At 49.4% G+C, this 112,656-nt stretch overlaps 5 protein-coding genes across 8 annotated transcripts; 3 read left to right on the top strand and 2 right to left on the bottom strand.

The window, feature by feature from the left end:
• Window positions 1-25,612: 25,612 nt before the first annotated feature.
• On the bottom strand, window positions 25,613-34,211 carry Tsacc (TSSK6 activating cochaperone). Of its 2 annotated transcripts, none has more exons than XM_045138731.1 (4): window positions 34,146-34,211; window positions 31,381-31,440; window positions 27,311-27,433; window positions 25,613-25,845 (listed from the first exon to the last, which is right to left on the bottom strand). In XM_045138731.1, the coding sequence occupies exons 2-4, from the start codon at window positions 31,415-31,417 to the stop codon at window positions 25,628-25,630; spliced, it is 378 nt and encodes a 125-aa protein (XP_044994666.1). In that variant the 5' UTR covers window positions 31,418-31,440; window positions 34,146-34,211; the 3' UTR covers window positions 25,613-25,627. The 2 variants fall into 2 exon arrangements, with proteins under 2 accessions (XP_044994666.1, XP_044994667.1); XM_045138732.1 differs by lacking the exon at window positions 34,146-34,211 and adding an exon at window positions 34,107-34,126.
• A 206-nt stretch (window positions 34,212-34,417) lies between these two features.
• Window positions 34,418-54,929, top strand: Cct3 (chaperonin containing TCP1 subunit 3). The gene is made up of 14 exons (XM_004667281.3): window positions 34,418-34,572; window positions 37,204-37,265; window positions 38,267-38,317; window positions 38,404-38,466; window positions 39,331-39,427; window positions 40,125-40,242; window positions 45,551-45,737; window positions 46,757-46,906; window positions 48,211-48,343; window positions 48,504-48,585; window positions 49,650-49,830; window positions 52,080-52,325; window positions 54,207-54,338; window positions 54,640-54,929. The coding sequence occupies exons 1-14, from the start codon at window positions 34,542-34,544 to the stop codon at window positions 54,742-54,744; spliced, it is 1,638 nt and encodes a 545-aa protein (XP_004667338.1). The 5' UTR covers window positions 34,418-34,541; the 3' UTR covers window positions 54,745-54,929.
• A 4,865-nt stretch (window positions 54,930-59,794) lies between these two features.
• Window positions 59,795-63,275, top strand: LOC101613191 (glycosylated lysosomal membrane protein). The gene is made up of 6 exons (XM_004667105.2): window positions 59,795-59,953; window positions 61,007-61,264; window positions 61,447-61,647; window positions 61,768-61,986; window positions 62,423-62,679; window positions 62,788-63,275. Exons 1-6 carry the CDS (start codon window positions 59,834-59,836, stop codon window positions 62,951-62,953), a joined length of 1,221 nt encoding a protein of 406 aa, XP_004667162.1. The 5' UTR covers window positions 59,795-59,833; the 3' UTR covers window positions 62,954-63,275.
• Window positions 63,276-63,863: 588 nt separating this feature from the next.
• On the bottom strand, window positions 63,864-72,158 carry Tmem79 (transmembrane protein 79). Of its 3 annotated transcripts, none has more exons than XM_004667280.2 (4): window positions 72,032-72,158; window positions 70,572-71,452; window positions 69,972-70,185; window positions 63,864-64,751 (listed from the first exon to the last, which is right to left on the bottom strand). In XM_004667280.2, exons 2-4 carry the CDS (start codon window positions 71,326-71,328, stop codon window positions 64,538-64,540), a joined length of 1,185 nt encoding a protein of 394 aa, XP_004667337.1. In that variant the 5' UTR covers window positions 71,329-71,452; window positions 72,032-72,158; the 3' UTR covers window positions 63,864-64,537. The 3 variants fall into 3 exon arrangements, with proteins under 3 accessions (XP_004667337.1, XP_044994554.1, XP_044994555.1); XM_045138619.1 differs by having other exon boundaries at window positions 70,572-71,513; window positions 72,032-72,143; XM_045138620.1 differs by lacking the exon at window positions 72,032-72,158 and adding an exon at window positions 71,854-71,972.
• Window positions 72,159-74,678: 2,520 nt separating this feature from the next.
• Window positions 74,679-110,932, top strand: Smg5 (SMG5 nonsense mediated mRNA decay factor). The gene is made up of 22 exons (XM_004667279.2): window positions 74,679-74,848; window positions 81,592-81,690; window positions 82,356-82,479; window positions 82,811-82,967; window positions 84,356-84,445; window positions 85,871-85,960; window positions 87,006-87,084; window positions 91,254-91,379; window positions 91,484-91,552; window positions 94,269-94,477; window positions 94,928-95,065; window positions 95,198-95,806; window positions 97,885-98,060; window positions 98,950-99,025; window positions 99,656-99,831; window positions 101,656-101,814; window positions 107,354-107,413; window positions 107,702-107,861; window positions 108,243-108,333; window positions 108,986-109,060; window positions 109,408-109,546; window positions 109,725-110,932. Exons 1-22 carry the CDS (start codon window positions 74,775-74,777, stop codon window positions 109,806-109,808), a joined length of 3,060 nt encoding a protein of 1,019 aa, XP_004667336.1. The 5' UTR covers window positions 74,679-74,774; the 3' UTR covers window positions 109,809-110,932.
• Window positions 110,933-112,656: the final 1,724 nt, after the last annotated feature.

Genomic DNA, 112,656 nt, shown 5'->3' with positions numbered 1-112,656 from the left:
ATCAACCTAGAGCCACTGCCAAGAGGTGTCCCTCCAGTCAGGGCTGTGGCCTCAATCCCACTGTGATAGGATTTGGTGACTCCTGGAGGAGATGCCAGGGAGGCAGCGGGCCAGGGCCAGTGGGGGAGTTGACAGGAAAGTAGAAGTCCGTGTGAAAGGGCCAGAGGAGACGGTTCCAGGAAACTTAGAGAAACCAGGGCGAGAGGAGACCGAGGGGAAGAAAGCAGATCTTTGGCATCCCAGTGACTGTCCCCAAACGCAGAGGTGCGCAGCTCCACCTGAGGAGCCACTCCCAGATCCGGAGACAGGGCACAGTGTCTGGTTGCTGGAAGGCAGCGAAGCCAGTCGCTGGAAAAGCATTTTTGTGAGGGAGGAAAGAGACCCTTAATTGGGAAAAGACAGGCAGGGAAGGGGCCATACAGGGTAAAAGCCCAGAACCAGCTCACCGTGGAGGGAGATTAAGGGATTAGAATGGGAAATTCGTGCCGTAGGAGGGGCTGGGGCAGGTGGGTTGGGGCTGTGCTAAGGATCTAATTGCTTTCTGCCTTTTGCTGTGGCTCTGTAATGAGTGGGGGTGTTTTTCAAGGGAGGTAGGTGAGAAGAGGCAGAGGTGACCGGCAGGCAGGGGCACCCTTTTCTTCTCTTGAAGACCTCAGCTCACACATGCGTGTGCCCTGCCCTTATCCCATCTGAGAAACCAAGGTGGCAGCTGTAGCTTCATGCAGTGAGGGGAAAGGGGCTGGGAAGGTTTTGGTGGGCCAAGACATGCAAGGTGTGTGCTTGGGTCTCCATAGAGGTGGCAGGGAGACACAGGAGAGACAGCAGCCAGCATGAATTGGACCCTTGCAGCCATGGGTAAAGATAGAGCAGGAGACACTTGTCTTAAAAACCAAGCCCAGTGCCAGCACTCGGGAGGCAGAGGTAGGAGGATCGCCATGAGTTCGAGGCCACCCTGAGACTTCAGAGTGAATTTCAGGTCAGCCTGGGCTGGAAAGAGACCCTACCTTGAAAAACAAAAAGAAAAATCAATCAAACAACAACAAAAAAAAACCTAGCCCAGCCTTCCAGCCAAGCGGACACCAGGATCAGGGTTCTGAGCTGGTGTGAGCACTTTTAGACCTTCCCTTCTTTGTAGGAAGGGACAGTTGTCAAACCCTCTCTAGACACAGAGAGAACTCAGAGTCAAAAGCATGCAGCCAGGCTGAAGAGATGGCTTAGCAGTTAAAACATTTGCCTGCCAAGCCAAAGGACCCAGGTTTGAGTCCCAAGGACCCACATAGGCCAGATGCACAAGGGGGTGCATGCATCTGGAGTTCTTTAGGCTCTGGTATACCCTTTCTCTCTATTTGCCTCTCTCTCTCTCTTTCACTCAAATAAAATAAATAAATAAACATTAAAAAAAAAAAGCAGTCTGGAGAGATGGCTTAGCGGTTAAGTGCTTGCCTGTGAAGCCTAAGGACCCCGGTTCGAGGCTCGGTTCCCCAGGTCCCACGTTAGCCAGATGCACAAGGGGGTACACGCGTCTGGAGTTCGTTTGCAGAGGCTGGAAGCCCTGGCGCGCCCATTCTCTCTCTCTCCCTCTATCTGTCTTTCTCTCTGTGACTGTCGCTCTCAAATAAATAAAGCATTCTCTCCTGATTAAAAAAAAGCATGCAGCCCTTAAGCTGGGCTTGCTGGCACACACCTTTAGTACCAGCTGAGGTAGGAGGATCATCATGAGTTCAAGACCAGCCTGGGGCTAGAGAGTGAGTTCCAGGTCAGCCTAGACAGCAGTGAGACCCTGCATGGGACGGGGATGGGGAGAAACATGCAGCCCAAGACGGTGTCTAGTCAGAACGACCTCTTCTGCACCACATGCCACAAATGCACTTTAGGGCTGGAAAGATGGCTTAGCAGCTAAGGTGCTGGCCTGCAAAGCCAAAGGATCCCGGTTCGATTTTCCAGGACCCACGTAAGCCAGATTCACAAGGGGGCACATAGGTCTGGAGTTCATTTGCAGTGGCTGGAGGCCCTGGCGCACCCATTCTCTCTCTCTCTCTCTACCTCTTTCTCTCTCAAATAAGATAAAATAAAATGCACTTTAGCCAGGAGTGGTGGCGCACACCTCTAATCCCAGCACTCGGGAGGCAGAGGTAGGAGGATCACTGTGAGTTCAAGGCCAGCCTGGCTGGAGTGAAACCCTACTTCAAAGAACAAAAAAGCATTTTAGACCTGCATACACACTGGCATCGCTCTCCTAGCATTTGCACGCCCTGGGACCTTCACCTGGGAAAGCCATCTCTGCTCACTGGCTGCCCTGTGACACCCGCTCATATGACCCTCTAACGTCCTCTCTTCATCTCCTGGGCTCCCCCTGGGTCAGCTGCTGCTCCCCACATGTTCAGAAAGCAACAGGACTGATTGATCAGGGCTGTCTATTTACTTTTATAAATAAGAAGTCTTAGACAGAGGGGTTCTGGAAGAACCCATGAGAAACCAGGCCATGTGGCCATGTCTCTGGGATGGAAATTAGGTTGCACATGCCTGGCCTCCAAAGTTCTCCCAGGACCCCATTGTCCCACTAAGGGGGAGGAGCTCCTCTGTGCATTGCTCCCGGCTGACTGGAGAGAGGACTCAGGGGTTAAAGACGCTTTTGTGAAAAGCCTGGCAGGCTGAGTTTGATTCCCCAGAACCCTCTTAAGACAGACGCACAAAGTGGCCTTTGCATCTGGAGTTCCGTTCAGTGATGGGAGGCCCCAGCATTTTCATACTCTGTCTGATCCTCTCTCTTTCTCTCTCTCTCACATACGTAAGTTAATTATTTTTCAAAAAGGGTTTGTTCCATGTGAAAAGACTGCTTTCTCAGAAATAACTTTCCTGAGATAGAACCCAGGGCCTTGCACATGGACAAGTACCCTACCACTGTGCGATCACCCTAGTCCCAAGTTTTAATTTTAAATACTATTTTTAAGTTTTTGGACTGGGCGTGGTGGCACACACCTTTAATTCCATCACTTGGGAGGCAGGGGTAGGAAGATCACTGTGAATTCAAGACCAGCCTGGGACTACAGAGTGAGTATCAGGTCAGCCTGGGCTAGAGTGAGACCCTGCATTTAAAAAAAAAGAAGGAGGAGGAAGAGAAGAAAAAAAGAAAGTTTTGGGAGGTTGGGGATTTAGCTCAGTGGTCGAACACTTGCCTAGCAAGAGCGAGGCCCTGGGTTCAGTCCCCAACACCAGAAAAAGAAGAAAAAGAAAAGAGCTGCCATCTCTTCTAGGATGGTTAACAGTGCTTGTTTAGGCTTTTTCTAATATGTTTTTAATTTAAAAAAGAAAATGATGCCAGGCGTGGTGGCGCACACCTTTAATTCCCAGCACATGGGAGGCAGAGGTAGGAGGATCGCCGTGCGTTCGAGGCCACCCTGAGACTCCATAGTTAATTCCAGGTCAGCCTGGACCAGAGTGAGACCCTACCTCGAAAAACCAAAAAAATAAAAAAACTAAAATAAAAGGGGGGGAGCCTGAAGGTGGGCTGGTCTAGCGAAAGACTCCTCATGACTGCTCTGAGGGGAATAATGAGGCCTTGGGGGAACAGCCCTCACGCTCCAGGCTCCTCCGAAGGAAAGGGGGAAATGAGTGGTGCACAACGGGACACTTAGGGGCTGAGCACCTGGAGCCACAGCTGGAAGGCCCTTGCCCATGCCCTGCCCGTGCCCTGGCCGGGGCTCAGCACCATCTAGTGGGCACGTGCAATCTTGCACTTGCCTCACCTTTGTGCGTCTAGCTAACGTGGGATCTGGAGAGTAGAACATGGGTCCTTAGGCTTCACAGGCAAGGGCCTAACCACCAAGCAATCTTTTCAGCCCCCCTCCCCAACTTAAATGTGAAGTTTTATAGGAATCTGACCATATACTCCATTTACAGGCAAAGGACATGGCCTAACCCCCTTGTACAACTTAGTAAATAGCTTCTGGTTTTACCCTATCAGGTTATAATGCCATCCAAGGCATCTCCAGAGCCACTCGATCATCTCACTTATCAAAAGAAAGAGAAGCTGGGCATGCTGGTACACAACTTTAATCCCAGCAGAGGGAGGAGGATTGCTGAGAATTTGGGCCACCCTGAGACTAGAGTGAATTCCAAGTTAGCCTGGGCTCAAGTGAGACCCTACCTCAAAAAAAAAAAAAAATAAAAAATAAGAAAAGAGAGGTTTCTTAGCAATTTTTTGAGATGTAACTTAAGAGCCACCTGTTGTCTGGCAAAATTCCTCCACATTGAAAGTAGTGAACAACTATTGCAAGTTTTATCAAAAGTAGCTGCAGCCGGGCATGGTGGCACACACCTTTAACCCCAGGAGGCAGAGGTAGGAGCATCACTGTGAGTTCAAGGCCACCCTGAGACTACAGAGTGAACTCCAGGTCAGCCTGGGCAAGAGTGAGACTCTACCTCGAAAAACCAAAAGAAGCAGCTGGAGGCTGAAGAGCTGGCTCAGCAGCTAAGGTGCTTGCCTGCAAGAGTCTAATGACTTGGGTTAAAATAATAATAGTTATTATTATTATAAATAATTTATTTGCTGGGTGTGGTGGCTCATGCCTTTAATCCCAGCACTCAGGAAGAGAGGTAGGAGGATTGCCATGAGTTCGAGGCCACCCTGAGACTACAAAGTGATTTCCAGGTCAGCCTGAGCTAGAGTGAGACCCTACCTCAAAAAAGCAAAAAAAAAAAAATAAAAATAATAATAATAATAATAATATTATTATAATTATTATTATTATTATTGATTGAAAGAGGCAGATATTGAGAGAGCAGGTGCTCCAGGGCCTCTAGTCACTACAAAGGAACTCCAGACACATGCGCTACCTTGTGCATCTGGCTAACATGGGTCCTGGGGAATTGAATCAGGGTCCTTTAGCTTTGCAGGCAAGTGTCTTTAAATGCTCACTCCAGCCCATTTATGGATTCCCTCCCCCCCCCCACCCCCTGCTCCTGGTTGGGTCTCACTCTAGCCTAGGCTGACCTGGAATTCATTACGTAGTCTCAGGCTGGCCTCAAACTCACAGCGATCCTCCTACCTCTGCCTCCCAAGTGCTGGGATGAAAGGTGTGCGCCACCATATCTCCTGTATGAAGGATGTAGTTTGAGCAAAGCAGAGGGAGGGACAAGGGCACAAGCTTGTTGTCTGGTGTTTGGAGGACAGGGCCACCTGACCTCCACCGTGCTGGAGCCGGACATGTCAGGAATCTGTGTGTGTGTGTGTGTGTGTGTGTGTGTGTGTGCGTGTGTGTGTGTGTGTGTGTAATAGGGAGAGCAGGGTAAGAACTCCCAGGCAGGGCTGGCCTCAGGGAACTCGGGAGAGGTAAAGCAACATAACCAAGATGGTGCGGGGTGGTCTGGGGGGGAGGGTCTTGAAGAGGGTCTTGAAGAAGGCCACAGTGAAGAGAATGGGCCCAAACCCAGAGCCTGGCCATGTCTCCCCTCCCCATTGGGCGGACCACTGAGTTCCTAGCCTAGAGGAGAGGAGACCGGAGAAGGGTAGGGGGCTGAAGGGCCAACTGTTCTCAGAGGAGGTCCTCCCCTCCCAACACACTTTAAAGACCCTCCACTCCCTCCCAGGGTGATTATCACCCTGGGAAGAGGGACACAAAGAGACCCTCAACTCCCATCCTCTGGCAGGAGAATGGGCCACTTTCACTGAGGAGACCCCAGCTCCACACCTGGCCCTCTCGAACAGACCCTGGCGGCCGCCCCATTGTCGCAGGCCTGCTTGCATGCACGGTGGCAGCTCTGGGAAGCCCGACTCCCCAGCTGGCACTCCTGGCCCTTCCCCCACCTCTCCAGCCACCAGGACTTGGGTGATTTGGTGTGGGGCGGGGGAGGTGGGCTGTCATTCATCCCTCACAACTCACTTGGAATTTTTGCTCCTCTGGAAAGTCTGCCTAGAAAAGTCCTCGCAGAGCTATGGGAAAAATGGGAGGGAATAATTAGGAAAGCCATTAGCGTCTCAAGGCCCATCTGAGAGGGATTAAGGGATTAAAAGCCTTCCAACAAGTCTCTCCTCCTTGAAGGTTATTGCAGGGGTTTTGTTTTTCTTTTGGGGGGGGTGTTCTTTTTCCCTGAGTGGGGGGAAAGACTAAAACCTTCGTAGACTCTCCCTTCAAGAGCTGCAGGAAAAGTCACTGTGGTTGGATTCTTTGGCAGATGGGCGGCTGTGCCCCCTCCCCACGCTCTCCGGGACTGTCCCCAGCACTTCGCCGCAGGGGAGGGCGGGCAGCACGAGGATTCAGAGGCCAGGGGAGCCTGAAGGAAGCGGAGGCTTCCAGGCTGCCTTCCAGCTCTTTCAAAGGACCCCAAGGGCCCAACCCTGCCTATTTGGCCTGCCTAACTCTACCTAGCTGAGGGCAGGTAACCGGGCCTGACCACTCCACCCGGCTCCAGGGAGCTCAAGGCTGGAGGTCCAGGAAAGGAGTGGGAGGGACAGCCAGAAGTCAGGCCCGAAAGACCCGCTGTTTGCAGTGACACGGGCCTGGCCGCGGCCACTGCGGAGCCCAGAGCCGCAGGGTCAGCAGCAGGGCAGGGGACCATTCAGAGGAGGTAGACCTCATCCACTTTAGAGAGAGCAGGGACGGTCCCCTGGAAGAGATGAGCACAGTGCAATTCATTTATTTATTTTTAGTTTGTATTGTTTTTAAAACATTTATCTTATATGATAGAGAATGGAATTTCAAAGGGGAAAGTGAGGGGAGGGAGGGTATTACCATGGGATATTTTTTACAATCATGGAAAATGTTAATAAAAATTGAGAAAACAAAAACATTTATCTTATTTTATTTATTTGAGAGAGAATGGGCGCAGCAGGGCCTCCACCCTCTGCAAATGAACTCCAGACACATACACCATCTTGTGCATCTGGCTTATGTTGGTCCTGGGGAATCAAACCTGGGTCCTTTGGCTTTGCAGGCAAATGCCTTAGCCGTTAAGCCAACTCTCCAGCCCTACTTTTATTTCTTTTTATGTGATGGGGTCTCAGTCAAGCTCAGGCTGACATGAAACTCATTACAATCCTCCTACCTCTGCCTCCTAAGGGCTGAGACCAAAAGGACACATCACTGGGGCTGGAGAGATGGCTTAGCAGGTAAGGCACTTGCCCTGGGCCCATCCTCTCCCTCTCTCTCTCTCTTTCTCTCTCTCTCTCTCTCCTCTATCGATCTGCCTGTTCCTCTTTCTCTCCCAGCTCTCTCTGGCTCTCAAATAAATAAAGAAATTTTTAAACAAGGATGCATCGCCATGCTAGGCTCACAGTGCGTTTCCGTCTCCCACAGGAAACGTTGTGGAGCTCAATGTGACTGTCACAGTCAAGTGTGTAGCTAAGCCCTCGCTGTCCGCACTGAGGTGGTCTCACAGCGCACGGTTCAAGTGTCACGCGCCCTAGCAAGGGCAGCAGCAAGTCACTGAGCAGCATGGTGACCAGAGCAGGGGCCACCTCAGGCTCCCCTGCCACCTCCTCATGCTGCAGTCTGGCTCCACGCTAGGAAAGAGCCTCGTGTACCCTCACACTGACTTCCCCTGGTCCCAGTTTGGGGCTCCCTAGAGTTCAGGTACCCCTCTATTTCTCTAGCAAGCTCAGCTAAGACCCCCAAGCTTCCATACCCACCGACTCCCAGCTGGCAGGACCCGAGGCCGGGGGCAGGCAAGGGCAGAGAGACCCTTCCTTCTCAAAGTGCAGTTGGGCAGCAAACCCTGCTCAGCACCTCGCTGGCAGAACTGGTGCTGGCTACTGGGCATGCTGGCTACTGGGCATGCCTGGGCAGGCGCTGCTGAGGACGGATGGTTGGCGGTCTTGGTTTGAGGAGAACCCCTAAGCCCAGTGATCTCACTGGCGGGGGGCTCGGGGTGAGTCCAGGAAGGGTGGGCGAGGGCAGGGAGGGTCCCAACATCACCACACTACTGGGTCCCGGAACAGCAGAGGCCAGCCCGAGGGACTGGAACGATGGAGGGAGGAGAGACTGTCACCCCCGGTGACCCCCACCCCAGGGCTCTTTGACCTTGGGCAGCTCAGCCTTCCCCGTGGTGTTGGGGCAAAGCGAAGCATGAGTAATGGTGGGGGGCGGGGGGCTCTGTCTGCGTCTTTAGAACCCGAACCAGACGACAGCCATGGGACTGAGGCCGGTTTGTAAGACCCCGGGTGAAATGAGCTAGAAGGGGATTGGGAACAAGCCCGGCAGTGTCCGCGAGCCGCATTCCTTGCCGGGGGAGTCGGAGATGGACGACGCTGCGCCGGGAAGGAGGGGCCCCTGGGCGGGGCAGGGGGCTTCTCCCACTGAGGGCTCTCTTACTCAGAGCAGGGTGGGAAAATAAAGCCTCAGCATCCCGAGTATGCCCCCACAACAAAGCCCTCTTCCCAGGGCTGGGGCGATGGCTCAAAGACGCTTGCTTGCAAAGCCTCCCTCTGAGCCTCAGTGCTAAGAGGGACCTACGCGCCGTTCCTGTGCCTGGAAACAAATCACAACCCCAGGAGGTCCAGACAGTCTGGGCGTGTAGGGGGAGGGGGCGCAGTGGAACAAGAAGTTCTGGTCATCCTAGGATCACTGAGGCCCAAGCAGGGCTGGACGCTGGGAAGGGCCTGGGGCAGGGTGTGCTCTGGGGAGCAGGGAGAGTTGATTGTGAGACCCCTGGAGGAGCCTCCATGAGGAGAGCCTTGGCCAGGCTCTGGGGTGGATCAAACACCTAGGCATGGACTGGGGAGAGGTTTGCGATGCCCGCTGGCCCCGGGTTCAATTCCCTGGCGCCTGTGAGAAGCCAGAAGCGTAATGTGGCCCACGCGCGGGAGCCCGTCCTTACTCTCTCAAATTAATTCAATACTTTTTAAACTTTATTTTTATTTATTTATTTATTTGAGAGAGACAGAGAGAATGGGCTCGCCAGGTCCTCCAGCCACTGCAAAGGAACTCCAGACGCGTGTGCCTCCTTGTGCATCTGGCTTACGTGGGTCGTGGGGAATGGAACTGAGGTCCTTTGGCTTCACAGGCAAATGCCTTAACCGCTAAGCCATCTCTCCAGGCCCAGTAATTTTTTTTCAAAAACACCTGGGCAGGGCTGGAGAGATGGCTTAGTGGTTAAGGTGCCTGCCTGTGAAGCCTAAGGACCCAGGTTCAGAGCCCGCCCGCAGAATCCAATTACAAGCCAGACACACACAGTAACACATGCACAATACAAGGTGGTGCTCACGTCTGGACATCTGGAGTTCCACTGCAGTGGTTAGAGGCCCTGGCGTGCCAACTCTCTCTCTGGCTCACTCATTCTCATAAAAAATAAAAATAAAAATAAATTTTAAAACTTTTAAAAGCAAGGCATGGTGGCAAACATCTTTAATCCCAGCACTTGGGAGGCAGAGGTAGGAGGATCACTATGAGTTTGAGGCCACACTGAGACTGCGTAGTGAATTCCAGGTCAGCCTGGACTAGGACTACCTTCAAAAACAAAAACAAAACAAAATAAAATAACATAAAAGATTAAAGACAGGTGTGGTGGCACACACTTTTAATCCCAGCACTAGGGAGGCAGAGGTAGGAGGGTCCCCATGAGTTCAAGGCCACCCGGAGACTACAGAGTGAATTCCAGGTCAGCCTGAGCGAGAGTGAAACCTTACTTCAAAAACCAAAATTTAAAACAAACAAACAAACAAACAAACAAAAAAACACCTGGACAAGTGGCATTCTGGACTCTTGAAGGGGCCAGCTTCCATGGGGACAGAAGTCTGTCTGCTTCCCCTTGACACAAGGAAATGCATCGGGTCTGGTCCCCTGGCCGCAATGTCTCTCCCATTTCATACTGTCCCAGTGCTATTCCAGAAGTAGAGCAGAAAAGAACAGCTTCTGAAGGCAGAGCTTGAGGCTCCGAGCGTTCCCAGAGACTGTCTGAGGAGCAGAGCAGCGACCGCCCCCCACCCCCAGCTGCTGCTGCTCGCTGCCCTTGAGGCCCTGGACTTCCTGAGTGCTTCTCATCTTGATTATGTTTTCTCTATTCATCTATTTTTATTTTTTATTTATTTTATTTTTGTTTTCATTTTGAGGTAGGGTCTCACTCTAGCCCAGGCTGACCTGGAATTCACTATGTAGTCTCAGGGTGGCCTCGAACTCACCGCGATCCTCCTACCTCTGCCTCCTGAATGCTGGGATTAAAGGCATGCACCACCACACCCATCTGTTTTATTTATTTATTTACTTTTAATGTTTTATTTTTATTTATTCATTTGGCAGAGAAAGAGAGAATGGGCGCGCCAGGGCCTTCAGCCACTGCAAACCAACTCCAGATGTGTGTGTCCCCTTGTACATTTGGCTAACATGATTCCTGGGGAATCAAACCTGGGTCCTTTGGCCTTGCAGACAAATGCCTTAACCACTAAGCCATTCCTCCAGCCCTTGTTTATTTTATTTTATTTTATTATTATTATTATTTTTTTTGTTTTGTTTTTCGAGGTAAGGTGTCACTCTAGCCCAGGCTGACCTGGAATTCACTATAGAGTCTCAGGGTGGCCTTGAACGCGTGGCGATCCTCCTACCTCTGCCTCCCAAGTGCTGGGATTAAAGGCGTGCACCACCATGCCCGGCTTTATTTTTTTATTTTTATTTATTTATTTGGGAGAGAGGCAGATAGAGAGGCAGAGAGAGAGAATGGGTGTGCCAGGGCCTCCAGCCTCTACAGACAAACTCTAGACACATGTACCACCTTGTACAGTTGGCTTACATGGGTCCTGGGGACTCAAACCTGGGTCCTTAGGCCTTGCAGGCAAACACCTTAAGTGCTAAGCCATCTTTCACAGTCTTTGTTTTGTTTCTGAAACACAGTCTCATGGCCCAGGCTGACCTGAAACTTACTTTGTATCCCATGCTGGTCTTGGACGCCTCCTGAGTGCTGACATGATAGCACACTTCTCTCCTTGTGATGACTCTCATTGACTTCCTGAAAGTCACTGCAGATCCTGGAAGTGGGCTGGAGAGACGGCTCAATGGAGAAACTGTCTGAGTGCTTGACTTTGGGTCCCCAGACCCCACATATGAGCCAGACACTGATGGGCTTCTGTCCTATAGCAGGAAGAGTGGCAGAAACAGAATTGGAACCCAAGGTGGAATAAGGCTCTCTGAACTCTTCACATATGCCCATGTCTGCAAGCTCACACCAAATAAAATTGCTTTAGCTGGGTATAGTGACACACAGCTTTAATTCCAGCTGGGGTAGGAGGATGGCTGTGAGTTCGAGGCAAGCTTTGGCTACCTAGTGAGTTCTAGGTCAGCCTAGGTTAGAGTGAGACCCTGCCTTGAAAAAAAACAACAAAAAAAATTTTTGTTGCTGTTGTTGTTTTAAATCCTGGATACATCACTGCTTCAAGGATATTCAAATGCCCCTTCCTGGGTGGCACATGCCCTTGCTCGTGAGGTTTGGTGGGAGCTCAGGGAAGGAAAACGCCTGCGTTGAGTGCCCAGACTGTTTCTTAAAGCTAGGCTCCTACGGGAGGAAGGACAGCGCAAATTCCCAGATCTGCGCAGGCGCTCTCCTCCCAGGTGGAACCACCGCTCTTGGGTTCCCGCAGTGGGAGGGAGGGTGGCAGAAAGAAGGGAAGGCCTGGGGCTCACCGGGTCTCAGAACTCAGGGCGTCTCACCTCACCTGGTAACTGTGCTTTGAGGGCTCCCTGAGCCCTTAGCTCAGGGCCCTGGAGACACCTGTCAGGAGTGCCTTAAGGGCTGCAGAGATGGCTTAGTGGTTGGGGCACTTGCTCACAAAGCCAAAAGACTCAGGTTCGATTCCCCAGGACCCATGTAAGCCAGAGATGTACAAGGTGGTGCATGTGTCTGGAGTTGCTTTGCAGAGGCTGGAGACTGGCGCACTCATTCTCAATGTCTGTCTCTGTCTTAAATAAACAAAATCATATAAATAAAAATTAAAAGGTGGGTATGGTGGTGCGCGCCTTTAATCCCAGCACTCTGGGAGGCAGAGGTAAGAGGAGTTCGATGCCACCCTGAGACTACAAAGTGAATTACAGGTCAGCCTGGACTAGAGTGATACCCTACCTTGAAAACACACACACACAAAAAAAATAACATTTAAAAAAAAAAAAAACAAGCGTGTCTTGAGAAAAGGCTGGGGTGGGGACCACCATGACGGGCTCCCGCGGGGGCTCGGAGCGGCGGGCGCGCTCGCTTGCAGTCTGGCCCGGGAGCCCGGGCTCCGGCGCGGGTTCCCCCCGGGCCTGGGCCGCCGGCGACCCCACGGGCCAGGCGCCCGCGCAGACAATGGCCCGGCCCGGCCCGGCCGGGGCTTTCAGGCCTGGAAGCGGGGCGGCCGCGGCATTTGCATAGGCGGCGCGGGGACAGGGCCGCTTTGTTGCCGGCGGCGCGGGGCCGGCGGGCGGCCAGACAAAGCGGCGGGCGGGAGCCGCGGGGCCCGCACCGCGCCGGGCCGCCGTGTCTAATTCCTCCCGGGGCGGCCCGCGCCGTGCCGCGAATCCCAATGCCGCCCCCGCCCCGCCCCGAGCCTGCCCGGCGGCGGGTTCGAGCGCCCAGGCCCGGCCCTGATGTCCCTGGGCGTGGAGCCCGCGGTCACCCACACGCAGGGTGCCGAGGCCCCACCGTGTCTCTGGCTCTGCCGCCTCCCCCGCCGCTCCCCCCGCACCCCAGCCACCGGCTTCCTGCATCAGACATTGAGGACGGGCAGGGTTCAAGGTCAACGGTGTCCGCCTGTCCTTGACCCTGGTCCCCAGCATCCCCCCCCCCTCCACTCATGGTCCACCCTGTGGGTCCAGGCCACTGTGTGAGGGACCAGTGGTGTAAGGCGGGTGCTCCGGACAGCTGGGGAGGGGCTTGTCTCGTCTCGAGATATCTATCGGAAATGGACCTGCTATGCGCTTGGCATTTAAGGCCAAGTGCAGAGAGGAACGGAGGGGATACACACGGGAGGGGGGGGGGGACAGGAGTGTGGTTTAGGAGAGTTGGGCCCTGGCCAGAGTCCCCTGAACAGTGGGGCCAGGGCGCAGGGTGTGGGGGTATGGTCAGTGTCATTGCACCCACAAGGGGGGATGGCTCATGGCCATAGTGATGCCTGCAGCTCACGGGTTACTTTACACTGTACACGCAGGGCCACAGGGCCCGCACCGGTCACCCTGTCTTTCCTGTCTCACAGACCTCTTTTTAAAAAATTTTTTAGAGTTTCGCTATAGCCCAGGCTGACCTGGAATTCACTATGTAGTCACAGGGTGGCCTTGAACTCACAGCGATCTCTGATCTCTGCCTCCAGAGTGTTGGGATTAAAGGTGCGTGCCACCGTGCCCGCCATCCTCAGGGACCTCTTAGCAGGCCAGCTTGGGACCTGAAGCCTTTTGTTCCCAGACATTTACCCTGTCTCAAAGGGGGCTCCCTTCTTTCTTCGCCAGCCAGCACCCCTGGGCTGAAATGGCTGCTCCCCCCAAGCAAGGAAAGCTGGAGGAGCCCATTTGCTCAAGCCTGAAGGCAGGACTGTCCTCCTCAGCCACTGCCCAATGCTATGGAGGCCCTTCCTGTCTCCTGCACCCATCGCAGCCTCAGGGACATGAGGTAGCACCCAGGTGATGGCTGCTTTGGGATGTTGAGTCTCGGTGCTTGACAGCCCCTCACGATGCCCCTCTTGGGCCCTGTGGGTGCCTCTTCCTACTCTACCCAGGGGCAACCCCAGTCGAGGGTCAAGGCAGTGGCAGCTTGGGGACCAGGAAGGGCTCTGAGGCCACACAGGCTGTGCCAGAATGGACAGCGGTGTTTTTGGATGAGGTCATGCAGGCGCCTATCCAGTAGGATGTGGCTTTCTGGCTAGAGTCTGTGTGTAGACCAAAGAGGCAAGAATCGTGTCACCGCCAAGTTCTTTGCCACCCCGAGGTTGTAGACTTTGGAGTTACAGGCAGAAACACACATGGCACCAGATCCTTGGTGATGGTGGTATTTATCGCCCTGGTTCCCACCCAAAGTAGGCCCATGGGTGCAGGCTGGTTGAGCCCTGCCTAGGGACCAGAGGCTCCTTTTGGCTCAGGACTTCTTTGCCAGCAGGAGGGCCAGGAGTAAGAAGGATTTCCCGGCAGAGGCCACCAGCTTCTCAGAGGGGTGTTGCGGCTGGCAGCAGTTAGGCCTCAGTCTCTGGCTCCTGCACTCCCACAGGCCCCTGGGCCTCAGCCTCCTGCTCCTCAGGCACCTAGAGAGGGGCGAAGTGGAGTTCCAGGGGGCTCAAGGAGAACCGGTGAGCAGGGAAGAAGGCAGCGAAGGGAAGGGCACCAGGGTTCCCACCTCCCAGTAAATCTGGTCCTCAAAGCACCGGGAATCCAGAGAGGAGTCCAGGAAGGGCAGCCACAGCAGTGACCCTGGCCGTCACAGGGGAGGACGGGGAAGCCTCCTCTGTCCCTAGGCCAGATGGTGGGGCAGGGCAGAGGGGCCAGGCCTGGGCCAAAAATGACTGAGCACACACCTCTGAGGAATCACAGCCCTGCAAGGTGATTGATGATCACCTGTGAATTGCCCACGGGAAGCCAAGACTCATAGAAGTGGAGGAATTTGCTCAGGCTTTCAGTAACTGGCAGACAGTAACTGGCCAAAATGGTGATGTTACCTTGAAACACAGCTACCATGCTTCAGTAGCCGCCCTCGTGGGAGGGGCCCTGACCATATTTGCTGTGTAAACATGTGATGGAGGGAACTGGACATTAGACAATGAAAATCTAGGTGGGACTGGGAGGGTAAGGATGGTCTGATTCCCTAGTCCCTGACCAGAAGGCAGGTAGCAGGTAGCTTCAGTGAAAGGGTTTGTGCTCTGGCCTGGCAGGCATTAAGACAGCCGGCTTCTGTGTTTCTGTCGCCCAGAGGCCACTGCTGAGCTGGCCCTGTCCTGGCCTCAAGATGGGGTTGGACTGTCCTCTAGTGGGCTGATGGAGAAGCGCACGGAGCCACAGCCTCAGCCTACAAACAACTGCACGGGCTTCCAGGGCCACTGCTCACCTGCGCCTCCCCGCCTGAAGGAAGTCACCCTGTCCCATCACTGAGCACAAAGGAGGGGATGGGCCCACATCAGAGGCACAAGCGCCCCAGGCTTTCCTCCTGGGCACCCCTCCTTGGAGCTCCTGTCTGCCCCTACGCGAAGCCAAGGCTGCTCACCTCCCAGGCCGCGCCCACCGTGGCAGACACCAGTGTGATGAAAAGCCCCGAGGGCTGGTACACGGCCTGCGATGTGGCCCTGCGCTGGCCCTCGGCTATGAGTGGAAACACACTCTGCAGGCTACACGGAGTCCAGAAGGGGAACAGCAGGGGGCGGAGTGTGCAGCTGGCACTGGGCACTGCGCTGGCACGCCCATGGGCGTCAAGCAAGCAAGGGTGTCCAGGGAGCCTGCCCCCACTGCCTCACCTCCAGACCTTTGCTCAAACCAGGCCTCAAGTGGAGCAGTCCTCCCTCACCGCCCCACAAGCCCACGCACCTTTCAGGACCCAGTTTGAGGGTCCCCTTTGCCCACCTTCTCCTGAGTCCTACTATGCATAAAAATAGATCCCGGATTGGAGAGCTGGCTTAGCAGTTAAGGCGCTTGCCGGCAAAGTCTAAGGACCCAGGTTCGACTCCCCAGAAGTCACTTAAGCCAGATGCACAAGGTGGTGCGTGCATCCCGAGCTCAGTTGGAGCGGCCAGAGGCCCGGGTGCACCCATTCTGTCTCTCTCTCTCTCTCTCTCTCTCTCATAAAATAAATAATTAAAAAAAAAACAAACAACGAACTCCTTTATTTATTGAATATTCACTGTACTGAGCAGGAAGGCAAGCCCAGATGGCTTGGGCTCACCCACCCGTTCCCTCAGCTTCCGCAGTATGGCGGAAGAATGCACTAATGGATGTGAGCCTAAGGGGACAAGCGAGGAAAGTGAAGGCAACGGCGGCCTCTCAGGTCACCACGTCCACGCTCGTGTCACAACCCCAGCCATCCCAGTGGCACCGACCACTCTGACCCCCTCCAAGTCCCAGCCTTGCACCCCTGGACATACATCCACAGGCATCCGTCTAACCGCCCCCCCTCCATACCATATCCAGCTTCCCATGACCACCACCAAGGGCTGAGAACGCTAAGGTGCTGAGGGTGCCGGCGGTGAGCAGCGAGTATGTGTCCAGGGCTGTCGGATGCTGCATGTCGCCCCGGCAGTGGCCGCAGGGTTGCAGGTGGGCAAGAAGGTCCCCTGGAGGCAGCGCAGAGAGAGGTAGCGAGAGCACCCGCCACGAGGGGGCGCCGCGGCGCCGCAGACCAGGCCCCACTGGGTTTCCCCTCCCTTACAGCGGCTACTGATAAAAGGCCATCTCATACCCGGCGGGGTGGCGCAGGGGTAGGAGGGTCGCTGTGAGTTCGAGGCCACCCTGAGACTACATGGTGAAGTCCAGGTCAGCCTGGACTACATACAGCAGGCTGCAACGGACAGTGGCCAACAGAGGTCGTTCATAGAGGAAAGAGGGGTCTTCCTGGTTAGACCCTACTGCTCCCTGGGGTAAACTCGGGACCTGTCCTTCCCTGCCTGAGTGCAGGGCTTCTGGGATGTCTCAGGATGATAAAAACAATGCCAAGGCAGACCAACCCTTGAAAAAATGGACATTTAGGTATTTTAAGTTCTGGCCCACGCTGTTGGTTCTGCAAAAGGGACTGGACTACCTACACAAGATCCTCATAATAGGAGGAAAATATCTGACATCAAAATAAAAGAGAGACTGATTGAGAGGGGGAGGGATATGATGGAGAGGGTGGAGTTGCAAAGGGGACAGTAGGGAGGAGGAGGGAATTACCATGGGATATTGTTTGTAATCATGGGCGTTGTCAATAAAAAAGGGATCGGACTGGGATAGAGCTAACGTGGCCCCCAGGGTACACCTCCAGAGATGTGGGCTGACTGTGCTGGGACTCCCCGCCCCCAGGTAGGGTCCACTCTAGCCCAGGCTGACCTGGAATTCACTATGTAGTTTCAGGGTGGCCTTGAGCTCGTGGCAATCCTCCTACCTCTGCCTCCCCACTGCTGGCATGGCACCACCATGCCCGCCTTCATAGCTATTTATTGAGCCAAATGTGCAACAGGCAGAGTGGAGAATCAACGCAGTCTTTGCTCTCTGGAAGCAAATTCCAGTGTTCGAGACACGTGACAAACACAGGAGCAGAAACCCGGCAGGAGCCAGAGCTGGGCTAGAGGACGCAGTGACCGCGGCGCTGTTGGACCGGGTTAAAGAGAGGACGTGCTCAGGAGTCAGCAAGAGATGGCTCCCAGGCAGCACATGCACAACTCAGGTGGGGTGTGCAGCCTTCGTCCAGCAGGTGGGACAGCCGCCAGTCCCGGAGTGCGCACATCTGCACTCAGGAGGCTCTCACCCGCGCCTCCCGCGAGGCTCCTGCTCTGCTTTCTCAGCCAGATCCAGCCACCCTCAGTCAGCCTGCCACCTGGTGGCAGAGCCCAGTCAACGCACCCCTGTCTCCCAACAGCTACACCCTAAGCCTGTAGCTTCTGTTGCAGCCCAACCTAAGGCAGGTGAGCTAGGGCGCCTGTGGGGGGGAAAAAAAGTGACTCCTCGCCAACCTCTCCCAGAGGGGGGAGGGATATACCTTACCCCCTTGGTAGGGCTGCGCTGTCTGGCTGGCTTGGTTTCATCTTTACCTACTTTATTTATTTATTTTTTGGTTTTTGGTTTTTGTTTTTTTTTTTGAGGTAGGGTCTCACTCTAGCCCAGGCTGACCTGGAATTCACTATGGAGTCTCAGGGTGGCCTTGAACTCACGGCAGTCCTCCTACCTCCGTCTCTCGAGTGCTGGGATTAAAAGAGCGCACCACCACGCCTGGCTATTTATTTTTATTAACCACTTCCATGATTGTAAACAATATCCCATGGTAATTCCCTCTCTCCCCCGACTTTCCCCTTTGGATCTCCACTCTCCATCATATATCCCCTTCCCCTCTCAATCAGTCTCTCTTTTATTTTGACGTCATGATCTTTTCCTCCTATTATGATGGTCTTGTGTAGGTAGTATCAGGCACTATGAGGTCATGAATAGCCAGGCCATTTTGTGTCTGGAGGAGCACGTTGCAAGGAGGCCTACCCTTCCTTTGGCTCTTACATTCTTTTTGCCACCTCTTCCGCAATGGACTGTAAGCCTTGGAAGGAGTGATAGAGATATTGCACTGCTGAGCACTCCTGTCACTTCTTCCCAGCACCATGATGCCTTCTGAGTCATCCCAAGGTCACTGCCATCTGAAAAGAGAAGGTTCTCTACCAAAAGTGAGAGCAGCATTAATATATGGGTATAGACATTAACAGAAGTGCTTACTGGGCAGTTTGATGAGCATAGTATATACATTTAGCCAGTTTACCTACTTTTTAAAAATATACATTTTATTTATTTATTTGAGAGAGGGAAAGAGACAGTGAAAGAGAGAGGGGGAGGGAGAGAATGGGCACGCCAGGACCTCCAGCCACTGCAAACGAACTCCAAATGCATGCACCCCCTTGTGCATCTGGTTTACATGGGTCCAGGTGAATCGAAATGGGATCCTTTGGCTTGGCAGGCAAATGCCTTAACCTCCAAGGCATCTCTCCAGCCCTACTTTTGGTTTTTGTTGTTTGGTTTGAGGCAGGGTCTCACTCTTTAGCCCAGGCTGATTTGGAATTCACAGTGATCCTCCAGCCTCTGCCTATTGAATGCTGGGGTCAAAGGCATGCACCATCATGCCCAGCCTGAACTGTTTTTTGTTTGTTTGTTTGTTCATTTGTTTTTGGTCTTTCTAAGATAGAGTTTCACTCTAGCTCAAGCTGACCTGGAATTCATTTTGTTTTTTCAGGGTGGCCTCGAATTCATGGCAATTCTCCTGCCTCGGCCTCCCAAGTGCTGGGATTAAAGGCAAGAGCCACCACGCCAGGCCTCTGAACTGTTTTTAAATGTGTTACCACTTGAAACTGGTGATCTTTGTGCCAACCTCACATGGAGTGGTTTTCAAATGTGAGCCAACAGGAAATCCCTAAAGACCCTGAGTTCAGAAGGAACAAAATCACCCCAGGGGTCAGGGGTCAGGAAAGATGGCTTGGGAAGGACGCCTGCCAGAGCCTGTTGGAGAGCCTCTAGGGTTCTGAACCTCCCCTTCTTAGTTCTGTTTCTTCTGAGCTGGATTCTGTTGGCAACACCACAGCCGCGATGGCAGTGAGTAGGGATGCAGAATGCGATGTGGTCCACGGGCTGGAGAGGACGGGAACCGGGCTGCCTGCTCTGGAGAAAGGAGGCCTTGGCTGGAGAAAAGGCAGCATTTCTGTTCTTTTATTTTATTTGTCTGAGAGGGAGAAAGGGGCAGAAAGAGAGAGAGAGAGAGAGAGAGAGAGAGGGAGAGAGGGAGGGAGGGAGGGGATGGGTGTACCAGGGCCTCCAGCCTCTGCAAACGAACTCCAGACGTGTGCGCCCCCTTGTGCATCTTGCTTAAGTGGGTCCTGGGGACTCAAACCTGGGTCCTCAGGCTTCTCAGGCAACTAAGCCATCTCTCCAGCCCAAGAAGCAGCATTTCTTGTGTCTTCACCTTGAAACCTATTTGCTAGAAGTCTGGAGGAAGGCGTGAAGTCAAGCCTGGGCCCTGCCTCCTGAGGCAGACCCATTTCCCTGAAGGGCTGGCCCTCCTGAGCAAGACTGGAGCTGGTGACTGTGGTGGAGAGCCATGACCCCCTTGGCAGCACCTCGGGGCATTGGTGCAAAGGCAGCACAGACGGTGGGCAATGCACAGCAGCACAAAATCTCGAGTGAACCACCCTGGCAGGGTCTCTGGCTGGCATCCCTGGCCCTGACGGCATAGCAGAGTCAACTGCACTGGGGGAAGAACTTGGAAAAAATATCAGCCCACGGTCCTACGCATGGGTTTTCATGGAGTAAATTTTGGAGGAGTCCCACACTAGTATGTTTTCAACCTTTCCACACAATTGCAGAGTGTGGCCCCCGTTGGGCGTTGATTTAGTGGTGGTAGAGACCCAAGGCCCACCTGCGAGCTTGCGACAGGAGGTCTCGGGCCCTGCTCAGTTCTACATAACCAAAAGCTCAGGGCTGGAGAGGTGGCTTAGCGGTTAAGCGCCTGCCTGTGAAGCCTAAGGACCCCGGTTCGAGGCTCGGTTCCCCAGGTCCCACGTTAGCCAGATGCACAAGGGGGCGCACACGTCTGGAGTTCGTTTGCAGAGGCTGGAAGCCCTGGCGCGCCCATTCTCTCTCTCTCTCCCTCTATCTGTCTTTCTCTCTGTATCTGTCACTCTCAAATAAATAAATAAATAAATAAATAAATAAATAAAAATTAAAAAAAAAAAAAAAGCTCAGGGAGTGGAGCCCAGCATCTGCTTGCTTTTCTTTCTTTCTTTCTTTTTTTTTTTTTTTTTTGAGGTAGGGTCTCACTCTAGCTCAGGCTGACCTGGAATTCACTATGCAGCCTAAGGGTGGCCTTGAACTACCTCTTTCTCAGCTTTTTCTTTCTTTCTTTCTTTTTTTAATAGTATTTAGCCGGGCGTGATGGTGCACGCCTTTAACCCTAGCACTTGGAAGGCTGAGGTAGGAGGATTGCTGAGTTTGAGGCCGCCGTGAGACTACATAGTGAATAGGTCAGCTTGGGCTAAAGTGAGATCCTACCTTGAACCCGCCCAAAATTTTATATATATATATAATTTACCCCAGCACTCGGGAGGTAGAGGTATGAGGATCATCATGAGTTCGAGGTCACCCTGAGACTACATAGTAAATGAGTGAAATCCTACCTTGAAAAACCAAAAAGAAAAAAGAAAAAAATTATATATGTGTGTATGTGTGTAATTTGCACATGTGTGTGTGTGCAGCAGCTTGCGTGTGGAAGTCAGAGGACGACTCGTGGTCTCCCTTGCACTGAGGCCGGGTTTCTCGCTCTGGGTTCTCTTTTTTATTTTGAGGTAGGGTCTCACTGTGGTCCAGGCTGACCTGGTATTCACAATGTGGTCTCAGGGTGGCCTCAAACTCATGGTGATCCTTCTATCTCTGCTTCCTAAATGCTGGGATGAAAGGCGTGTGCCACCACGCCTGGCCCAGCATGTGCTTTTCAACAACCCCTGTGGCGGCTGAGGAGCAGCAGTGTGGGAGAATCACGTGTCTACAGAGCCTGGCCAGGCGCTTTCTTGCTCTTGGGACTGTGGAACCTGTAGGAAGCAAAGGCCTAAATGCCGCAGGCTTGAGAGCGGCAGAACCTGTCTCCACTCTTGGGAGGGGTCATCTTGGGGGTTAGAATACTAGACACTACAGTCACTAAAGCCCCCAAACCAGTGGCTCTCATGTTCTTGGTCTTCTGGTCACATACAACAGTGAGGGAGGCCAGCCATGAAAAGAAGGCTGTTGCAGTCAAGCTTGCAAGGCTGGTAGAGGTCCCCTGACCAAGAGAGCAGTGTGTGGGAAAAAAAGAGGTTTATTTTGGCTTACAGGCTTGAGGGGACGCTCCACGATGTCAGGGGAAATGATGGTATGAGCAGAGGGTGGACATCACCCCCTGGCCAACATAAGGTGGACCAAAGCAACAGGAGAGTGTGCCAAACACTGACGTGGGGAAACTGGCTATAACGCACATAAGCCCACCCCCCAAAATACACCTCCTCCAGGAGGCTTTAATTTCCAATTGCCATCAGCTGGAGAACCTAGCATCCAGCACACCTAAGTTTATGGGGGACACCTGAACCAAACTACCACAAAGGGAAACAAGATTTATTGGAAGAGAGATAAAACAAAGCTCCCCATAGTGGGAGCAGAGGGGACTCAGCAGCTTTTCTAGGTTAGAATTAGTCCAGGTGGTGATTTGCACGGGGATCAGGCAGGTACAGATCATGATGGGCCTATGGTAGACACGTCTGGCGGCCTCTGGTTGGTGAAGAGGTGAGATGGCAAAGGCTCCAGGGACGCTCTCCAAAATTCTAAGGAAGTTGTGAAAATAGCGAGAATGATGGGCAAAGGCAGGTGACCAACGGGTGTCCTAATGAGTCATCAGTCATCGCTGCTCTGAACATTTCAGCCCCTGCACTGGAGCTGCCTTGTTCCTGGATATTTCTCTCCTCCAGGGCCTGTGACCTGACTAAACCGCCTACAAGGCAGCTCCCTGGCTCCTCATCTTTATCACACTCACCTATTCTCAAGCTCAAGCTGCCTCCAGGACTAAACTCCAGCCTGAAAGCATGAGACTTCTCCTCACTGGTGCTCCTCATCATTCACTGTAAACAAGCAAAGCAGCTGGGCGCGGTGGCGCACGCCTTCAATCCCAGCGTTCGGGAGGCAGACGTAGGAGGATCACCGTGAGTTTGAGGCCAGCCTGAGACTACAGAGTGAATTCCAGGTCAGCTTGGGCCAGAGTGAGACTCTACCTCGAAAAACAAACAAACAAAAACCAAACAGTGAGTTGGAATTCCTTGGCAGTGTTGATGCTCCCTATCATGACATGGAAGAAACAGAGCTAAATCAAGGCCAGTGTTGAAAATGATTTATGCCAGAACTTGACAGTGAAAGCTGGTTTACAGATTTAGCATTGTTAGTGGATTTTGTTGTTGGTGGGTTTTTTTTTTTGTTGTTGTTGTTACTGTTGTTGTTTGTTTGTTTTTGAGGTAGGATCTCACTCTAGTCCAGGCTGACATGGAACTCTGTAGTCCCAGTTTGACCTCAAATGCATAGCAATCTTTCTACCTCTGCCTCCCAAGTGCTGGGATTAGAGTCGTGTGCCACCATGCTGTTCCTGTTAATGGACTCAAGCCATTCATATAAATGAGTTAAGCATGTCTTCACGTTAAAAATCAACTTATCGGGCTGGAGAGATGGCCTAGCAGTTAAGTGCTTGCCTGTGAAGCCTAAGGACCCCGGTTCGAGGCTCAGTTCCCCAGGTCCCACGTTAGCCAGATACACAAGGGGGCGCACGTGTCTGGAGTTCGTTTGCAGAGGCTGGAGGCCCTGGCGCGCCCATTCTCTCTCTCTCCCTCTATCTGTCTTTCTCTGTGTGTCTGTCGCTCTCAAATAAATAAATAAATAAATAAATAAATAAACTTATCAAGACAATGTTTCAAAACAAAATAACTTTCCAAATGAAATTGAAAATATAGCAAGCTCAAATCAAGATCAACAGTTTTATGCATTTTCACATGTTGGCTAAACACAGTCCTGTGAAGAGCAAAATAAAAATAAAAAAATAAGGGCTGGGCATGGTGGCACACACCTTTAATCCCAGCATTTGGGAGGCACAGGTAGGACGATCACTATGAGTTCAAGGCCACCCTGAGACTACTGAGTGAATCCCAGGTCAGCCTGGGCTACAGTGAGACCCTACCTTGAAAAACCACACACATACACACACACACACATACATAATAAATAAATAAAGGGCACAGAATAAAATTAGAACCAAAACATCTGATGAACACCTCAGGAAATCAGAGACTTGCAATCACTTCCACTAAACCAAATATGGATACATTCATTTCTCAGACATAATATCAAATACCCACTAGCTTAATGTTGCCTGTACTCTTCTTTTACTATTTTACTTTTTTTTTTTTTTTTTTGAGGTAGGGTCTCACTCTGGCCCAGGCTGACCTGGAATTCACTATGTAGCTCGACCTCATGGTGGTCCTCCTACCTCTGCCTCCGAGTGCTGGGATTAAAGGCGTGTGCCACCACATCTGGCAACCATGATCTTTTTCTTTCTTTTAAAGACTTTTATTTATTTGCAAGCAGAGACAGAGAATGAGAGAGAGCAAACGAGACAGGCAGAGTGGGCAACTGAAAATGAACTCCAGACACATGCACCACTTTGTGCATCTGGCTTTATGTGGGTACTGGTGACATGAACTCAGGCTGTCAGGCATTGCAGACAAACACCTTAATTGCTGAGCCATCTCCCCAGCCCCAAGAGAGCCATCTTAAAATAACATCAGTAAGCCCATAAGGAAAGGCAATGATCTAGTGGGGCCTAAATGAGTAAGCCAACCTCAGTGATTTTCTTTTTCTTTATTTATAAGAGAGGGTGGGGGAAGGGAGAGAGAGAGGATGGGCATGCCAGACCTTCCAGCAGCTGCAAACGAACTCCAGGCACATGCACCACCTTGTGCATCTGGCTTACATGGGTCTTGGGTAATCAAACCAGGATCCTTAGGCTTTGCAGGCAAGCGCCTTAACCACTAAGCCATGTCTCCAGCCCTCAGCTCTCTTCTTAAATACTGAAAATATATGGCTGAATTTAAATTCTTTTTTTCGAGGTAGTGTCTTACTCTAGCTCAGACTGACCTGGAATTCACTATGTAGTCTCAGGGCGGCCTAAGACAAATGGCAATCCACCTATTGCTGCCTCCCAAGTGCTGGGATTAAAGGCATGTACCACCACACCCGGCTTCGAATTTAAACTCTTATTGAAGATAATCAGATGCTTTTGGGATGTTATCTCTTGGTATGTTAAGCTTAAGATTAACCCTTTGGAAAATTGTTCAGGGGCTGCAGAGATGGCTTACAGGGTAAGGCATTTGCCTACAAAGCCTAAGCACACAGGTTCAATTCCCCAGGACCCACATAATGCAGATACACAAGATGGTGCATGTGTCTGGAGTTCGTTTCCAGCGGGGCTGGAGGCCCTGACATGCCCATTCTTTCTCTCTCTCTCTTTCTCTCTCAAATAAATAAATAAAAATAAAAATGGTAGCACACGCCTTTAATCCTAGCACTCAGAAGGCAGAGGTAGAAGGATTGCCTTGAGTTCAAGGCCACCCTGAGACTACAGAGTGAACTCCAGGTCAGCCTAGGCTAGAGTGAGACCCTACCTCAAAAAAATAAATAAATAAATAAAAATGTTTATAATGAATGAATAAGAGTCGTTCAGATTTACCACAGCCCATCTCCCATTCTCAGCCCTCTGCGCAGACCAGGGCTGTCTCCCAGCCGGTCACTAGCCACGCTCACCTTCCACAGGTCTCTCTTCTCCCGCTCTCCTGTGCAAGGCTTTGCCCAGTGGCTCCCCATCTTATGTGCGCAGCACTGCTGTCTGCCAACGACATCTCTCCCCAGCTTCTACTGGTGTCACCAGGATAATCCCTCAGGAACAGCTGCCTTGTCTGTCCTGCGTGCTGCTCACAACCACTGCTCCAGATTCATTCTCCCACCTCTGGGTTTCGTTCAAGGTTCCCATTGGCAAGGAGTTAGCCGCCCTCCAGTCTCCCCTTGTCTCCATGTGGCATCATAATGCTCCTCTCTAGTGAGCTCAAGGTCGGTGCAGTTGTACTCAGGAAGTAGCCAATATGTCCCTTACCCACCGTCCTTCTCTCAGAACGTCACTTGCTTTTGCAGTGAATTGTGTGTCTTTTCGTCCTTACTACGCATCACACAGCCCTGAGTTGTCTCTCCCACGGTAATGTGTATCTCCAAGTGCCCTGCACACAATGAGCACACATTAGGACCTCGTGATCAGGCTAATCACACGGGGAGCGCCAGGCCCAGGGTGCGGGTACAGAATCCCGTGACGCAGCACGTGTTCAGCGAGCGCAAGGTGCACGTACGCACACGGGATGCCATGCCCAGGTGCTGCTGAGGGCTTGTGGGAAGAGAGAAGAAAAACACACACAGTATATTTGTTCCACAATTCATCTGTAGAATTGGGACAGGTAGTTTAATAATAGGTTCAGATATGAGGCTGGGAGAGAAGAGATCTTGCTTTCCCTCCCAGGACCTAATTGCGACATGGAGGCTTGTAAGTTTTCCAAAATCGCTATCTGTCGCTGGACAAGCTGAGTCTGAAGCTGCAGGTTGGCATACATGTTGTCTAGGAGTCCTAGGCACCCACTGGGCTTGTGACCAGTTCCTGAAGAAAGAATGAGGGAGGGACAAGGGAGACGTTTTGTGATTCTACTGAGTTTGGACATGAAGGGTCAATAGCCTTCCCTGAAAACTAGAGGGAACTAAAGAGTTCATAACTATCCCTAGAGCTCACAGGCAATAAAGAAGCCACAGAGGTTTCGGGCCTCATTAAGTCCTGTCTCCCCTTAGCTCAAACGGCCTTGAAGGACCAGGGACCATCTGAGTGTCCTCCCTTAGACATTCCTGGCTGAGGAAGCCTGTTCTGAACAAGGACACACACAGCTGCAAATTTCTTGTCCACTGCACCTGGTTTGAATGAAATGAAATGTCCCCCAGAGACTCATGTGCTTTGAATACTTGGTGGCAGTCTGGAAAGGTTGTGGGGCCTTTGGGAGATGGAACCTTGCTGAGGGGGTGTGTCTCTGGGAACGGTTTGGGGTGATGCAGCCCATTTTTGAGCCCAGTACTCAAACTACGTCCTGCTGCTGTAGAGATGTGACGTCTGGCTGGCTCTCTGTGCGTAGTATGCTTTTCCCACCATGATGAAACTTCCCCTGGACACTGTAAGCCAAGATCCACCCTTTCCTTCCATATACTGCTCTGTCAGGTGTTTAGTCCCAGCAATAACTGCTACAACTCTCCTCTAATTTTATGTTACTTATTTGGTTTTGTGAGGTAGGGTCTCACTCTAGCTCAGACTAATCTGGAATTCACTGTGTAGTCTCAAGGTGACCTTGAACTCACAGTGATCCTCCTACCTCTGCCCCCTGAGTGCTGGGACTAAAGGTGTGCACCACCATGCCTGACTTTTTGTTTTATTTTAGAGACAGCAAGAGCAAGCACATGAGAGACACAGAGAGAGAATTGGCATGCCAAGGCCTCAGCCACTGAAATCGAACTCCAGACACTTGCGCCACCTAGTGGGCATGTGCGACCTTGCACGTTCCTCACCTTTGTGCATCTGGCTTACATGGGATTTGGAGAGTCAAACATGGGTCCTCAGGCTTCCCAGGCAAGCACCTTAACCCCTAAGCCATCTTTCCAACCCTCTCCTCTAATTTTTCTGAGACAGGACCTCTTCCCTTGCACCCAGAGCTTGCTGATTGGGCTAGTCTAGTTGGCTAGTTTGTCTGGGGGACTCCCCGTCTCTGCCACTCCACCTGCATTTGTGTGGGTTCTCATGCTTCCTAACAGGAGCTTTACCAACTGAGCCACCACCCAATCCCTTCACCTCACTCTTGATTGGTGTAGCTAATAAGCAAGGAGACAATACAAATTGGCAGAGTTGGGGAAGAAAATGAAATCAGTAGAACTGAATAATGAGCAAGCACCGGTAAAGTGAAACCAAGCAAAAGTGACAAAGCTAGAGGTTCTCGGGATCAGCAAGAGGACCCCTAGGCCACTCCCCTCCGCAGCTGCTCCCTGTGGGGTGTGTTTGGGTGTTTGGGAAGCCTTCCCTCCAGCCTTACCTGAGGGCAGGGGGCTTCTCTGGATGTTCCGGGCAGTAGGTGGTAGAGAACTTGCTTGAAGATTAACACAACCGGGGGAGGGTCTTGCCCGACACAGACACAGAGCACGGCTTTCCTCTTTGGCTAGAACAAGATCAGAGGTAACTAAATCAAAGCTCATGCCAGCAAGGGGTAGGCTGTCTCTCCCCTTGCCCCCAACCCGCCCCCTACCAGCTTCTGTCTCTCTCTTTTGTATTAGCACGGTTGAGTGTGTGTGGAGGGGAGGAGGATGTGCCAGAGTCTCTTAGATGCTTGTGCCACTTTCTGCATCTGGTTTTTACATAGGGACTAGGGAGTCAAACCTGGATGGACGGCTTTGCAAGCAAATGCCTTTAACTGCTGTGCCATCTCCCCATCCCCCTTCTTTTTCTTTCCTTTATTATTATTGTTACTTTGTTTTATTTTGTTTCTCTCTCTCTCTCTCTTTTTTTTTTTTTTTTTTTTTTGGTTTTTCGAGGTAGGGTCTCACTATAGTTGAGGCTGACCTGGAATTCACTCTGTAGTCTCAGGGTGGCCTCGAACTCATAGTGATCCTCCTACCTCTGCCTCCCGAGTGCTGGGATTAAAGGTGTGTGGCTTTCCTTCCAGTGAGGTTGGTCCATGCACCTGGTCTGTGAAAGCAAGTGCCAGGCTCTGCTATTAACACTTTATATGTAAGGAAGGTAACAGAGAGATGGAAAAAGAGAAACCACAGGGAATTACAGGAGCCCAGGCAGGTGGGAGTGAAGTCTAAATTCCTGACATGGACTCCATCTTACTACTGCAGTAGGGCAAACACAACACAAGTACAGCCTGATTCCTCCCTTTTTGATTTTGTTTGTTTTCTGAGGTGGGGTCTCACTCTGGCCCAGGCTGACCTGGAATTCACTATGGAGTCTCAGGGAGGCCTTGAACTCTTGGTGATTCCCCTACCTCTGTCTCCCAAGCACCTTTCTTTCCTCTAATTTGCTGCATTGTAAAGATGTAAAGTTGGGCTTGGTAGAAGCTTGAGTTTGACCAACATACTATGAGAAGTGGGTAAGAACATGATGAGACAAGACAGAAGGACAGATAGATAATAGATAGATGGATTGACAAAGAGGTACCAGCAGGCACCAAATCCGCAGTTTGCATCCCAGCCACCCTGGTTTCTGTAGTTCCTCTTCCCACTCTGTGAGCTACCTAGTGCCCCTCCCAGCTGCACAAGCCCCTCAGTTACCTTCTGTACTGACGCACTTTGAGTTGGGGCTCTGTCATATTATCATAATCACATATTGGACATATTGAATTCTGAGGTGAAAGTAGGAAATCCAAACAGAAATGCCTAGAAAAACAAGAGATGGCACTGAGCTTGGGAGAACGATCAAGTTGGTAGGCCAGCCACAAAAAGGTGGATGAAAGCAACCTTGCACTTGCATCACCTTGTGCGGCTGGCTTATGTGGTACCTGGAGAGTTGAACATGGGTCCTTTGGCTTCACAGGCAAGCGCCTTAACTGCTAAGCCATCTCTCCAGCCCAAGTAATTTTTTTTTGTTTGTTTGTTTTGTTTTCTGAAGTAGGGTCTCGCTCTAGCTCAGGCTGACCTGGAATTCACTTTGTAGTCTCGGGGTGGCCTCAAACTCATGGCAATCCTCCTACCTATGCCTCCCAAGTGCTGGGATTAAAGGCATGCGCCACCACACCCAGCCCCAAGTAATATATTTTTTAATGTTTTACTTTTATTTAATTATTTGAGAGAGAGAGAAAGAAAGGGGGGGGGGAGAGTGTGCCAGGGCCTCCAGCTGCTGCAAATGAACTCCAGATGAATGTGCCACCTACTGCATCTGGCTTGCATAAGACCTAGGGAATCAAACCTGGGTCCTCTAACTTTGCAGGAAGAGTGTCTTAACTGCCAAACCTCTCCAGTCATCCCCCACTTTTTTTTTTTTTTTTTTTGGCTGACCTAGAATTCACTATGTGGTGAACTAGAACTCATAGTGATCTTCCTACCTCAGTCTCCAAATGCTAAGATTAAAGGCATGTGCCACCATGTCCAGCTGAGAAATCTTATTTTTTAAAAATTATTATTATTTCTACTTACTTATTTGCAAGCATATATAGAGAGAACAGAAACAGATAGAATGGGCATGGCAGAGCCTCTAGCCACTGCAAACAAGCTCCAGATGCATGTGCCACTTTGTACATGTGGCTTTACATGGTTCCTGGGGAATTGAACCTGGGTCATTAGTCTGTTCAGGCAAGTGCCTTAATACCTCAGCCTCTCCCCAGCTTTTTTTTAAAAATTTGTTTATTTATTTAAGATAGAGGCAGAAAAGAGAGGGGGGGGGAGGAAGGGAGGGAGGGAGGGGGAGAACAAATGGATGTTAGGTCCTCTAGCTACTGCAAAGAAACTCCAGATGCATGTGCCACAATGTGCATCTGGCTAACGTGGGACCTGGAGAATCAAACCTGGGTCTTTAGGCTTCACAGACAATCACGTTACCCAGTAAACCATCATTTCTTTTTTTATTATTTTTCTCTCTTTCTGTTTATTTTAGATAGAGTTTCACTCTCTAGTCCACCCTGGCCTCATAATGTAGACCAGTCTGGCATCAAACTTTCTGTGATCCTCCTGCCTTAGCCTCCCAAATTCTGTTTGTTTTCTTAATTAAAAAAAATTTTAACTCATGGTAATGCTGCTACCTCTGCCTCCCAAGTGCTCGGATTACAGGTGTGTGCCACCATGCCTGGCAAAAAAAAAAAAAAAAAAAAAAAAAAAAAATTTTGAGGTAGGGTCTCACTCTCACCCAGGCTGACCTGGAATTAACTCTGTCATCTCAGGGTGGCCTCGAACTCATGGCGATCTTCCTACCTCTGCCTCCCAAGTGCTGGGATTAAAGGTGTGCGCCACCACACCCGGCAGCCTCCCAAATTCTGGAACTGCAGACATGAGCCATTACATCAGGCTAATTTTATTTTATTTAATTTTATTTATTTATTATTTTTTTGGTTTTTCAGGGTAGGGTTTCACTCTTGCCAAGGCTGACCTGGAATTCACTATGTAGTCTCAGGGCAGCCTTGAACTCACAGCATCCATCTACTTCTGCCTCTCAAGTGCTGGGATTATAGGCGTATGCCACCACGTCCAGCCAGATTTTTTAAAAATTTTATTTATTTGACAGACAGAGAAAGAATGGCCACGCCAGGGCCTCTATGTGCTGCAAACTCCAGACACATGCGTCACCTTTGCATTTGGCTTATGTAGGTCCTAGAGAATCAAACCTGGGTCCTTTGGCTTTGCAGGCAAGTGCCTTAATCACTAAACCATCTCTCCAGCTCAGGAACCCCATTTCTAAGTAAAGAATGCATAAGGATAAGGTCATGGAGCAGAACCGAGAGAATAGTAAGATGCATAACTCTCACAGCTCTATCACAGAATGTAAAGTGTATGGTGTGGTTGGTGTTATTTTGACACAAGGTCTCTAAACGTAGCCCTGGCTAACCTGGATCTTACTGTATATCCCAGGCTGGCCTCCTTGTGGCAATCCTCTTGCCTCTGTTTCTGGAGTGCTGGAATCACACACATACAACATACCCAGCATATTCTTTAATATATTTCCTAGCTTATAGGGTGCAGGGAATTGAACCCAGAACTTTGGGAACGCCAGCTAAGCACTCTGACACCCGAGTGACATTCCACCTACCATACAAAGTCTTGACACAAAGGCAGAGTAAGCGTGTTCAGTTAGGGGTTAGCCAGCATTTTACAGACCAGCTCGAGGACCTGGGACTCAGGCAACGTTTCCAACAGTGGGGATACAGAGAACACAAACACCGAGGGCATCACACCTGCACTGCCAAGCACCTGGGAGACGGAGGCACAACTGACTTGGCTTTCAGGCTCATCTGTGCTATAATGTGAGACTCTGTCAACCTCCCACCAATGCCCTCCCACAGATACTTTCCCATTAACCAAATAATGGGGGGGAAAACCCACGTGCAGCTAGTATGGTATCTGCAAACGCTAAGTGACCAAGGAGGTCTGGCTTTGAGGGAGGGCCTGGACCACACACCTTTTCTGTTGTTCAGGTGACCACTGTGGTTTTCCATCTCAACACCAACACATGTGCTGCCTGGGGAAGAATCAGAGCACGTCGTCAAACAACCCATGCCATTGGTCATATTTTCAAACTATTTTTATTTATATGCAAGGAGAGGGAGAGGGAGAGGGAGAGAATGGATGTGCCAGGGCCTCCAGCCACTGTGAATGTCCTCCAAATGCATGTGGCACTTTATGCATCTGCCTTTGTGGGTACTGGGGAATCTTGGGTCATCAGGTTTTTCAGGCAAGCGCCTTGACCACTAAGCCACCTCTACAGTCCCCGTACCATTATTTTGGGTTTTTATTGTGTTTATTTATTTATTTGACAGAGAAAGGGCAGAGAGAGAGATATAGAGAATATATGTGCGCCAAAGCCTCCAGCCATTGCAAACGAACCCACCGTGTGCACCCCCTTGTGTATATGGCTAACATGGGTCCTTGGGAATCGAACCTGGATCCTTTGGCTCTGCAGGTAAATGCCTTAACTGATAAGTCACCTCTCCAGCCCTATTTTGTTTTTTTGAGGTAGGGTCTTACTCTAGCCCAGGCTGACCTGGGATTTACTATGTAGTCTCAGAGTGGCCTTGGACTCACAGCATTCCTTCTACCTCTGCCTCCTAAGTGCTGGGATTAAAGGCGTGTGCCACCACACTATGATTTTTACTATTAACAATTCCATAAATTTTCTCAGTACATCCAACTGACTAACAACTGCTCCAATTTGGGGAAAGTACATCCAAACTGACTAACTACTGTTCCAATTTGGGGAAGTGTAAGTGTGAGTGTATCCTACTGTAATGTTTCATGGTTACATTAAATGCCTTTCTTTCTTTTTTCTTTCTTTTTTCTTTCGTTTTTTTTTTTTTTTTTTTTTTGAGGTAGTGTCTCACTCTACTCACTGAAGCTCGGGCTGACCTGGAAGTTACTATGTAGTCTCAGGGTGGCCTCAAACTCATGGCAGTCCTACCTCTGCCTCCCAAGTGCTGGGATTAAAGGTGTGTGCCACCATGCCCAGGATGTGCCTTTATGTGTTTGAGACAGAGATTTGCTTGCACCCCAGCCAGACTGGAGTTCACTATGGAGCCTAGAACTCAATATCCTCCAGTGTGGCATTGCAGGCATGAGCCATCCTGCCTGGCAAGGGATTTAATTATTTATTCTCTTCAGCTCTGAGAAATAACTTAAACAGTTATTTCTTTTAAAATATTTTATTTATTAATATTTTATTTTTATTTATTTGAGAGATTTTTATTTATTATTATATTTATTATTTATTGTTATTTACTTTTTATTTATTTGAGACAGAAGGAGAGAATGCATGCCAGGGCCTCCAGCCACTGCAAAACATATTCCAGATGTGTGCACCCCTTGTGCAACTGGCTTATGTGGGTCCTGGGGAAGTGAACCTGGGTCCTTTGGCTTTGCAGGCAAGTGCCTTAACTGCTAAGCCACCTCTCCAGCCCAACAGTTATCCCTATCATTACTGATTTCTTTTTCTCTGGACAACTACTCTTTGTGTCCTCTAGTTAAAAAAAAAAAAAAAAGAGAAGAAGTTATTTGCAAGTAGAGAGAGAGAGAAAGAGATGGAAGACAGAGAGAGAGAGAATGGGCACACCACGGCCTCTAGTCGCTGCAAATGAATTCCAGATGCATGTGCCCCTTCTGCATATGGCTTATGTGGGTCCTGGGGAATCGAACATGGGTTCTTTGGCTTTGCAGACAAACGCCTTAACCACTAAGCCATTTCTCCAGCCCATAGAGTTAACTTTTTTATTTTTATTGATTTGAGAGAGAGAGCGAGACAGAGAGAATGGGTGTGCCAGGGCCTCCACCTGCTACAAACTCCAGACACATGCACCACCTTTTGCATCTGGTTTACATGGGTCCTGGAGAATTGAACCTGGGTACTTTGGCTTTACAGGAAAGTGCCTTAACCACTAAGACATACCTCCAGCCCCCTTTTTTTTACAAAAGAGAAAGTATAGGTGCACCAGGGCCTCGTTGGGGGCTGTTTTTGGCTCCTGGTATTTTTCCATGGGTTTTACAGTACCACTGCAAACATACTTCAGAGACATGTACCACTTTGTGTGTCTGGTTTTACATGGGTACTGTGGAATTTAAGCTAGGTCATGAGGCAGAAGACGAAGGATCGCCATGAGTTCGAGGCCACCCTGAGAGTACATAGTGAATTACAGGTCAGCCTGGGCCAGAAACCCTACCTTGGGGGAAAAAAACGGGGGGGGGGTATTGGGGATATAGCTCAGCCTTGAAAGGCTTACTTGCAAAACCTACCGGCCAGGCTTCAATTCCCCAGGAAAGGCAGATGCACAAAGTGGCACATGTGAGGCCGTTGGCACATCGGTTCTCTCCCCCAGATAAGAAAGTTAAAAAATCGCCGGACACGGTGGCACCACGTTAGCCAGATGCACAAGGGGTACATGTGTCTGCAGTTCGTTGCAGTGGCTGGAGGCCCGGGCGCGACCATTCATTCATTTTCTCGGTCTCTCTGTCTCTCTCAGGAATCGAGGCTACTCCCGCCCCTACCCCCGTGCCAAACCCCGCCCCCTCCCTTCAACTTCCGCCGACGTCCGGTCCCGTCCCGCTAGCTAGCAACTGCTCCGTGGGAATTGTCACGCCTTTATCGACCTTCGCTGTCCGTCAGGCGCCCACGGACAACACACAACTTCATGACCTCACCTGCCAACGTTCACCCAAACCCTCAAGCCCAGCACCTACCCTGTGGTTAACACGCATGCGCAACAGCGCACCGGCGACTCGCGGCGCCTTCAGCGCATGCGCTGGCCCTCGGGCCTCACGCGGCCGGGAGCGGCCGCCCTAGTGCGCAGGCGCCCGAGCCTCGTCAAGCCCAGCACTGCGCGCTCTCTCCATCTAGCTTTCCCCGCCGTGCTCGCGCGGGGGGCGGGGCCCATGCCAATTGGGCCTTCCTCGTGCCAGTCAACCAAATGGGCTCGCTGATTGGCGGGAACCGGAAGGGTAGCGAGTTTAGGTTGTGAGCCCTGCGAAGGCAACGGCGTTTTCTGGGCTTGTTCCCCGCTTCTCCAGAAGGTTCCGCCGGTCGGTTCGCCCCCGCCCCAGCCCGTCTCTGGGTCCTCGGCTGCGCAGCGTGCCGCCATGATGGGCCACCGTCCAGTGCTCGTGCTCAGTGAGTTGTGGGGAGACGGCCGGGGAGGGAGCCCGTCCTCGTGCCCCACGGGCCACGTTACCTTCCAGTCCTGTCTCCCCCCCGGACTTCCCTCTCCTTGGCCCCGTGCCCCGTCCACCCTGCCGTCCGTGCCCCCGCGGCCCTCCTCCACGCCCCTGGCCTGTCCAGCAGGGCTTCCTGCGTGGAGCTGGAGGCCCGCCTTTACAAACCATCCCCTAGGCCCGCACTCGGGCACATTGCCTCATTTCATTTCTTTGTATTTTTACGTTTGCTTTTCCGAGGTAGGGTCTCCCTCTAGCCCAGGCTGACCTGGAATTCACTCTGTATTCTTAGGCTGGCCTCGAACTTACGGCGATCCTCCTACCTCTGCCTCCCGAGTGCTGGGATTAAAGGCAAGGCGTGCGCCACCACGCCCGGCCATACTTAGACTATTTATTTATTTGTGAGTTGTTAGTTGTTTGTTTTCGAGGTAGGGACTCGCTGTAATTCATGCTGACTACTGGAATTCACTGTGGAGTCTCAGGGTGGCCTCGAACTCACAGCCATCCTCCTACCTCTGCCTTCCGAGTGCTGGGATTAAAGGCATGGGTCACCATGCCTGGCTTCTCATTTAATTTTTTAAATCTGTGTTGGGAGATTGTGGTGTTCTTTTTCACGGAACTGTGAAAGGAGTAGATAAAGTAATTTTTAAAAAGGGTCTGGCAGATGACAGAGTGCCATGCTTTCAAGAATAGCGTTTCAGCCGGGCGTGGTGGCCGATGCCTTTAATCCCAGCACTGGGGAGGCAGAGATAGGAGGATCGCTGTGAGTTCAAGGCCAGCCAGAGAATACAGAGTGAACTCCAGGTCAGCCTGGGCTAGAGTGAGAACCTACCTTGTAAAAAAAGAAGATAATATTGGCTCAGTGACCCCTGGTCCTGAAATAAAACTGCTTGCCTTGGGTGTAGTCTTTGCCACGATCTGGTTGAGTTCTCAAATTCCTCCATTGGCCTTATTTTTCCTTTAGGAAAGACACTCATCTCCTTCCGAGGAAAGGGCCCTTTCTCCATTGTCTTACCCTGTTTCTGTTCTAACTTGTCAACCCCGTCTGTAGCCTGTCAAGCCATTTCCCCTTCTGTAATGTGTTGGTATACACAGTGCAGATTTGAGCTTTTTTTTTTTCTTTGGATTTTCTAGGTAAGGTCTCCCTCTAGCACAGATTGACCTGGAATTTATTGTGTAGTCTTAGGCTGGCCTGGAACTCACAGGGATCCTCCTACCTTTGCCTCCCTTGGGATTTTTTTTTTTAAAGCATGTGCCACCACACCTGGTTGATTTGAGCTTTTTTATTCAGTTTATGGAAAATAAGTTTTCAGGAAAATGGTACAACATTGGTAATGGGGGTGGGATCTGTTCTTTTTAATGGGTTTTGGGTCCATGCAGATTTCTAATCACCACTGTCTGGACAGAAATGTAATTTAAGTACCCTGAGGGCTGTGAGGTGCTTACATTTAATGGTTGGATGACATTGTGAAAGATTTACTTATAATTTGGAGAGGGGAGAGAAATAAGAGTTGTGTGTGTTGGGTTATAACTACTGGATTTTTTTTTTTTTTTGGCCTTTTGGTTGGAATCAAGTGGAGAATTAACCACTGCCTTGCCCATTGAGAGGCCCTTAGGGTCAGTGTATTTGTAAAACTTTTTAGTTGTCTTAATCTCATTAGCCTCTGTACACAGCCCATTAGGCTCTCTATTTACACTATATAACCAGTTCTTTGAGATGGTCAATTGGTTTCAAGGTATTTTCCATACATCGTAGTATGTATGTAATTTATCTTTTCCAGTGAGACACATTGGGAAGAGGGTTGTAGTCCACAGCACACATGCAGGGCTCTATCAGTAATTATGCTCGGATTGTCATAACCCTCCATCTATGAAGGAAAATTTAAGTTTCTACACCCTTCCCCATGTTTCCATAAAGCAGTGATTGATAACACTTTTTTTAAGCATCAGAACCTCAGGCATGCTAGGCAAATGCTCGCCTACTGAGCTACATCCTGAGCTTTTTCCTTTTTTTTTTAACTTTTGAGGCAGGGTCTTGCTTTGTAGCCCATGATGGTCTTAACCTCACTGTATCCCAGGCAGGCCTTACACTAGTGATTCCCCTGCCTCAGCCTTGGGAGTAAACTAAAGGCCTTTACCATGAGGCCTAGCTAGTTATTGGTACTTTCTTAGTCGTAATCCTTTGAAAGTCTAACTCCTTTTCTGGGGAGTGAGAGGGAAATGTACCATCCCATTTTCTCACATAAACGAGGAATTCACTGTTCTACTGAGGCCTATACAAGGATCTTGAGTTATGAATTTCTGTTGTAGATATGTGAACATTTATAGGGACAATGTTGACCAAGATTCTGAACTTGAAACAGGTTATTTCTCTAGGGGTTGAGATATAGATATAAACAGTTATGAGTACATACATTTAACAATTCTTTGAGGTTGCCATATGCATATTTAAAGTATATGACTTGACATTTAGTCTGTGTAAACACTGTGAAGCCTTATTTTTTTTTTTAATTTGCAAGAGTTAGGAACTAAATAGCTTGTGTACTGTGGGACAAGCCTGGGCTGCTGACCTGTTTTTAATCTGTTTTAGGTCAGAATACAAAGCGTGAATCTGGAAGGAAAGTTCAGTCTGGAAACATCAATGCTGCTAAGGTAGCATATATTTGTTTTAAGTGTTCATACTAGTTTGTTCTTAGCTGTCTGGCCTGTTTTCCATATTTCTGATTGTAGCAGCAAGTTCCTTATGTATCTAGATGTCAGTGTAAAATTAAGCCAAGGAAAAGTTGTCTTCTCTTCCAGCCATTTTCCTGATGGAGATATGGGAGGCAGCCCTGTACTTACAAATCTGGCCTAATAATCTCATTAACCTATGCATAGTTGTGCTACATGTGTTTTATGGTAATCTAGACTGGGTTATGCCTTACTTAGAGGAAGGGCCACCGTGATGAAGTGGTGCAAGATCTGACCTAGGGTGATGTGGCAGTCAGTCAGGAAGGACCACTAGACATAGGAGATCTGGGAGGCATTTCTCTTTTCTGCCTGCTGTAGAAGAGGGACTCCTGGCTTTTACCTGGAAGTGGTTCATGGGACAGTGACAGAAAAACACAAAGTGTGTACTGGGGGACCTCACGTGGTGAACTACCAGTAAAGAAATGCACAGCTGAAAGGGACACTCTCTATTAGGGAAGCACATCTTGTACTCTGAGGGGTCTAGGTAACTAGTTAAGGAACTTAAAGAGAGCACATCTGGGCATTGTTTCCACTGGAGAGTGAACTGTCTACAACAACCTAGAGAGAAGACTGAAAGAAATTTAAAAATTTTGCCAGCTGAAATGTCAGCTTCAAAATAAAACAACAGCACAGAAGGTGCATGGAGACAGCGTACACACAATATGAGTGAAGTGTGTCTAAAACAGAACAGCGCGGAAGGTACATGGAGACAGTGTACACACATGATGCGGGAAGTGTGTCTGCTGGTGGGTTGCTGTGCCAGTGACACAGGTGCAGAGTGAGGTAAAGCTCAACTTTGAATCCCAGCCACTAGCTTTATCTGAAACGGGCACCATCCCCACTTTGAGAAGTGTCTCTGTGAAAACACTGGCTGTGCAGACTGTTCTCTGACACATACCTCTCTCTTGTTTCCTTACCATTAGACAATTGCAGATGTCATCAGGACATGTTTGGGACCCAAGTCCATGATGAAGGTATGACTACCCTGCATTAGAGCTCTTAGACGCCAGCTACTTCTCTGTTTTATGGTCTAGAACGCTGATTTTCACTTTCGTCTTAGATGCTTTTGGACCCGATGGGAGGCATCGTGATGACCAATGATGGCAATGCCATTCTTCGAGAGGTTTGCTTTGTTTTTTGTTTTGTTTTTCATGTTCTTTTTAAAAAGAACAGGCTGACCTGTAACTTATTCGGGGGTCCCAAGCTGGCCTCAAACTCATATTGATCCTCTTACCTCTGCCTTCCCAGTGCTGGGATTTTAATGGTGTGCACCACCACACCTGCTAAGTTCTATGTTTTTTTCCCCCAAAATAAAGACTTGGAGAGGTGCTGTACTTAAGATATTGTGGGGAACTTGTTGTTGTTGTTTTTACAGTTTTTCAAGATAGGGTCTTGCTGTAGCCCAGGCTGACCTGAATTCACCCTGTAGTCTCAGGGTGGCCTCAAACTCACAGCAATCCTACCTCTGCCTCCCAACTGTTGGCATTAAAGGTATTCACCACCACACCCAACTTGGAACATTCTGTTTTTATTATTTGTATATGTGTATGATGTGTGTAAGTGCACATGGCAGTAACACATGTGTGGAGGTCAGAAAACAGGATCTCTGGCCACTGCTGGTTGTGAGCTTCAGGGCCTCCCATTGCTTGGGATCATAGATACATGCATTATTTTGTATCTGTTTTTATGCGGGTACTAAGAAAGATCAAACTTATATTGGCATGCTTGTAACCAAGCACCTTTAATCCTGAGTTGTCTTCCCCAGCTGTTCATTCAGGGACTGATTTTTGTTTTGTTTTATTTTGTTTTCTGTTTTTTGAGGTAGGGTCTCACTCTAGTCCAGGCTGACCTGGAATTAACTATGTAGTCTCAGGGTGGCCTCCCAAGTGCTGGGATTAAAGCTGAGGGCCACAATGCCTGGCCCGTCTTTGAGTACTCTTGATTCACCGATGATGATATATGTTAATTTTTGTTTTTTCCTTTTCAGATTCAAGTTCAGCATCCAGCAGCCAAGTCTATGATTGAAATTAGCCGGACCCAGGATGAAGAGGTTGGAGATGGGACCACATCAGTAATTATTCTTGGTAAGAGGAGAGAACAAGGTTGAAAAGGAAAATTTAAATAATGTCTGTGTCATAGAACCACTTGCTAATAGTCTGTGTATTTTCTCCAATTGAATATAGAAGTATTCATATGAATAGAATGAGGTTGTGTCTGTTTTGTTTCATTGCTGTTTTGAGGTAGGGTCACACTCTAGCCCAGGCTAACCTGGTACTCACTCTGAGGTCTCAGCTGGCCTCAAACTCACAGTGATCCTCCTACCTCTGCCTCTTGAGTGCTTGGATTAAAGGCATACCCCACCATACCCAGCCTGTTTTATTTATTATAAATTATTTTATTTATTTATTTGAGAGAGAGTGGGTACCCCAGGGCCTCCAGTCACTGCAAACAAACTCCAGATGCATGTGTCCCCTTGTGTATCTGGCTTATGTGGGTCCTGGAGAATCAAACTGGATCCTTTGGCTTTGTAGGCAAACGCCTTAACCACTAAGCCATCTCTCCAGCCCTATTAGAGAATGGGTACACCAGGGCCTCCAGCCACTGCAGATGAACTCCAGATGCATGTGTCACTCTGTGTACCTGGCTTACATGGGCATAGGGGAACCGAACCTGGGTCCTTAGGCTTTGCAGGTAATTGACTTAATCATTAAGCCATTGCTCCAGCCCATGAACTTGAAATTTTCAAATACATTACTGTGGAACTTTACATTCTTCTTTCAGCTGGAGAAATGTTATCTGTGGCTGAGCATTTCCTGGAGCAGCAGATGCATCCCACGGTGGTGATCGGTGCTTACCGCACAGCACTGGATGATATGATCAGCACGCTGAAGAAAATCAGGTACGCAGGGAGCAGGCCGAATGAGGAGTGGCCAGTAAGAGCCTACAAAACCAGCTGTTCTTTGAATGCCAGGCATGGTGACACACACCTCTAATCCCAGCACTCAGGAGGCAGAGGTAGGAGGGTTGCCATCAGTTGAAGCCCATCCTGAGACAGTGAATTCCAGGTCAGCCTGGGCTAGAGTGAGACCCTACCTTGAAAAACCAAAAGAAAAAATTCAGGGCTGGAATGATGGCTTAGTGGTTAAGGCACTTTCCTGTGAAGCCTAGGGACCCAGGTTCAATTTCCCTGTGCTCACATAAACCAGATGCATGCATGTGGAGTGTATTTGCAGTGGCTGAAGGCCCTGGCACACCCATACTTTCCTTCTCTGTCTGCCTCTCTCTCAAATGAATGCAATATAAAAAAAAGAAGGCCAGGTGTGGTGGCGCACACCTTTAATCTCAGTGCTTGGGAGGCAGTGGTAGGAGAATCACTATGCATTCAAGGCCACTCTGAGACTACATAGTGAATTCCAGGTCAGCATGAGCTAGAATGAAACCCTACCTCAAAAAAGAAGGCTGGAGAGCTGGCTTAGCAGTTAAGGCATTTGCCTGCAAAGCCAAGGCATCCTGGTTCGATTCTCCAGGACCCATGTAAGCCAGATGCATGAGGGCTGTGTGGATCTGAAGTTTCTTTGCAGTGGCTGGAGGCCCTGGCATGCCCATTCTCATTCATTCTCCCTCTCTCTCTCTCTCTCTCTCTTTCAATCCCTCTTTCAAGTAAATAAACAATATTATTTTTTAAGGGGCTGAAGAGATGGCATAACAGTTAAGGCACTTGCCTGCAAAGCCCATGGACCCAAATACAATGCTCCAGGTCCCACATAAGGCAGATGCACATGTTGGCATGAGTCTGGAGTTCGTTCAGGGGTTAGAAGCCCTAGCATGCCCATTCTCTCTTCTCCCCTCCTTCCCCACCTCTTTAATAACTATAAATAAAAACTTTTTTTTTTTTTTTTTTTGGTTTTTCAAGGTAGGGTCTCACTCTGGTCCAGGCTGACCTGGAATCAACTCTGTAGTCTCAGGGTGGCCTTGAACTCACGGCAATCCTCCTGCCTCTGCCTCCTGAGTGTTGGGATTAAAGGCGTGCGCCACCACGCCCGGCTAATAAAAACTTAAAAAAAAAAAAGCATTCAAAATAGCCTGGCATGGTGGTGCACACCTTTAATGCCAGTACTCACATGGGAGTCGGGAGTAGGATTGCTGTGAGTTCAAGGCCACCCTGAGACTACGTATTTCAGACAGTCTGGGCTAGAGTAAGATCCCTACCTTGAAAAAGAAAGAGTGAGGGACAGAAGGAAGGAAAATAATTCAAAATAGATAGGAAAACAAAAAGAAATGCAAAGATTAAAATATATTTTAGGTACTTTGGTGTCTGCAGGTTTCCATCTTAGATACTGCCTGAAAAATGGGTTATAAGTAATACAGGCCTGTCTTCCTAGATGCTAGATTCTACTACAGGACATAAACATAGGTGGTTGTAGTTATTCACAATTTAGTATTAAATATCTTCCCATGTATGAATATTGGTAATTCAGTACTCTAATAAGTGCTGTGAAGATGGCATCCAGCAGGTTTCATTAAAAATGAAAAAGATTGGGCTGGAGAGATGGCTTAACGGTTAAGCGCTTGTCTGTGAAGCCTAAGGATCCCGGTTCGAGGCTCGATTCCCCAGGACCCACGTTAGCCAGATGCACAAGGGGGCGCATTCGTCTGGAGTTCGTTTGCAGTGGCTGGAGGCCCTGGCGCACCCATTCTGTATCTCTGCCTCTTTCTTTGTCTGTCTCTAAAATAAATAAAATATCAACAAAAAAGTTTTTTTTTAAATAAAAAATATCAAGCCTGGCGTGGTGGCACACGTCTTTCTTTAGTCCTAGTACTCGGGAGGCAGAGGTAGGAGGATCACTGAGTTCAAGGCCATCCTGGGACTACATAGTGGGTTTCAAGTCAGCCTGAACTAGAGTGAGACCCTACCTTGAAACCCCCTCCCCCAGAAAGAAGAAAATTAAATAAGATAAAAGAGTCCATCTCAATAACTGTTTTATAAGTCTGTTTGCTTAATGCTCATACGACACTGACAGGACTGTAGGAATATGTGACTTCTGACTTCAGCACATTTTAATGGTGACATACATGAGCCACAAAAGAATATTGTAAGTGGAATTGTTTGGTTGTGTGGGTGTGTATTGTGTATTCTCATGTGTGCAGGTGCATGTACCCGTGCTCATATGTACAGAGGCTAGAGTATGTTAAGGGTCCACTTTGATCATTCTTCATGTTTCCCTGAGGGAGCGTCTCACCGGACTTGGAGAACCTGGGACTGTTTTTTTGTTGTTGTTATTGTTGTTTTGAGAGTGAATAGGCATGCCAGGACCTTTCAGACACTGTGAATGAACCTCAGACATTTGTGCACATGTGCAACATTGTGCACTTACGTGACTGTGCATCTGGCTATGGGGTATGTGGAGATTTGAACATGTATTCTTAGGCTTCGCAGGCAAGCACCTTAACCACTAAGCTGTCTCTCCAGCTGTTGCTTGGCTTTTTTTTTTTTAATTTTTATTTTTTTGGTTTTTCGAGGTAGGGTCTCACTCTAGCCCAGGCTGACCTGGAATTCACTATGGAGTCTCAGGGTGGCCTCTAACTCACGGCAATCCTCCTACCTCAAAAATTATTGGTTGGGCATGGTGGTGCACTCCTTTAAAATTTTTATTTATTTTTATTTTTTTGAGAGCAACAGAGAGAAGGAGGCAGAGAGAGAGAGAGACAGAGAGAGGGAGGGAGAGGGAGGGAGGGAGGGAGAATGGGTGCGCCAGAGCTTCCAGCCTCTGTAAACGAACTCCAGATGTGTGTGCCCCCTTGTGCATCTGGCTAACGTGGGTCCTGGGGAATTAAGCCTCGAACCAGGGTCCTTAGGCTTCTCAGGCAAGTGCTTAACCACTAAGCCATCTCTCCAGCCCTTGTTGCTTGGCTTTGATAAATGGAGTGCTTGCTTGCATGAGAGCCAGAGACTTCCCTGCACACTTCTCCTATTCTAAGCCCTTAGCACCTTTGTAAAATGCTGGTGTAGCCACACACGTTTGTAACCATGTCTCTGGGAATGGGGTTAGTCGATGGGGACCAGGGAATTGCTGAGGCTCACTGATTGAAAAGTGGCCACTCTGGGTTGAATGAAAGACTGTTTGAAGAAAACATGTGGATGAGTGACAGGTGACCCTATGTTTTTCTTAGACTACAGCATACGTACTCTATATATATGTGTGTGCATGCCAAAAGGTAGGTGTGGTGGCTCATACCTGTAATATCAGTACCATGCAGGAAGATTACTATGAGTTCAAGGTCAACCCATGCTACAGAGTGAGTTCCAGGTTAGCTTGGGCTACAGGGAGACTGCGTCTTCAAAAAAAAAAAAGAAAAGAAAAGGTGTCGGGCATGGTGGCGCACACCTTTAATTCCAGCACTGGGGAGGCAGATATAGGAGGATTGCTGAGAGTTTGAGGCCAGTTTGAGACTACATAGTGAATTCCAGGTCAGCCTGGGATAGAGTGAGCCCCTACTTAGGGAAAAAAAAAAAGTGAAATCTATTTGGGGATAATACCTACCTCTGCCTCCTGAGTGCTGGGATTAAAGGTGTGTGCCACCATATACCCAGTCTGTTTTGTATTTATTTATTTATTTGCATGTATTGGATAGCATTCAGATGTGCCAGGACCTCTTGCTGTTGCAAAGAAAAAATGTACCTTTTTTCTTTGTGGGTGGCTGGGGAGTCAAATGAGGCCAACAGGCTTTGCAAGCAAGTGCCTTTAGCCACTGAACCATCTCCCCAGCCCTCATTACTGGGTGTTGGGTTTGTTTGTTTGTTTGTTTGTTTGTTTTTGAGGGTCTAGTGCATGTAACCACAGGTGTGTGTACCTTGTGCACACGCCTTGTGGCCAGAAGAAGAAATCAAGTGTCCTCACCTATCACTCTTCTGCCTTACTTCTCTGAGGTAGTCTCATACCTGAGGCTACCATTTTTCACTTTGACTAACCAGGAGCCAGTGATCTTCCTGCCCCTCCCCCCTAGGGTCTGGGATTAGAACTATGCCTGGTTACCTAGGTGCTAAAGAAGTCAGATCTGCTTTCTCGCAAATAAATAAAAATAGATAAAACATTTAAAAATAGTTTAAAAATTATTTGTAGGGCTAAGGAAGACACAGTTAAGATGCTTGACTGCAAAGCCTAAGGACCCAGGTTCAATTCCCCAGAACCCACATAAGCCAGACACACAAGGTCACGCATGTGCACAAGGTGGTGCATGCATTCGGAGTTCAGTTGCAGTGGCTAGAGGCCCTAGTGGGCCAATTCCCCCCCCTTCCTCCCTCCCTCCCTCCATGTCTCTCGCTCTCTCTCGCTCTCTCTAAATGAGGGCTAAAGAGATGGCTTCGCAGTTAAGGCACTTGCCTGCAAAGCCTAAAGGCCCAGGTTTGACTTCCCAGAACCCACATACGCCAGACATACAAGGTCACACGTGAGCACAAGGTGGCACAAGAATCTGGAGTTCAATTGCAATGGCCTAAAGCCCTGGGCACTCATATATATTCCTTCCCTCCCTCCCCCCCACCTCATTAAATAAATAATAATAATAGCCAGTTGTGGTGGCTCACACCTTTAATCCTAGCATCGGGAGGCAGAAGTAGGAGGATCGCTGTGAGTTCACCCTTAGACCGCATAGTGCATTGCAGGTCAGCCTGGACTAGAGTGAGACCCTACCTCAGAAAAAATAAATAAATAATAATAAATAAAATTATTTGTAGCCAGGTGTGATGGCACACACCATTAATCACAGCTCTCAGGAGGCAGAGATAGGAGGATCACTGTGAGTTTGAGGCTAGCCTGGGACTACAGGGTCAGTTCCAGGTCAGCTTGGGCTAGAGTGAGTCCCTACCTTGGAAAGAAACAAGTTGAAGACTACTTAGTTGAGGCAGAGGTAAGGAACTACTTATTTTGCTGTTAGCTTTGAATGTGTGTGTGGGGGGAGAATTGCCAAACATGAGAGTAGATTGCTCAGAGATTTGTGGACCCTTTTAGGAAGAGATTACAAGCAAATTTCCTGAAAAGCAGTGGAGTGGGTAAGATTATCTCTTGATAGGTGTTTTAGTTTCAAAGGAACAGGCCCCTTCATTCCTCCTGGCCTGCTGTTGAGTCTATGATGTATGTATACAACAGACTGTCTATAAACATTTTATGTTATTTGTCCATCATGTTAGCTGGCTTTCTTTTTTACAGTATTCCTGTTGATGTCAATAACCGCGATATGATGCTGAACATCATCAAAAGTTCCATTTCCACCAAAGTCATCAGTAGGTGGTCCTCTTTGGCTTGCAACATTGCCTTGGATGCTGTCAAGACTGTACAGTTTGAAGAGAATGGCCGAAAGGAGATTGACATCAAGAAATATGCAAAGGTGGAAAAGGTAAACTAATGAAGTGTGTGTGCTTTGGGAATTATTTAAGGGTTAAGGAAAAACATTAGTAATTTCATGTTTATCTGTGTAAATAGTACTTACAAGCCATATGTGGATATTCTTATCAGCTGCTATGGGAATATAAAGTTAATGACTGCTAATAAGCCATGGAGGCTTTCTTCCCGCTCTGCTAAATGTAAGGTAAAAATGTTTGCTCATGCCTTTAATCCAAACACTTTGGAGGAGTGCTATGAGTTCAAGGCTAACCTTGGATACAGAGTGAGTTCCAGGTCAGCCTGGGCTAGAGTGAGATCCTATTTTTTAAAAAAATTAAAAGTAAGCCAGGCATTGGTGGCTTATGCCTTTCATTCCAGCACCTGGTAGGCAGAGATAAGAGGATCACCATGAGTTTGAGGCCACTCTGAGACTTCATAGTGAATTCCAGCTCAGCCTGGGCTAGAATGAGATCTTGAAGAAGAAAAAACATTATATAACCAGCAAATGGACCACAAACCTAAAATCTGTTGACGTGTCCTAGTAAAGTAAGAGCTATCTGCGTCTGTTCAAATCTGTCAAGACACTGAGTTTCTGTGGGTCTCAGACATCCTTCAAATTGAATATAATGGTCCAAGATCTGCATGCTTCCTAAAGGTGAAAATAAAATTTACAGCTGTATTTAAAAAATTGTTTTGGACGGTTTGGGTTTTTTTTTTGGTGGGGCGGGCACATGGTCTCACTCTGTATCCCAAACTGACTTAGAACTTAGCCATGTAGCCCTGGCTAGCCTGGAACTTGTGGCAATACTTCTGCATCTGCTTCCCAAATTAAATAGTGGTCATTTGAGAAAAAGGAACATTCTAGTACTGGAGTTGAGAAATTATTACTTATTTATGTTGATCTGTCTGTGGTGCTGGGGATTGCACCCAAGTCCTTGCACATATGAAGCAAAGGTTCTACTGCTGAGCCATATCCTCATCCCCAATTGTGTCCCCTTGGTTGTGGATTAAAGCAAGTCTTCCATTTCTCAGATACCTGGGGGCTTCATTGAAGACTCATGTGTGCTACGTGGAGTCATGATTAACAAGGATGTGACCCATCCTCGAATGCGGCGCTTGATCAAGAACCCTCGCATTGTGTTGCTGGATTCTTCTCTGGAGTATAAGAAAGGGGAAAGTCAGGTAAGGTTCCTAGACTTGTTCCTTAAAGTGAACTGTTGATTATTATTATTGTTGTTTTTGTTGGTTTTTCAAGGTAGGGTCTTGCTCTCTAGTCATGGTGGCCTTGAACTCACAGCAGTCCACCTACCTCTGCTTCCCAAATGCTGGGATTAAAGGCGTGTTATCATCATGCCTTTAATTATTTTTATTTATTGTTTTATTGGAGAGAGCGAATGGGCATGCTAGGGCCTCTTGCTGCTGCAAACAAACTCTAGATATGTGCCACTTTCTGCACTTTCCGTGGGTCTTGGGAATCAGGCTCAGGTCAGCAGTCTTTACAAGCAGGTGCTTTAACTTGTGAGTTGTCCCCTTTCTGGAAGTGAACTCTTGACTGCTGATGTGGACAAGGGAAATTAAAGGGGTGATTATGGGCTGACTGCCAGTTCATTTCCACAGGCTCTTAAAACAGTCCTAGAAAATAGTACTGCCTTGGTTTTACAGTGAGGAATCTAAAATGCAGGGGGGTTGACTCTCAAAACATTAGTCCTGTATTTGATAAAATTGGGTCATGGAGCCAGGCATGGTGACACACACCTTCAATCCCAGCACTGAGGAGGCAGAGGTAGGAGAATCATTGAGAGTTCAAGGCCAACCTGCAGGTCAGCCTGAGCTAGAGTGAGACCCTGCCTTAACAAAGGGCAGAGGCTCAAAGGTTCTAAAACAAAACTTGGGTCCTACTGAAATGAGGATTGGGGATAAAAAGTCAATTGTTGGACTGGATAAATAGTTCATTGGCTAAGGTGCTTGCTGGCAAAGCCAAAGGACACGTGAAAGCTGGGTGTCCAAGGTAGTGCATGTTTCTGGAGTTTATTTGCGGTGGAGGTTAGAAGCCCTGATGCATCCATTCTGTATCTGTAGCTGGACTACTACGCCTTTAATCCTAGCACTTGGGAGGCAGAGGCAAGAGGATTGCTGTGAGATTAAGACCAATTTGGGCTGTGAGTATGCTGTAGGTCAGTTTGGGCTACTAAGTAAAAGCCTATCTCAAGAAAAAAAACGTGAAAAAAAAAGAATCAAGATTTAGAACATCTGTAGGACAGAGGTTATGTTGAACTAGAAAGCTCAGAAAAGCTAAGGTGTAGTCAAGGCGGCAAACCTGGAAAATAGAGTAAAGTAAACTGGGCTTGCAGAAGTGTGATGTCACTGCTTTGTTAGCACTCAAACCCAGACTGAATGGGCTATGTGGAGGGGTGTGGTGATTGCAGTGACCCCGAAGAGTTTTAGCAGCCAGGGATTTTTAAATCGGTGCCTTTTCCATCCCACAGACTGACATTGAGATTACACGAGAGGAGGACTTCACCCGCATCCTCCAAATGGAGGAAGAGTACATCCAGCAGCTCTGTGAGGACATTATCCAGCTGAAGCCTGATGTGGTCATCACAGAAAAGGGCATTTCAGGTGAGGCTCCATCTGGTTTTCCAGCCTGCATTTGAGGTGGAAAGTGGTGAACGGTGCCCCCCATGTCAGCATGTGATGTCTAGAACGCTTGACGGGTGGAAGCACTTCAGAGCCCCAGAGCTCTGGAGTGCAGCTTGGCACCTCTGTTCTCCGATTTCAGATTTAGCTCAGCACTACCTCATGAGGGCCAACATCACAGCCATTCGCAGAGTCCGGAAGACAGACAATAACCGTATCGCGAGGTGAGTAGGCCAGGTACAAGTAAGTATTCTTCCTATTTCCTTTCTTGTGGCTCCATGGTGTCATTGTCTGAAAAAAGATGGAATGGAGACTGGGGATATCTCAGTGGTTAAAAGTGCCTGCTGGCCCAAGTTCAGTTCCCCAGTACCCACCTAAAGCCAGATGCACAAAGTGTCTCATGCATCCGGAGTTTGCAGTAGGAGGCCCTGGCACATCCTTACACATGCACACACTTTATTTTATTTTATTTTTGAGGAAGGGTCTCGCTGTGGCCCAGGCTGACCTGGAATTCACTGTGTAGTCTCAGCTGGCCTCAGACCCACAGTGGTGTGCCGCTGTACTCGGCTCTCAGGGCCCTGTTCTTGCACACGAAACACTCCACCCACCAAGTCATCTCGCCAGCCCACTATGCATAATGTTCATGTACTAACTGTACTTTTTGAAAGGCTGGTGTAGTATTGTTAACAATATCTGTAGCCTACAACAGCTAACATTTTTGTATCAAATTTTGGAAACTGGGACATAGGCATGGTTCTGGTAAATAGTACTTTACTGCCAGACATAGTGTTGCAGGCCTGTGATCCTAGTGCTTGGGAGGCTGAGTGACGCAGGAGGCTCAGGAGTTAAAGGTCATCCTCATCCATCTAGTAAGTTGGAGGGCCGCTAGAGCCACACGAGACCCTGGCCGATGGCACAAAGCCAGGTGTGGCTCATGCCTGATCAGGAGGCTTAACTGGAGCTCAAGGTCAACCTGGGCTACAGAATAAGAACACCTTACAGTTTATGAATCTAACCTGTTGGAGCAGTCAGTCATCTCAATCACTGTCACAAATAACTAGATCAGCTTGTAAAGAAAAAGATGTTTTGTGTTTTTTGGGTTTTTGTTTTTTTTTTTTTTGTCGTTCTCTATCCCAGGCTGACCTGGAATTCACTCTGTAGTCTCAGGGTGGCCTCGAACTCATGGCGATCCTCCTACCTCTGCCTCCCAAGTGCTGGGATTAAAGGCCTGGCTACCCCATTTTAGTCTTAATCTAAATCACCTGGTTCTCTCTCCTCCACCCTATAGAGCCTGTGGGGCCCGGATAGTCAGTCGACCAGAGGAGTTGAGAGAAGAAGATGTTGGCACAGGAGCAGGCCTGTTGGAAATCAAGAAGATTGGAGATGAGTACTTTACGTTCATCACTGAGTGCAAAGACCCCAAGGCCTGCACTGTTCTCCTCAGGGGAGCCAGCAAGGAGATTCTCATGGTGAGTCAGCCTAACAGCTCTTAACTCCCACCCTGTCTTCCCCCACTGCTTCTCTCTTAGCCCCTTCAGTCAGCACCCGGGAGGCTGAGGTAAGAGGACTGCTGCCAGTTCAAGGCCAGTTGGGGCTGCAGAGTGAGTGCCAGGTCAGCCTGGGCTAGAGCGAAGACCCTTCTTTGATAGAGACTTCAAGGTAGAGATTTTGCGTGTACACTGTGGTATCCTTTGGCCTGTGCACATCAATGCAGAAGTGTATGGAAGAGCAAAACCACCCACTTAAGTCATCACAGGGAAGCAAAAAAGAGGACTAAGAAGAAACGAAGTCCCAGAGTCTGCTCTCATTAAAAGTGTCCGCCATTTTCCAGTACTGCCAAGTTGGGGACCAATCTTCTTTTTTATATATATATTTTTTTAAATAATTTTTTTAAATTATTTATTTACTTATTTGAGAGCGACAGACACAGAGAGAAAGACAGATAGAGGAAGAGAGAGAGAATGGGCGTGCCAGGGCTTCCAGCCTCTGCAAACAAACTCCAGATGCATGCGCCCCCTTGTGCATCTGGCTAACGTGGGACCTGGGGAACCGAGCCTCGAACCGGGGTCCTTAGGCTTCACAGGCAAGCGCTTAACCACTAAGCCATCTCCCCAGCCCTACATATATATATTTATATACCTATAAATATTTCTATATATAAACTTATGAGTATATATAATATATATATATTATATAATACATTTCCATATATATTATATAATATATATATATATGTATGTATGTGTGTGTGTATAAATAAAACTTAATATTTAAGAGAGGCAGATAAAAAGAGAGAATGGGCAAGCTGGGGCCTCCAGCCACTGCAGACAAACTCCAGACGCATGTACCCCTTTGTGCATCTGGCTTACATGGGTCCTGGGGGATCAAACAAGGGTCCTTAGGCTTCTCAGGCAAAAGCTGCTTTTTGTTGTTGTTGTTCTGGCCCAAGCTGACCAGGAATTCACTATATAGTCTCAGAGTGGCCTCCAAGTCACGGTGATCATCCTACCTCTTCCTCCTGAGTGCTGGGATTAAAGGCATGTGCCATCATGCCTGGCCTTTTTTTGAGGTACAGTTTCACTCTAGCCCAGATTGACCTAGAATTCACTATGTAGTCTCAGGGTGGCCTCAAATTCATGGCAATTGCTCCTATCTCTACCTCCTGAGTGGTGGGATTAACGGCATGCACCACCACGCCCAGCTTGGGATTTTTTTTTCCTTGGGGTTGTGGATGTTTCTTAGTAGGAAGAGTGCTTCCCTAGCATCCATGATACCCTGGGTTCTGACCACAGCACATAAACCAGCCAGTATGGCACACACATGTAAACCCAGGATTTGGGAGGTTGAGACCAAAGGACCAGACTTTCAAGATCACCCTTGTTTACTTGTTGAATTTAAGGCCAGCCTGAAATACTTGAGACACTATCTCAAAGAAAGTAAAATATAGACACCTCAAAGTTGTCCTCTGACCTGTATGTGCACACACACACACACACAAAATACGGCCACGAGCTAGGGAGATGGCACAGCAGTTAAAGGTGTTTGCTCCCAAAGCCTATCAGCTCAGTTTCAACTCTCCATCTACCCATAAAGCTGGATGGGTGTTGGTTTGCAGCAGTTAGAGACCCTGTTGTGCATACTATGTGCGTGAGCATGTGTGTGTGCACATACACACAAACAATTTAAAAAATATGGCCAAAGCAAAATGTGTTGCACGCCTTTAATCACAGCATGCAGGTGGCAGAGGTAGGAGGTTTACCATGAGTTCAAGGCCAGCCTGAGACAACATAGTGAATTCCAGGTCAGATTGGGCTTGAGCAAGACCTTACCTTGAAAAAAAAAATACAAAAACCCCCAGCCTGCCTTAGTTTTTAAACTGAAATTAATGGCTATTTTTTTTTCTCCTGGTAACTTGTTCATAGGTGGAGTACCTAGTGTGCACAACTTAGGAAGAGGTGGGATGGGGCTTAGTTCTGTCTGGTATGAGACATAAGGTCCCAACTTCTTGTTTGAGGTGACATCCTCCAGTCTCTTGCAGTGTTCTCTTCTATTCATTCATTATACATTCTTCCCAAGAAAATATGCCACATCCTGCCAGTAGGGGTTCCCATGGAACTTTCCTAGCTACCCTCTTTGTGGTTAACATCAGGAAATCTTTGGTGTGTCTCTGATTTCTGAGTCACCAAGCTGGCTTCATAATGTCTCTTTGTTTCCCTAGGAAGTAGAACGCAATCTCCAGGATGCCATGCAGGTGTGCCGCAATGTTCTCCTGGACCCTCAGCTGGTACCAGGGGGCGGAGCCTCTGAAATGGCTGTGGCCCATGCCTTGACAGAAAAGTCTAAAGCCATGACTGGTGTGGAACAGTGGCCATACAGGGCTGCTGCCCAAGCTTTAGAAGTCATCCCTCGTACCCTGATCCAGAACTGTGGGGCCAGTACCATCCGTCTGCTAACCTCCCTTCGCGTAAGTTCTTGTCTTAACCTAGTTGGGGCAGGGAAAGCTGTGTTTGGCCTACAGGGATGGTTTTTATATATGTCTAATTTCTCCTTACAGTTTCCTTAAAATCTTAAAGCTGAATGTGATGGCTTTAGTGGGTAAATATGGAGTTCTGGGTTGTTTCCGGGAACCTCTAAGCCCTAAGTTCATGTTTGCAGATTAACCAAAAAATAGGCAAATCCAGACTAGATGGAATAATTTTTAAAACATCACATTTTATTCAGATGTCACAGGAATGTGTGGAAGGGAAGGGGTAGAGGAAGGGAAGGGGTAGAGGAAGGGAAGGTGCACCATGTGGTCCAAGAGCCCATGTAAATGAACATGGATCTTGGATTTAAAAAAATACGAAGTATCAGGTGTGGTGACTCACTCCTTTAATCCCAGCACTTGGGAGGTAGAGGTAGGAGGATCGCCGTGAGTTCGAGGCCACCCTGAGACTACATAGTGAATCCCAGATCAGCCTGGACTAGAGCCAGACGTGACCTAAAACATGTCCCTTCACACTAGTAACAGTTCTGGGGAGAATGAATCTCCCCATAGGTTAGAGAACCAAAGCTTTAGAATTCCAGCTCAACACACCTAGACACACCTGCACCAGCTGTCCCAGCCAAGCAGCCTGGCCTCAGAGGAGGAATCCACCCTCTTGGGCAGGATGCAGACAGCGGGCAAAGGCTGAATCCCTGGATTGAACCAGGTAGAGCCAACTGGGATAGACGCTGTGAAGGTGTGGCATAAGATCATCTAGGATCCCTCCCTTCATGGGCCATCCCTTTCTGCCTCGCCAGAAAATACTTGCCTACTATGGAACCCCAGAGCTCATACACTGGGGAGGCTGAGGAGTTTGAGGCCAGGCTGGGCTACAGATTTTGAGTTCCAGGTCAGCTGGGCTGTCTCAAAATCAAAAGAAAATGCCGGGCATGGTGGCACATGCCTTTAATCCCAGCACTCAGGAGGCAGAGGTAGGAAGATTGCCATGACTTTGAGGCTACCTTGAGACTACATAGTGAACTCCAGGTCAGCTAGAGCAAGACCATACCTCAAAAAAAAAAAAAAAAAAAAAAAGAAAGAAAGAAAGAAAAGAAAAGAAAAGAAAAGAAAAGAAAAGAAAAGAAAAGAAAACCTTTCCTTCCTTTTACTCTGACCTGTTAACTACATTGGTCATCATTTCCCATTTTGCCTCCTGTATCAACTCAGTGGGTCTTTTTTGTTTTATTTATTTATTTGAGAGCAACAGAGAGAGAAAGAGGCAGAGAGAGAGGAGAGTGGTTGCGCCAGGGTTTCCAGCCACTGCAAACAAACTCCAGACGCGTGCCCCTTTTGCATCTGGCCAACGTGGGTCCTGGGGAATCGAGCCTTAGGCTTCACAGGCAAGCGCTTAATCTGTGTGTGCCACAACATACACATGGAGGCCAGGTGACAGTTTGTAATGTCATCCTCATTTGGTTTGACACAGTCTTTGTTCACCACTGCACGGCCAGGCTGGGTGGCTTCTGGGGATTCAACAGTCTCTGCCTCCCATGTTGCCCGAAGTGCACAGTTCATCACGTTTGTACAGCAAGCACTTTTGTCTGCTGAGCTGTCTTCCCCAGTCCTACGCTAGGTGTTTATAATTTTGGTTGTGGTATTGTTTTGGGGTCGGGTCTCAGTGTATCCCAGGCTTTCCTTTAACTCTAGCTTCAGGCTGGTCTTGAACTCACAGCAATCTTCCTACCTCTTCCTCCCAAATTTGGGGATTAAAACTCTGTGCTACCAATCCCAGCTCTGTCAGTTTTTCACCTGATGTTCTCTGCCAGCTCGTTCATGCTCACCATGTTCTCCTGTAACTACTTGTTTCTGTCCCACCTGCAGGCCAAGCACACCCAGGAGAACTGTGAGACCTGGGGTGTAAATGGTGAGACTGGTACCTTGGTGGACATGAAAGAACTGGGCATATGGGAACCATTGGCTGTGAAGCTACAAACATACAAGACGGCGGTGGAGGTGAGCCACCCAAAGGCACACTGTTTTCATCTTCATACAACCAGCCTTTGTGCTTGGTCTGCCTTGAAAGGAGGAGTAAACCGAGTACTCCCCAAAGCTCTACCAAGGAATCCCATCTCCCTACTGATCTTTAGCTTGCGCAGAAACAAAGTGGCTTAGTCTACATCCTTTGTGCATTAAGACTCTAAAAGGTAGATTTCAGATAAAATGGTAATTTGGGGGAGGAGCTAGGTGACACATCTAAGAGAGAGAATGCCCTTACCTTCTCTGCTGACCTCTGTTGGGCTGTTTTCCCTGGCAGACTGCAGTTCTGCTGCTGCGGATTGATGACATCGTCTCAGGCCACAAGAAGAAGGGTGATGAGCAGAGCCGGCAAAGCAGCGCTCCTGATGCTGGCCAGGAGTGAGCGGTGGGCACGGTGACCAGCGCACTGAGCCAGAGTTCCAGGAACACTGTGGGTGTCTGTGTTTGGAAGGGATCAGGTTGGGCAGCCCCAGTCTGTCAAGCACAGTTTGCAAAAGGCACTGGCCTGTACTCTTCTTGTAAGCTTTCCATTCAGTTTGCTCCAGTGATTAAATCTAAGTCATTTGAGATTGTTGTTATGCATCTTTCCACCTTGAGTCAGCTCTCCCTCTTGGTAAAGTGGGGGGAGACAGAAACCTTACTGAGCAGCAAGAGACTGGAATAGGGTCATTACTTTATTTATTTATTTATTTATTTATTTGAGCCAGGTGGTGACGCACGCCTTTAACCCCAGCACTCGGGAGGCAGAGGTAGGATCGCCATGAATTCGAGGTCAGCCTGAGCTAGTGAGACCCTAACTTAAAAAAACAAAACAAAAAAAAATTTTTTAATTTATTTACAAGCAGAGAGAGAGGAGGGAGATAGGATAGGATAGTTGGAGGGAGGAGGAGTGGACATCCCAGAGCCTCCTGACACTGCAAATGAACGCCAGATTCATGCACCAGTTTGTGTATCTGGTTTTACATGGGACTGGGGATTTGAACCTTGGCTGCCAGGCTTTGGAAGCAAGTGCCTTTAACTGCTGAGCCATTTTTCCACCTACATTATTACTTTTGGGTTGATTGAGTTAGGGGCTCATTCTAGCCCAGGCTGAGCTTGATGCATAGAACTCCTAGTGCTAGGGTTAAAGGTGTCTGCCACCAGCCTGGCTGTTAGTTTTTCTCTCTAGCTCTGCCTGGCTTGGAACTTGATGCTCCTGCCTTTTCCTCCTCAGTGCTGGGATCACAGGCACACAGCACATCAGACTTCCTTCTGGAAAGGATTTATTTATTTATGTGGAAGGAAAGAGAGAATGGGCATGCCAGGGCCCCTAGCCACTGCAAAGGAACTCTTCAGCCTAGTGAATTTCCTCTCTCCAGGGGGGAATTGTTTCTATCAGACAAAAAACAGCAAACCAAGGGAAGGTAAGTGTCTATTAATCATGTGGTGTGCTGGTCATGGAAGCTCACTCCTCTCAGCACTGAGACTGAGGTGAGAGGATCACCTTGAACTTGAGGCCAGCCTTGGCTAGAGTGAATTCTGGGCCAGCCTGGATTAGACTGAGGTCATGCCTAAAAATAATCATGGACTGGAGAGATGGCTCAGTGGTTAAGGTGCATAAGTGGTACTGGCTTGAAGAAAGAGCAAGGAGGAACGAACCTGTTTGCTTGATGATTGGATGTCAGCCAGCCATACCCTCTTTCTGCCTAGGCAGCACCATTTTGTGTCAAGGAAAAGGAAAGTCACCATTTTTTCACACGACTTCCCTCCCTATCCCCCCCCTCCTGGGAAGAGTGCTCAAACCCAGGGCCTTACACATACAGAGCAAGCGCTCTAGCCCTGAGCTACAACTCCAGCCAACCATGCTAATGCCGGCCACTGCTCTCAACGTGCCTCCCTGCGTCTTTGTCCCATCCATACTCCCTTGAGTTCCCATCTTCCCACATTTGTCTGCCTCTGTTGTTGAGTCGACTGCAGAAGCTGTCATTTCAGCAAATGGCATACTGCAATGGATAAAACAGGCCTCTTTGATAATGACTTTGTACTTGCTCCCTGCACCCCCAGGTAGGGTCTCTAGCTCAGGCTGACCTGGAATTCACCGTGTAGTCTCAGGGTGCCCTTGAACTCATGGTGATCCTACTTCTGCCTCCCGAGTGCTGGGATTAAAGGCGTGCGTCACCACACCTGGCTTGTACTTGCTTTTGAGTAATTCACGAACAGGTGGAGAAAGGATCATTATAATGGACATACTCTAAGCTGAGAGTGGTATTAAGAGGATCTGTGAGTTCAAGACCACCCTGAGACTACAGAGTGAATTCCAGGTCAGTCTGGGCTAGAGTGAAACCGTACCTCCAAAAAAAGGGCATACTCTGACATGAGAAGATCTTAGGGTGAACAAAACTGCGCTGTTCAAGACAAAGGACTCCAGAACAGATGAGTTTAATCATACTTGGGTTAATCATTAATTCCTATATTGAAACAATATTAAATTCTGCTTTGCCAGCTGGGTCTCAGGCTTTTGTCCTAAGGGACATCTAATATTTCTTCTCATGAGAAAAAGCAGTAATGGCCCTAAACATTGCAAGCCTTTGATTTCTTCTAGTCTTCCTCTTGGCAGCCAGACCTCCTTTCTGCATTTCCCGTGGCCTGCGTAGTCCTGGCGTTGGCTCCATTATCTCCTTCCTGACCACCGAACTCAGCCAGACTGAGTGAAGACCTGGGAGAGCACTAATGCACACTGTAGCAGGCGTTCTGACTGCACGCACGTGTTGGCGCCCTCACAATAATCCTGTGCATTTGTCATCGGAGCTCAAATTGTAAAGTTGCTCCTGTAATCCCACCATGTGGTAGGTGGAGGCAGGAGAAAGTCAAGTTCAAGGCTAACCTGTTTGAATAGACATCATTTCTCAAAACCCAATGGTTGCCTGGGAGTGGTGGAGCACACCTTTAATCCCAGCACTCAAGAGGCAGAGGTGGTAGGATCGCCATGAGTTGGAGGCCACCCTGAGACACCATAGTGAATTCCAGGTCAGCCTGAGCTTGGGTGAGACTCTTGGGGGGGGGGGGAGGCTGCAACCATGGGCTGGAGAGATGGCTTAGCAGTTAAGGAGCTTGCGGGTGAAGCTAAGGACCCACATAGGCCAGATGCACATGGTGGTGCATGCATCTGGGCTTCGTTTGCAGTGGCTAGAAGCCCTGGCATGCCCATTCTCTCTCTGCCTCTTTCTCAATTAAAAAATAAGTAAAAGCATAACCACACCTGACAGGAAAAGTAAATTTTGAAAAATGTGGAGGCCCGATGTGGTGGTGCACGCCTTTAATACCAGCACTCAGAGGCACAGGTGGGAGGATTGCCATGAGTTTGAGGCTGCTCTGAGACTACATGGTGATTCCAAGTCAGCCTGGGCTAGAGACCCTACCTCAGAAAGCCAAAAATAATGTGGAGGAGTCTGCAAAGATGGCTCTGGGGTGTGGTGGCACATGCCTTTAGTCCCAACACTCAGGGAGGTAGAGGTAGGAGGATTGAGGCCGTTCTCTCTCTGCCTCTTTCTATGAAATAAAATAAGAATTTAAAGTGTGTCATTGTTACCAATAAAAATTACATTGTCTCAAAAAATTTCATAAAGGTCCATTTGACCTGGCAAGGTTCAAGATTCTGCTTTTTTAAAAGGGGCTGGGTGTTGACACACGCCTTGAATACCAGCACACCCAGTGAGCATGGTATCTTGCACCTGTAATCCCAGCACTTGGGAGCTGGGGCAGGAAGATTACCAAAAATTAAAGGCATAGTGGTGAATGTCTTTCATCCCAGCATTCAGGAGGCAGTGATAGGATCACCGTGAGTTCAAGGCCACCCTGAGACTACATTGTGAATTCCAGGCCAGGTGTGGTGGTGCATGTCTTTAATCCCTTGGGAGACAAAGGTAGGAGTTTGAGGACACCCTGAGAATACGTAGTGAATTCCAGGTCAGTCTGGGCTAGAGCAAGACCCTACTTCAAAAAAAGAAAGAAAATAGAAACCAAGTGTGATGACACAAGCCATTAATCCTGGGAGGCAGAGGTGGGAGAATCACCTTGAGTTCGAGACCTGAGAGTACATAGTGAGTTGAAGGTCAACCTGGACTAGAGGGAGACCCTACTTCAAGCAATCAGTGGGGGAGGGGCTGGAGAGAGGGCTTAGTGGTTAGGCACTTGCCTATGAAGCCTAAGGACCCCAGTTCAAGGCTCCATTCCCCAGGACCCATGTTAGCCAGATGCACAAGGGGGCCTATGGGTCTGGAGTTCATTGGCAGTGGCTGGAGGCCCTGGTGTGCCCATTCCCTCCCTCCCTCTCTCTCTATTTCTCTTTTCTCTCTCTGTCCCTCTTAAATAAAAATAATTTTTTAAATCAGTGGGGGAGGGGCTGGTGAGATGGCTTAATGGTTAAGGCGCTTTCCTGCAATGCCTGAGGATCCATGTTCCATGGATCTCTCTCCAGATCCAATGTCAGCCAGATGCACAAGGTGCACACGTCTGGGCACTATTCTCTTTATCTGTCCCTCCCTCAAATAAACTTTTTTTTTTATTTTAAGAAAGTTTATTTAAGAGAAATAGAGGCAGATTGAGGAGAGAGAATGGGCGCACTAGGGCCTTCAGCCACTGCAAATGACCTCTAGACACATGTGCCACTTGGTATATCTGGCTTATGTGGGTCCTGGGGAATTGAACCTGGGTTCTTTGGCTTTGCAAGCAAGCACCTTAACCGTTAAGCCATCTCTCCAGCCCAAACTATTGTTTTATATTTAATTTGATTTATTTATTTGAGGGAGAGAGAAAGAATGGGTGCACACCAGGACCTACAGCCCTGCAAACTTCAGACACATGAACCACATTGTACATCTTGCTTATGTGGTTGCAGGGTATTCGAACTTGGGTCCTTTGGCTTTGCAGGCAAGCGTCTTAACTGTTAAGGCATCTCTCCAGCCCAAATAAATAACGCAGGCATGGTGGCACACCTGAGGAACATTCTATATGTCCCTGATTGGGAAGGCTGCCTACGGAGGAATATTTTTGCACATGTGGTCTGGAACACCTTGCTGGCCAACCTCTTGATGCTATCCCAACTCACATAGAAACCGAGCTAGGTGGCACCACCTTTAAATCCCAGTACCTGGGATGCAGAGGTAGGGGGATCGCAGAAATCTGGGTTGGCGAAGCGGTCTTTTTTTCTTTTTTGGGGGGGGATCGAGGTAGAGTTTCACTCAGCCCAGGCTGACCTGGAATTCACTGTGTAGTCTCAGGGTGGCCTTGAACTCAATGGCGATCCTCCTACCTCTGCCCCCCCACCCACCCACAAACACACACACGCGCGCTGGCAAAAAAGGCGTGCGCCACCAGAGCATGAAAGGCGAAGCGGTCTCTTTAAGAGCCGGGAAGGCCCAGCCCCAAAAAAGATCAGCTGAGCCTGAGTCACATGACAAGTCTCTTCGGAGGGCTCCCTTGGCTGCCGGAACATGTGTGGCCGTGGGCAGCTCCGCTGGGGCTGGGGACATGGCGCCCCAACCCTCACGCTGCTTTTCAGTCTGCTGGTGTCTGCAGCTCCTTCTGGCGTGCTGGGGGAGGGCACGCGCCAGGTAAGGGAAGGGAGGCCTAAGTGATAGATGTTTCAGGAAGTGTCTCCGCCTGGGTGGCCAGAATCTGGGGCAACGAAGGTGTGGAGGGAGGCTGCTTGGAGAAATCTTCCTCAGCCAGAGAGTCCAGGGCGGAGACTCGAGTGATGGGACAGGAAAGCAGGTTGATGGCTTCCTTGTACGCGCAGCCCTGGTGGCTCAGAAAGTGGAAGGTGTTGGGAATTTTTTAAAATTCTCACTCCTCTTCGGTGTATTGGCGCACACCTCTAATCCCAGCACTGGGGAGGCACAGGTAGGAGCTCTGTGAGTTTGAGGTCAGCCTGAGACTACACAGTGAACTTAAGGTCAGCCTAGAGTGAGACCCCACCTCGAAAAACCCATACATAAATAAATAATATGGGCTGCAGGGATGGCTCAGCGGTTCAGGTGCTTGCTTGCAAGACCTGAAGGCCCCTATTCAATTAGACAGTACACATAAGGCCAGATGCACAAAGTGCATCTGGAGTTTTGTTTGCACAGGCTACATGCCCTGGTGCACCCATTCTCTCTCTGTCTCTCTCTCTGCTAACAAATAAATAAACAACAATTTAAAAATAAATAAGGGCTGGAGAGATGGCTTAGCGGTTAAGCACTTGCCTGTGAAGCCTAAGGACCCCGGTTCGAGGCTCGACTCCCCAGGACCCACGTTAGCCAGATACACAAGGGGGTGCAAGCATCTGGAGTTCGTTTGCAGTGGCTGGAAGCCCTGGCGTGCCCATTCTCTCTGTCTACCTGCCTATTTCTGTATCTCTCTCTCTCTCAAATAAATAAATAAATAAATTTTAAAAAAATAATAATAATAAAATTTTCAATCCTGTCCCTGACCTTCTCCTGGATCCACCCCTAGCCCTTCTCCACCCTGTGCCTGCCTCCTACTCCAGGGTTCTCACACCGTTTCCTAGGACCCCAAGGTCCTGCACTTTTCCCTGGCAATGCCAAAGAACAGCCCCTCACTCGGATTTACCCTCTGACTAGGCCCTTCCCTGATCTGTCCATCTTCACCACTCCGTGTTCCAGGTGTCTCTGCAGGTGATCCCTAGCTGCCCAGGCTGCCCCCAGAGCCTGCTTCACATCCGGGCAGTGGGTGCCAACTCCACGCTGCACTATGTGTGGGGCAGCCTGGGGCCTCCAGCAGTGGTGCTGGTGGCCACCGACACCCCCCTCAGTGTCCTGAGCGTCAACTGGAGCCGCCTTCTGTCTCCTGAGCCTGACGGGGGCCTGACGGTGCTCCCCAAGGACAGCATCCAGTTTTCTTCTGCCCTTGTCTTCACCAGGGTGAGGAGGCTGGAGGAGATCAAAGAGAAGAGTACAAAGAGAGAGTTCATTCCACGCAGAGGGAGCGGGAAGGGCTGAAGACAGGGTGGGTGGAATCGATACACAGCCTAGGGTAGGGTGGGTGTGATGGGTGGGAGGGAGGGAGGCGAGCCAGGGTGACTCCCCCCCCCCACCCCCTGCAGTTGCTGGAGTTCGACAGCACCAACATCTCTGAGGCAACAGCCGATCCCCCAGGAAAGCCGTACCCTCCATACTCCTTGGCCAATTTCTCCTGGAACAACATCAATGACTCACTGGATCCTGTCACCCTGAGCGCCATGTTTCAAGGCCACCCTGTAGATGACCCTACAGGGGCTTTTGCCAATGGCAGCCTGGCCTTCAAGGTGAGGGTGCGGTGCAGGGAAGGAAGTCCAAAAGCAGGTTCACGCAGGTGGGCATGGAGCTTGGGCAGTCCTGAGCACACGCCTCCACTTCTCTCCTTGTTGTGCCTGCCTTCTCCTTAGGTCCAGGCCTTCTCGAGACCTGGCAGGCCCACCCAAGCCCCCCGACTCTTGCACACGGCAGATACCTGCCAGCTAGAAGTGGCCCTGGTTGGGGCCTCAGCCCGAGGAAACCATTCCCTGTTTGGCCTGGAGGTAGCCATGCTGGGGCACGGTCCTGACTGCCCCTCAGTGCAAGAGCAGCGCTCCATTGACGACGAGTATGCACCTGCTGTCTTCCAGGTCAGGCAGGCCTCAAGTCGGTGGGAAGGCGACGTGGGGCCCTAATAGGATCCAGGAAAATCACTCAGCTCTGTCATTTAGCAAGATTTTATCTGGCTCCCTTAAGGGTTGAGCTGAGTTCATTTATCCCCAGTCTCTGCCCTCCAGGAGGCAGACCAAAGGCAATGGGGGATGACTCACGCTCAGGGCCTTAGGAGGAGGCGTGAGTGCAGCTCAGCAGGGCTAGAATTCTGCCCATCATGCTAGACTCACCCTTTTGATAGAGGAGTGACCGGGCCCCCCTGCAACCAGCTGCCAGTTCCAGAGCCACGCCTAGTACTTAGGACTCTTGCCTCCCTAAGTACTGCCTGTGCTGCTGGTGACATGGAGTCTGAGTGGGCTGGAGACAGGTGTGGGCTCAGGGTGGGCCCCTCACTCTGCCTTTCCTTCTCCCTAGTTGGACCATGTGCTGTGGGGCTCCGACCCATCTGGCTTTGTGCAGTGGCGGCCAGTGGCTTTCTCGCAGAAGCAGGGGGGCCGAGAATCAGCCTTGCCCTGCCAGGCGTCCCCTCCTCATCCCACGCAGGCATATTCTGTCCCTCCCTCACCCATTGTCCAAGCCTTCTTTGGATCCCAGAACAATTTCTGTGCCTTCAACCTGACATTTGGAGCTCCCACAGGCCCTGGCTACTGGGACCAACACTACCTCAGCTGGTGAGAACCAGAGCTTGGATGGAGGGTTTGGGGGTGGGGGCCAAAGTGGAGGGGCGCTGAGCCTTCCTCCCTGAGCCTGTTTACCTCTTGTTTTCCCTCTTGTTCTAGGTCGATGCTTCTGGGTGTGGGCCACCCTCCGGTGGATGCCTTATCGCCCCTAGTCCTGGGAATCATGGCAGTGGCCCTGGGGGCCCCGGGGCTCATGTTGCTTGGGGGAGGCCTGGTTCTACTGCTGAGCCACAGGCAACACTCAGAGTACCAGTCCATCAACTGAGCCCCACCCCCTAGAGGCCTGGACAGCACTGGGCCTACTTTGCTATGCCTCTGACTGCCGGAGGTTGGAGAGTCAGTGTTCTAGCTCACTGTTCTGCAGGCCTCAGAGACTGGCCTCAACTTACTGGAGACCCCCGGTTGGAGTGTCCTTCCGACCTTATGGAGGGACTGGGGTTGTTGATAAAGGGGGGGGATCCCTGTGTTATTTCCTCCTTGTGTCACTGACCTTTCCTCATTTCCTCTGGAGGAGAATTGAGGTCCTACGTGACAGCCATTGGCTGGCTACCCTAAGGGGCATAAAATAGATTTTTTTTTCTTACCAATTTCCAGTCTTTTTGTTGTTGTTTTGGTTTGTTTTTCGAGGTAAGGTCTCACTCTAGCCCAGGCTGACCTGGAATTTACTGTGTAGTCTCAGCGTGGCCTGGAACTCACAGCGATCCCCCTACCTCTGCCTCCCGAGTGCTGGGATTAAAGGCATGCGCCATCATGCCCGGCTGCTGCTGCTGCTGTTTTTTGAGGTAGGGTCTCACTCCAGTCCAGGCTGGCCTGGAATCCACTCTGTATTCTCAGTGCGGCCTCCAACTCACAGCCCACCTCCTACCTCTGCCTCTCAAGTGCTGTGATTAAAGGTGTGCACCACTGCATCCAAGCTTAACGTCCATTCTTTTAACATACCCGTGCTGTTAGATTGGTTCCAGGGCATTGGGAGGGCTAAGAGAGGGGCTTGAAAGGCAAGTTTCTGTTTGAATGCCAGTTTCCTCACCAGACCTGGTTCCCTCTCCAAGGCTGCTCCACATAATGCTGGGTGGTTTCTCCAGCAGTCCGAAGCTAGGAGGAGACAATTGTGAGAGGGGTGATTACTGGGGAAGGGCAGGGCAGGGCAGGGCAGGCAGGAAGAAAGAGCCAGCAGAGACCGGCAGTAATTTATTATTCTGTGTGCACATATAGATACACCGTGCCTTCCAGCTCCTCCCAGCCACCACATGTTGGTACACCCCGTGCACATGGGCTCACTTGCCCTCTTGGAAGTTCCATCTCCCTGTCTGTCTGCTCTTCACCTCTCCCATGGTACAGTGTGACTTTGGGGACGTGTGCAGGTGGAAAGAGCCTAGATAGGAACAAGGGCCTTGGTTGGCAGAGGGGAAGCAGACCCTATAATATTCCAGACTGAGGCTACAGGGCCTTTGAGCCAGTGGAAGATGGTCCTGAGCCCAGGGCTCCTAGGAAGTCTCTCAAACCAAGTGTGAACGTCGTGACTAATGAGACACCAGCCTGTGTCCTTGAGCATGGGCAGCTTTTCCAGTCTCCCCTGCTTAGACGAGAGGTCAGCGGCAGTCATCCTGCAATGTGATCTTGGGACAGTGATGGGAGGCTGCACAGGAAGAAGCCAGGTGGTGCTGGTCTTGGCCCCTGTCCTTGGCATCCCTAAGGGACATAGCTGTCTCTGTCCCTACAATAAGTCCTTCCCTTATGCCCATCCCAGGCTGCAAGGGTGTAGGACCACGGAGGTTAGAGGAGAGCAGACATCAAGTCCGGGCCCTACTGCATGAGACCTGCTGCAAGCCCACCGCAGGCCCGCGGCGGCTCAGCCCCAGGGGCGGGGCCTGTGGTCGGAGGCGGGTCGCACATGGTCGGGGTAGTCCAGGCGGCTCTCGGAGGCAGTGAGCATGCGCTCGGGCTCCACCACGAACATGTAGTAGAGGTTCCACAGCAGCATGGCCAGCAGCGGCAGGAAGGTCAGGCCGTAGCCAAAGCCTCGGAAAGAACGGCCAATGGCGAAGGTCAACCAGTATATCAGCCTGCGGGGGACACAGGGGTCAGCGCCTTCCGGAGCCAGCCACGAGCACGCTGACAGTGGGAGCCGGGGGGTGAATGAAAAAAGCGTAGCTGGCCGGTCCTGCCAGTGTGTTCCCAGTGTGCCGGGAGCACAGATGATTACTGCTGAAGCGCACGAGCTAATTTTTATTTTCCCACATCCCTCTGAAGTAAGAATATTACGCCTGTCCACTTTTCAAATTTTCATTGAAAAATTCAAATTTGAATTCTCTTCCTCCTCGGTCACCTTGTGCATCTGGCTTATGTGGGTCCTGGGGAGTGGATCCCGGGCCCTTTGGCAAGCATCTTAAAGGCTAGGCCGGCTTGTGCTGACCTGGAACTCACTCTGAAGCTCCAGGCTGACCTCGAACTCACACAGGTCCTCCTACCTCTGCCTCCCAAGTGCTGGGATCAAAGGTGTGTGCCACCACAACCAGCTGAGTCAGTTTTTAAATGAACATCTGAACAGAAAGGTGTGGTCCAAAGCTAGGCAGGTGTTCTACTAAGAGCTGTATCCCCAGCCCTTTTTTTTTCTCTTTCTTTTCTTTTTTTTTGAGACAGGATCTCATGTAGCATTGGTTAGCCACCAACCTGGTATGTAGCCAAAGATGAACTTGAAGTTCTTATCCTCCTGCCTCCGCCTCTGCCTACTGAGTGCTTGTATTAGGGGCTTGCCCACCATAACTGGCTTATGTGGTGCTAGCTGTAGAACCCAGGGCTTCATGCATGTTAGGCAAGCAGTCTACTATCTGAACTACATCCCCAGCTCGCTTTTTTGTTTGTTTGTTTTTCAAGGTAGGGTCTCACTCTAGCTCAGGCTCACGTGAAATTCACTATGTAGTCTGTCTCAGGGTGGCCTCGAACTCAGCAATCCTCCTACCTCTGCCTCCCAAATGCTGGGATTAAAGGCATGCGCCACCATGCCTGGCTTCTAGCTCTCTATTTTTTTTTTTTTTTTTTTTGAGGTAGGGTCTCACTCTGGTCCAGGATAACCTGGAATTAACCATGTATTCTCAGGGTGGCCTCAAACTCATGGTGATCCTCCTATCTCTGCCTCCCAAGTGCTGGGATTAAAGGTGTGTGCCACCATGCCCGGCTATTATTATTTTTTTATATTTTATTTTTATTTATTTATGTGAGAGACAGAGAGAAATAGAATAGGCACACCAGGGCCTCTAGCCGCTGCAAATGATCTCCAGAAGCATGCGCCACCTTGAATATCTGGCTTATGTTGGTGCTGGGGAGTGGGTCCCGGATCCTTTGGCTTTGCAGGCAAGCGTCTTAATTGCTAAGCCATCTCTCCAGCCCATTATTTCTTTCTAAAGCAAAGATTCATTTGATGAAAGAAGGTAAAGAAACTCCAAGGTATCTGCGAAAGCATGCTTATTAGGGTTTCAGCCAGCACTCAAAGAAGGAGAAAAAGGAAAGGAAAAGTTACCACTATTAGCATTAGAACTCAGAAAAGTGGCTCAGCAGTGAGAGTCCATGAGCTACTACTATTATTTCTTTTTCTTTCCTTTTTTTTTTTTTTTTTTTTTTTTCCAAGGTAGGGTCTCATTCTAGCCCAGGCTGACTTAGAATTCACTATGTAGTTTCAGGGTGGCCTCAAACTCATGATGATCCTCCTACCTCTGCCTCCCAAGTGCTGGGATTAAAGGTGTGCGCCACCACACCCAGCTTGCTTGCTTGCTTGCTTGCTTGCTTTCTTTTTTTAATTTTTTATATATTTATTTGAGAGTGACAGACACAGAGAGAAAGACAGATAGAGAGAGAGAATGGGCACGCCATGGCTTCCAGGCTCTGCAAACGAACTCCAGATGCGTGCGCCCCCTTGTGCATCTGGCTAACGTGGGACCTGGGGAATCGAGCCTCAAACCAGGGTCCTTAGGTTTCACAGGCAAGCGCTTAACCGCTAAGCCATCTCTCCAGCCCCTTTTTTGTTTTTTTGAGGTAGGGTCTTGCTATATCTCAAGCTGACCTGGAATTCACAGGTTGTCCTCAAACTCATAGTAATCCTCCTACCTCTGCCTCCCAAATGCTGGGATTAAAGGCATGCACCACCATGTCCAGCTTCTTTCTTTTCTAATTTTTATTTATTTAAGAGAGAAAGAGAGAGGAGGAGGGAGGGAGGGAGGGAGGGAGAGAGAGAGGATGGGCACCAGGGTCTCTAGCTACTGCAAATGAACTCCAGATGCATGTGCCACCTTGTGCATCTACCTTGTGCATATGTGGGTCCTAGGGAATTGAACTTGGGTTCTTTGGCTTTGCAGACAAGTGCCTTAACCACTAAACAATCTCTCCAGCCCCAACTGCTTTATCATTTTATTGTTGTTTGTTTTGGCTTTGTATTTAATATTTATTTATTATTAGAGAGAGAGAATGGGAATGTCAGGGCCTCTAGCCACTGTAAACAAACTCTAGACACATGTACCACTATGTGCATCTGAGTTACGCTGGATACTGGGGAATAGAACCTGGGTCCTTAGGCTTCACAGGCAAATGACTTAACCAGTAAGCCATCTCTCCAGTACTGTTTTGGCTTGTTTTGTTTTGTTTTTTGTTTTTTTGAGATAGGGTTTCACTCTAGCCCAGGCTGACCTAGAGTTCATTATGTGGTCTCAGAGTGGCCTTGAACTTACAGTGATCCTCCTGCCTCTGCCTCCTGAGTGCTGGGATTAAAGGTGTGTACCACACCTGGCTGTGTTTTTGTTTTGAGACAGGCTTTCACTAAGTTGCTTAGCTGTCTTGAACTCATGCTGTAGCCCAGACAGGCCTTGAGCTTCCAACCCTCTTGCCTTAACCTCTCCACCACATAGATAAATTCTTCCAGGCCTGCACTGGAATTGGCTGCTCCTACTGATATAGCTATCTTACAGATGAAGAAATCTAGATCCTACAGTGCTCCGGTGTCAGACACACCTGGAAAGTGGCAAAACCATGAATTAAACCCATATCTGGGGCTGGAGAGATGGTTTAGCGGTTAAGGCACTTGCTTGCAAAGCCAAAGGACCCCAGTTCGATTCCCCAGGATCCACATAAGCCAGAGGTACAAGGGGGTGCATGCAGCTGGAGTTTGCAGTGGCCTCGAACTCAGCAATCCTCTCTCTTCCCCCCTCCCCCACTCTTTCTGTCTCTCAAATAAATAAATATATATGGTTATCTATTTACATAATTTTAAACCCACATCTGATGATCTTCCTTCTTCCAACATTTTAGAGAGGGACAGGGAAAGGGGAATTAAAGAAGATAAATTCAAGAGGACTAAAGGGCTAGAGAGATGGCTCAGTGGATAAAGTGCTTGCTGTGAGTACCTGAGTTTGGATCCCCAAAACTCAAAGCCGATGAAGCATTAACATCTGTGACCTCAGCACATCTACAGTGAAAAGGAAGGCAGAGACCATAGAATCTGCTAGAAGCTTGTGGGTTGGGTACTTGGCAAAAAGTGAACAGTGAGAAACCCTTTCTCAAATGAAGTGGAAGGCAAGGACTGACGCCTGAGCATCGTGTGCTGACCTCCACATGTGAAACCTTTCCACACGTGAAACATGAATTGTGCTCTCCCCTCCCTACACACACACACACACACACACACAGAGGGATTGAAGGCCAGGCATGGTAATGAATACCTACAAAACCAGCACTAGAGAGCCTGAGGCAGGAGGGTCCACGTTGGAGATCACCCTGGGATATGCACTGGTACTCTATCTCAAATGAACAAGCCCCTCTTTTCAGCTGTGCATGGCAGTGCATGGCTAGAATCCCAGCTGCTTGGGAGGCTGAGGAGGTAGAACTGAGTTCAAGACTAGCATGAACATTTCAGCAAGGCTCCTTCCCAAAAAACAATCTCTCTTTTTAGACTGTCTTCTCAAAATTTACACATCTCAGCTGGGCATGGTAGTGCACGCCTTTAATCCCAGCAGAGGTAGGAGGATTGCTGTGGGTTCAAGACCACCCTGAGATTACATAATGAATTCCAGGTCAGCTTGTGCTAGGATAAGACCCCACCTTGAATAACCAAAAAAAAAAAAAAAAAATACCAAAGAAATTTTATTACTTAGCCATGTTCATTTTCTTTTTGGGGGGCTGTGGGGAGGTCAGTGTGGGTTCTTGTTCTCACCAGGCTGCATGGGCAGAGGAGGAAGGGGAGGGTGGAACAAAAGTATCTTGTGATCAGCTAGAGGACAAGGTTTGTTTTGTTTTGTTTTTGAATCAGGGTCTCATTCTAGCCCAGGCTGGCCTCCAGTTCATGGCGATTCTCATACCTCAGCCTCCCAAGATTAAAGGTGTGCATTGCATCACCACACCTAACAAGAGGTCAGGTGTATTTTTTAAGCTATCTGAGTGCAGTGCCACAGATATTACAGGAGCGGCTTCCTAATCATATGACACCCCGAGTCGGAGTACAGTTCAGTGGTGCGCTGAAAAATGTGAGGCCTTGCCATGCCATGCACAGCACCAGCAATAAACAAAAGGGGAAAAAAGAAAGAGAAAACAGAAAATAAATAAATAAATAAATAAATAAATAAATAAATAAATAAATAAAAGAGCCTGAAGAGATGGGACAGGATAGACCTCGCAGCCAGACTGGCTGGCTCTAAAGAATAATTTTCTTTCTTCCCCTTGAAGAGGAAAAAGCTTTTTTTTTTTCACTGGTACATTTAAAATTCCCCAGCTAGGGGAAAAACCAATTCTGGACAAGTGCCACTGAATACAGAATGCTTGGAGAATCTGAACTTTTCAACTCTAGAAGATGAAAACTTACTGGTGGCCACTGCTGGGTCTGATTGGTATTTCAAAGGAATACTGGATACTACAGATAGGAACTGAAGGAACTTATTAAACATTAAACCTGTTTACCTATGATTGGTGATGTTTCCCTGTCATTTCAAAAGACTACATAGAAGATGGGAGGTCTGATGTCAAAAACTTGTATGATGTTAAAATATCACAATTAAATGTGAGCTGGTTTCCCATTAAAAAAAAAAAAAAAAAAAAGAATAACATCGGAAAGTTGTGCAGTTGCACATTAGCATGTGGAGCTCTGAAATCAGCTTCCCACAGGAAGACCTGAGCTTGGCCACTTGCTAGCCCTCCAGGGAGGTGAAGTGTAAGAGACAGCGCATTCCTTCCTCCAGGGTCAGAAGGGGTCCCCTGAGCCTGCAGGCTCCCTCCAGACCCTCGCCTGCTCCCCAGCCCCGACTCACCGGGAGATGGCGAATAGACCGGTGAGCAGTGGGAGCAGCTTCAGCGTGTCCTGGGGCAGATAGGTGGACAGCACGGCCAGGTTGAAGAAGTAGAGGATGAACAGCTGCACGGACTGGGCCACGAACTGCCGGTGGATCTCCACCTCACGCCTCGGCTCTCCAAAGGGCCGAAGGGCAGAAAAGCACAGCAGGCTCAGACCGTACACCAGGAGCCCTGGGCATGGGAGGAATTGGATCACAAACGCAAAAATAAAAAGGGGTGCCGAGTGTGGTGGCACGCGCCTTTCATCCCAGCACTCGGGAGGCAGAGGTAAGAGACTACATAGTGAATTTCAGGCCAGCTTGAGCTAGAGTGAGACCCTACCTCCAAAAGCCAATAAAATAAAACAAAACAGGAGGGTTGGGACCAGCTCATAGCAGATGGCCCATGAGTGTGGGCTCTACAGAGCTGGCAGAAGTGGTCCTGGGCGAAGATGGGCAGAGAGTGACAGATTTGGAAGGCCCTGAGGAGCTCAGGCTGGGTGAAGGGAAAACTCTCTTTCCAGGCCCCTCAAGTCCACTACCCGGCTGCCCCTTTCTTCTCCCAGGGTCCAGACTCACCCAGCACAATGGGGAAGGTAGCAAAGACCCCACAGCGCAGTGTGTAGACCAGGCGGGAGCTCATGGTGGGCAGCCGCGGGGCATCGAAGGGCAGGAAGGCATATGCTCCATACAGCAGGCAGGGGAAGAGGAGGAGAGCAGCTGCCACCGAGGCCACAGCCCTCAGTGCCTCACGGCCTGCACAGCTCCCACAGTCCCCACAGGACCGTCCAGGTGGTCTCACAATTGCCTCAGCCCACTTACACTCGGGGGGCTCGGGGTGGCTGACCCTGGTGGGCAGGAAAGCACGGCGCCCGCCCTGGCTGGCCTCACAGCGTACGATGAGATCCTCCTGGGCCTGCCGGTCAATGCACCGTAAATCGATGGGCACGAAGGCCCTGGCTGCCTTCTCAGGGAGCAGGCTGGTGTCATCCTTAAGTGGTTCCTTTGACTCGGTGGGCAGTTCCGACTCAAGGGGCTCTGGTTCAATGTCCCGCCAGCCGGGGGGATCCGGGAATGGGGCAGTGGGTTGGGGGTCAGTTCCCCAGGGTAAAGTGGCAGCCTCGCTGACGGTGCTGTCTGGACCATCCTCAGGCCCCTCTCTGGCTGTGGGGGACCCAATGGAAGACTCCACTGTGACAGACTCAGCTCCAGGGGACTCAGTCCCGCCTTCTCCCTCTGGCTGCCGGCCATTGGGAACCAGGGCCTGCGGTGGGCTCTTGTTTTTGGCCTCCGGCTCCTTCATTTCCAGCAGGGCCATTAGCTCGGGTTCCGTCATTCTGGGGCTTCAGATCTGAAGTTGGCCACAGGGCTGTTTCATCCTGGGGTGAGTGAGCAGAAGAAAGCTCTCTCCCGTCCCGTCGTGGGGACAGACTCTGCAGAGCAGCTGGAGTTGGTGGGATCTGGACAGAGCGGAGGAAGGCGTTGAGAGACAGCGAGGCGGAGGACTGAAATGGAGGCACTCTTTCGACATGAATGCCATCCAACAGGACAAGAGTGAGTCAAGGGGCACAGGCCCTGGCAGCTATAGTCTCAGTCGGCCCCACCCACGCCTTCTACCCCCTCCACCAAAACCCCTACAGTCACGGCTACACTAGAGCAGGAATGCGAGAAAGTGTCTCGAAGGCCTCTTTCCCATGATCTTCCTTTAGACAGTGTAGCTGCTCCTCCACTTTCCCATCTCCCCTTCACCCTGTAAACGCGTGTAGAACTTTCCCGGTAACTCACACCACTGACTAGCTACCCAAGGACCTGGGACTTGCAGGACACTCCGCCCCTGGTCTCCAGTCCAGGAGCTAGTCACCTTCCAAACTACTCCATCCACTTCCACAGGGTGAGGGCTCCACTCTCCTGAGGCTGCTCCCAGGCCTTCCTCTGTCTTTCTTCCCTCCCAGCCACCTTCCAGCTCACTGCTCCTTCCCTCCTTCCCTTCAAGGATCCTCCTCTGACCCTTGCCCTTTGGACCCAAGGCGCCCTCTTACTTTACATCTGCAGAGGTGAGCTTCTCCAGCACCGGTAAAGGAGCTACTCAGCTCCCTGCTGGCTCTACAAGTATTTCTTGGTCTCCCTCCCTTTCTTTACCAGTGTCTCCAAACCTGTCTGACCAGAACAGGTGGAGCTCAGGTTAAAGGGGCGGTCCCTGCCCTGAAGAAACTGCCCACAAGAAAAGGGTAAAGGAGGGTGCCATCTTTTCTGAAAGTAAGGGTGCAAGCGTAAGTAAGGGTATGCTTGTGTTTTAAATTTTATTTTATTTATTTGAGAGAGAGAGAGAGAATGGGCATACCAGGGTCTTCAGCCATTATAAATGAACTCCAGATGTGTGCACCACCTTCTGCATCTGGTTTATGTGGGTCCTGGGGAGTCAAACCTGGGTCCTTTGGCTCTGAAGGCAAATGCCTTAACTGCTAAGTCATCCCTCTGGACTAAGCTTGTGTTTTAGGCACTCAGGAGGTATCAGAAGCAGTAACAGCTCCAGCTCAGGAAAGCAGGAGGGAAGAGTGGGCTTGTGTATTAAAGGTATCTGGCATAGAAGATATCTAGACGACACAATTTGTACAATGTTTATGGAACACCTGTAACTGGCAATGTGCTATTCTTGGTACAGATGTGGAACACAACAAAATGACAGCCAATGTCTCTATTGGGGCAACAGTTAGAGTTTTAAAACTAGCCAGGCGTGGTGACACACACCTTTAATCCCAGCACTCTGGAGGCAGAGGTAGGAGGATCTCTGTGAGTTCGAGGCCACCCTGAGACTACATAGTGAATTCCAGGTCAGCCTGGGCTAGAGTAAGACCCTACCTCAAAAACAAACAGTCTTACAACTACATCTGTAAGAGGAGCAGGTGTAGTGGATCACACTTAGAATCCCAGCTCTCCCGAGGTTGAAGTAGGAGAGTTGTCATGAGTTCAAAGCCAGCCTGGCTATAGAGTGAGTTCTAGGTCAGCCTGGACTAGAGTGACACCTCCCCCCTCAGAAAACCAAAAAAGAAATATAGAAAGGCAGGAAGGAAGCTAGCTGGCTTAGTCCGTGGAATCAGAAGAGGAAGGAGAATTCTCATCCCATTATAATGTGCATACAGAACCCCAACACCTTGCTTTTGAGTGTATAGGGTTAAGGTTAAGAAAACAATAGGAATCCAAGTTAAACAGAAGATGTTCTTTCTCTCTGCCTTACACCCCTTCTATCCCCACTTTCCCAAACCAGGGCCCCTCCAGTGGTAGGCAAGCACTCTTCCCCTGAGCGACTTCTGCAATCCGGGAACCCCAGATGTGATCAAATGAGATGGGGGGTGGTGGCAGAAATATGAGGGAGTGGCTTTTCCTGAGACCTTATCCCTAAAGCCATTTGAGGGCGGGGTCAACAGTCTAGCTTGCTCATCTGTCCCCAGAACCTAGCACTGTGGCTGGAAGACAGCTGAGGCTGGGTGGATGTTTGCTGAGTTGCTGAGAGAGAGATTTGCAAGGTGGAAATCTTCATGTGAGGAAACTTAAGGCTGACACAAGAGCCATGTCTTCCACAGCCCTTGCCAAGGAAACTTTCTCATACATTCTTTGTCTCAGTTGTGTAGGGGTTGGGGAGGCTTTAATAATTTTTATTATTTTATTTTTGAGGTAGGGTTTCACTGTAGCCCATGCTGGCCTGGAATTCACTCTGTAGTCTCAGGGTGGCCTTGAACTCACTGCGATCCTCTACCTCTGCCTCCCGAGTGCTGGAGGTGTGCACTAGCGCCCCCGGCTGAGGCTTTAAAACTTTTTAACATTGCCTCAGGTGGGGAGCTAAAGGGGCAGAATAGACCACTGTAGGGCATACCAAAATTCATGTTCCTAGCTGTGGGACCCGTCTGTCTAGTTTAGTTTCGGCACCTCACTGTTCATTCTCGGGCAATACTTATTTATTTATTTTATTTTATTGTTTTTTCGAGGTAGGGCCTCACTCTGGTCCAGGCTGACCTGGAATTCACTGTGGAGTCTCAGGGTGGCCTCTAACTCACGGAGATCCTTCTACCTCTGCCTCCCGAGTGCTGAGATTAAAGGCGGGCGCCACCACGCCCGACAATATTTATTTATTTTGGTCTTTGATTGAGACAGGATCTCAGTTTGTATCCCAAGCCAGACTTAATTATTTTGCCGAGGCTGGCCTCGAACTTGCGTTGTTCCTTCTGCTTCAGACTCCTCCACGAGTGCGCCATCATGCCCAACTTTTCTAGTCGCTTTGTCAATAAAGCTTTTCGTTTTGTTTAGTTTTCCTTTTTTTAATCCTTTCGAGAAGCCCAGAGTACTTCCTAGGAGGGAAAACGACTTTTCGCGAGATTTGGTTAACAAGCCCGTCGCTGGCCCGCAGCAGCTTCCCGACAGCCATCGCGAAACTTGGTAGCTAGTTCGTCACTGGCCCGCCGCAGGTTTACGACAGCTATCGCGAGACTTGGTAGCTACCCCGTCACTGGCCGGCCGCAGCTTTCCGACTGATATCGCGAGACTCGGTAGCTAGTCCGTCACTGGCCCGCCACAGCTTTCCGACAGCTGTCGCGAGATTTGGTAGGCGAAGGAGGAGCCGTCTCTGGCAGCCGCCTCCCAGCGATGGCGGCCGAGCAGGGCCGGCGGCGGTGGTGGCGGCGGCGGCAGCAGTGGCTGCGGCTACGGCCGGAGACGGCGGTGGAGGAGGCAGCGGTGGGAGGCGGAGGCTTGTGACCGGGAGCTGCCTCACCCCCGAGCCCGGGCACCATGAGCCAAGGCCCCCCTGCAGGGGAGAGCAGCGAGCCCGAAGCCAAGGTCCTCCACACGAAGCGGCTTTACCGGTGAGGAGCGGGTCGGACGGTCGCGGCGGGGCTCCGGGGGCGGGACTTCCGGCGGGATGGACCCGGGGCCGGCCCTGGGGTCTCGGGACCGGGTGGGGGGTTCGGAGGGGAAGCCCCGCGGCCGGGAGCAGGGTCGGGGCGCTCGGGCGGGGTAGGCAGTGAGGAACGGGGCGGGGTTACCGCCCGGAGAAAACCCGGGGAGGGTCCGGGTTCCGCAGCGTACCTTGCACGTTGGCCAGGGAGCACTGTCCTTGACCCCACGTCCCCGGAGCCAGGTCCTTGCTTGGCCATTGGCTCACGGAGTGAGTGACCTTGGGCCTCAGTTTCCCCTTCCTTGTAAGGTTCTCGGGTTTAGGGCTGTCTGCAAAGACACCAGCGTTGGCGTGGAAGCGCGGGTCCGAGTGGGGGCGGGATCCTGGTGGCCCGGTTCTGCCTTCCGTCCCAGCCCCATGGCTCGGTGTTCGCGAGACGCAAAGCACTGGGTCGCAGAAGGGTGAAGCGCGGGGGACGAGCTGGCTTCCCTGCCTTCAGTACAAAGGGGGGCGTAGGATTTTCTTGAAGCTCACTCTCCTAGCAGAGGAGCTTGTCCGCTGTCAGCCTCGGGCTCCATCTTGGCATGCTGTCTTCATGCATACTGCCTGCCCTGGCTTTGTAAGCTATAAGGAGAAGGGGGTTGGTATAGGCTGTTCCAGAAATAGAAAGGTGACCTCAGCTTGCAGCCTTGGCCTCCCACTGTGGGCTGCCCCAGACAGTAGTCCCCAGGTGTGACGAGTGTCTAGGGGTGACTGGACATGTGCTTCTTGAATGCTGGGAGTGCTGCCTGTTAGACAGTGTGGGCACGTGTCTAATGGTCTGTACTTGTCACCAGCCGGAGGCCATTCCTTTGGCCAGCGTTCTGAATTTTTTTTTTCTTCTCCTAAGTCTATCTATTTATTTGTTTCTCTCGAGGTAGCCCAGGCTGACCTGTAATGCGTGACAATCCTACCTGTGACTCCTGAGTACTGGGAGTAAAGGCATGTGCCACCCACCTGACCAAATCTCCCTTTTCCTGAAATCTGGCCAGGACTGACAGACTCAAGCTGATGTGCTTTTTTTTTTTTTTTTCGTTTTTTTTTCCCCTCGAGGTAGGGTCTTGCTTAAGCCTTGGCTGACTTGGAGTTCAGTATGTAATCTCAAGGTGGCCCTGAACTCAAGGTGGTCCTCCTACTTCTGCCTCTCAGTGCTGGGATTAAAGGAGTGTGCCACCACACCTAACTCCTGTAGTGTTTATTTTTTCCTTCCAAATTTTTTTAATTAATTAATTTATTTATTTGAGAGTGACAGACACAGAGAGAAGGACAGATAGAGGGAGAGAGAGAGAATGGGCGCGCCAGGGCTTCCAGCCTCTGCAAACGAACTCCAGACGCGTGCGCCCCCTTGTGCATCTGGCTAACGTGGGACCTGGGGAACCGAGCCTCGAACCGGGGTCCTTAGGCTTCACAGGCAAGCGCTTAACCGCTAAGCCATCTCTCCAGCCCTCCTTCCAAATTTTTATTAACAACTTCCATGATTATAAAAAAGTACCCCATGGTAATACCCTCCCTCCCCCACTTTCCCCTTTGAAACTCTATTCTCCATCATACCCCTAACCCTCCTCCCGTCCCCCACACAAAAGTATCTGGCACTTTACCTGGTACTGGGGAACTAGGTCCTCGTTCTTGCAAGCACTTGACATATGTTATCTCCCCAGCTCATCTTAATTATTTATTTATTACAGAGAGAAAGAAAAAGATGGGTGTGCCAGGGCCTCTAGCCACTGCAAACAAACCCCAGAAGCATGTGCCACCATGTGCATCTGGCTTATGTGGGTGCTGAGAAATTGAACCTGGGTCCTTAGGCTTCGCAGGCAAGCACCTTATCCACTAAGCCATCTCCCCAGTCCATAATTGTTTTTTAAAAAAATATTTAATTTATTAGAGAGATTGAAAATGGGTGTACGAGGGCCTCCAGCCACTGCACATGAACTCAAGGCATGTGCCATGTCCCACCTTGTGCATCTGACAAGCATCTTAGCTGCTATGCCATCTCCAGCCCATGCTCTCCCCCCCCTTTGGTTTTTGGAGGTAGGGTCTCACTCTACCCCAAGCTGACTTGGAATTCACTATGTAGTCTCAGGGTGGCCTCAAACTCACAGCGATCCTCTTACCTCTGCCTCCAGAGTGCTGGGATTAAAGGTGTGCACTACAACACCAGGCTGTTGCTTTTTTATTTTTCTAGGTAGGGTCTTGCTCTAGTCCAGGCTGACTTGGAACTAGTCTCAGGCTGGCCTTCAACTCACAGCACTTGAACTACTTCTGCCTCCTGAGTGCTGGGCTGAAAGGTGTGCACCACAGCACCCGGTCTAGGTTTTTTTTTTTTTTTAATGTTTGTTTATTTGCAAGGAGAGGGAGAGAAAGAGAATGGGCACACCAGGGCCTCCAGTCACCACAAACTCCAGACACATGTGCCACCTGTGCATCTGGCTTTATGTGGGTACTGGGGAGTTGAACCTGGCTTGGTAGACTTTAAAGTTAAGTGCTTTAACCTCTGAGCTATCTCTCTAGCTCTATGGTCCTGCTTTTTTTTAAAAATATTTATTTGAGAGAATGAGAATGGTTGTGGCAGGTCTGTTTGTGTCAGGCTTTGCAAGCAAGTGCCTTAACCACTGAGCTATCTCTCCAGCCCAGTTTCTGTTGTAAAGGAGGTTATACTTTTGTGAAGAAACTTGTGAGCTGATAGGGAATAGGAAAAGAGTGCTGAGCTTTCTTAGATCTACCCATTTGTTCTTAGAACTTTCCAGAGTAGTAGTTGTAACATCTGTCCCTGACACTTAGGTTAAAGCTCTGCCCTGCTTGGGCTCCGTAGGCTGATGCAGAATGGTCAGTTGAGCCAGGAGATTGAGACCAACCTGGGAAATGTATAAAAACCATATCTCCTAAATCACTGCTATTGGCATTGAGAACCAGGCTGTCAAGAGGACTGGGCTGTCACCTCTGGGCTGCCTGAAAGGAATTTGAAAGAGTGCTGCTTTCAAATTTGCCTGTGAGAAGGCCTCAACTTCTGTCTCACCCAGCTGTTAGCTGTCACTTGGCATTTTCAGTGGTGTGCCAGCTGAACCCACCCGCTGCATGGCCCACTTTTCCTACCTAGTCTAGGATCCCTTCTTGGTTTATATTGGGAATCATTTAGTGATCCATGTTTGCTGTTTGTTGTTTGTTTTGTGGCAGGCTCATTCTAACCGAGGCTGACCTGGAATTCGCTGTATAGTCCCATGCTGGCGTCCAACTCACAGTGATCTTCCTACCTCTGCCTCCCGACTGCTGGGGTTAAAGCTGTGAAGGAAAGAGAGAGATATAGGGAGGAAGAATGGGTGCACCTAAGCCTGTAGCCACTGCAAATGAATCCAGATGCATGCACTACTTTGTGCATTTGGCGTTATGTGGGTACTGGGGAATCGAACCTGGGTCATTAGGCATTGAATACAAGTGGCTTTAACTGCTGAGTCATCTCTCCAACCCTTTTTTGTTTTCCCCCTCCAGCCCATTTTTGATTGCTTTTGTAACCACAGATGTGGACTGTCGTCTTCTGGATTTTTACCTTTACAGAGAACATCCATTTGGAGCTTCTTGGCCATCTAGTGTAGATTTTTTTGTGGTTATGTCCTTGCTGGGGTGGCCACCTTGTCTCTTAGTGTCTGAAGTCTCCCTGTCAGGTGTACAACAAAAAGATTAATACTTTGGCTAGAGTGTGGGTACTGTGGAGTTGAACCTGGGTTGTTATGCTTTGCATGCAAGCACCTAAGCTGCTGAGCCATCTCCAGCCACAGGTTTTTTTTTTTGTTTTTAAGTAAATTTTTATTTTATTTTATTTATTTTGTCCCAGCCTGGCTTCACATGTATAGCAATCCTCCTACTTCTGCCTCTCAAGTGCTGGGATTAAAGGTATGTGTCACTATGCCTGGTTTGCTGGACTTTTTGTTTGTTTGTTTTTTTAATCTTTTTGTTTTGTTTTTGGTTTTTTCAAGGTAGGGTCTCACTCTAGCTCAGGCTGGCCTGGAATTCATTATGTAGACTCAGGGTATCCTCGGCGATCCTCCTACCTCTGCCTTTTGAGTGCTGGGATTAAAGGTGTGTGTCCAGCTTCTTTTTTAACCTTTTTTTTTTTTTTTTTTTTTTCTTTTCGAGGTAGGGTCTCACTTTAGTTCAGGCTGACCTGGAATTCTCTATGTAATCGCAGGGTGGCCTAGAACTCAGGGTGATCCTCCTACTTCTGCCTCCCGAGTGCTGGGATTAAAGGTGTAAGCCACCATGCCCAGCTCTGTTTTAATCTTTTTTTAAAAAAGTATTTATTTATTTGATGGGGGGCTGCAGATAGAATGGGCATGCCAAGGCTTCTAGCCACTGAAAATGAACTCCAGATGCATGCACCATCTTGTGTATCTGGCTTACATGGGTACTGGGGAATCAAACCTGGGTCCTTTGGCTTCACAGGCAAGCGACTTAACCACTAAGCTATATCTCCAGCCCTGTTTGTTTGTTCAAGTTAGGGTCTCAGTCCAGCTTAGGCTAATGTGGAACTCACTCTGTAGTTCCAATCTGATCTCAAACTCACAGTGATCCTCCTATCTCAGCCTCCCAAGTACAGGGTTTAAAGAATGTGTGCCACCATGTCCCAAAGTTTTGTTTTGAGGCAAGGTCTCACTTTCTAGTCCAGGCTGACCTGGAATTCATTCCATGGCCCAGGTTTCTTTTTTTTTTTTTTTTTTTTTTTTTTTTAAATTTTTATTAACATTTTCCATGATTATAAAATATATCCCATGGTAATTCCCTCCCTCCCCACCCCCACACTTTCCCGTTTGAAATTCCATTCTCAATCATATTACCTCCCCATTACAATCATTGTAATTACATATATACAATATCAACCTATTAAGTATCCTCCTCCCTTCCTTTCTCCACCCTTTATGTCTCCTTTTCAACTTACTGGCCTCTGCTACTAAGTATTTTCATTCTCACACAGAAGCCCAGTCATCTGTAGCTAGGATCCCCATATGAGGGAGAACATGTGGCGCTTGGCTTTCTGGGCCTGGGTTACCTGACTTAGTATAATACTTTCCAGGTCCATCCATTTTTCTGCAAATTTCATAACTTCATTTTTCTTTACCGCTGAGTAGAACTCCATTGTATAAATGTACCACATCTTCATTATCCACTCATCTGTTGAGGGACATCTAGGCTGGTTCCATTTCCCAGCTATTATAAATCATGGCCCAGGTTTCTTGAGGATCTGATACCTCAGTCTCCTGAGTGTTGGGATTCTAGGCATGTGTTATGCCTGGTTTGTCAAAAATTTTGTTTTGGGTTTTCAAGGTAGGGTTTCAATCTAGCTGGGATTGGAGGCGTGCACCACCCCATGCCCGACTTGGCAAAATTTTATTGTGATGTGACTGCCATTTCGGCTAAGGCTGTCCTCATGATGCTGTCATAGAACTAAAGAGCTGCCCACCTGTGGCTGCAGAGCCTTAATCCTTTACTCTATGTGACCTTTCATTGAGGTAAGCCCAAAAGACTGAAATGTTTTTATGGGGTGGGAAAGAGAATTGTTGCACCAGGGCCTCCAGCTGCTGCATTTGAACTCCAGGTGTATGTGTCCTTTTGTGCACATGTGCAACCTTGCACGCTTTCATCACCTTGTGTGTCTGGCTCACGTGGGACCTAGAGAGTCAAACATGAGTCCTTAGGCTTTGCAGGCAAGTGCCTTAACTGTTCAGCCATCTCTACAGGCCTCTCCCCATTTTTTTGTTTTTGTTTTTGTTTTTGTTTTTGTTTTTGTTTTCTAAGGTAGGGTCTCACTCTAGCTCAGGCTGACCTGGAATTCACTATGTATTCTCAGGGTAGCTTCGAATTCTTGGCGATCCTCCTACCTCTGTGCACCACCACGCCTGGCTCCCATTTTTGTTTTTAATAGGACCTTGCTATATTGCCTAGGCTGCTTTTGTATTGCTGAGTGTGGTCTTCCTGCCTCAGACTTCCAAGCACTGGGATTACAGGCGCATACCACTAAATTCCATTGTAGGGTGTCTAGAAGCACCCACTAAGTGTGTTACCTCCCTAGATAGGATAAAAAAAATCTCCATCATTGCCAGATGCCCCCTGATTAGGGGTTAGGGACTGCTGTGGCAGGATGGAGACTATTTTCATGTTTTCTTGAGAACTCTGCCTGAAACCTGCTTTTTATTTCCTTCATAAGTCTTTAGCTGCTGCTGCTGCTTCTGTTTTTTTGGGGGGGGGGTTGAGGTAGGGTCTTATTGTAGTCCAGGCTGACCCAGAATTCACCTGTATTCTCAGGGTGGCCTCGGACTTACCACAATCGTCTCCCAAGTGCTGGGATTAAAGGTGTGTACTACCATGCCTGGAGTGTGTATGTGTATACATATATGTAATCTTTATTCATTTATTTGAGAAAGAGGGAGTGGGGAGAGGAAGAGGCAGAGAGAGACAAAGGCACATCAGGTCCTTCAGCCTCTGCAAACGAACTCCAGACGCATGTACCCCCTTCTTCATCTGGCTTATGTGGGTCCTGGAAAGTTAACCTGGGTCCTTTGGCTTTGCAGGCAAAAGCCTTAACTGCTAAGCCTTCTCTCCAGCCTGATTTTAACTTTTTCTTTAGACTCAGCAGCCAGGGTGAGCTGTGCACAAGGCTCAGGGATTTGTGTTTCTCTGCAGGGCTGTGGTGGAGGCAGTGCATCGGCTTGACCTCATCCTCTGCAACAAAACTGCATATCAAGAAGTGTTCAAACCCGAGAACATTAGCCTGAGGAACAAGTAAGCTGGAGACTCTAAACCACACAACTTCCTGTTTCCCTCCACCAGAAACCCTGCTGGATATATAAGCTTGCATTCTCTGTAACCTACTGACCTTAGAGTGCCATAATGGACTGGGAAGTCTTTGGTTTTCCCAAGAAAGGACTTGGGGATCCTTCAGTCCATCTGTAGCTTCTCTAACTAACAGACTGGTGCCATAAGAATGGCATTTGAGTGCTGGACACGGTGGTGCATGTCTTTAATTTCAACTCTTGGGAGGCAGAGGTAGGTGGATTGCTGTGAGTTAAAGGCCACCTTGAGACTACATAGTGAATTCCAGGTTAGCCTGGACTACAGAGCAAGAACCTACCTCGAAAAAGCAATAATTAAAAAAAGAGAATGGTTTTTGAGCAGCTGGGCAGTGGTGGTGCAGATCTGTAATCACAGCACTGAGAAGGGAGGGTTGCTGTGAGTTCAAGGACCACCTGGGCTATAGAGTAAGTTCCAGTCCAGGTCAGCCTGGGCTAGATTAAGACCCAGTCTCAAAAAAGAAAGAAAGAAAAGAAAGAAAATGCCAAGACTGCTGTCCTTTTCATAGTGATGGTGATCATCTCTTGAGAGGCACATAAATGTGTTATTGGGGGTCCTGGCATGGTGATGTCTTATGCTTCTTTATCTTCTCCCAGGCTGCGTGAGCTCTGCGTCAAGCTTATGTTCCTGCACCCAGTGGACTATGGGAGGAAGGCTGAGGAGCTGCTCTGGAGAAAAGTATACTATGAAGTTATCCAGCTTATCAAGACTAATAAAAAGGCAAGCAGAGGTCCAAGAACATGGGACAAAACTTGTCAAAAGAGGGGAAGCTGAGGAAGTAAGAGAGAGCTAGGGAAGGGGCCGAGTATGATTGGAGGTAGGGAGCCAAAGAATACACAGCAGAGAGGAGGGACTTAGTTAAACAAAATTGGAGGGAAGAAGGAAGGGAGCCTGGTGCCAGGTGAGGAGCCCAAAGAGGTGTAGGGCTAACTGAGGGAAGAGAGGTCGGTGAGGCTCCAGAGCCAAGCAGCCTCAGTTGGATGAACGAGTTGTGGACAGTAGTACTGTGAATTTATTTCTTAGCCAGCCTTATCCTTTTCCCAATCTCCAGCACATCCACAGTCGAAGTACTTTGGAATGTGCCTACAGGACACACCTGGTCGCTGGTATTGGCTTCTACCAGCATCTCCTCCTCTACATTCAGTCCCACTACCAGCTTGAACTGCAGTGCTGCATTGACTGGACCCATGTCACCGACCCCCTCATAGGTCAGTGAAACTCAAAGATGGGCTTGCTTAGGGTTTGCATGCCACACTTCAGTTTCCTCAGGGTTTGTATAGCTTTTGACACATCCATGCAAAAGTTCTAACAACACCTGCAAATGCTTCTTGAAACATAGATTTATCCACACAAGTGTGAGTTGCAGTAAAGATCTTTGAGCCGCGTGTGGTGGTGCATGTTTTTAATCCCGGCACTGGGGAGGCAGAGGTAGGAGGATTGCCATGAATTCAAGGCCACCCTGAGACTATATAGTGAATTCCAGGTCAGCCTGGGCTAGAGTGAGACCACATCTTGAAAAGCTAAAAAAAAAAAAAAAAATCAAAATTTTTTAATTTTAGGATGGAGAGATAGCTTAGCAGTGAGAACGCTTGTTGGAATTTCCAGGTCCCACGTATAGCCAGATGCAAATGACACGAGCATGCAATGTCGCACATGTCCATAAGGGGGCACACACATCTGGAGTTTGTCTACAGCCGCTGAAAGGCCCTGGTGTACCCTTTCTCTTTCTCCCTCTCTGTCTCTTTCTCAAAAAAAAAAGTGCTGGTCATGGTGCTTCACGCCTTTAATCCCAGCACTTGGAGGCAGAGGTAGGAGGATCACTGTGAATTTGAGGCCACCCTGAGACTACATAGTGAATTCCAGGTCAGGCTGGACTAGCCTGAAACCCTACCTACATCATTTTAAAACAAAAAGTGTTGGAAGTGATTTGTAACTTTGTGGTAGAGTACTTGCCTGGCCAGTTGTATCCCTGGAGTCAATCTCCCAACACTATGAAAAAGATAGTCTGAGATGGTATTTGTGGGTTTTTACCAGACAACCATGGGGGAGCCCACAATGTTGGGATTTGCTTGAAAGGGTCAGCTTCCCAAACACTGTCTTCTTTAGAGTGTTTTTTCTTTTCTTATTCATTCATTCATTCATGGGAGGCAGGGCAGAAAGAATGGGCCTGCCAGGACCTCTGGTTTGCAAACAAGCTCCAGACGCATGCTCTATCTTGTACATCTGGGTTACTTGGGTCCTGAGGCATTGGGAATTGGGTCCTTTGACTTTGCAGGCAAATGCCTTAACTACTAAGCCGTCTCCTCAGCCCCAGAATTTTCTTATTTCGGCCTTGTAGGAGGTATGATCAGGAGCATTAGGAAGGGCTTTGCAGAACAGAAACTCCCAGGGGAGAGCCTGTAAGTTGCAGGTATGAGAGGATGGCTTCTATAGCCAGACTGTGAGTGCACGTGCACATGCACAGTTGGACATTTGTGTGAATGTGAGCATGGTGTTCCAAGATCTGTCATCTCTTACCTCCTTCCTGCCTAGATGGTGACAGAGGAATGGGTTTATGCATCAGTTCATCTCAGGGTCAATCTCTCTTGTCTTTCAGGATGCAAGAAGCCAGTATCTGCCTCAGGGAAGGAGATGGACTGGGCACAGATGGCATGCCACCGATGTCTGGTGTACCTGGGAGATTTGTGTAAGGAGTGGCATCAGTTTGACTGTGGGGAAAGTCCACACTGTTGCCCTGTTTGAACCACCTCTTACATGATTGGAGCGCTGGCATAGCAGCTCTGATCACCTCCTGGGCTCTGCTGGCAGTATCCCCTCCTTCACCGCCCCGGGCAGAGAGGAGAACAGACCTGGCAATGGGGACTGCCTTTGAGGTTTGAAGCAGTTGGGAGGAATTTTTTTATTGCTATTATTACTTTTATTTTTTGAGGTAGAGTCTTACTCTAGCCTAGGCTGACCTGGAACTTACTCTGTAGTCTCAGGGTGACTTTGAACTCACAGCAATCCTCCTACCTCAGCCTGTGAAGATTTTAACTTGGAATTTAACTTTATGTTGAAGTTTCTAAATGGATAGCAGCTTCAGCATGAACAGTTCAGGGGGAATACCTGCTGAGGATGGAAAGGTGCTCTCTTGCTTTCAAGCTCCTGAGTCTGTAGTCTTCATAGGTGTCTGTGCCTCACTGAGCTGCCATGAGGCTCCTTCTGGCCCTGTTCCGGCCCATTCCTGGTCTCAAGGTCATTGGTGTGAAGAGTCACTGCTTTGCTTTAGTTAACTAGCATGTCCAAATCAATCATCCAGTTGTATTCTAGAGCCAAGTTGTCAGAGGTCTTTACCTGCTGTTATACATGCTGCAGCTCTCTTCATTGGCAAGAGCTAAGCAAAGTGAACCTGTTTTTTTTCAAATGCTGGATATTCTTTTCTTTTTTTCTTTTTTTTGAGAGAGAGAGAATTGGCCAGCCACTACAGTCAAACTCCAGAAGCTTCCGCCACCTAGTGGGCATATGCTCACCTTTGTGGGGCTGGTAAATGTGAGATCAGGAGAGTTGAACATGGGTCCTAAGACTTCACAGGCAAAGAGCCTTAACCGCTAAGCCCTCTCTCCAGTCCCAGTTGTTACATTTTAAATTGACCAGTAAGGAAGAAAGTGTCAAATTATTTGTCTGTAGTCACACATTTAGGGCTGTGTCAAAAACCTTACACCTAGCTGGGCATGGTGGCACACACCTTTAATCCCAGCATTTGGGAGGCAGAGGTAGGAGGATCCCTGTGGGTTCAAGGCCACCCTGAGACTATTTAGTGAATTTCAGGTCAGCCTGGACTTGAGTGAGACTCTACCATGGGGGGGGGGACACCCTTATACCTAAGCTGGGTGTGATGGTGCACGCCTTTAATTCCAGCACTCTGGGAGGCAGAGGTAGGAGTTTTAGACCTTCCTGAGACTACATAGTGAATTCTAGGTCAGCCTGGCCTATAGGTGAAAAGAAATTTACAACTTGTCTCCTAGTTGACCTTCCCAGGCTATTGTTACAGCTTTTGACCAGGCTCCTAATTGATGGGCTGGGAGGAAAGAGTCCAGAACGTGAAATCATTGCATGTCCCTTCCTCCTCCAGCGCGCTATCAGAATGAATTGGCTGGTGTAGACACTGAGCTACTAGCTGAGAGATTTTACTATCAAGCTCTGTCAGTAGCTCCCCAGATTGGTAAGTGCCTTCCTTGGATCTCCAAACCAGAGTGTTTCTAAGAGGTACACAGTTCTGTTGGGATTACAGACAGGCCTTCTGTTTCCTAGGTCCTTGCCACCCCCTCTCATATTCCACCCTGCATGTCTGTTCTTCCCATGCGGGGAGCGCGCAAGAGAGATTCAGGTCTTACTAAGAAGGAGAGCAGAAGATGGTCCCGTGACTGTGAGGTCTCAGAGATGGTCTGGGCTGTACCGATGGCTCAGTGGTTAAGACACTTCCTGCAAAGCCTGCGGACCCAGGTTTGATTCCTCAGGACCCACGTAAGCCAGATGCATAGGGTGGTGCATGTGTCAGGAGTTCACTTGCAGTGGCTAGAGGCCCTGGCTCAACCATTCTCTGTCATCTCTTTCCCTTATCTCTCTCAAATAAATTTAAACAATTTTATTTATTTTATTTGAGAGAGATAGATATAGAAATAGGCAGGTAAAGAGAGAGAATGGGCATGCAAGGGCCTCCAACCACTTCAAACGAACTCCTGATGCGTGCCCCCCTTTCTAAGTATCTGGCTTACGTGGTCCTGGAGAATGAAACCTGGGTCCTTTGGCTTTGTAGGCAAGTGCCTTAACCACTAAGTCATCTCTCCAGCCCATCTCTCAAATAAACTTTAAAAAAAAAAAAGGATAATTTGTCAGAAGGTTCAATGAGACAAAGTAGTATAAGATTATTAAGGGAGAGATTGGGATTTACAGGCAGGGTTTGGGAAGGATCTCAAAAGTAAAACCAAACCACAACTGATGTGAAGGAAGGGGTAGAGCTCTGAGACACAGCCACATTGGAAGCTGGAGGGTGCATCCCCAGGTGCAGGGATACGCTGGCATATGAGACAGGAGTAGGCTGGTAGTAATCCCCGTGATGAATAGGATTGAGCTGCTAACCACTTGAGACCCTCATGTCACCTGCAATCCCAGCTCAGGTCGCTGATTCTTAGCATTGGTTGCTTAGGCCTGACTACCTTGATTGGGTTATTGTGGTCTTATTCTGCATGAATCCCCTTTCTTTCTAGGAATGCCTTTCAACCAGCTGGGCACCCTTGCAGGCAGCAAATATTATAATGTGGAAGCCATGTATTGCTACTTGCGCTGGTGAGTATTGCCACCTCTTTCCCAGCCCTACAATCCTGCTTTCATGTCTGTATTGCTCTTGGTCCTCCATCCCCATCTTCTTTTCCTCTTCCTGGCTGAGAAAGGAGAATGCTAGATTGAGGGTCCCTTCATTCACACAGACTTGCTATTTTTCAGAGCCACATAGATTTATGGGTGTTTAATGTCAATGTGGTTTTCTCTCTCTCTCTTATTATTATTATTATTATTTTTTTTTTTTTCTTAAATCAAGAAAGAGTTTCGCTCTAGCCCAGGCTGACCTGGAACTGTGTAGTCTCAGGCTGACCTCCAACTCAAGGCACTTTGGGATTAAAGGCATGTGCAACAATGCCCAGCTTTTTGTCTCATTTATTGAGATGGTCTTGCTATGTATATGTAGCCCTTGCTTCTTGCTGCCTCTTGAGTGCTAATATTACAATTTCACACTGTTGTGTCCAGCCAGAATTGGTTTTTGGTTTTTCAAGGTAGGGTCTTACTTCCACTGAGGCTGACCTGAAACTCACTCTAGGCTTGCCTGAAACTCACAGAGATCCTCCTACCTCTGCCCCCTAAGTGCTGGGATTAAAGGCATGTGCCACCTCACCCAGCCAGAATTGCTGTTTTGATATATTTGATAAAATGTTGCTAAATGGCATTTCATAAGTGCCCCCAAATTCTCATGTTCCAGTGTCTGTGATGTTATACACTATGAAGGAACTAGCTTAGCAACAGGTGGATTGCTGTGTTCCTGGGTCAGACCCTTAGCTCTTAGAATTAAGAAAAAGAAAATTTAGGGCACCCCAAATTATTCAGGTTTTAAGGTCCTGAGTCACCATAATTAAGTGCATGAGGCTGATAGATAACTCAGGTGCCACTGGTGAAGTTACATTGAGTAGTAAACTAACTTCTGGAGACCTTCACTATGTCACCTAATCGGGGATAAAGTCTCCTGGAGAAGACAAGTAGGAGGATGAGGAACTTGGAAAATGAGCTGACTTCAACTCAGGCAAAGGGAGTAGGTAGAATGGTCTTCAGAGCTCATGTGGCTAGCATATCTAAATAGTGAATGAATGGTCATGCATTAAAGTATTAAAATGCATCATTTTTTCCTTATAATTTTGTGTAGTATGGTCCTTGAATTTTGCCACCACACTTGTTTTAGGGGTGTTCTTTGGTATTGAGCTGATCTTGAGGTCAGAGAAGTCTGGCAGTCTTGGTACCCTGGTGTACACTTTTTTTTTTATGGTAGGTTCTCAATTTAGTCCAGGCAATCCTGGAATTCACTGTGTAGTCTCAGGCTGGCCTCAAACTCACGGCAATCCACCTATCTCTGCCTCTCAAGTGCTGGGATTAAAGGCGTGTGCCACCATACCCAGCTCCTGGTATAGACTTTAAATTTTAGCATTCAGGTTATTGAAACAGGAGGATTGCTGTGAGTTTGAGGTCTTCCTGGGGTGCATAATGAGTTTAAGACTAGTTTGGGCTACATAGCAAAACCCTGTCTTAAAACAACAAAAAAGGGCTACAGAGATGGCTTAGTGGTTAAGGCACTTGCTGGCAAAGCCAAAGGACCCAGGTCCAATTTCCCAATACCCAGATTAAGCCAGATGCACAGGGTGACACTCCCATCCGGGGTTCATTTACAATGGCTAGAGGTCCTGGCATGCCCTTATTCTCTCTCTCAATATTAAAAAAAAAGAAAGAAAGAAATCTGGAATGTTGGTTCATCTCAGTTCCTCTCACTCTCTATGATCTTGTGGTCCCATGCTTGTGAAGGTAGACTTGTATAGTATTCTCTTTGTACAGAGCTGTTGCATGGCCCTTCCACCTGGTAGGGGATGTAAGGAGAGAGAAACAGACCCTACTTCTCAATGGAATAACTGGCTATCCTTAACTCACCAAAGACATTTTAAAAAATTATTTAATTTTCTTTTTTCAAAATTTTTATTACACTTTTAAAATTTATTTATTTATTTGACAGAGAAAGAAAGAGAGAATGGGCTTCCTGGGGCCTCCAGCCATTGCAAATGAGCTCTAGAAGGGTGTGCCCCCTTGTGCATCTGGCTAATGTGGGTCCTGAAGAATCGAACTTGGGTCCTTTGGCTTTGTAGGCAAACTCCTTAACCACTAAGCCATTCCTCTAGCCCTTATTTTTTGTTTGTTGTTGTTTTTTTTTCAAGGTAGGGTCTCACTCTAGTCCAGGCTGACCTGGAATTCACTATGTAGTCTCAAGGTGGCCTTAAATTCTCAACAGTCTTCCTACCTTTCCCTCTGGAGTGCTGGGATTAAAGGCATATGCCACCATACCTCTTACTATTTATTTATTTGAGAAAGAGAGAGGAGGGAGAGAATGGGCAGGCTGGGGCCTCTGGTCACTGCAAACAAACTCCAGATGCATGCACTACCTTGTACTTCTGGCCTTCATGGGTTCTGGGGACTCAACCTGGGTTCTTTGGCTTTGTAGGCAAGCGGTTTAATGGCTAAGCCATTCCTCCAGCCCAATTTATTTAATTTTCAACCAGAGAGAGAATATGGGTACACCTGGGCCTCCAGCCACTACAAATAAACTCCAGATGCATGAGCCACCTTGTGCATCTGGCTTTATGTGGGTCCTGTGGAACTGAACCTGGGTCCTTTGGCTTGCAGGCAAGTGCTCCTTAACCACTAAGCCATCTGCCCAAATTTTTTAAGGACCAGGGTATAGTGGTACATGCCTTTAATCCCAGCACTTGGGAGGAATAGGTAGAAGGATCCCAGTGAGTTTGAGGCCACCCTGACACTACATAGTGAATTCCAGGTCAGCCTGAGCTATAGTGAGAACCTAAGCTGAAGGAAAAAAAAAAACAAAAACAAGAAAAACTAAGGTGTTGTGGTGTATACTATTAATCTCAGCACTCAGGAGACTGAGAGAAGAGGATCACTGTGAGTTTGAGGCCAGTCTGAGACTACAGAGCGAGTTCCAGAGTAGCCTGGGCTAGAATGAGGCCCTACCTTGAAAAAAAAAAAAAGAACATGTGGGTTGTGGTGATTGGTACATGTCTATATATCTGTAATCCCAGCACTTGGGAAGTAGGTAGGTATAGGATGATCAGAAATTCAAAGTCAACCTCAGCTATATGAGACCTTGTTTCACAACAATGCAAGATTTAAAAACAAGAAACAAAACAAGACATAGTATTAAGGCTTACTACTGGCTTATTGGTTTTGAAGTTTGCAGTGAAGGACCAAGATGGACAGCATCTTGGATGTAAGACTTTTTTTTTGTAATGGGAAGAAAAGGGGGGACACAGGAGATCACAGAGATTCAGAATCACTCAACATCTCCCTCTGGGGTAGAGAAAGAAAAGAAGGGAGGCAGAAAGGGGGTGCATGCACCAGAGAGGTGGGAGAGAGAAGGGGAGAAATGTATATACTCACAGCAAGAGAGCCTGAAAGGGAGCAAGTGCGGTCCTGGGAGTGGGAGGTGAGAAACTGCTCTGTGAGGCAGGGCCTTAAATGATTGCAGAAGCATGGGTTGGAAGAAGGTGGCCTTCCCTCCTAGCCCAGAAGCCCAGAGTCCCAGGATTGACACGGCAAGGTGGTGGTGGTTGTGGCAACAGATGGGCAGGGATCTCTAAGACTCTTAACAGAAGTGACATAAGTTTGCATTGGAGACTGAACATTACCATGTGTCAGCTGTGTGACCTTGGGCAATTTGTTCTTGCAGGCTCCTTTTCTCATCTTTAAATGTGGACAATGTTAGGGTACTCTGGGTACCTGACACAGTAGTTACTCAATACGTATTTTTTTTTGAATGAGTGTTGAAGAAATAACTGAAATAATGCAGGTAAATATACTTGATTATAAATAAATGCTTGTTCAGAGGTGCCTATTACAAAGTTAGCATAGTGTATCAGGGCTGGTAAGTTAAGCTTGTGCCATAGAGTAGAATTAGTTGTCTCCTTTTAGATAGCAAGAGTAAGGAAGACATCTTCACTTGGATGAATCTGAAATTGTGTGTGCTTGTATTCCACCAGGAAAGATAGCTCACAAGTCTTCTCCCCTGACAAGGAAGTTGAGCTTGGGGCACACTATGTACTAGTAACACTGTTCTTGAAAGTTCCAGCAGGTGACCTTGCCCCTTCCTCCTGTCCCCTGCCCTGACACAGTAACTCACCTCTGTTTCTTCTCAGCATCCAGTCAGAGGTGTCCTTTGAGGGAGCCTATGGGAACCTCAAGCGACTGTATGACAAGGCAGCCAAAATGTACCACCAGCTGAAAAAATGTGAGACTCGGAAACTGTCCCCCAGCAAAAAGCGGTGAGTGGGGCCTGTGGCCGGGCAAGAGGCCAAGGCGTAGCCCTGGTGTGGGATCACAGGTATTGGGAATCATTCAACATGTCCTTCGGCTCCTCTTGCTTCAGATGTAAAGACATCAAGAGGTTGCTGGTGAACTTCATGTACCTGCAAAGCTTGCTGCAGCCCAAAAGCAGGTGAGTAGAGAAGAGCATGAACAGGAACTGCATCAGACAAGCCCTGGCCTGACTGCTCCTTTACACGTGAGCTCAAGCAGGGAGTGGGCGCTGAGCGGTGTCGGGAAGTCTTACCACTTAGTCTGTCCTTGGCACTCCTCACTATTGTGCCCAAGAGTTCTGTGCTCATCTAACAGCTTGCATGCGGACCCCCAGTGAGTACTTAATAGAGGTTGGAAGAGGGACTTCAAGGAAGTCTACCACACTCCTTTCTTAGGTGTGCTTTTGTTGTTGTTTTTACTTTTTTGAGGTAGAGTCTTGCTCTAGCCCAGGCTGACCTAGAATTCACTATGTAGTCTCAGACTGCCCTTGAACTCAGCATGATCCTACCTTTGCCTCCTGAATGCTAGGATTAAAGGTATGTGCCACCATGCCCGGTATCTTTTTTGTTTTTTTTATTTTAAAATATTTTTTTAAATTTATTTGAAAGAGAAGAAACAGAGAATGGGTGCATCTGGCTTACATGGGTATTGGGGAATAAAACCTGGATCCTTAGGCTTTGTAGGCAAGCACTTTAATTACTCAGCCATCTCCTTTGCTATTTTTTTTTTCTTTTCTTTTTTTTTTCCTAGGTAGGGTCTGGTCTCTCTCTAGCCCAGGCTGACCTGGAATTTACTATGTAGTCTTAGGCTGCCTCAAACTCGGCAGTCCTCCTACCTGTCAAGTGCTAGGATTAAAGGTGTGTGCCACATCCCCCAGTCTTATTTCATTTTTTTTAATATTTCATTTTATTTATTTGAGAGAGAGAGAGAGAGGCAGAGAGACAGAATGGGCACACCAGGGCCTTCAGTCACTATAAATGAACTCCAGATGCATGCGCTACCTTGTACATCTGGCTTAAGTGGGTCCTGGGGATTTGAACCTGGGTCCTTTGGTTTTGTAGGTAAGTGCCTTAACCACTAAGCCATCCCTCCAGCTCTTTTACCCGTTTGAACCAGCTAAGGCATCTCTCCACCCCTTTTTAAATTTTTTGTTGTTGTTTTTTGCGGTAAGGTCTCACTCCAGCCCAGCCTGACCTGGAATTCACTCTGTAGTCTCAGGCTGGCCTCAAACTCAGCATGATCCTCTTCCCTCTGCCTCCCGAGTACTGGGATTAAAGGCATGTGCCACCATTTTTCCAGCTTTGTTTCATTTTTTTAAGGTCAGGTCTCACCCATTCTAACCTGGAACCCACTCTAGTTCCAGCCTGGCCTCAAACTCAGTGATCTTCCTACATGTAGGCCTCCCAAGTGCTGGGGATCAAAGAAGGCATGTGTTACCATGCCTAGTCCCCCAGTGTTTTTTTTTTTTCTTTTTTCTTTTTTTTGGTTTGTTGAGATAGTGTCTTGCTCTAGCCCAGGCTAACCTGGAATGTAGTGTCAGGCTGGCCTTGAACTTCCAGTGATCCTCCTGCGTCTGTCCCTGGAGTGATGGGATTGAAGGTGTGTGCCACCATGCTTGGCTTTACCTGTAGTTTTATTTATTTACTTACTTAATTTTTTTTTGCAAGCAGAAATAGAGATAGGAGAGAGAGAGAGAGACTGGCGCCAGGGCCACCAGCCACTGCAAATGAACTCCAGACAGATGAACCCCTTGTGCATCTGGCTTACATGGGTCCTTGGGGAATCAAACCTGGGTCCTTTGGCTTTTCAGGCAAATGCTTTAATTGCTAAGCCATCTTTCCAGGTCCCCCCCCCCCCGCTTTTTTTGAGGTAGGGTCTCACTCTAGTCCAGGCTGACCTGGAATTCACTACGTATTCTCAGGGTGGCCTTGAACTCAGAGTGATCCTCCTAGCTGGAATTAAAGGCATGCACCACCACGACTAGCTTTTTGTTGTTGTTATTTATTTTAATGGAGAGGAAGAGATGAATGGTTGCACCAGGACCTCTGGACGCTGCAGTTGAACTCCAGAAGCGTGCTCCATCCTGTGCTCGTGTCTGACCTGTGTGCTTCTGTCACATTGTGCGTCTGGCGTATGTGGGTCTGGAGAGTTGAACATGGGTCCTTAGCCCTGAACCTATCCCTGCATGTGTTTTTTCTTGTTTTTGTTTTTCGAGGTAGGGTCTCACTCTAGCCAAGGCTGACCTGAAATTCACCATGTCGTCTCAGGCTGGCCTGGAACTCACAGCGATCTTCCTACCTCTGCCTCCCGAGTGCTGGGATTAAAGGCGTGTGCCACCATACCCGGCTCCCTGCATGCTTTTTGTTTTTTGTTCATTTACTTTGGCAGTAGTGGGAATTGAACCTGGGTCTGGTATGCGTTGACAGTGCTCTGCCATGGAGCCTCACTCCCGTTTTGTCATTTTTAAAAATTTATTTATTTGAGTGGGGGCAGATAGAGAGAATGGATGCACCAGGGCCTCTAGCCACTGCAAATGAACTCGACACATGTGCCCCTTAGGGCATCTGGCTTATGTGGGTATTGGGGTATTGAACCTGTGTCCTTAGCTTCATAGGCAAGCACTTCAACCGCTAAGCTATCTCTCCAGCCCATTTTGTCATCTTTGAGATCCATCCAGCCCCACTCTTTCTGAAGTTGTTTCTATAGGTTTTTTTTTTTTTCAATGCCTAGGATTGAAGCAAGCATTTCACCATTGAGCAACAACCCCAGCTTTCTCTCTGAATTTTGTATTGCCAGTTCTTCTCCATGCCTGTCACTGATCACTGACCCCTCCTGTTCCTTCTGCCATTCCGTAGCTCCATGGACTCAGAACTGACCTTGCTTTGCCAGTCAGTCCTAGAGGATTTCAACCTCTGCCTCTTTTACCTACCCTCCTCACCCAACCTTGGTCTGAGCACTGAGGATGAGGAGGAGTATGAGAATGGATATGCTTTCCTCCCTGACCTCCTCATATTTCAAATGGCCATCATCTGCCTGATGGGTGTGCACAGTTTAAAGAGAGCAGGTATGCTTTTCCATGTCCCATTGCCTTGCTTTGTAGCTTGTTTTTCAGACTTCACAAGTAATCCTTCCTTGCCTGAGTGACGGAGCTCATGTGAAGAAGCAGCAGCTGTTGTGGGCTTTCTCCCCTCCTCACCCCTCCCTGCCCCATGCCCACACTGACTAGCTTCTAGGCCTTGCTGTTGGGCACTTAGGCACTTCTGGAAACCTTGCTGCAAAGGCAAACGTAGAGCCATAAAGAGAGTTTCCAGGTTCTTGGGAAAAGCCTCGGAACCAAAGAGATCTTGATGCAGGATGAGAGGGCGCATGTACATGCAGGAGGGTCGAGTGGGCTGGCACATGGTAGATTATGGGAAGTGAGGAGTAGTTCCCAGACGTGGGAGTACATTCACGGAAGGTGGGCGTTAGGTGAGAGATGGGTCGGGATTGACGGTGCTGTGCTGCCCTGCTTCAGGAGCCAAGCAGTACAGCGCCGCTATCGCCTTCACCCTGGCCCTCTTCTCCCACCTCGTCAATCATGTCAACATACGGCTGCAGGCTGAGCTGGAAGAGAGCGAAAACCCTGTTCCGACATTCCAGAGCGATGGCACAGGTACAGGTGGAGGAGGTGGTGACCGGGAAGGTGGGTGTAGGGAGTAAGGAGGAGGCGGAATACAGACTGTGGGAGGTGGAGGGCACATGGCAGCTTTCAGGTGTCTTCCTAAGCTCTACTCTCTTTGCACAGATGAACCAGAGTCAAAAGAATCACTGGTGAAGGAGGATGAGGAGCCAGAGCCTGAGCCTCCCCCCACGGCCTTACAAGGCGATGATGAGGGCAGAAAGAGCCGGAGGTTCTCCCGTCTGTCTTGCCTCCGTCGTCGTCGCCACCACCCCCCCAAGGCTGGTGATGACAGCGACCTGAGTGAAGGTTTTGAATCAGACTCAAGCCGGGACTCAGCCCAGGCCAGTGAGGACTCGGACAGTGGCTCTGACAAGAGTCTAGAAGGTGGAGGCACAGCCTTTGATGCAGAGACAGACTCAGAAATGAATAGCCAAGAGTCCAGATCGGATCTGGAAGATATGGAGGATGAGGAAGGGATACAGTCTCCAGCCCTGGAGCCCCCTCGAGCCCGATCAGAGGCTTCCGATTCCCTCAATGGCCCTCTGGGCCCCAGTGAGGCTAGCATTGCCAGCAATCTGCAAGCCATGTCTACCCAGATGTTCCAGACCAAGCGCTGTTTCCGACTGGCCCCCACCTTCAGCAACCTTCTCCTGCCGCCCACTGCTGAACCTCACACTTTGGCCAGTTGCAGACCCTGTGTCAACGGGGATGTGGACAAGCCTTTGGAGCCAGGTACCTGAGTCTTGCTTGCTGCCAACCCTCGACACTCCACTGTAGCCCATGAGTCCTCTGTCCTGGTCTGGTCGCTTCCTCATTTCCTGTTGCCAACCCATTTCCTAGTTTTCACATTTTTCCCCCCAAGGTAGGGTCTTGCTAGCCTAGGCTAACCTGGATTCACTGTGTAGTCTCAAGCTGGCCTTAAACTCACAGCAGTCCTTCTCCCTCTGCCTGCTGGGTACTGGGACTAAAGGTGTGTGCCACCACGCCTGGCTTTAACTATTTTTCCCTCCGTGTTGACTCCGGGCTTTGGCACTCCTGGCACGTTTGCAGCTGCACTGCCTTCTTGCATGCCATGATGGAGCCACGGGGGCTCCTGGAAGCTAGACACACTGCCCCCAGCAGGCAGCAGGCTTAAGAGAGACTTCTCCCCTGTGCGCCCTCACTGCAGAGGGAGTGTCTGTTGAGCCCCCACAAGGATGTTAAACCAGTGCTGTGTCAAGGACTAGTGTGGACTGTTTGAGGACAGTATCTGCCTTTCGAGTTCCCTAACAGTCTTATTTGGGGGGTAGTCATCCATCCCTACTCTAAACAATGTCTTTCACTTCCACCCTTTGTACAGTGTGCCCTACCCCCTTGTGTGAAACATACAAAAGTATTTCCTCCTCCCCCATTTGTTGTCTCTCACTTGCCCCTACATTTTAGCTTAAGTCACTTGTGGCTCAGGATGCTCTGGACATCAGAGTCAGATGTGCTTCCCCCCATTTATTTTGAGAGAAATAGAGATAGGCAGGAAGAAAGAGGATGGGTGGGCCAGGGTCTTCAGCAAACAAACTCCAGACACACGTGCCACTTTGTACAACTGGTGTCATGTGGGTACTGGGGAATCAAACTCTGGTTCTTAGGTTTTACAGGGAATCACCTTAACCACTGAGCCATCATTCCTGACCCCCTCTTTATTTTTTATTTAAATATTTTTGTTTATTTATTTGAGAGAGAGAGAGTGTGAGAGAATGGGCGTGCCAGGGCCTCCAGCCACTGCAAACAAACTCCAAATGCGTGCACCACCTTGTGCATCTGGCTGACATGGGTCCTGGGGAATGGAGCCTCGAACCAGGATCCTTAGGCTTCACAGGCAAGCATTTAACCACTAAGCCATCTCTCCAGGCCCCCCTCTTTTTTTTAACACTTTTATTTGGGGGAGAGAGAGAAGGAGTATAGCAGGTCCTCTAGCTACTGAAAAGAAACTCCAGATACATGCACCACTTTGTGCATTTGGCTTATGTAGATACTGGGGAATTGAACCCAGGTCATTTAGGATTTGCAAGCAGGTGCCGTAAGTGCTGAGCCATCTCACCCAGTCCTCCCTTCAGTGTTTCTTTTGCTGTGTGTATGTGTGTGTGTGTGTGTGTGTGTGTGTGTGTTTTCAAGGTAGGTTGTCACTCTTATCCCAGGCTGAGCTAAAATTCACTAATGGCGATCTTCCTACCTGTCTCAATAAATAGATATATTGATTGCCTCCATCCATATACACACGCATGCACACAAAAAAGCATTTGACCAGGGAGCTGGGGAATCATGATGTAACCCTGTGCTCCTTGTGTTCCCCCTTACAGCTGGCCGCCTCTGATTGTCCTGCCATCTAGCCCAGCACAGGTGCTTCAGAAACAGGACAGATGAATGGCTAACAGCCACCTGCACAAATGGGCTCCAGTCTGAAACAATCATTAAAGGTCCCAGACTAATGGTTTAAAAGTAATAAGCCTGAACCAAGCGAGGTGGCACACACTTTTAGTCCCAGCACTTAGGAGGCTGAGGTAGGAAGGTCACTGAGTTTGAGGCCAGCCTGGGATACAAAATGAATTCCAGATTAACCTGGGTTAGAGTGACACCCTGCTTCAAAGAAAAGAGAAAAAAAAAGTAGTGAAGCTGGAACAGTGGGTCAGGAGTGTTAACAGTTTATGTCAGCATTCCTCTCAAGAGTCTGGTTAGTGCAGTATGGGTGTGAGCATGCTCACCTCAAAGTGCTGGGCCTTTTGCTAAGTGCTATATGTTGCTTACCCCACTTTCCTCTCCTTTCTGCCCAACCTCAGCCTCTGAGGAAGGCTCTGAGTCAGAGGGAAGTGAGTCCAGCGGCCGCTCCTGTCGCAGTGAACGCAGTCTCCAAGAGAAGCTACAGGTCCTGACGGCTGAAGGCCTGCTTCCTGCTGTGAAAGTCTTCCTGGACTGGCTCCGCACCAACCCTGACCTCATCATCGTGTGTGCGCAGGTATCATACACCTCTGCTGTCCTGATTTGTCCCACAGGATTGTAAGACCCCATCCCATGCTCTCTGCCAAATACCTGTCTGGGCTGCAACAGTAGACTTGACGTTGGCTCTCCAAGAGCAGGGGACAGCGTGAGCTGCATCTTCTGCTTGATTTCTCCAGTGCTAGCTTCGCCTCACATTCTGGATAATGTTGGGGCCAGGCTCAGTGAACAGAGTCATCAAGAAGAGGAGGCTCCGAGTAGAGGACAGTGAGCTGTGGGCAAGGACGGAAGTGTTCCCAGTAGGGACAGGGGCTTGGGGAGTCACGCAGCAGGAGCCCTGGGGCTAGGTGGGCCATGCACCCCTCCTTCAAGTCCCAGTCTCAGTCTTGAGCTTCTTGTTCCTGGAGGTGTGTGTTCCGTGTCTAGTGCTGCGCTGTGGAAGACCTTTCCTATGGGCTTCTGCTAGACATGGAGGAGCCACATCCTCCAGCACTCACATGTCCCACTTCAGTGGTCCAGGAATCACTTTTGGGACCTCACTGCCTTTTCATGAAACAGTCAGCTGCTGAACACGTCCCCTTTCCTATCCTCATAGACTAGCACTCCTATTTTCCAAGTCATCCATGAGTTCCTGGGTTCTTTTTGTTTATTTGAAAATGAGAAAGTGAGGCAGAGAGAGACAGGCACACCACTGCAAACGGACTCCAGGTGCATGTGCCTCTTACATGGATTCTGGGGTTTGAACCTGGATCCTGAGGCTTTGCAGACATGTGCCTTAACTGCTAAGCCATCTCTGCAGCCCATTGGCCTCTTGTTAGTTTGCCCTGCCAGTCCCTGTGCCTAACTGCTCACCCCCAGACCCCAGGTACGGTGCTTGTCTTGCTCAAGGCCTCTCTCCCTTCCTCCAGAGTTCTCAAAGTTTGTGGAACCGCCTGTCTGTGTTGCTTAATCTGTTGCCAGCTGCCAGTGAACTTCAGGATTCTGGTGAGTGGGCCCTGGCACTCCCTTCTCATTTCCTTTCCCTCATTGGCTCCACCAAACCTGTCTAGTATCCTTCCTGTAACCCAGCCTTGGGGTAAGGAGGTTAATGGAACTGCTGTGGAGACTTGGTAGCACACAGCAGTCATTGTATGGTCCAGGCCTCTCCAGTTTCCACCCAACACTGCCCCACTGAAGGCAGGTGACCTGACCTACAATTGGGGATGCTCCCTGGGGAAGGCCTGTGGTGAACAAGAGCTGAGAGAGTGGAGTCTGGAAGCCAGGGCTGCTGCTGCCTGTGGACAGAGTTTGACCTCCAGAGTTCACTAGTGCCTCATCCTCTCCTCCCACCCAGACACCCCCTCCTCCCACCTGCTTTTTCTCCTGAGACTCTCCCAGGGCCTTCCAGGACTCACTGTCCTTCCTCTTCCTCCTCCCTGCTTTGCTCCTATGATCTTCCAGCTCTAGTGTCTAGAGCTCTGTCTGTGTCCTGGCCCTGTGTGTCTGTCTCCTTCCCCCCCACTCTGTCCTAGGGTTCTGTCCTGTTTCGCTGGCTCGGTAATTCTCCAAGGGAGGGTTGTGTTCCCTCGCTTAAAATTCCCCAGGGCAGTGGTCTGATGTCCTGCTTCTTTCCAGGCCTGGCCCTGTGTCCTGAGGTCCAGGGTCTCATTGAAGGTTGTGAGCTGCCTGACCTCCCTGCTGGCCTGCTGCTCCCAGAGGACATGGCACTGCGCAACCTGCCTCCTCTCCGAGCTGCTCACAAACGCTTTAACTTCGACACAGATCGGCCTCTGCTCAGTGCGCTAGAGGAGGTGAGCGCTCATTTCTCCTGCCATGAGTGCCAGGCACTAGTCATCTTCAGCAGCAAGGCAGGGGTGTGGGTAGGAGCAGGCGGGGACGATCACTGTTAGGGTTAGGGCTTGCTTCCCCTCTGGAATCCCTTGTCCTTCAGCTTCCACAGAGGACGACAGAGCAAGTGAGGAGTTGATTGATTTTGAAATCATGTTTGGCCTCTCAGGCAGTCTTGTGAGTGGAACATTACCATAGAAAATAGAACTGGCAACTTTGACCTTTGAGTCTGTCACTACTTGGGCCATTTTGGAGCAGCAGAGGGAAGCCAAGGAAACAGGATACCGTATGTTCAGCCTCAGTCTCTCATTTAAAAAAAAACAAAATTAGGGGATGGAGAGATAGATGGTGCTTGTCTGGGAAGCCTAAGGACCCATGTTCAACTCCAGATGTCACGTTGGCCAGACTCACAAAGATGAGGCAAGCGCAAAGTCACATATGCCCACTAGGTGGCACAAGCGTCTGGAGTTCAACAATTGCAGTGGCCAAGGCCCTGGTGCACCAATACTCTGTCTCAAAAAAAAAAGAAAAAATTGGATTAGGGAGATGTTTTAACAGTTAAAGGTGCTTGCTTGCAAAGCCTGCGGTCCCAGGTTCAAGGGCCAGGTTCAATTTCCTAAAACCTGTGTAAAGACAGACACACAAAGTGGACATGGGTTTGAAGTTTGTTTGCAGTGATGAAACCTTGGCATACCCACATGCTTTCTTTCTTGCCAATAAATAAATGAATATTATTATTATTATTATTATTATTTGGGGGGGTTGAGGTAGGGTCGAATTCTGGCTCAGACTGACCTGGAATTGACTATGTAGTCTCAGGGTGGCCTTGAACTCACAGCGATCCTCCTACCCGAGTGCACCACCACAGTCGGTGTATGAATAGTATTTTTAAATGTCTGTTCAGCTGGGTGTGCTGGTGGACACCTTTAGTCCCAGCACTCAGGAGGCTGAAGTGGGCATTGCCATGAGTCTAGGTCAGCCTGGACCCTGCCTTAGAAATGATCTGCATGTGTATGTGCAGGTGTGCGTGCACTTGCCAAGGTCTCTTGCAACTTGCAAATGCATGTCAATGTGACTTCAGTACTGGGAATTGAACATGGGCCTCCAGGCTTTGCAAGAAAGGGCCTTCAACTGCTGAGTCATCTCTCTAGCATCCCCACCCTTCATTTTTACACGTGAAAAACTGAGGAGAGATGTCATTGGAATCCAGGAGTCGGTGTCCTTTGCTGTTTTCTTTCTCACAGTGCTGGGGACAAACCCATGGCCCCACTCTAACATTGGGCAAGCACTCTACCGTTGAGATGCACTCCTTCCCCTGCCCTTTGCTTTCTCCTCAGCCTGAACCGTGGTCCTGGAATCTTCCAAGGAGTCTCCTCCTGCCTGATAGCTTACTCCTTGTGTGGAAGTTAGAGGCTCTGGGTCTTGGTGCTCTTACCTACACTACAGATCACATTATATGTATAGTTTTCAATTTATTTATTTGAGAGAGAGATATATAGAAATAGGCAGGGAGAGAGAGGGAATGGGTGCTCCAGGGCTTCCAGCCACTGCAAACAAACTCCAGATGTGTGTGTCCCTTGTGCATATGGCTAATGTGGGTCCTGGGGAGTCGAACCTGGGTCCTTTGGTTTTGCAGGCAAGCACCTTAACCGCTAAGCCATCTCTCCAGCCCCACACGCCTTTTTAAGGAGCCCTCACTGCTGAGGTGGCTGGGCCAGCAGGGAGGTGGGAGGACGAGAGCTAGGAAGGGGCTGCTCAAGTGAGCCTGCCTCCTGTTCTCCCCACAGTCGGTGGTGCGCATTTGCCACATCCGCAGCTTTGGTCACTTTGTTGCACACCTACAAGGCAGCATCCTGCAGTTCAATCCAGAGGTTGGCATCTTCGTCAGCATTGCCCAGTCTGAGCAGGAGAGCCTGCTACAGCAGGCCCAGGCCCAGTTCCGCATGGTAAGTCAAGCCTCCCTTTCCTCCCCTCTTCTGTCCCTTCCCCTTCCCCGGCAGCTGTGCTCCCATTAAGGCCCTCTCAGGATCCAGAGTAGGTGCTTATCCACACTAGTGGACCTTGCCTAAAGAACTGGGGAGAGGAGAGGAGAGGCTCAACAGGGCTCAAGGGGTAGAGCTGGTGGGTAGGAGTGAGACATGCTTTGAGCAGAGCCAGTGGCTCAGGACCTCCTCAACTCAGACTGGTGTGCGCTTGAGGGCCATTTCTTTCCCCACCTAGCATGTGAAATAGGCAAGTTACAGACTGATGATGTGTGTGGCACCTGCTTGCTGTACTCCTTCCGCTTCTTCCTTCAAGGGTGTAGGAAATGAAGGGAACAGAGGCCCCTGGCATTAGACACCGTGCAGGGCCTTCCTGTCCTAGGCACGAGCTTGAGATAAAGCCTGTGTTACCTACCTCTTTCCCTGTAGTTTGTCTCACACTTGCTGAGCGTCAGCTCTGCCATATTTGTCGCTATTTAATGTGCCCTGGGTTTACAGCAGTGAATACGACACTCCCTTCCCTTGGGGAGTCTTCTACTTTGTGAGCACTATCTGCTTTTCCCAGTGATGTGGACAGCCCTGGCGTGTTGTCTTGGAGCTGAATGGGGTACATTGGCGGTATTGTTGGCGCCTGGCTTGGAAGAGCAACAGTGTGTGTTAGCCTCAGGGTTTCTTCTTCCTGAGCCAGTCTCCTTCACGTTCTTCCTTTGCCCCAGCTCTGGGTCAGCAGCTTCCTGACACTGAGCCCCTTTCCTGTGGACATTCTGCCAGGCTGGGAAGGGGCCGCTGCTCCCCAGAAACTCCCTTCCTTGCTGTCTTACAAACAAACACCTTTTGTTAAAAATAAACCTTTTGTGTTAAGGCTTTTATTGCTGTCCCATAGGGAAAGACACGGGGGGTTACAAAAATAGTTATAGGGAAGTTAAACCGCTTCAAAAACACAGTAGAATTTTTACAGGCATTTCCGTTAGCTAAACCGTGCAGAGGTGGGGACAGAGGGCAGCTTCCTTGCAATCCTCCTTGTGCGGGGCTGAGTAGCACAGGCCGTGCTGAGCACCCTGCTGCTGGGTCACAGCCTCCCGCCTAGGCCGCGGGGTAGTAGCAGTTCATGTTGTCATCGTGTGCTTCCTGTCGGGGCAGCCTCTTTTGAAGGGGCCTCCTTTTACCTGTGTGCACCTCACTTTATGCATGAGAGAGCAAGCCAAGGAGTAGTGTCACGGTGACAGCCAGCGCTGGAGCTGGGTGAACCTGAACTCCGTGGTTTAGTTTGCTGTGCAGAGGCAGCATCTCACTCTAGCCAAGGCTGACTAAAACTCACTCTGTAGCCTCCCAAAAGATGCATTACCATGCCTGGCTACTAGTGTTACTATTTTTTATTATACTTTATTTTAGTTATTTATTTATTTGAGAGCGAGAGAATGGGTGTGCCAGGGCCTCCAGCCACTACAGACGAACTCCATACCCGCGCACCACCTTGTGCATCAGACTTACGTGGGTCCTGGGGAACCCAGTCGGGGTCCTTTGGCTTTGCAGGCAAACGCCTTAACCGCTAAGCCATCTCTCCAGCCCCAGTATTTTATTTTATTTTATTTGTTTTGTTGTATCTTTATTTATTTGAGAGTGAGAGAGAGGGAGAGGGAGAGAATGGGCACGCCAGGGCTTCCAGCCACTGCACATGAACTCCAGACACATGCGCCCCCTTGTGCATCTAGCTAATTGGGGAATCGAGCCTCAAACTGGGGTCCTTAGGCTTCACAGGCAAGCGCTTAACAGCTAAGCCATCTCTCCAGCCCCAGTATTTTATTTTTAATATTTATTTGTTTATTTGACAAAGGGAGTGAGAGAGATTGGGCCTTTAGACACATGCGCCCCTTGTGTATCTGGCGGGTCCTGGGGAATCAAACCTGGGTCCTTTGGCTTTGCAGTCAAGCTTTTAAGCATTTTTAAGTTTATTTTTACTTTATTTTATTTTTGAGGTAGGGTCTCACTGTAGTCCAGGCTGACCTGGAATTCATTGTGTCATCTTAGGGTAGACTCAAACTCACAGTGATCCTTCTATCTCTGCCCTTCTCCCCCGCCGACTGCTGGGATTAAAGGCATGCGCCACCATACCTGGCTCAAGTTTAGCTTATTTTTACAGCACTGGGGATTTTAGGCTTTTGTCAACAGGCAAGACACCAAGTCAGACACCTTTGTTCTTTGCTGCTTTGTGGATTGGACTTCTGAGCAGTGTGAAGTAGGCACAAGAAGCTGCTGCCCTACTTTGGGCTGATGTGTCTGCTTGGCTTGGAGGCTGCCAGGCCTACACTGTCTAAGCTGCTGGTCGTCTTAGATTTGAGCTGGTATGACTTACCTTCCTTGGTTCACATGGATCCCTTTGGGGGAACTACCTAGGTTCCCCATCCACCTTTCTGTTAGCCAACCTCAGGGTTTCTTCTTCCCAAGCCAGTCTCCTTCATTCTCTTCCTTTGCCCCATCTCTGGTTCAGCAGCTTCCTGATCCTCTGGGCCCCTTTCCTGTGGACATTCTGCCAGGCTGGGATGTGGCCCCTGCTCCCCAGAAACTCCCTTCCTTGCTGTCTTAAGCATGGGGATTTACAACTTTAGTTTTAATTTTAGCACCAAGGTCGGAGTCAAGCCTGGTGTGGTGGTGCACGTGTGCACACCACTCAGCACTCAGGAGGCTGAGGTGGTAGGATCGCCATGAGTTCAGGTCCAACATGGGACCACAGAGTGTGCCAGGTCATCCTGGGCGAGAATGAGACAGTACCTCCTCCTCCAGCCAAAAAAAAAGCCAGACTCAGGCTTAACTGTTTTGTTATTTTTTTGTGTGTGTGCATGCATGCCTGTTTGTGTGTGTGTGTGTGTGTGTGTGTGTGTGTGTTTTTCAAGGTAGGGTCTCACTGTAGCCCAGGCTGACCTGGAATTCACTGTGTAGTCTTAGGGTGGCCTTGAACTCACAATGATCTTTCTACTTCTGCCTCCCAAGTGCTGGGATTAAAGGCATGCGCCACCACACCCTGCTGAACTTTTGAAGTGAGAGAAGAGGGGGATTGCTTTTCCACAGTGTCCTTCCATTCCAGTCAGTTGGCTGGCCTGTGGGGACATGAACTTTTTTTTTTCTTTTTTCTTTTCAAGGTAGGGTCTCATTCTAGCTCAGGCTGACCTGGAATTCACTGTGTAGTCTCAAGGCAGCATTGAACTCACAGCAGTCCTCCTGCCTCTTGTCTCCTGAGTGCAGGGATTAAAGGTGTGTGCCACCATGCCCGGCTTCCATGGCACTTTAAAAAAGAACCAGTATATGGCCATATCACCTTGTGTATGCCTGATCTTGTGTGAAAAGAACTAGCCAGTGACTTTTAAAGTCTCCTTCTACTTGGGTTTGTCATAGTCTCTTGGTTAAAATGACAGCTGAGGGCGCCATGCAGCACATGGCATCCCAGATATCTCCCAGGACAAAGGCCCAGCCTTCTCCACATCTAGATCATATTTAGGAATTTGGAATTTGTATCAGTTACTTCCCTTGTTGCTGTATCAAAAATGTCTGATGAGGGCTGGAGAGATGACTTAGCAGTTACAGCCTGTAAAACTAAAGGACCTAGGTTTGATTCCCTAGGTCCCATGTAAGGTGTGGTGCATGCATCTGGAGTTTGTTTGGAGTGGCTGGAAGCCCTGGCATGCACATTCATTCTCTCTCTCAAATAAAAATAAAAATACCTGAGCTGGAACCCGGTGTGGTAGAGCATGCCTTTATTTCCAGCACTTGGGAGGCAGAGATAGGAGGATCTTCATGAGTTCGAAGCCATCCTGGGAAAGCACAGTGAATTCCAGGTGTGCCTGTGCTAGAGTGAGACCCTGCCTCGAAAAACAAAACAAAACAAAAACCCCTGTGCTGGAGGGATGGCTTAGCAGTTAAGGCGTTTGCCTGCAAAGCCAAAGGATCCAGGTTCAGTTCCCCAGGACCCATATTAGCCAGCTGCATAAAGTGGTACATGCGTCTAGAGTTCATTTGTAGTGGCTGGAGCGCCTGACACACACCTCCCTCTCTACCTCTCTCTCTTCAAATAAATAAAATATAGAAATACGTGATGAGAAGCCACTTAAAGGGTGTATCCCAGTGTCAGTTCTCAGTGACAGAGAAGGCAGGGCGGCAGGACCAAGCAGCAGCTGGTTATAGTCAAAGCAAAGCGAAGAGCAACGGATGCTGGTGTTCAGCTCGCTTTCCTTTTCACTCAGCCTGACCCTCGCCCGTGGAACAGTGCCACCCATGGACCAGGGTGGGTCTTCCCACCTCAGCGGATCTGGTCTAGCAGCTCCCTTTATCTTGCCCAGGGCTTTGTCTCCTAGGTGATTTATTCTAGATCCTGTCAAGTTGACATCATTGGCTTCATCCAGAAACAGGGAAGTTGGAAGAACGTCTAGGCCGGGCCATGAGTATCAGACAGTTCTTTAAAAAATATTTTTATAGTGCTGGGCGTGGTGGCACACACCTTTAATCCCAGCACTCAGGACGCAGAGGTAGGAGGATCGCCATGAGTTCGAGGCCACCCTGAGACTACATAGTGAATTCCAGATCAGCCTGAGCTAGAGTGAGACCCTACCTCGAAAAACCAAAAACAAACAAAAAGGCGGAAACCCAGAATGGGCATGTTAGGGCCTCCAGCCATGATGCATGTGCCACTTTGTACATCTTGCTCTACATGAGTACTGGGGAATCAAACTTGGCTTTGCAAGCAAGTCCTGAGAGCTGGGATTAAAGGCATGCACCACCTGGGCTGGAGGGATGGCTTAGCAGTTAACAATCCCTTAACAATTGAGGCTTCTCTCTAGCCCAGTATCAGACAAGTTTTATTTTATTTATCTGTTTAAGAGAGAGAGAGAGAGAGAGAGAGAGAGAGAGAGAGAGAGAGAGAGAGAGAGAATGGGTGCACTAGGGCCTCTAGCCACTCCAGATACATGAGACACCTTGTGCATCTGACTTTTACCTGGGTACTAGAGAATTGAACCTGATGGCTTCGAATTCACAGTGATACTCCTAGGATTAAATGTATATGCCACCACACCCGGCTTTGTTTTTATTTTTTAAATGTGTTTACTTGCGAGAGGGAGGCGGACAGGGTTGCTGGGGTTGGGTAGGCATGTGCGTATATACGGCTGCAACAGGTTAAGCAGGCCTGGGCCACGTCTGCACATGGGAAACATTGGCAAGTGGCTGAGTGAGAACAGGCAAGGGGTGCAGGGTTGGTATCCCCTGAGGGGCCCTGGATGTTCAGAGCAGAGGAGTAGAGGTCAGGTCAGGGCAGTACACTGACTGGTGACAGTCCTCAACCGGCCCCTCCCCGCAGGGCTGCACCAGGTGTGACCAAGTGTGTGATTGGGCTGAGTGGCTGATTTCACCCATGGGATGTTCCCTCTTCCCTGCCTCCCTCCCTTGACACCATTGGGCCTCCTGGTCTCTGGGGGAGGACACACCCCACCTCCTCACCACTGTGGTTTCCTCATAGGCAGAGGAGGAGGCGCGACGAAACCGGCTCATGAGAGACATGGCTCAGCTCCGACTGCAGGTAGGCTGTCTGCAAGTCTCCTCCAGCTCATGGTCTGGCATTAGCTTGAGACATTGCGGCTCTCGCTGTTGAGCCTCCATATCCTGTGTCTTTTTTCTGCTTTCCTTTCTTTTCTCTTGCCCCAAAATCATTGGTAGGCCCTCCATCTCCCTTAGCTAGCAAGGGGAGGAGTTCCCTAGGAGTCATGTTGAGCCATTTTGCCATTAGTGCCTGGTTTTTCTTGCTGTCTCCTCACGCCCAGGCAGGTGGGCTCCACGCACCTCCACTCACTCAGCCTTCTTTTGCCAGCTCGAGGTCTCCCAGCTGGAAGGCAGCCTGCAGCAGCCCAAGGCCCAGTCAGCTATGTCCCCTTACCTCATCCCTGACACCCAGGCCCTCTGCCATCATCTCTCTCTCATCCGTCAGCTGGCCACGAGCGGTCGCTTCATCATTATCATCCCAAGAACAGGTAAGCCTGTTGGGGAGCTGGGACCAGATGTTGTGGCTGAGAGAGAGACTCAGTTTGGGGTTGAGAACTCCTTATTTGGGGCCCAGTGTATATGTGATCTTGGTCAAGTCCTACCATCTCTGAATCCCAGCTAACTTCATCTGTGAAGTAGGCATGGCAGCCGTGCTGTACGGGCTCGGGGTGGGGGTGGGATAGATGAGAAAATCGTAAGTGAGGGCACTTGGTGAGTTGGCAGGTACACTGTTGGCAGAAGGTCGTGTTTTTCAAGAACGTTGGGAACCCTGTAGGCCTCTCCTGCCCGCTGCAGATGGTAGCACTTCTTGCAGATTGTGCAGATTGGTCAGCAGTCAGCTCAGTGTTTTGCCTTTCACTGCCCACCAGTGATTGATGGCCTGGATTTGCTGAAGAAGGAGCACCCAGGGGCCCGGGATGGGATCCGGTACCTAGAAGCAGAGTTTAAAAAAGGAAACAGGTAAGACCATGGGCCCAGCTGGACCTGTGCGCCGTTATCTGTTCCTGTGGGAGATACAGTCTGCATATTGCACTGGGAGGGCCACAGAGGCAACTGGAAGAGCCCAGCCCTGGGGTAGCACCGAACCTCTATGCCTGTCTTGTGGGCAGATCTGTGGGCAGCACCTGCTAGGAGAAAGGAGCTACCGTGACCCCAGTCCCAGGCTGTGGCCCCTTTGCAAGAGCTCTCCTGCTTTAGGTTGGGGCTAGAGATCAGGCTTCCCACCTTCCAACTGATCAGAGACCACACAAACCCCCCAGGGAGGAAGTAGGAGGGGACCACAATGCAGCCGTTTGGCTCATGCCCTCCCTTCCATTCTGAGGCTAGGGTGTAGGGAGAGCTCCTCCGCCTCCATGCCACTTGGCCAGCTGGTTAAGACCTTGTCTCCAGAAGCTGCTGCCTCCCTGCCCACTGCTCTCCTGGGAAGAATCAGAGCACCTATGTTGTCAGTGGAAAGCCAGTGCAGCTCAGTGACCAGGAAGCCACTTCAAAATGACTCCAAACTGCTTGATGGGAGGCCTCTTCCCTCAGCAAGATGTGGCCCCGAGCCACAATGGCCTTTGTATGCGGTACCCTCCCTGGTCCTCACCCACCACTTTGGTGTCTTTTGCAGGTACATTCGCTGCCAGAAGGAAGTGGGAAGGAGCTTCGAGCGGCATAAGCTGAAGAGGCAGGATACAGATGCCTGGTAAATGTCACCCTCAGCCCTGTAGCCATCAGTAGGTGGCCTGGTAGCCCTCCATGAAGTTCCTGACCCTAGGGGCAGGACTTGTCCACAGCACAACCCTCCATCCCTCCGGGAGCCCATCCCTCTGCAGATGGGGTCACTGCTCTGGCCCTGGAATGCCTGGGCTTGGTGCTCTCACTTAGGTGCATCCTGCCTGTTTCCCTGGCACATCCCCAGGGTCAGCCTCCCCAACCCACTGTCTCTTGATCCTCTGCTAGTCAGCCCTGGTCTTTGGAGACCCTCATGTTCCATTTAGGGTCTTACAGTAATGCTGAGTTATGCCTTCCTCCTTTCACCCCACCCCCCAGGACACTTTATAAGATCCTAGACAGCTGCAGACAGCTCACACTGGCCCAGGGGGCAGGAGAGGAAGACCCAAGCGGCATGGTCACCATCATCACAGGCCTTCCACTGGACAACCTCAGTGTGCTCTCTGGGCCCATGCAGGTGGGTCACAGATGGAGTGGGGACAAAGTGGGCTTTGGGGAAGAAGGGTAAGAGAGGACCTCTCCCTCAGACATCAGACAAGGTGCTGTTTGCCTCCATCACCCTTTCCTCAGCATCCATGTCCTATCCAGTTCAGAAGTCTGGGCCCTCACCCACCTTCCTAACCCTCATCTCACAGGCTGCCCTGCAGGCTGCTGCCCATGCCAGTGTGGACATCAAGAATGTTCTGGACTTCTACAAGCAGTGGAAGGAGATTGGTTGAAACTGACCTCGAGGCCCTGCAGTGGGGCCGACTCCAGATCTCTGCTGCTCTCCTTGGCGTCCAGGGTCACCACCTGTAGTCACCTCACCACATACAGAATCACGCACGCGCACACAGGAAGGAAGGCCAGCTGCACAGAGGCTGCAGGGAGAGCCCAGGAGCCAGCTGGGAGGGTGGGGGCCCTTTGTTGCCAAAACAATGTCAGGAAAGGGAGAAGTGCTGGTGGGCCCCTAGCCAGCCCTCCCACCTTGACCCTTTTGCTGTCCCCTGGGCAGTGCCAGGCATGGTTGTCTGCGTTTCACTGGAGAGGTCATTCTGAGGAAAGGACACCAGAAGGACCTGTCTTCACCCAGGATGCTGGTTGGGTGGGGGCCAGAGTTTAGAGCCTCCAGGCTCTGGGGGAAGAGTTGGGTTGTACCAAGTGTCTGTATGGTTCTGTGCAGGTCCCTCGCCTTGCTTGGAGGGGCAGGACTGCTCTGGAGCCAACTGGGGGGCACTTAGGGAAGCAGGGCCTGGAGCAGCCTGCACCACAGAGCAGGGCAGGGGCCACATCCTCCTGGCACACCCCACTTCTGCTTCCTGTCTGCGCTGTCCAGCTTCCAGGTCACCTAGGGCTGCAGGTGGAGCGGCCCGCGTGCTGGGGAGGGTTCCTTGTGTCAGCCTGCAGCTGCTGTGCTGGGATGGGTGTGGGCTGAGGCCGGGCCCCGCCACATCCAGGGAGGGCTGAAGGCAGAGTGGCAGATAAAAGAGGCGCCTGGAAGCTGCATGCTCAGGACCCTCTGTCCGAGACCACCCACCTTTTGCCAGTCCCAGGACTAGAGGCCTGGTGGGCCAAGTGTGGGCTGGCTTTGGAGTGTTGAGTAACAAGTGAGAGCAGAGATCATGAGTAACTCGGGTAGAAGCTGCCCTAGAGCAGAGCTGGGGGAGGCTCTGGCCAGGGGTGTATCAGCCCCTCTCAGGTGGAAGCAGAGCTGGATGGGGCCAGGAGGCGATCTCTGCAGACTCTCCTCCCCACCTCTGCTAACCCTCCAAGATGGGTCTGGGAAAACGGGGGCAGTGGGGTTGCCTTACCTCCAGCTCCTGTGCAGAGACTCACGCATCACTTAATAAAACCCCCAAGCCCACCCCGTCTACTGTGTCTCTCTGGGATGGAGGGTGCTGGGAGTCTGTGCGTGCACTAGGCCAGGGCCCTGCACAGCCGCATCACCAGGAGCACTGTTTCTGTTTGGCCTCCAAATTGCTCTTTTGGATTTCCAAGGTAGGGTTGGCCTTGGAGTTGTTCTCGATCCTCCTGCTTCCATCCACCAGGTACAGGCATTGCGGGCATGTTGTGCTGCACCCAGCCTCGGTATGTAGTCTGGGCTTGTTTTCTTTTTAGGTAGGGTCTGGCTGTAGCCCAGGCTGACCTGGAATTTACTATAGTTTCAGGTGGCCTCGAACTCACAGTGATCCTCCTACCTCTGCCTCCTGGGTGCTGGGATTAAAGGCGTGCATCACCACGAATTTATTTTTATTTATTGAGAGAGAAAGAGGTAGACAATAGGTGCTCCAGGGCTGCAAACAAACGCCAGGCCCGTGCTGTATAGCAAAGGCTGGCAATCTCTACCATCCATTGATCTCAGCTGTTGTGACATTTTTAGCCGTTGGGTTGCTGGAGTCTATGGGCTTTGTACGTTCCAGAAGGATTTATCTAATAGTCACAGGATGTTGCACACAGGAGGGCAATAAATGGCTATTTGGGCCAACAACTTTCCAACTGTACACAGCCTTACAGAATGTTTCATGTAGGCACAGCTTGTTTTGAGGGGAGGGATCAGCTAGCCAAACTGCTTTATTTTGAGACAGGGTCTGTATTGCCTGCTAGCCTCAAATTCACTATGTAGGATGACTGAACAACTGATTGCACCACCACACTTCACTTACAAAAGCTTTTTTTTTCCCCCTCTCGAGGTAGGGTCTCACTCTAGCCCAGTCTGACCTGGAATTCGCTAGAGTCTCAGGGTGGCCTCAAACTCATGGCGATCCTCCTACTTCTGCCTCGGAGTGCTGGGATTAAAGGCGTGAGCCACCACGCCCAGCAACAAAAGCATTTTTTTTCTCAATTTTTTTGGCACTTTTAAAAAATGTATATATATTTTTTTATTTTTTATCTTTTCACAATTTTTATTAACATTTTCCATGATTATAAAAAATATTCCATGGTAATACCCTCCTTCCCCCACTTTCCCATTTGAAATTCCATTCTCCATCATATCCCCTCCCCATCTCAATCATTCTACTTACATATATACAATACCAACCTATTAAGTAACCTCCTTTCTCTTCCCCAAAAGCACTTTATATATATATATATATATATATATATATATATATATATATATATATATATATATATATATATGTAATTTATTTGATAAAAAGGGGGGAGCAGGTAAAGAATGGGTGCACCAGGGCTTCTAGCCTCTGCAAATGAATTTCAGATGCTTGTGCCACCTTGTGCATCTGGCTTCCAGTGGGTCCTTGGGAAGCGAACTTGGGGCCTTTGGCTTTGTAGACTAGCGTCTTAGCGGATAAGTCATCTCTTCAGCCCCCTATATTCTGAACTAGTGATACCTAGAACTGGTTTGCTGCTCCCGGCTGGATTGAGTTCTCCATGAGATACTATGGGAGTGGAGTGTGAAACCAGCCTGATTCCTCTACACCAGCCTGATTGCAAAGTAGTAGGTCACCTACTACTTCCTGGCTTGCCAAAGGCAATTTGCTTGGAACCCTGCTCAAGAGTCTAAGGCAGAAAAGCGGGCCGGGAGATAGCTGTGACATGCACAGTCCAGGGCCTGGGCCTTCTTGC

Source organism: Jaculus jaculus, chromosome 19 (genome assembly GCF_020740685.1).
Source record: "Jaculus jaculus isolate mJacJac1 chromosome 19, mJacJac1.mat.Y.cur, whole genome shotgun sequence".
NCBI lineage: Eukaryota > Metazoa > Chordata > Mammalia > Rodentia > Dipodidae > Jaculus > Jaculus jaculus.
The sequence above is the reverse complement of the archived record's forward strand: the minus strand, read 5'-3'. Positions and strand labels throughout refer to the sequence as shown.

Coding starts and splice junctions, on each gene's coding strand:
- Tsacc (XM_045138731.1), bottom strand. CDS start 31,417: ATGGAAAACCACAGTGGTCACCTGAACAACAGAAAAG. Junction 27,434..31,380: donor TCACCTGAACAACAGAAAAG/GTGTGTGGTCCA, acceptor ATCTTGTTCTAG/CCAAAGAGGAAAGCCGTGCT. Junction 25,846..27,310: donor GAGAAGCCCCCTGCCCTCAG/GTAAGGCTGGAG, acceptor TTCTTTCTTCAG/GAACTGGTCACAAGCCCAGT.
- Cct3 (XM_004667281.3), top strand. CDS start 34,542: ATGATGGGCCACCGTCCAGTGCTCGTGCTCA. Junction 34,573..37,203: donor CCGTCCAGTGCTCGTGCTCA/GTGAGTTGTGGG, acceptor AATCTGTTTTAG/GTCAGAATACAAAGCGTGAA. Junction 39,428..40,124: donor CACATCAGTAATTATTCTTG/GTAAGAGGAGAG, acceptor TTCTTCTTTCAG/CTGGAGAAATGTTATCTGTG.
- LOC101613191 (XM_004667105.2), top strand. CDS start 59,834: ATGTGTGGCCGTGGGCAGCTCCGCTGGGGCTGGGGACATGGCGCCCCA. Junction 59,954..61,006: donor TGGGGGAGGGCACGCGCCAG/GTAAGGGAAGGG, acceptor TCCGTGTTCCAG/GTGTCTCTGCAGGTGATCCC. Junction 61,648..61,767: donor ATGGCAGCCTGGCCTTCAAG/GTGAGGGTGCGG, acceptor CCTTCTCCTTAG/GTCCAGGCCTTCTCGAGACC.
- Tmem79 (XM_004667280.2), bottom strand. CDS start 71,328: ATGACGGAACCCGAGCTAATGGCCCTGCTGGAAATGAAGGAGCCGGAG. Junction 70,186..70,571: donor TACCTTCCCCATTGTGCTGG/GTGAGTCTGGAC, acceptor TCCCATGCCCAG/GGCTCCTGGTGTACGGTCTG. Junction 64,752..69,971: donor GGTCTATTCGCCATCTCCCG/GTGAGTCGGGGC, acceptor TGTCCCCCGCAG/GCTGATATACTGGTTGACCT.
- Smg5 (XM_004667279.2), top strand. CDS start 74,775: ATGAGCCAAGGCCCCCCTGCAGGGGAGAGCAGCGAGCCCGAAGCCAAG. Junction 84,446..85,870: donor GGTGTACCTGGGAGATTTGT/GTAAGGAGTGGC, acceptor TTCCTCCTCCAG/CGCGCTATCAGAATGAATTG. Junction 94,478..94,927: donor GCACAGTTTAAAGAGAGCAG/GTATGCTTTTCC, acceptor GCCCTGCTTCAG/GAGCCAAGCAGTACAGCGCC.